This window comes from Nelumbo lutea, chromosome 3 (genome assembly GCF_056320005.1).
Source record: "Nelumbo lutea isolate HS-2025 chromosome 3, American lotus-T2T, whole genome shotgun sequence".
Taxonomy (NCBI): Eukaryota; Viridiplantae; Streptophyta; class Magnoliopsida; order Proteales; family Nelumbonaceae; genus Nelumbo; species Nelumbo lutea.
The window spans coordinates 44,751,113-44,871,847 of NC_142686.1; the positions used below are offsets into that span (position 1 = coordinate 44,751,113).

General features: G+C 38.2%; 6 protein-coding genes across 9 annotated transcripts; 1 reads left to right on the forward strand and 5 right to left on the reverse strand.

Annotated features, from left to right (window-relative positions):
* Positions 1-3,770: 3,770 nt before the first annotated feature.
* Positions 3,771-13,334, reverse strand: LOC148864624 (cyclin-dependent kinase F-4-like). Its single transcript, XM_088976325.1, has 16 exons — positions 12,807-13,334; positions 10,567-10,827; positions 10,435-10,486; positions 9,710-10,341; positions 9,536-9,614; positions 9,366-9,434; positions 9,199-9,288; positions 8,972-9,110; positions 6,827-6,929; positions 6,657-6,709; positions 6,473-6,539; positions 6,070-6,307; positions 5,830-6,037; positions 4,972-5,003; positions 4,807-4,885; positions 3,771-4,295 (listed from the first exon to the last, which is right to left on the reverse strand). Exons 4-16 carry the CDS (start codon positions 9,715-9,717, stop codon positions 4,099-4,101), a joined length of 1,362 nt encoding a protein of 453 aa, XP_088832451.1. The 5' UTR covers positions 9,718-10,341; positions 10,435-10,486; positions 10,567-10,827; positions 12,807-13,334; the 3' UTR covers positions 3,771-4,098.
* An 8,115-nt stretch (positions 13,335-21,449) lies between these two features.
* On the reverse strand, positions 21,450-32,386 carry LOC148864625 (cyclin-dependent kinase F-4-like). 2 transcript variants are annotated; one of them, XM_088979284.1, is made up of 19 exons: positions 32,149-32,386; positions 28,283-28,543; positions 28,151-28,202; positions 27,438-28,065; positions 27,279-27,357; positions 27,097-27,165; positions 26,929-27,018; positions 26,703-26,841; positions 24,638-24,740; positions 24,476-24,528; positions 24,314-24,380; positions 23,927-24,035; positions 23,658-23,723; positions 23,440-23,508; positions 23,249-23,315; positions 23,023-23,139; positions 22,581-22,612; positions 22,403-22,481; positions 21,450-21,866 (listed from the first exon to the last, which is right to left on the reverse strand). In XM_088979284.1, exons 4-19 carry the CDS (start codon positions 27,443-27,445, stop codon positions 21,658-21,660), a joined length of 1,356 nt encoding a protein of 451 aa, XP_088835410.1. In that variant the 5' UTR covers positions 27,446-28,065; positions 28,151-28,202; positions 28,283-28,543; positions 32,149-32,386; the 3' UTR covers positions 21,450-21,657. The 2 variants fall into 2 exon arrangements, with proteins under 2 accessions (XP_088835410.1, XP_088835411.1); XM_088979285.1 differs by lacking the exon at positions 32,149-32,386 and adding an exon at positions 31,275-31,418.
* A 14,249-nt stretch (positions 32,387-46,635) lies between these two features.
* LOC148864626 (mechanosensitive ion channel protein 10-like) lies at positions 46,636-64,346 on the reverse strand. 2 transcript variants are annotated; one of them, XM_088976922.1, is made up of 5 exons: positions 62,427-64,346; positions 59,024-59,147; positions 48,057-48,350; positions 47,654-47,856; positions 46,636-47,146 (listed from the first exon to the last, which is right to left on the reverse strand). In XM_088976922.1, exons 1-5 carry the CDS (start codon positions 63,668-63,670, stop codon positions 46,867-46,869), a joined length of 2,145 nt encoding a protein of 714 aa, XP_088833048.1. In that variant the 5' UTR covers positions 63,671-64,346; the 3' UTR covers positions 46,636-46,866. The 2 variants fall into 2 exon arrangements, with proteins under 2 accessions (XP_088833048.1, XP_088833049.1); XM_088976923.1 differs by lacking the exon at positions 48,057-48,350.
* Positions 64,347-78,106: 13,760 nt separating this feature from the next.
* LOC148864627 (mechanosensitive ion channel protein 10-like) lies at positions 78,107-84,592 on the reverse strand. The gene is made up of 5 exons (XM_088976924.1): positions 82,938-84,592; positions 80,736-80,859; positions 79,872-80,165; positions 79,334-79,536; positions 78,107-78,669 (listed from the first exon to the last, which is right to left on the reverse strand). Exons 1-5 carry the CDS (start codon positions 84,188-84,190, stop codon positions 78,402-78,404), a joined length of 2,142 nt encoding a protein of 713 aa, XP_088833050.1. The 5' UTR covers positions 84,191-84,592; the 3' UTR covers positions 78,107-78,401.
* A 4,430-nt stretch (positions 84,593-89,022) lies between these two features.
* Positions 89,023-89,511, forward strand: LOC148864628 (uncharacterized). The gene has a single exon (XM_088976326.1). It carries the CDS (start codon positions 89,023-89,025, stop codon positions 89,509-89,511), a length of 489 nt encoding a protein of 162 aa, XP_088832452.1.
* An 18,262-nt stretch (positions 89,512-107,773) lies between these two features.
* LOC148864629 (putative methyltransferase PMT21) lies at positions 107,774-114,779 on the reverse strand. Of its 2 annotated transcripts, XM_088976688.1 has the most exons (9): positions 114,072-114,779; positions 113,894-113,967; positions 112,388-112,691; positions 112,137-112,285; positions 111,840-112,035; positions 110,970-111,180; positions 108,964-109,639; positions 108,708-108,785; positions 107,774-108,381 (listed from the first exon to the last, which is right to left on the reverse strand). In XM_088976688.1, exons 3-9 carry the CDS (start codon positions 112,676-112,678, stop codon positions 108,159-108,161), a joined length of 1,824 nt encoding a protein of 607 aa, XP_088832814.1. In that variant the 5' UTR covers positions 112,679-112,691; positions 113,894-113,967; positions 114,072-114,779; the 3' UTR covers positions 107,774-108,158. The 2 variants fall into 2 exon arrangements, with proteins under 2 accessions (XP_088832814.1, XP_088832813.1); XM_088976687.1 differs by lacking the exon at positions 114,072-114,779 and having other exon boundaries at positions 113,894-114,067.
* Positions 114,780-120,735: the final 5,956 nt, after the last annotated feature.

Below are 120,735 nucleotides of genomic sequence, written 5' to 3' on the forward strand. Positions count from 1 at the left end.
TTTTATGTTCAATAAGTTTTTTTTTTTTTTGCAAAATCGAAATAATTTTTCATTTGCAATGTTAACCATTTTATTTTTCTCTTATTCAGTTTTCCAAAAGATAAAAAAATAAATTAATGATATTTACCTATTTTTATCAAATTATGTATTTATCAAGTTGTTGTCATTGATGATGACGATGATTATGAGTCAACTTTTTGAAAGAGAAGGGTACTAAAAATAATTAATGACTTCTAATTAACTAATTTCAACTATTAATTACTAATAATGATAACTTACTGATTATAATTTCTTATAATAATTACTGATATTAACTAATTACTGAAAATATTTCTCATTATTAATTTAGAATGATAATTAATTGATGATAACTAATAACAATTTTCATAATGGTAATTAATAATTTGAAAATAATCATTTTATATTTATATTAACTCATAATAATTATTGTGAAAATAAGTATTTAATGTTAATTATTTATATTATAATTATTATTAGAAATTATAATTCATACATTTAAATGAAACAATTGATTATATTATTATTATCAGTAATTATAATTAATAATTATATTAATTAATATAATTATATATTTATATTATTATTGTTATCAATAATTATAATTAATTATTACTAAGAATAATGATTTCTAATAAAATTTAATTACTGATTATTATTACTTACTGATAACTAATTCCTTAATTATAATAATGATAATTATTACTTCGGAATGTTAATTAATTAATGATAATTAATAAATATTTTAATAATGTTAATTATTAATCAGGATTCATATTAATTATTTTATAAATATATAAGCAGTGTTACTTATTTACATTATTTTTATTATTATAAGTAATTAGAATTAATACTGTTATTATTCTCCAATAAATATTTCATTTGGTTAAAGTTAAACTATAAACTTTCAATTATTCATTATTGTTAAACTAAAATAATTATAAAAGCAATTATTATTTTAGGAATTAACTAAAAATTATAATTATAACAAATTAATTTTTTTATAATAATAATAATAATAATAATAATAGTAATAATAATTTAATAATACTGATTAAGAAATCAATACACACATAATAAGAATATATTTTTAGTAAATAATAGTAATAATAATATACTTATTATTGTTATTATTATTATTATTATTATTGATTTCATAATTATTTATATATTATTAATCTATACTAAATAAAGACATTGAATAAAAAAATATTCAAATTGCTACTAAATGAATGAACTAAAAATCTATGAGTATTCTAATTGACTTGAATTTGACACATCAACATGCCCAAAATTATAATTTCAACCTAAACATGCCCATAATTCAGACATAGCATTATGTTATGTATAGGTTTCCCTACCTTTTTCCTAAAGATAAATTCTATCCAGTCTACATGCACTATGGGGAGCTTAGACTTATAATCTGTAACCATGATCGACCAAAAAAAGCGTTGCCACCTAACTTGGAGGTGACTTCCATAGTCTTGATTATATTATTAGCTGATTGTAGCCATACATGACGATTTGATTGTAGTCATATATTTTTAATCCCTTAGTTCAGATGATGGATGCATCTGCAAATGTTGTTTGGCATGGATTGTTGTTTTTAGCAGCTTTTTGAATGATTTTCTTCCTTCTTTGCCTCTTTGAATGATATCATTTAAATGCTTTTTTATCCATTCATATGTTTTTAAATATTAAGCAGTATTGGTGATATTATTATAAACATCCATTTAATTTTACCATTTTATAAATAGATTAATGATTTCAAAGTTATTGATAATTTTTTGGGAGTGGGTTGCTCAACAAGACATTGATGTTTTATTGTTAAATAGTAAATTTCAAATTAAATGATATTGTAGTTGCTCTTTACTTAGTATGGGGTCATTGTCTAGATAAAACATGGCATGTCTCTTAAATCAAATAAATAGACTACCCTAAATGTCTATTATAAATAATTAAAAAAATGAAATAATTCAAATTAAATCAAATAATTACTTGATGAAAATTACTGAATTAAGTAAACAATAATAGCAATCAATTATTTATAGAAATAATTAATAATAATAACAATCATCAAGTACTAGTTAAGTAAATAATAAGAAATGAAATAACAATCATCAATTATCATTAATGTTTATTCTTAAATGCAAAATATGATTTAATAAATCTATTATAGAATAATTATAGTCAGTTGGAAAAAAAAATATTTTAAGTAAATATTTAAATAATTATAAATTTAGTTAATATTATTACTATATAACAACAAATTTAAATTAAATACTAAAATAAATTATTAATTATAATAAGAATGGTTAAATTAAAGTAATAAATGGTTCAAGTTGAATTTAATGACCCGTATAATTTTACGGGTTTGACATATAAGGGTCAATTTATGTGAACCTGTAGACTATATGAGTGTCTTAAAAAATGACAGTTTATAAACAATAATAAAAAATGGTAATAAAAAATATTAATGTTTATTCATATATATATATATATATATATATATATATATATATATATATAATTAACTTTCATGTACTTAGTATGGGTCATTCACTAGTAAACTATTAAAGTATTTTAATACTTCATTTATAGTCATCTAAATCTTACTATCCTAAATTTAGTGTCAATGATACATCAACTTATTTGAGTTTTGCAAACATATTTGTAGGAGTGTCAATTGGACCGGATTTGTTCCAATCTGATCCAGTCTAATGTGAGTCCATTACAAATGGATCAAGTCCAATGCAATCCAATGAATAATTTGGACCATTTTTTACCAATCCAATTCAATATTCAGACCATCTAATTTGTTCAAATTCATTTTAATTTAGATTGATTTTAACCCAAACCCGATTCATTGACACCTATATTCTTATCTTATATCAATGGACCAAATATTGGTTTAATCCAACCAAATTCAATATAAATTTATAATAGACGGATCAGGTCCAGTCCAATCTAATAAATATTTGGGACTAGATTGGTCCAATCCACTGTCTTTTTGTTCCATCTTGGTCCAGTCCAAAACCAGTCCATGTATGCATATCCTATTTTTTTCCCACTGCATCCATCATACTATGTATAAAATGCAAATTCCGATCTATATCCCCATTTCTCCATCTACATATACATCTAAAATCATGCCGATAACATCTACATGACTTGTTCCATCCTGGTCCAGTCCAAAACCAGTCCATTGACACCCTTACATCCTTGTATGCATATCCTATTTTTTTCCCACTGCATCCATCATACGATGTATAAAATGCAAATTCCGATCTATATCCCCATTTCTCCATCTACATATACATCTAAAATCATGCCGATAACATCTACATGACCATTAAAGGAGATCAAATTCTGGAACTAAGCTCGGTTTGGAAAGAATACCAATGCAAATACATACGATATTGCTCAGTTTGGAAAGAGTACAAATGCAAATATGTACAATACAAATACATACAAAATAAATGATTTTGCACTCCTTCCATACTAAACCTATAATACAAAATATAAAATTTTGCACTCTATATATTTATATTTGTACTTTTTCCAAACTGAGCCTAAGACTGTTTGATTGCAATGCAAATTTATTAGTACTAATGCAAAACCATGATAGTGCAAATGATTTCAGAGCAAATTAATGAACATGACTTATTTTTATTTCAAAATTTATATTATTTTGTTTGATTGCAGTACAAATGAAGTAAAATAAGCAGAATAAAGTAAAACCCAAAACAAAATTAAACCAGAATTTGCATTCTTTTCATTTACACTCCCATACATAATTTTGCATTCTTTTCATTTACACTCCCATACATTTGTACTAATACAAATAAAATTGCACTGTAACCAAACATATTGGGACGGCGCCGGAATAACAGGGAATATTAACCGTACAATCACGAATGTGTCTATCACACATGGGTGTCTTACACTCTTATTAGGGCAAAGTTCAACTCGCAAACAAGAACATAGAAAAAAAGAAAATATAACAGAGAAACGTAAAGCAAAGTTCAGCACATAGTAAAAGCTTCAGCTTCCGAACAGTTCTTTTTCCTATCCAGCAACCTAGGAATAATTTCTGCCAGAAGGAATCTCGTGTGGTCGTCCAAGGAACTCAGAGTGGCTATGCCACCCTCCCGCCTTCATAGGCAGTTGTGGCGGTGGCTCTCTAACAATCTGCCTGCCTGAACCAATTGTCATCTGCGCCAACTTCTCAGCTGAATCAGAAACTCCACCTCCAGTCTTTCCTGTGTAGATGGAAGCTGCCAATCAACAAATTTTTTAGCCTAGAGGATAAGAACTTGGATTTGAACTTGCTTCATCAGCAACCAAAGGACAGACTGACCAGAAAAGCATAACCTACATAGATATGGTCCAGTAACCTCCATTTTATACCCACTCAATCATACACTGTTGGGAAGAGACAAAAGTCAACGAGACCAAACCCGAAAATACAACTCAATGAATTGAAAACACTGAAGCATGGAGCCACTCAAGAATTACTCAATATCTAAAGATAACAGACTTGCCACAATGTAAGGTGCCACCCGGCCCACCCCATCCCCTGACGAAGGAAAATGAATAACATTTTAAAGGGGAGCAATGAGTTTAATAGTCCCACATACAAAACCACTTGTTCAAATTTATATCTAGTAGAGTTCCTTATCTTATATTTGCTAATGGGCCAAAATTCAAAGAACTATAATATTCTTCATTAGAATTTTGTAGTGTGCATGTAAGGAAGTGTCATACAAGAAGCCTTTAGTAACTTACTTGTACTGTTCCTGACTGGTGGTCGGTATCTTGGCTGTTTAGCACCACTTTTTGCAGAATTGTCATTCTTATTGGCATCCTGAATTTAATGAAAGAAAATTCATGAAATTTTGCCATCACAAAGAACGAGAAAATATAGAAGGAACACAAATTCATGTCTCTTACCAAATTACCCATTTCCAGCTTTCTTTGCACACCTGAAACAATTTTCAGAATTAGTTTTAGACTTTGATATAGTAACAAGCTTAAAAACAGTTATTGTTGGAAATCTAGAAATTCTGTGTGGTCAAAGCACCCAGATGTATATATTGTGCCCATTTGGGAGGGATTTTATGCAACAGCTTCTGGCTTTGCAAGGTGGGCCCCACACAGAAAGCCTAGAAGCTATATTTGGTGAGAACATTGAAAAACCAAATATGCTTTCATTCAGCCAAGAAATTGACTTTCAGGTGAAGTTGGTTTTGGTATCTAGTTCAAAGCAGCTCAGTGAAAGCAGCGGCTCAATCAAAGCTTAAGCCCTCCCAAACAGGCCCATAATCCCAGAATTAAAAATTAATTTCTTTCACAGTTACAGGACATAATAGAAAATATGTAGCGAGTTTGTGGTAAATCACTGTTTCAGAAAACTCCATACACTTAGATTGAAGTAAGAAAAATGTCCCTTGAATGAAAATTACACTAATTTTTATTTCCAAAACCTTTGAATGATATATGCCCAAAAAAATAAGAAAGGAAACAAGACGGAGAAAATTCTCATGGAAACATTTCAGAATTTATCTGTCATTCTAGCCTTCTAGGTAAATAGATTAAAACATATTGACAGTCACATGTGCTTAATGAAGTAAGAAAAATGTCACTTGAATGAAATTACACTGTAATTTTATTTCCAAAACCTTTTACGCTATATACCCAAAAAAACAAGGAAGGAAACAAGAGGGAGAAAATTCTCATCAAAACATTTCAGAATTTATCTCTGTCATTCTAGTCTCCTAGGTAAAAAGATTAAAACATATTAACAGTCACCTGTGCTTAATGAAGCATGCATTTTTGCAGAAGAGAAGTTCGTTATAGGCTTGGCATTAGATAAGGTTCCAGAACATCTTCTAGCACTCTTCTGCTCCAGACTACCCCTTAATCCAACTACAAGAATGTACAGGATTAGGCGTCCAAGTATAGAAGAAAAGATGTTTTTGTAAACAAAAAGAAAAATTTGGCAAAAGGAAAATGATAACTATAGAATTCAAAGAACTAAAACCATGTTGAAAAGGGTGCACCCAAAGGGAAATAAAAAATACGAGAGAATTTGTAACAAGTTTCCAGCACAATGAAATAACAACTTATCACTTGGAAGCAGAAGCCAGATGCATATGCACAACAAAAATCAAGTCTGACCTGTGGAAATTGATATTTGATCAGATTTGCAAGTTGAAGCCCTTCAGCCCATGAATTCTGATTAGGACTCCCTATCACACTGCATATTTTATAGATCTCATCTGCTTCACTACACTCCAGAAGAAAATATGTCATACTACAAGTTATAACAAAAAAAATGCCATGCACATAGAAAGAGTTGGATTGATAAATGAATAATGCTCAATTACAAATCAAGACTTGACAAAAGTAATTACCAATGTAAGCCTCATTAAAAGACAAAAAGAACATATACCTTGAGCCAGGAAAAAGAGGACGGAGAGTAAACAATTCAGCCATGATAGCACCCATAGCCCACATATCTAGAATTCGGGGAAAAAATTCAATATGAACTCTATTCAAATTTTTGGTACAAAAATTCTAATCTTTTTATGGATGGTAGTCGTGGTACAAAAAAAAATAATTCCCACTATATTTACCAACTGCAGCACCATATGTAGTTGATTGCAGAAGAATTTCAGGGGCTCGGTACCTGTCACAGAAACAATAGTGGTCAGTGGTGATTGTTCTTTTTCTTTTCATTAGCAAAATATTAACAGTAGTAAACATTAAGAGAAAAATAACATATTGATCAAAAGCCAGCATTTACCATCGAGTTGAGACATATTCCGTATAAGGTGGCTGAGAACAAATTTCCCGAGCAAGACCAAAATCAGCAATTTTGATCATGTCTTTTGTAACAAGCAAGTTCTCTGCAAATAATCATTAGTTTGTAAGTTGTGATTCTACCATAAAGATATCAGAAATACTTGGCAACAAAAAATGCTTGATGACCATCTAACTGCATAATAAGCAGAAAGTAAAAGCAAAAGCCATCAAAAGCAAGTCACTGAAGGCTCAAAGAAAAAGGGGAGCAAAGACAAGAAAGTAAAAATAAAAAAGCATAACTCATGAAAGAACTACATACAATAGACAAGAAAAACAAAAATGCTTAAATTCACCAAACAAACTCACTGCCACAATGGAGCTCAAAAAGGATTGGTTGGAAGGGTTAATTTTGATCAGATAGCATAGAATTACCCAAGGATTGGTTGGAAGGGCTAATTTTATATTGGTCTCTCCTTATAAATTCATTTGTGCATAGGTATATTAGCAAGCACCATTTCCCATGAATACATGAGGCTATGTTTGGTTTGATAGGAAATAAGAGACAAAAAGAAGATTGAGGGAAAGTTCTTAAAGAATTTCACAAAGTTCCTTTCTATCAAACCAGACACAGCCTAAGGGATAAAATAAGAAAGGGTGAAATTGACTACTGATTAAAAAAAAAGGAGAAATTAACCTTCACTGTGAAGAACAGTATTTGACCAAGGTTGTTTTAAGAGTTGTTTGATATGATATGAGCCCTTCACTGTTCAACTATTCTATAATTTGGTCATTATTCTCTTTTTACTATTTTAATTTTGATTTTAAAAGTTGTTTTGAACATTGTTCATCACAACTGTGAAGGGAATAGGCAACCTCACATTAAATATAGCCCGAGGTTCAAAATTTTGATACAATATGCTCCTTGTTGGGCATGTCATATCATATCTTTTCCATACTGATACACCTATTTAAAGGTGTTTTTAAGATATTATTATTCTTAATATTTAAAACGTATAATAATATGCCCAAACTCAATTTTTGAAAAGAAACTAAAAAAATGCAAGGGTCAAAGTATCAAGACACCCTTTCCAGTGTACTGGGGTGTATCGATATTTCAAACCTTGATATAACCAACTATTAAAACAAGGGTGATCAGGAACATATGTGAAGTAGTGAAGGCGTGCAGAATAAGTGTTCAGGCAAGAATACAGTTGTAGCAAGGCACCATAATTATAAATCAGTGTTAGAAGGCATTTGAGGACTATGCCCTAAGGGTCACATGGAGGTTAGTTCAAGGAAGATACCCTGAGGCTTAACCTTGAGGTTCACCACTGAAAGTACAGGACACATGTTTCTTACCTTGTGATGCTTCATATCCAGAACATAAATCCTATTCACATTCCTGGTTGTTTGTAGTGGAGACCTGGAATCCCAATGCCACCAGGGTTGGGGGGTTATGGGTTTGAAACCATCTATGAGTACTTAGTACTCGTCAAAAAAACATAAATTCCATTCACCAATCAAAGTATTCTCCCCTCAAGAGTACACTATAGACAAATCTTAAATTTCAAGTGTTTGTGATTTGTTTAGATGTTAGTGATTTTAAAACCCATCACACTTTTTTCATTGGAATGCCCATGTAAACTTTTCTTCATGAAAAATCAAATGGTTTTGAGAATTTCTGAGAATACAATTATGGTCCTTGTTCTTGTGCATAGCTCTATAACTCATTTCAGTTTATGCTTTTTCCTTGAAAGAGAAATTTCACGACACCTTAAGACTCTCTTCTTAAGGCCAATGCCTCATTAGCACTTTCACCTTTTTGTAACACACTGCACAAATAATAATCAAAATAGTTTTTTTAATCTCTAAAATGACATGACCCTAGAAGCATTCTATTATTTCTTTCAACTTTTAGTGCCCAAGAAGTGATCATGAAGCAAGATCACAAATTGGCATTACCAAAAATACCATACAACAAGAAAATTATTCATTCCTTCTTTCTGATTATTCTCCTCCCATTTCCTCATTGACCCACTAAGCTATTCAAAGAACTCCAACCAAATAGGAAAAAAGGATCGTACTAATGCCAGACTGCATAGGGTCCAAATAAAACAGATAGAAGGCATAAACGTATATTTCATACCAGGCTTTAGGTCACGATGAAAATAACCACAGTGGTGCATATAAGCAAGAGCTTGAAACACTTGAAAGCACCAGTTCCTCACTTCAGATTCTGAGAAAAGATTTCCCCTGTCTTTCATAAGCTGGTACAGGTTGCATTCCTGAAACGAAACATGTAATTCCATGGAGTTGAATACCGTGCAATTCATGTAATAGTGAAACTACAATATTGTAATATGCTTAGCATACCATGTATTCAAACACAAAGTACAAGACATCATTTTCTCTAATGACTTCCTTGAGCTTCACAATATTGGGATGGTTCATCTTGCGCAATGACTGCCAAAATAAGAATAGTTGATACATTTACATGGACAGCAAATCCAACATTTCAAGGTAGAAATGAAATATTTTACCTTCACTTCCCTCAGATTTATGCATTCCTCCCAAGAATAATATTTTCTTTTCATTTTTTTAATTGCAACCTGTCAAGAAAAATTGAAAGTAAATAAGGTTATACATGAAAACCATCTGAAATATGAACACACAGAAATCGGGAGAAAATTTTTAGAAGAATCACACATACAATTTCACCAGTCTGCTTATTTATGGCTCGCCAGACACTCCCAAATGTGCCATCACCAACTTCTTTAATTATCTTGTACCTGAAACAAAACAACAAATAAATATATAAATAAACTGTAAAACAATGTCAAATATTACTAATAATCTGGAGTTTTCCTTCAATATACCAACTTACCGGTCCATTGTACCTTGACAACACCAAACAAGCTTTCAAAAACTCGTGCCCCTTATTCACATAAAAAATAAGGGATATATGGACGAAATATCTGACATTCCAGTTGAAAATTATTTTATAAACAAGAGACTTCAGAGTTACTATAGAATATAGACAGCTCTCAAGCCAGATCCGCTGCTAACTTGACTTGTGATATGCCTCAGATCAAATAAACATCTTCCTCATGGACAGGCTTCAAAGCCTTATTGCCAAAAAACTCTAATACCAGAACTCCAAGAACGTAACCAGGTAAAGATGGAAAGGAGGGATGCATGCTGTAGTACATCTTACTGACAATCCAAAAACTCATTCGAAGATAAAAATACATCTGCCAATGATAGACTGATAGACACTTGATTCAAGAGCACTTTGAAGCGAGTAGTCCAGAAAATTGAACTGCTATCTCATTTTATTCTATGTAGAATTTCTTGACAGCTTTTTCAGGTACTCAGTATCTTGCCTTGCTATTCCAGTGCTAATAAGGAGCAATGAAAAAGATATAGCAATGAACTACCTAGTCCACATGGCTTGGTGGAATTTATCTACTAATCACTGTATATGAAATTCTCATGTGTTTATTGCAGACTTCAGCCCTGTAGAAAACAAAAGGTGGAGTTCAGTATTTAATGGAGAAAAACACATTTTGTCACAAAGAAATTCAACAGACTCCAGAATTGGTACTGTACCCCGGAAGATGTTTCTGCAAATATTTCAAGCCGAAGTTGTGTTGGTTGTTCACTATTGATGGGAAGAAAGTTAGAAATAGAAGACCATAATTTCTTGTTTAAGAAAAATGATAATATCAATAGACATCTTACTTGTATAAGTGCAAAATAGGTCCAAAACCAAACTTAGAAAAAAATTGCGTTAGTCCTCCTATGATGATCATTTAAAGGCATCTGGACACTAAGTGCAGTTGACAAAGGAAGCGAGAAAGAATTCTCCAAATGTAAGAAACCGCAAGTCAAGAACTTCCCGTTCTGACAGGACTCTATGCTGGTAGCAATTTGACAAGAGACATGCTTGCTCCATATCTTAAAAGAGAATGAGAAAGCTTTTGGATCAAAGTGGGGCGCAACCTGGCAAAACAAATAGAAAACATGAATGTTCACATGAAATACAGTCCACTTGCAGTACAACTAATTCATTTAACAGATGACATCAGATAAGACTGATAAAGTTCATGTTTTCTTTTAACAAAAAACAATACTTCCCTCTAAAATCATAAATGCTTTTAATTCCTTTTTTCTAAATATCCTGTAAGATCACATGGTGTAGCATTTAAATTCCTTTTTTTCTAAACACCCTGTAAGATCATTATGGTGTAATTTTTAAAGTTAAATTGCTTTTCATTCTATATGATACCCACTTTATTTTCTGAATGGGGTTATGACACCTATAGAAATTAGACACTCCAGCAACCTGTGCAGGTAAAAGAAAACACACCATATTCATTTTTTTATCAGTAAAGCAAACCATTTTTCATCAATAGACAACATGTGGTGAGGACAATGATTCGAAGAATTCTGATCTCCAACCCCTAACCTGTATGGGATTATGACAATGGATTAAAGGTCACACACTTTTTGCATGCCCCCGTCTCATGTTCATGTACATTCTTGGTTGCGGTGTTCCCATACAGATTAGAGATGCAACTTGGGTGGGATCGGGTTGGGATTTGTCAAATTTTGAATGGGCCCAGCCCAAAGGCCTGAGCCTGAAGCAGTGTAAATGTTAACTCGGGCCAACCCAAGTTGTACCTCTAATTCAGATCAGAAGTCCCCAATTAAAAGTTCATCTGTTAAAAAAATCAAACCTTTCAGAAAAAAGTCAACTATCAGGAATAAGAGTAAATATCCGAAATCAAATTAACGAAAAAAAAACCCTTTAGTAAGAGAAACAAAGGTTCAAAAGCAAAAGGGAAGTTTTGAGTCCAAAAGTACCATACTGAAAATTCTTTTAGTACCAATGTGCAAGGAATAAATATTCCCTGAAAGTTCTATATATGAGGGCATTACCTCAATCTCTTCCATGACATAAATCGACGCAAACAAATAGGCCTTATAAACTATGATTACCCAGAAACCCGTACAAGAGTAGCCTGCCATGTTGGATACTTCAGTTTTTAGTGTAAATTTCATTTCAGAAACCTTGTCCATCCAGGTAACAAAGCACATAAACCTCTAAAAGAATCCCTGAATATCTATCATCACACCATGAAGAAGTCCAACCCAAAAATAAAATAAGGATCTAAAGAGAACATATAACATCACTATGAATCGCATCTCTAGAGATTGTCCTCTCAAGTCTCACCAAGCAAATCTACCAGCAAAAAAAAAATCCAATTAAAATCCTTTTGAAACTCAATAAATTCAAAACATGGATTAAAATCCTAGAATTAACAAATATAAGGGGCCTTAAGAGCATCCTACATTGGAAACACGCACTTCTAGAATAGATACACGAAGAATGTTGGATAACCAAAACATGAATAGTCAATACCGTCAATTAAAAGTGGTCAATTCGTAAAATCCCAAACAAGAAGGAGAAACCACTTAAATATTCAAATCTTAAACACAATATAACTGAGTCCGTACCAAAAACAAATTCCCATTTGCATAAATCCCAATACACGCCAAGAGGGTCTAAAACTCAACCCCTAGTTAAGAATTACACAGAATGTATTTAAATAACGAACCAGCTGGTTCATAGTCCCACAAGGAATCCAGAAACCCCGAACCTCAAATTCCTACGGAACACGCTCACAGTCAACATAAAAAAAAAAAAAACAAAAAAAACAAAAAAAAAAACAAAAAAAAACTTAATGCCCAGGAAACCGAAATCCTAAAACAACAAAGAAACCATAGAGAATATATGGAAATCTCAAATATCTACGGCATCTAGACCCCAATATCAAAATTCTAAACAAAAGAAGCAAGAAAAGAACAAGCAATTCCGAATTAAAACTTCTACACAAATCTATACAACCCTAAACAAAGCACACGGGAGGAATCAAATAACAAATCAAATCGCATGTTAACCCGTTAACTGTGGATACCTCTAAGCCTAACGGCATAACCTCCCTCGCCTCGGACGAGTAAAGGCCGACTCCAGAGCTCCTTCTCTGCAATCGAAGAACCCCCAAAGCAGAAAAAGAAATAGCAATGGCAAAACAAATGGACGCGCGTGAGAGAGAGAGAGAGAGAGAGAGAGTTATGTACCGAGGGCGCGAGCACACGAAATTTATCGTTCGGTCAACCACGAAGTATAATCTCGCTCAATATGGACCTACCAAGTTATGTAGCCCTAGCCCCCATAAAGTCATAACACAACCACCTGCCCTATTTAGACCCCTCATGTCTTAGTTTGGGTGGAGTAAAATGGCGAACGTTGATCAGTTTCTCGAATTGATAATTGGTACATGTTGATACACCGAGTAATTACTTTTTTTCATTCAAGCTTATTCCATTCTGAATAAAATAAAATTCCGTATCATACACCCTTTCCGGCATGGCGGCATCATATAAAATTTCCATTTATTTTGATGTTGTAAGAATTAAGACGGAGCTAACTGCTTACGACAGCTGTCTCTCCCGATTTTCTTTTTTTGTTGGAGAAGAAACAATCCGACACAAGAAAATCAAACTCAGAAAGAAAACAGAAAGAGAAATTAAAGCAGTCTCTCCATGACCTACGAGATTGAAAATATCCAGCAAGGGCCAAACTACCGGAGCACAATCAAAAGAAGTAGCAGATAAAGTCTAAACGACAATTCTTGAATCAGAAAATTCAGCAAGCTCAGCTGACCCAGCTTTACAGGGACCACAACTAGCATTCAAAGAAACATTCAGACCAGAACATAACAGAAAACCAAAACCACCTGATCCCGAACTAGAAAAGCTTCCATCAGCATACGCTTTACAGCACGAGTTCGGCATATTATCCAAAAAACTAGCTAGTAGTTAGAGTCGCCTTAGTCTGAGAACAGTCTGCTAATTCTTGAAGGGAAGCTCTCTTCACTTCCTCCATCATCCTGTTCGCACAAAGAATAGATAGAGAAGGGTTAGGTCTTATATCATTGAAAATCAAATTGCTCCTTGCCTTCCAGATAGCCCACAACACACATACAGAATAAGCTATAGTCTGTAACCCTTGCTTCCCAGCTTAAATTTAGTCTGCTTCCAAACCAAACCGCTCGAGCATGGTCAGACTGAAACAAAGCATGCATAATACTCTCTTCAGCATCTCCACACACCGAGCAAGAAGCCTCTTCACTCATTCCTCTTTTGACCATTATCTGTTTTACGGCTATGCTGTTCAGGCAGCTTTTCCAAACAAAATGTTTTAGCTTTGGTGGGGCATTTAAATTCTAGGTAGCTTTCCATTGGGCTAGGGACATGGAACTTTGACCAGAGTTTTGAGAAAAACAATTTAAAAGATTCTGTTGGAAAATAGTAAAGAATGTAGAATGGAATTTATCAGTAATCACTTCATAAACCGAGCTTGCGAATCTGTAGCATTGCAAAACTGTGAAACTAAGAACTTGCAAAGAGAAGGAGGGCTGAGTCGTGTCACTTGGTCACTCTCCTTAAAACCGCATTTGCCCCCTACGGTGCGGCTAGGTGATTGCAAATCAGTCGCCAAGATAAAACAACCCACTGACCACTGGTAGGTGTGCACTTGCTTACCAAACATCCGCGAGCCACAGAGCATGATGCTCATAAACTCAACACTCGATAGAGAGAGATGTGTTGTGTGCAATGATTTGTGTGTTTCTAGGTCGATTAACACTCCTTTTATAGGTTCTTAGTCACCTGAATGGACACAGAAGTGTCCTTTCAGAGAGAAGTCTCTTTCAAACAGTGCACCTGTTCGAAGAGACAGAAAACAGGAAAAGAAAATGTTTAAAAATAAATTTGAAATTCAAAAGTCAAAACGGTCAAAACCAAAACCATTCAGTGTAACATGTGACACATACACATACACATACACATACATGCGCCCACCCATCCCATCCTGGCATGCACCCCCCCCCACTAACCTTCTCTTGAAGTCTTTCATTTTCTTCTTCGCTTACACGAGACTGCACTAAATCTAGCAGATCCCCTTCCAGACTTGGCTATGAAGTCTCAAACAAATTTTTGAAATAAGAGACTAATATATTTGAGATTTGGTCCTACTCCACTACCCAATGGTCATCCCCATCCTTGATGGTTACTATTCTATTTCTTACTCTCCTTGTCATCATAGCTTGGTGGGAAAACCTTGTATTCTTGTCTCCTAGTTGTAGCCAATTTTGTTTGGATTTTTAGGTCCACAATTTCCTCTCTTAAGCTCCTCCTTCAATTGCTCCACCAAATTTTGCACTCTAGACCCACTGAACGAACTTCCTAGTTGGAATTTCTCCACTCAAAGTAGCTTGGAGCTTTCTGATTCTATCTTGAATTTTACTAAAGACCCCTTTATTCCATTTTGTCAATTCCATCCGAAGTTTTTGGCAGTATTTATAAACTCCATCCTGACCTAGGCCTTCCTCTGCACCTCTCTAGTTTTCTATTATTATTTTAGAACAATCCTCATGTGTGGTCCACATGTTCTCAAACCTGAATGGCCTTTTATGCTTACCTATTTTTGGGCTCACATCAAGTACAATTGGTAAATGATTTGACCCACCAATACTTAGGTGAATTACTCTATCTTCAGGAAATAACTCCATCCACTCCCTATTTGCCAGAGCCCCATCAATCCTTTCCTTTATATTATCAGCTCCTTCTCTCTTATTATTCCACGTGAATTTAGGACAATGACTTACTAATTGTTTCAGGCCCATAGTCTTCAACAATCTTCTAGTTTCCCTTAACTTTGATTTGCTCACTGGCTTCCCTCCCCATTTGTCTTCTTTCCTAAACAACATATTGAAGCCACCAGTGCAAACCCAAGGCCCTAGGACTTGTCCGGCACACTTTTGTCATAATTGATTGAAGTGTTCTCTCTTTTTTTTTTTTTTACCAGGTTCCCCATAGATCAAGGATATTTGCCAAGATTCACCCCTGTTGCCCACCACCGAGGCCAAGATTATTCTGTCATTTGCTGACAAGACTTTCAAATTCAGTTCCGGGTCCCAAAATACTACTAAGCCACTTGAAACCAGCTGCATCAACACCCCAGCAATCTCAATCTTTAATCCATCTTAATTTATCCTTGCAAACTAATAGAGAGCATTTTGTGTCCATCAAAAAGATCACATTCGGTTTGGGCTCAAAAAAGGCTTTTCTTAAATTTTGAACTGTCTAGGGTGAGCCTAGCCCCTGGCAGTTCCAACTTAAGACCATAATTGCTTCTTAAGGGGCTGAGATAGGGCAGCCACCCACACCCTTTTATTCTTAATACATGGAAGCCAATTCCTTCCACACTCTCCTATCAGAGTATCCACTAACGTACTAGTTAGCAAAGCTGAACTATTCACCCCTACCAAATTCCCTTCTTTTATTCTATCCATTCTTACATTCCTTTCTATTCTTTCATATTTTATTTGATATAATTTTTTTATTTTGCTCAGTTTGTTCTTTCTTTTTGGGGGGAGATTCCATAATTTTCTTTGATTTTTCTTGAATATTCTTTTTATTTCTCCTTCCCTATCTCCCTTTGACCATTTTTTATTTATCATTTTCTTTTCCTGCCCCATCTTCATTTTATATAATTGACAAAACTGAGAAACAGAAAATAACTTAGCCAGATAATTTAACAGGCATACCTCCGCTTCCTCGCTCTGCACAACATCTTTGCTATTCGTATGCACCTCTTCTTCATTCTCCACTTCCATCAGCGAACTGGTTTCGATGGGGTCACTTTCGGACATATCTGTGTAGGCCCTCACTCCAAGAATATTGGCGATTTCAATGGCTTTACATGTACGTTTATCCACACGACATACCTGGGAGTCTGGCACAAATTCAATTTCCACTAGCGCAGTCTCCTTTTCTTTAAGTTGCTTTTGGTCCGCCCTACCAGTCAAGTCTTGTGTGTCTTGCACATTCGTGCCCTCTCTGCTTCTCTTTCAAGCCTCCTCATATCCACACTCAGATCCACTGATGTTTCCATTCTTTGGTTTGTAACTTTTTGTTTGCTCCATGTACCCAAACCACTCTCTATATGCATGTTCGCCTGTATTACTCACATTGGATCACCTCCAGCGTTCCTTTCCTAACTAGTAGTTCCCTCGAGACACTCACCTTCATCATTGAATTCTTGGTTAATTTCCTTCCTTTTTCCTCGATCCTCTATCTCCATTTGCTGTGTATGGATCTAGTTAAAAACTTTTTGCCCCTCTATTTCCTTGATTGTACATGTAGACCTGGTTACTTGGCCTTGTTTCCCTTTTTCCTGAACTACAATAAACATTTGTCCTTTCCCAAAGTCACCCTATCCGTCCAGTTGCCACGTTTGACAGTCCGCCTCACCCTCTTCGTCCCTACGGCCTCTAGACTTGATCGGTGAAAAGAAGACTTCGAAACTTGCACCACACAGTATTCTAGTGATCTGATTTGCCTCGTCGGATTACTTGTATCACCGGCGAACAGCTCTCGACGAGCGCTACTAACCCCTTCCTTGGATCCCATAAGCATTGTGCTCCCAATCTTCACAACCATAAGCTGGTATTGCTTTGATGTAGATGATTGGCCCTGTTCAATCTGTTCACAGATAGGCAAATCCAGACTTTTCATCCACGTTTCTTTGAACTCTTATGCAGTATTATCCGCATCCAACGTTTTCTGTTCTTCTTCGGTCATCTCCACTTTTAGCCAACTCCCATAGCCTTTGAAGGCTGCCCCCACCATTGCTTTTTGGCTTTCCAGCATGTTGATCATTTGTCCTAGGCTCCTAGAAAACCATCACCCCGGAATTTCTCACAGCTTGTCTGTTGATGACATATTCGTCCACACTTGAAATAGAAAACCGGACGTCTCTCATACTGTACCTATTACCATTTAACAGCTCCTTCGTTTGTTGTTCTTCGCATTGCACAAACTAAAGGTTTCAAAACATCCACCTCCACTTGTTAGCAGCAAGCCATCCACTCGCATTCATTTCTGGTTCCCATTCTTTGAGTAATAGGGGGAATTCTTTAATTAACCATGGTTCCTTTTTCAAGAACATTTCTTTGTCATCCTGGGTTTTGAACCTGAACCACAGTACCCCATTCCAAATCATCTTCACATTGTACCCCTTCTCTAGTCGAAAGAGGTTTTTTGCCTACTCCAATAGACAAGATCCGTCCAAAGACACTACCCTGATTTTCTCAGGCCTATTATGTTGGAAGACTGTTGCAATTAATTGCTTACTGGAGAATGACCCCCGCACTAAGTACAGGGTAATAATTTAGTTTAAAGTTTAGTATTTAGTTATCAAAAATTAAATTAAAAAAATTAATATGGTATTGCATCTTTGTAATTGACGATCTATACTGACCTATATTTGTTTTTAAAAATTAAATTAGGTTGTTACTTAAAATTTAAATCAAGTTTGTAATTGATAAAGTATTTTCTTTAAAAAAAACATTTAAAAATAAACATGGGTTTATGGTATCTTTTAATGGGTTCCACCATTTGTACTTAATAGAGTATCGATAAACATGTGTTAATCTAATAAATGTCTATTAAGAATATTTAAGAGTGAATTTACCTACTTTTTCAATCATATTTCTTGAATTAAGTGTGTGTGTGAGAGAGAGAAAGAGGATGCCCCAAAGAGAAAACTATTGTAGTTTCTTTCATTGCATCCTCCAACTTTCAAACAGTGATCCATTAGCCAACCATAGAATAAGCAACTAATATAATGCAACAGCCACTTTCATAGTATGGCGTATTTGATTCTCTATGCATGTCGCATCTTGTTTATTAGTTCTTCACCTTTTGCAATGGATTTTCTTTAACAATTTGAGGGAGTATTTGGTATTGTACTTGAAGCTTTGAAAGATAAATGTGTCTTCTTGTGACAAACAAGTTGAATTAAATTATAACAATCTAACATTATAGTAGGCAAAGGATTTATTTTAAACTCTAGGCCTATTCATTTATTATAAAGTCTGACATTTAAAAGTGTAATAATTACATTAAGAGGTATATTGGTCTTGGTGTATTTTTCTTTCCTTTGAACTTTGAACACAAAGAATGTTGTTTTGAATACTGAATTCTGAAAATTATCAAATATCCATTTTGACCATATATATGAGAGTTTTTGTTTGTCTTTTTGAGGGTACCATTATAAAACAAAAAGTTGTATAATTGCGCTTTAAGAGATAAGAGCTAAGAGGAAGTGAACAACATTTTTTTCTTAAAGTTAAAAGATTTCTCATAAGACATAAGAATTAAAAAGAAACGAACATGCCCTTTGTATGGGTTTATTCCATTATGTGATTTGCACCATTTGGTCTCACAAAGCACAATTGAAAAACAAGTATGTGAGTCTCTGATTTCAAAACACATTACAACAAGCAAATTGTATTGATTATCACTTATTTTCTATTTTTTTATTTCACATCGACGCCCCACATCCCATCCCATAATTACCATGTATTGGAAACATCTTGCAAGATATGTGAACACCCCCCCAACACCCGCTATATATGAGATAGAGAAGTTGTCGTGGACAATTAGGGTGAGCATTATCCGGTTAAAACTGAAAAATTGAACTTAAAATTTTGATTTTGATTTTTTTTTGTTCAATTTTTTTTTATTAAATTGAATCAGTAAATTTAGTTTTTGATTAATTCACTTATCAATTCCAATTTTTAAAATTAAAAATTCAATTAGTCGAATTAATCAAACTTTCTATTATTGTATGTAACATATAATATATAATATATTATATATTTATATATTAATATATAATATAATAAATTTTGATTCTATAATATATAATAAAGTATATATTATTAAAATTCTATTTTAACCGAAAACCAAACCACAAATTTTAGTTTTTTTATAATTCAGTTTCGGTTTCAGTTTGCATTTAATTTTTTTAATTCGATTTTTAAAATGTAGGCTTATCTGAATGCTCACCTGATGGACAACTACGTTTTCGATAAATGTCAATGGCTGATGAAACGTCTCCTATCATATAATAATAGTTAAAAAAAAAAAGAAATTGTTTCAACCAAACAAACTATGGATAATTCTTTTGGTAGAAAAATAATTTTTAGGACAAATTTCTCAAACTACCCTTATAGTTTAGCTAATTGACTAAGTATATCTTACTGTTTATATATTGTCTACCTACTACTTCTAAAAATTGTCTAAAACCTCCCCTACGGTTAATTTTCCGACGTCACGTGATTGATATTTTTTTTTAAATCCTAATATACCCTTTTACCAATATTCAAAATTTGAATGATTGTCCATGTATATTAGTCAGTCGAATGACTTCTTGGGTCGTATTTGGTTCGATTTAAGCAAGGTGCTGAAACAGGTTCCACCGAGAGTTCCGAAGAAGAGTGACGGCGACGAGTTAACTTGTCTTCTCGTATAAAAAGAGGCAGCAAAAGGAGGTCTGAATCGATAAATGAGAGTTCCAATTCAGAGAATAAGACTTTCAAATAAGAATCATCCCTCCATCAGCTATTCCCCTAAAGCCTTCAATACGACATATACTTTGTTCAGAGACCCCTTTTAGATGTTCACGGACATGGAGTTCAACCTACCATTGGAGAGGCATAAGAAGCAGAACATGGTGGTCCATGGGAGGACAGATTTGATCTACGACAAGGGAAGTTGGACGAGCCTGAACACGGGTGTGTTCCTCACCGAACAAGCTCTTCCAGGAAAACATCCACTTTGATGGATTTGATGAACTCTCTTCCTCCGGTTGAAAATCAGAATGACTCCCTATTTTGCTTTTAGATCTGTCTTCGACTTTCCCTCCCGTTCCCAGCATCCATCAGAAACAACTTCGAAGTAGTACTTCCCCTCCAAGCAAATCTTGTCCGCCCATTTCTCCTCCTCCTCCAGGAGCAAGTACTCAAGAGAGATCAGAGTTGAACACCATGGTAGCAGTGTGTTCAATTGAACGAGAGGGAGGTGGGGGGAGGCAGTAGAGGAGAGAGACGAACTGGGGCTTTTGGCAGAATTCATTCAAATATGTAACACCTAAACTAATCAATCCCATCACTCAAATTTCATGACGTCTGGGCAGTTGCGGCGGTTCAGGAGAAGAGAACAAGAGGGACGCCATTGTTTCGTGGGAATAAGCTACCGTGAGGTCCAGCGTGTTGTCGAACAGAACAGAGGCGAGGTCTTATTTATTTTAAAACTCAAATGAACCGAGATTTGGACTAAGCATCTGAAGCACGGGGGAAGCCAAAGCTAAACCTAGGGTTCTGAGAGACCGCTCTGATTTTACAACCGTCTTTAGACCATTCTTTTGATTAACTCATAATTTGCATAAGAGAGCGCGCTCTGAATTCGTGAGTGAAATGATGCTTACGGTGAGGAAAGTATTAGTCAATTATTAGCAGCAGTAGGAATAGTATTAATCAATTTCCAAACAATAAGGATACACCTAGTTAATTAGCTAAACATAAGGGTAGTATAAGAAAATTACCCTAATTGTTATTATCAGTAAGTACAGATAAATGCCATACATTTGTTTGAGGATCATCAAGCATGCAAGGTAAACGAGTACAGACCACCGAGGAAAAACCATATTATCACCAAGAACATGTATATATAAGTAAAATCTAAAATAGTGACAACGGAACACCACAATGCCCACCACGTTCAAGTTCCTGTCTGTCACACACAACATAAAGTTCTTTTATTTAGGTAAATTCCAACTCGCAAACGAGTAGTCAACACCAAAGCCTAATTAAACATATATGGTAAAAGCTTCCAAACAGTTCGTCGTCTTGTTCTCTATCCCGCAACCTTCCGGGAATAACTTCTGCCAGATGGAATCTCGTGAGATCGTCCAAGGAACTCAGTGTGGCCATGCCACCCACCAGCCTTCATTGGCAGTGTTTGTGGCTGTTTAACAGGCTGCCTGCCTGAACCAATTGTCATCTGCGCCAACTTCTCAGCTGTATCAGAAACTCCACGTCCAGTCTTGCCTGTGTAGATAGAAGCTGACAACCAATAAAAGCAAAGTCAATATCGATTACTACTAATGCAGCACAATTTTTTATTCAGATTATCACTTCACCAGTTCATCTGTGACATATCTAGGGGTGTCAATTAGACTGGATTTGGTCCAATCCGATCCAGTCCAATGTGAATCTATTATAAATGGACCAGGTCCAATCCAATCCAGTGAATGTTTTGGAGTAATTTAGACCAGTCCAATTCAATGGACCATCCAATCTGTTCAGATTCATTTTGATTTAGATTGGTTTAAACCCAAAACCGGTCCGTTGACGCACTCTTATCTTATATCAATGGACCACATATTTGCTTAATCCAACCTAATCCAATGTAAATTTGTTACGGATGGACCAGGTCCAATCCAATCTAATAAATATTTTGGACCGAATTGGCCCAATCCAATGTCTTGTTGGTCCGCCCAATCTGTCCAATAGTGACATCTGACGCAAATACCAAACACCCACATCCACAAAGTCAGTAAACGAGTGCCCTAAGAAAATCCTAATTTAGAGCAACTTACTCGGGCTGTTCCTGGCTGGTGGTCTGTATCTTGGTTGTTTGGCACAGCTCTTCACCGATTTATCATTCTTGTTAGCCTCCTGGATTTATTTAATATGAATGAGAAGTTGTGTTACGATCATCCCAAAAATGTCACGACATGCAAATGAAGGGGCAGGGGAACAGAAATTTATGCGTACCAGGTTATTCATTTCTAGCTTTCTCTGCACACCTGCAAAAATTGCCATAATTAGCTTTTAGTATTCAATTGAAAAGTAAAATATTAACAAGTTTACTAAATGGCTCATGCAAAGTACCAACTGATTGGTTGGTAAGATGTCCAGCTAGTTGTAGCGGAGGCATGGGATCTGCACCAGGGTTGGGGGGATTATGGGTTTGGGGGATAAGCTACCCCGGTTGTGTGGCCCCATGGAGTCAATGGAGCCTAAAAAAAAAGTTTAGTAAATGGCACATCACCACTTCAGAAGAACATTATACACTTAACCCTCCACGCACACACCCCAAAGAAAAGAAAAGGAGAGTAAGCAAGACAGAAGAAGATAAAAGAAAAAGAACATTTCATACTGACCATTCATACCATTTCAGGTTGTTAAGATCCAAGTCAGAATATTTTCAAATTACCTGTGCTTAAAGAAGCATGTAATTTTGCAGAAGAGAAGTTGGTTGGAGGCTTGGTGTTTGATAAAGTTCCATAATACTTCCTAGCACTCTTCTGCTCCAGAGCTCCCCTTAATCCAACTACACGAATTTTATAGAAAAAGTGTCAAGGTAGAAACAATGAGCTTTAAAACAAAACACACAAAAAAATGTAAGAAACAAAAAAGAAAGAAAGAGGAAGGACATAAACCAGAAGGTGGTGTCCTAGGGGCTGCTGCAACCCTCGCACGAAGTGATGGTGGAATGTAGAAGCAGCTCTGGCATATCAAGGGCACATTAGCATAAACCAATTAGAAAACAGGTAAACTCCTCGAACTGAAGAAGATATGTATCTGAATTCCAAGATACTCAATTTAATCTGGCATCAGGGGATGATGTAACCTGGAAAAAAGGATGTTGAAGGGCCTCTGCAGCTGTTGGCCTTTTGCTGGGATCCCAGGAACAAAGCGACTGCAAATTACAAAAAGCATAGTAAGAGTAGAAGAAAATCCTGATACTTCTACCGCATCTCATTTCTTTGATAAAAAAGAAAATCTAGATTACAAAAAACTGAGTCTATGAAGATAATTCTTAAAAAGAAATCACACAATGGTCCTTACTGTTATGAGGTTAATCGCATCCTCACTAGCTGAGGGAATCAGAGCAGAAAGATGGACGCTTGGAAACTGCAAGCAACAACAAGCACCAATATTAGGGCCCTTGATATGTCTATTTCATAGAAACTTACAAAGTTCAAAAGAACTCAACAGCCAAATCCAGATAGAAAGAGTGCACATAACGGAAGCAAAAAATAAATAAATAATACACAAGATTATAGCACGTTTCCAGCACAAAGGGGTGGGTAAATGTGCAAAATTAAGATTATGACCTGTGGAAATTTATACTTGATCGCATTTGCAAGTTGAAGTCCCTCGGCCCATGAATTCCGATTTGGACTCCCTATCACACTGCATATTTTGTAGATTTCATCTGCTTCACTGCATCCAGAAGCAAATTCCATACATATTACATACTTCAAATAGTGCCACAACATAACGAGGACAGCACATAGAGAAACATATGAGAAAAGATGAATGATCAAGTACAAATTGATAGACGGTGCCTATTAGGGACTTGGGATCAAATCCCCCATTATCACCACGGTTGGGGAGTATGGGGCTCCGTTGTGTAATCCAATGAAGCCAAGGAAAAGTACAAATAGATAAAATGCTCTTGGACAAGCCTTCTTAAAAGATTAAATGAACATAATGACTACCTTGAGCCCGGAAAAAGAGGACGGAGAGTAAACAACTCAGCCATTATAGCACCCATAGCCCACATATCTGGAATTAAGACAAAAAAAAAACAACTTCGATGTTAATTCTGTTCAACATTTTTGCCCATGGATTTCTAACTATCATGCCAATTATATACTCACCAACTGCAGCCCCATACATAGATGACTGTAAAAGAACTTCAGGGGCTCGGTACCTGCCACAGAAACATCAAGTGTGATCTATTTATTTATATGTCACTACATTGGCACAACACTAATGGTCAATATGAAGAGTAGCATATTTTATGAAAAGCCAGCACTAACCAGCGAGTCGAGACATATTCTGTATAAGGTGGCTCAGAGCAGATTTCTCGTGCAAGACCGAAATCAGCAATTTTGATTATGTCCTTTGTGACAAGCAAGTTCTCTGCAAATAATCAACCATTGTAAATTGCCATTACAACCTATATATAATGTCAATGGTTGCCTATAAAAATACTTGGCGCCCATTACAGATATTAAAACTACATTAACAGTAAGTAAGAGAAAGAGGCATTCAGAGGCTCTTCATTGAAGGCTCAAAGAACAGAAAGAAAAGCACAACTCAAAAAGAAACTAAATTCAATAAATCACAAAAAAAGAAAGAAATATACTCCAAACCACCAAACAAGCTCCAGGAAGACAGTTATGTCCAAATACAGTTTGTTACAAGGGTTAGTTGATCACGTAAAAAAGGATAAAATGTACAAGCACAAGAGATGTAAAAGTGTACAGAAGCCCCTCAAAATGCATACAACCTACACTACAACCAAAGAGCAAAAAACCACTTCAGATGAGAAAACATAGCCAACACATCAAGAGCACCTGAAAACTGCCCACTCACCAAAAAAAGAGAGATGCATAAAGACCATCACTGAACTAGAAAAATGGAACCTCCTAACTTCAAAGCTGAAAATTGAGTTTCCTTATTTGACTCTTCCATCCTACCCATTGCTTCCAGGAGATCCCCTGCCGATTTAGCCATAGCTGGGATTAACTTAGGAATCAAAGTATCTTTTTTCTTACCCCACCCTCTCTAACACCATTGAGTCCCCAATAAGTTCACCTCCAACATCCCTTTCCTCACTAGATATGAACTCTGTATTATCATCTAAAGACTTAACCAGATCTCTGATGCCCTCTCCCTCTAGAACCATTTTGTCTTTGTTAGCCTATGCATTTTCCTCTTCCAACTGCCTGAACACAGCTTCAGAATTTTCCTGATTGCCCAAAAAGAGTAGGCCTAAAGGCTTAACCACTTTAACACTTTGAGGAACCACCAATGCAATACTTATTGACTCAATGCACCTCATCAATCTGAAAGTCCTCCCTATGGCCCCCAAACTCACCCTCAGAAGCAACTGCATCTTCCTTTCAGCATTACAACAATCACCATTCCGTTCCTCATCTTATATTTTGTTAATCCTGCATCTCCTTGTAGAAGATGCTGCTGACTTCACCTCCCTAGGAGGAATGTCTGCTACAACAAGCACCAAAGAGGAAGATGAAGATGTGGATTGTGGAGTACCATCTTTCTCATCCCTTCTCCACCCACCACCAAGCACAGGCAAGGCTAGACTCTCTGACCAGCAGTTATGCAGCTGAAGAATCCCCAACCAACAGCAGGTTGAACAATGAAGAACCAGAATCAGATAGCTCTCAAAGTGGAAGAACCTTAGATATAGTATCTATAACCGTACATTGAATAAGCTCACCCTCCACGCTCCAGCCATAATATCAAAAGAAAAAGGACACCACTTAACACTTTCTCTCCCATGAATGTACAGAGGGCAGAATTTGACCAAGGCTGCATTAGGACGTCTTTCACATTCATATGAGCCATTTATATTCATTTACCAAAAAAGAGCCATTTATATTCTACTACCATCAAGTTTTTTATTGCCGCATCCAACCACTCCTTGTCAGTTGCACCAATTATTGAATTCAGCACTAACTGTCAAGATAGTGAAGGACGGAGCAGGCATCCTCATATTAACTCCAGCAAATTATCTTGTGGTGATTTCAAGAAGGTTTTTTCAAGATTAGGCAAAGCCAAGCAGAAATTAGTCATGCAGAATTTGAATAAGAATTGTAATTGGCCACACAAAAAATACAAGGAAGCAAAAGGTGAAAAATCTTTCGCTTTTATACATCTGCTTGTAATCTTTCAACTCCTGAAGATTTACATCTGGTTGTAAATCCTTCGCTCTCTGTTTAATGAAATGAAAGTAATCATTTCTCAAGAAGCCTAGTTTATGCAACATGAAGGAAATAACCCTGAAACAGATAATTGGCATGACCAAAGATGAAAGATAGCTAAAAAATAACACAAGAAATTCATATTTCATACCGGGCTTCAGATCACGATGAAAATAACCACACTGGTGCATATATGCAAGAGCTTGAAATACTTGAAAGCACCAATTCCTCACTTCAGCTTCAGAGAAAAGATTTCCCCTGTCTTTCATAAGCTGGTATAGGTTGCATTCCTGAAATGAAACATGTATAAGTTCAACACTGTGCAAGTCATTTAACAATATAACTATTGCATTTTAAGGGCAGTGCTTTTAGCATACCATGTATTCAAAAACGAAGTACAAGATGTCATTTTCTCTAATGACTTCCTTGAGCTTCACAATATTGGGATGGTTCATCTTCCGCAATGACTGCCAGAGCAACAATAATTTATGCATGAACAGAGAGAGAAAATCCAACATTTCAAGGAGACAGATAAAAATATTTACCTTCACTTCCCTAAGATTTATACACTCCTCCCAAGAATAATACTTTCTTTTCATTTTTTTGATTGCAACCTGTCAAGGAAAATCAAAACATAAATATGGTTATACATAAAAATCTGGAAACAATCTGAAAATATAGGCATGCAGAAAGCGGGAAATTTTTTTATAATAAAAATGACACGTACAACTTCACCAGTCTGCTTATTTATAGCTCTCCAGACACTCCCAAATGTACCATCACCAACTTCTTTAATTATCTTGTACCTGCAACAACCAAAAAAGCTGTTAAACAGAATCCAACTTTACAAATAACCTCCAAATTTTCCCACAAGATTTCAACTTACCGGTCCATTTTGCACTGGCAACACCAAACAGAATTCAAAAGCTTGTGCTCTTATTCACGTAGAGAATGAGGGATAATGGGTGCAATGTCTCGCATACAAGTTGAAGATTATGTTATGAACAATGGACTTCAGAGTAGCTATAGAAATATAGACAGCTCTCAAGACAAATCCACCATTAACTTTGACAATATATTATGCTTCAGCTCGAACAAACATCCCCCTGATGGAAAGGCTTGAAAGCCTTATTACCCAAAAACTCTAATACCACAGCTCCAATAATATAACCAGGTATAAATGGCAAGGAAGGTTGTGTGGTGTACTGCATCTCGCCACCAATTCAAAAACTCAATCTAACATAAAAGATGTCTTTACCCACTATTAAGATCCTCGATTGAAAGACACTTCGATGTAAGTAGTACAGGAAATTAAACCATTGTAATATTTTATTCCATGTAGAATATCTTCACATATTCTTTAGCTAATATGTATTTTGTCATGCTAACCCGGTGCCGATCGGGAGCAATGACAAAGAAATAGCGAAAAACTACCAAGTCCGCGTGGATTGGAGGAAATTATCTACTAGTCAATGTCTAAGAAACTTTCATGTGTTTACTTGCAGACTCCAGCCCTGCATCAAACAAAAGCATGTTTCAGTATGGAGGAAAAAGGCAATTTTCAGAAAAGAAAAATTAGACTGAAGAATTGTGAAATACCTGATAAAATGTTTCTGCAAATGTTGCAAGCCAAAGTTGTGTTGGTAACACACTATTAACAGATAGAAAGTTAGAAACAGAAGAACAATGCTTCATGTTAAAAGAAGATAATAATATTAACAGATGGCTTACTTATAAAAGTTCAATATAGGTCCAACACCAAGCTCAGAAAAAAATTGCATAAGGCCTCTTATAGTGATCATTTAAAGGCAGATGGCCACTAAGTGCAGTTGACAAAGGAAACAAGAAAAAAGTCTCCAAACAAGAGAAACCGCAAATCGAGAACCTCCTGTACTGACAAGACTCCACACCAGTAGCAATTTGTCGAAAGGCACACTTGCTCCATATCTTAAAAGAGAAAGACAAGCCCTTCAGATCAAAGTCGGGCACCACCTGACAGAATGATAGAAATATTAATGTTCAGATGAGATGAGAATCCAAATACAGTATAACTAATTCATTCACCAAACCTCAAATAGGCCAGCAATTTCAAAAGTCTAGCTTAATGATACTACTACCCACTAAAAATCATATGCCTACTTCTATTTCTTTTTTTCTAAATGGAAACTGAGATCATATCATATGAGTTACAGTTCTTCTTCATTCTAAAAGCAACACATTTTGTCTGCTGAATTTGTTTAAGAAGCCCAAAGAAATTAGATACTTCATCAATCTCTGCACTAGATATTAAAAAACAACATGTTCCTCAAAAGACAAAACACGATGAAGGCAATGATCATAGTTGTCATAGGCACCTAGGCAGTTCTGGGCAACAGTGGAATGCCTAATCACCAAAGGCAACAGAGTTTTACTAAGAAAAACCTCAAATTCTAGGTTAATTCCCTAGTTTTGCATACCAATCAGCATCATATAAACTAAAAATAACAAATATCTTTACCAATAACATTATTGTTCCTCTCAAATCATAGCATATCATCATATACCTAAAAGATAATAGCATTTTAAATCGATGAATTTTAATATTTCTAACATAATACTACACTAAGTATTTAAGAAATCAATCGATTGCCAAAAATTATTAGAAACTAAATAAGACTATACTTTTAGAAGTAATAAAAAGAGAAAAAGAACATTGGACAGCTTTTTTCTAAAACATACCTTGACAACTGTGACGGTGACTAAAAAATTCAGGACTCCTTACACCACATTAACTCAAATTACTATTGAAACTAGAACCAAATCAGAAAACATAATAGATAAATTCTGGAACCCTGCCAGACTTGAAAGAAACCTACATAAATCATATGCAAATCTAGAATATACTAAAATACGATGCCATAGAAAGGGTGAGTTCAAACAAGATCCAACATAAAATGTGATTCCAAAATTCACTATGAATACTAACATCTGCCATTAAAATAAGCATTCTTATTTGAGTGATGAGCTACCAATAACCCTAAACAAGCTAATACTCCACTAAAATGCAATCCAGCTGGTAACTTAAAAGTTTGGTAAGGGAGAGGGTTTCAACATGTGATGCTTATAAGGAGAATGATGCCAGGGTTACAAAACTAGTCAACTCTGATCAGAGATAGATGAACAACCAAGGTTTGAAACCTTTATGGTGTACTTTTAAAGAATGGAATTATTGTAATTCAACTTCTTAAACCACCCCTTCTGTAGAATCGCATTCCCATGTGCCACAATAGAAGACATTCTAAAAATAGGTTTTCCAACCAAGTAAGTTGGATTTCTCATATGATCCAGATCATTGAAAAGTTAGATTATTAGGCTCTTTTTTTTGGAAAAATGTAAAGTAATTTATTCAGCACATAAAAAAAGTATTACATCAAAACCCAGACCACAAAGACTTCATGGGCACAAATCATATTACAAACTCATCCAGAAGTATAAGGCTCTTCAATCATGTAAGAAAGGATAATAAGCTACAAATATGAACATTGAAAGTCAGAACATATTACCTATTGGAAAAAAAAAAAAACATGACTTAATTAAATTAATGTACTCGCATACTTGAGGAAGTCTGGAAGCTAGATGAGAAAAGAAAGAAAGAAAAATAATCCCAAGGAATAGTACGATGGAGGAATATGAAACCTTATTCAGGAATGACAAATCCTTACACATGGTAAATGGAGATTAGAGAATAACTCTATAGTCTATACCCCTTATTTAGAAAAATGGCACTTAGGCATGGGTTCCTTGGCATCAAAGAGGTAAGTTCATAAAGAACCATAACCCAAAAACCAGCCATGATCAGCTATCATGATAGAATCTCAGCTGGATTGATTCCAATGTAGCTCAAGGTGCTTAAAATTCCATCATGAAGTCAACTCTGATTCAAAACCGGGATAAAAACTGATGATAAATATTCAAAACCACCACAGAAAGGAGCGATAGCCTTCTAAATCATATACCAAGTGCCTGCTCTTGCCATTGCAAGGTGAGCCCACATGGAAAACTTTATAAGTACTGTTTTTCCAAGAAAACAGAAACCAAACTGAATATTTTTCACCCATTTTCTCTCCATTGAAGCTTCTTTTCGTGACTTCTTAAAAGCCACTTTTCAGTGGCTCAACCAAAACTTAAGCCCTCACAAATGGGACTGAACTTCACAGTTTTGGTCTATTTAGCACCCCATGTCACAATACACATTCTCGATATACATCCACTAGGCCATGCTCCACAAGATGAGCCAACTAAGAAGCCAAAATAGCCAGTTAACATGACTTCTTGCCCTACCTATCCACCAGATGACTCTAGGTGTTATTTGTCAAAATTGGAAAGAAATAATCTGACCTCCCCAAGTGAGCACTTCTTCATTCAAAATTAACCTACAACAAATCAAATAACACCTACAGAATCAAAATGACCATGAGACGGGTATGCCGGTGGGTGAAATCTCTTAATCCGTGTAATCAGAATACCAAACATATCATTGATTAGTAGATTAGTTGGTCTGCATGCACAATAACATGCATATCATAAAATAAAAACTCAATATCAATCCCTCAATAAAAAACCTAGTGTAAGAGGGAAGTTCTACTTCTGAATATAAAATTAATCCTTCAAGTCAAAATTCATACATGAGGACATTAATTCAAACTCTCCCCTGAAACAAGTCAATGCAAACAATATAACTTACAAAATCCCAAGGAGTGGCAAGAGAATAACAAAATTCTAAACCTCCACCGTCATGCAAATCTATAAAAGGCATCCAAAAAGAACATCTAGTATCGACATAAAAAACAAGAACCTCCGCTTATTGACCTTTCACCATGCAAATTTTCTGCCACAAAATTTCCAGTCAGTCCTATTGAAACCTCAGAAATTCAGAGCTTTGATCTATGAAAAATCTCTAGAATTATCAGGTACCAAAGACCTTAGGAGCGTACGCAAAGCAAAGATTTCTAAAGTAAAGCCTGAAATGAATGATCAAATTCTCAAAATAAGAACGTCTAGTACTTGTTCATAAATAAAAGACTCATCAACATCAGCACAAACCGTGAATAAAAAGTGGTCAATTCGCAAAATCCAAACACAACGAGAAAACCGCTACAGTTTGCCAATCTCATATACAAGATAATTAAATCCCCATCAAACAAAAAATCGAAAGCAAATTAAACCCTAATATACCCCAAATCGATATAAAATACGAACTCAACCCCTAGTCAAAACCGCACAATAAGCAAATCAAATAACGAACCAATTATTAATCCTTGATCCAACATCCACGAGGAATCCAGAAGCCCCAAATGCCTAAAATTCCCCTACAATGAAACCCTAGCTAGAAAGATCGCATTCAGCATCCATCAAATCTTTAATTCCCAATAATCCGAAACTCTAATGCAAGAATAAGGTAACCATAAAGAATATACAAAAAATTCAAACATCCGCAACATCCGAACCCCCAATGACCTAATCTGAACAAAATAAGCAACTAAAGAACAATCAAAAACAAACCAAACCGATGGAATCCAAAAGCAAACCGAACCGATTCTTATATGAAGCATAGATACCTCTAAGCCTAACGGCATAACCTCCCTCGCCTCTGACAGGCAAAGGTCGACTCCAGAGCTCCTTCTCTGCAACCGAAGAACCCAAAACAAACACCAAAATAAAAACTAAAAGGTACCTTCTTCTCTTCGAGGACACGGAGGGTCCTATATAAATCAGCCAGAGAAGGAATAATTATTAAATGACTCGGAGAGAGAGAGAAGCGACGAATTTATCGTTCGGGTAACTATCCACTATATCTTGTTCCTACTAATATATATAGCCCGATAACGCTTTTCTGCGTTGGATGGACCGATTGACTCGTTTGAGTTGGAGATGGGAACCATCGAATGGATCGATTGACTAGTTTCCGAGTAGGCATGCATGCGAGAAAATAGGGACCGTTGATCGTTTCCTTGAGTTTGGTAGATACTAGACAGATAAAAGAAAACTGTTTCCAAATCCAAAATATAACGGAAAATAAATTTTATTTGAATAAATTATAGGGAAAAAATGACTGCAAACCACGTCAGAAACTCCTATTCTATTAATAGACCCCTATAAACCACATCCTACACGGATTGATTCCAAATTATCATGCGTCAGTGACAAAGGCCCCCTGAACTTTAGCCGTTAGACAAACACCCCTTCCGTTAATATTCCCTCACTTAACTTGGGAAACGATTCTTATTTAACTATTTAAAAATTTTTAAATTCTTAAATTATCCTTTTTAGGGAAAATTTTACTTTAGTGTCCTTAAGTAGTGCCAAGTCAGTACCTGAACATTTTAACGTACTCAAACTTTGAAAAAGTGTCAAATTGATCCAAAACGGTTGACATATGTTAATTATCATGTAAAAGGGCAAAAATTCCCTTAAATTCATAACAAGTCATTTCAATTTCAAGGTTGCAAGACACACCTCACTCTTGTTTCTTGTTCATTTTCTTCTCCTCTCGTACTCCAGTATTATCGCCGTTACAGCCGATGAAAAAGATAGCAAGACCCAATTCAAAATTACTGGTCATTGCTGAGAAATTTCACACTTTCGGGTCTTCCCTCTGTTTGACTTCCAACCCATACTCTGCTTTTACCTGTAGAAGTTAAAAAGAAACAAAGAATGACTACAGAAGATGATGAAAGCCCCCCAAACACAAAAGTCCCAACAAAATAACCTATTGACTTCAAAAACCAGGGAAACCTAGAAAAGCATCATGAGTCGTAGGCCTGTTCGTTTGCTCTGAAGTTTGACATCTGAAAGTGCAATAATTACATTAAGAGGTATATTGGTATTGGTGAAATTTTCTTTCCTCTGAACTCTGAATGCAGAGAATGTTGTTCTGAACTTTGAATTCTGAAATGATCAAATATCTATTTTGACCCCATATATTAGAGCTTTTTTTGTCTTTTGGGGGGTATTATTGAAAAACAAAAATATGTATGATTGCACCTTAAGAAATAAGAGATAAGAGAAAACGAACAATCATTTTTCTCTTAAAATTAAAAGATTCATCTTAAGAGATAAGAGTTAAGAGGAAACAAACAGGCCTCTAAATTCTGAACTATGGCGGTGATGGCCAGTTGGGACAAAGAAGCACTTTTGCTAGCCACTCTCATTGTTGAAGGCACGCAGACAAAGAATACAAAGATAAGAAACACACCCATTTGCTGTTTAAGTCCCTACAAACCAGTTCGAGAAGGTAAGCCCTTTCCTTTTCCATCATTTTCTCATGTTTCCCCCTTTAGATTAGATCTTTAGTTGATTCTCCCAGTTTCTCAGAAAATGTAGAGCTCAAAGATGAAGTCCTGCTTCAATTCCTATTGCTGTTCTTAACCTCGATGATGAGGAGACTACCAAAGAAGGTAATGTATCGCTTTTACCTTCATTTCAAAATTTTCTCTTCTACTTTTACCTTCATTTTTTCCTTTAATACTCGAGATTTTGTGTTCTATTTTGTATAAACGATGTTTGCTTTGCTTGCTCACGCATTTGGGGTCTTCTTTTATGTGTGATTAATCTGCAGAAGACAATAGTTCAGAATCTCAAACACCTCAATCTGTTCAGTCTCAAGGTAGAATGCAATGAACAGTGTCTTCTATTTTGAAGGGTAGTTTTGTCATTTTTGAAAATTTTAAGTTGCACAGGCCATTATGTGATCAGATAACTAATGGTCGATTAACGACAGGAACCAAGTTGACACTTTTTGAAAGTTCGAGTACTACAATGACTTGTTCGAAAGTTTGGGTACACTTGACACTACCCCCAAAGTTCAGGGTACTATATTAAAGTGGAAATTTCCCTTTTCTTTATTTATTTGAACGGTGAGAAAAAATCACCAACATACCTGTAAAAACCCAGTAACACTGTTAATGGCTAAATCTTGAACAATGGTTAGGGATACATTAGAATGGCGATAAGAAATGAAGGAGAAAGAAAGAGAGGATGAGAAATGTCCCTGGGTTGGACGGAGCCCAATCGATCGAGCACAGGATTCTACTACAATCCCAACCAGAGGGGTCTCCATTGACAGTCCACGGATGAATTCTTCATGCAAAATCATTTTCCAAAGCTTGGAGCACAAGCTGTCCAAGCAGCTTCAATGGGGGACCCAGAATCAAACACAAAGGAATGGAGAGATCCTACTCTACAAACGTCAGGGTACTCCTGTTCTTAATGTTCCAATCTATTCGCTTTGCGGCTCATAAAAGTCAGGCTCTGTTTTCAGATTTGGTCAATTGGGGTGCTTGTTTTTCTACTACTACTAATGATATTTCAAGAATTCCCTTTCCGAAGTAAGGTAGAATACGACTTAAACAGGAGTGTGCATACTGCAGTGGTCGACCAAGACTGGTCTAGCCGTCATGGACACCGAGACATGACAGCAAAAAGAGAGAGCTCCTTTTATCAGTAGTTTTCATTAACTAATGTCACATTTGGTCACACATTGGTATGTTTCGGGTGTTCCAATGAACAGAATGATTCTTTCTTTAACCTGTTTTTAATAACGAAGTGGCTAATTGAACTTTCAGGAGAGGAAATGGACCAACTAGTAGACCCGTGCCCATAAGGCCATAACAGAGGAGTTCAATATAAAAGAACAAAAGTGTAAACTCAGATCGATATGAGTGAATATAGTTATATAGATAACTCGAATAACAGAGAATGATAATAATTTCATTGATATACGAGCAGGTATATATATACATGAGTAAAAAACATGTTACGTAGTTGGATAGAAATACAAGTTTATCTTGATAAAGATTAGGAGGAGATAGAGATAAGAGCCTAGATGTTGATCCATATTGGAGGTTTCGTAGCTTCATTGGTAATACTCCCCCTCAAGTTGGAGAGTAGATGGTATGAACCAATTTGGACTGGAAGTGATGAAAGGCTTATCGTCCCAAGGGTTTGGTAAATATATCATTAATTTGTTGAGAGGAGGAAATGTGCTGAGGACGAAGTAAGCCACATTGTATCCGTTCCTATATGAAATGACAGTCCATTTCGATATGTTTAGTATACTCATGAAATATGGGATTATTAGTAATGTACAAAACTGCCTGATTGTCACAATGAAGAACCACTGACTATGGGAAGGCCATGGCACGATATTCAAATTCAAAAGAAGAGCGTGCAATAATGGATTATTTCTTGGACTTCCAAGAGATGGGGTTATGGCCAAGAAAGATGCAGTAATAAGTAACAGACCGTCTGGTAGATGAACCTCCCCCCAATTTGAATCACAGTTTGCAATAAGAGTAAGAGGGCCACTAGAACTGAGAAAAATGCCATGTCCTACAGTGAACTTGATGAATACAAAATATGTAAGGTAGCTCATCTGGAGCATTGATGAACTGACTGAGGGAATTAACAGAGTAAACGAGAAGAAGACGCATGCATTGCATATGTCAAATACTTGCAGATTTGAAGTTAATCTCCTTTACCTGCCCAGTTACCAGTATTAGAAAAGTACCATCACTCTTCGTCCCAAAGTCCACTAAGGTAGAAAAGTCAAGGGACCCACCATTTAAATGTATTTCTCTATTAAGAATTTTGTTTCATGCTTTAGCAATAAAGTGTCCTAACGGTTACAAACCAAAGGCAGGGGTGAGAAAAATAAAATAAAAAAAAAAAACGATCGAAATCGAACCGAAAATTTGGTTAATTAAATCAGTTCGATTTTGATTCAGTATTTAAAAAAAAACTGAAGGTACAGTTTTGGTTTTAATTAACTAAAATAGAGAATCGATGGTTAATCAAACCAACCGATATATATATATATATATATTTATATATATTTTATGTATATTTATAATATATGTATATTATTGAAAATATATTATAAATTAATAAATATATATTATATATAAATATATATTTATAATATATAATATATTATTTATTATTTAAAATATAATATTATATATATTTATAATATTTTGTTATATATTTATATATTTTTCTATAATAAATATTATAAATAATAAAAAACCGAAAAAATGACAAACTGAACTGATCAACCAGTTAACTGATCGGCTTTGCCAGCAACCCGGTTTGATTTCAAAAATTAGCTTACGGTTCAATTAATCGAAAAGTGATCACCCCTAACCAAAGATAAGAAAAAAATAACAAAGAAGAGAAGAAATAGATGATTGAATGCAACCAGACCACCACCAATGAATAGTTTAAGAATTATTGTATTGGGTTGATAATTTAAGAGAAAAAGGGCAATAAAAAGAAAATACAGAAAATTTTGATGGATATTTTGGTGATTTAACGCATTTTGTTATTTATTTAACGGTTAAGGGGTATTTATCTAATGACCAAAGTTTAAAGGGCTTTTGTCGCAAAACGAAGTGCAGGGGTCTTTGTCACTAACCTATAATACGGGAGGTCTTTATAATTTATCCTTTCTATTTTGAGGAGGTAAGATAGGGTTAAGTCGTTGCGGTGGCACCACGTTAGCAAATGCGAGGTTGCCGAGATGTAAGCTGGACAATTTGAGAAGGTCGGTCGTTAGTTGGACTTAAACCTTTCCACGTTTCCACTTAACGTTGATGACAATTGACAATGCAGCCAGACGCCTTCGTGCACTGGCTTATGCACCTTGGGCGGTTTGGTGGCTTGTGCGGAGCTGCGGATTTATAGCCAACCTAGGCCAAACCTATAACCTGGGCCCAAACTAAAGTGAAACCAAATTCACGACCAGTCTGAGACTCTGAGTTGAACAAAACTACAATTATATACTCTGCTTTAACCAACAGTTAAATCAGTAAAATAATGATTTTGAGGGTGTTTGGTACCGTAACTTTTCGATTTATAAGTGTTTCGTTTAATTTGTTTTTTTTTTTTTTGAAGAACACAAAAAAAAAAGTATTTGGTAGAGATATAAGCTAATCGCGCGTTCAAAGTGCTTATAATAACAAATGTATGACATATTAGAAAAAAGTCAGATTTTTCACATTTCAATGTGGCACAGCGCCTTGGTGAGGCGATTCAAGAATCCTCGATTTAACGGTTTAAGAAATGCCTCCTTTCCCAATTACCCGAGCTAATCGTTTTAATAATGTTTTTTAAACAACAGATTGCGAAATATAATTTTTTTATCCATTCCGTTTAGGCCATCTTTGGTTCAATTCTCATTCTTTTTCATTCTTATCCAATATGAAATTCTATAATGAAAAAGAGTGGGTAAAAATAAGTAGAATGATAAAATATTGCCATAAACCAAACTTTTTTTTTTTTTTCTAAAAATGAATTCTTTTAAGACTGACAAGTGTCCTATGTTGCTCATTTTCAATTTTCAAAAAAAAAAAAAAATATTATGCCAGTATTCACAAACCACCAACCTAGGTCTCCAATAGTCAATGTTTACCAATTAGCATAGATGTTTTGTAAAAGTGATTTTATAAAAGTACTTTCGTAAAAATGCTTTTATAAAAGTACTTTTGTAAAAGAGCTTTTATAAAAGTGTTTTTATACTTTCATATAAGTACTTTTGTAAAAGTGCTTTCATAAAGGTACTTTCATAAAAGTACTTGTGTAAATTGCTTTCGTAAAAGTTCTTTTATAAAAGTACTTTCGTAAAAGTGATTTTATAAAAGTGCTTTGGTAAAAGTACTTCCATAAAACTATTTTTGTAAAGTACTTCCAAAAAAGTTCTTTTATAAAAGTACTTTTATAAAAGTGCTTTTATAAAAGTACTTCCATAAAATTGCTTTTATAAAAGTGCTTTCATAAAAGTATTTCCGTAAAAGTGCTTTTACAAAAGTATCTTCGTAAGAGTAATTCCATAAAAGTGCTTTCATAAAAATATTTCCATAAAAGTGCTTTTACAAAAGTATCTTCGTAAGAGATTCCATAAAAGTGCTTTCATAAAAGTATTTCCATAAAAGTGCTTTTATAAAAGTATCTTAAGAGTAATTTCCATAAAAGTGCTTTCATAAAATTACTTTTATTAAAGTGCTTTTATAAAAGTACTTTTGTAAAAAGCTTTTGTGAAAGTACTTTTAAAAAGGTGCTTTCATAAAAGTATTTCCGTAAAAATGCTTTTATAAAAATATCTTCGTAAGAGTAATTCCATAAAAGTGCTTTTGTAAAAAGTTTTCGTGAAAGTACTTTTGTAAAAGTGCTTTCACAAAAGTAACCATCTATGGCAAATTGACAACAATTGTATAGATAGAGTTTTCTCAAATAATGAAATGAGCAAGATGATTATTTTTCATGCTGCAAGTTAGTCAAATTTTGTGCTATATGACTGATATTTTATTCTACAAAGAATGTGGCCCTGAGCAAGAATTTTGTAACAAAATAATCTAATGTTATTCATTCTTGCATAAAAGAGAAAGAATTAAGAAAATGAAGTCCAAAACAATAAACCAAACATGGCCTTAATTGCTGATATGACATTCAACAAAAAAACATAACACTTGTGAAACGCTGTGGGTCAAACACCTACTTGATACCATTGTTGTTTCTATATTAACATTTTGGGTTTATCAATATAAATTGGTACAAAACAGTTATTTGAAGCTGTTATTAGTTGAAACAGGTATACTTTTTTTCAAAGTCGAAAGAGATATACCTAAAAAATGCATGTATTGGGAACTTGTAACGAGGCTTTCAAGGGCAAAAAATTGTAATACATAAAATTGCATAACTAATTAAAAGTTTCCCCCCATATTTCTAACTATTCCATATACTCTATTTGAATATTAAAAGAAAAGATAAAATTAGCATCTGCATCAATGCCAAACTCCATCATATGTTCTTATCTTCGCTAATGTTGTGATACATCATATGTTCTTTTCATAATCACAATTCATTTGATACCCTCTTTTTTTGCTTCCTTTTTCTTTTAAGTATTCTTATTACATCAATCAAACAACTATATAAGATCTTTTTTTCTAACAAGTATCTATCTAAAACAATGATTAAATAAAAAGAATAAAAACTAAATTAGACAAAGATTGCAAAGTTGATACGAGGTACCTTTTTTTTTTTTTTTTTGTTTTTTGTTGCGAAAGTACTACAATACCTGCTGGGAATTGCCATCCCACTTTGTAAATATTCTTTTATTCCGTGCATCTAGAGGTGGCAATTGGGTGGATTGGGTTGGATTGGGTTTGGGTTGAGTTTCAATCCAAACCATCAAACCATTAAGATTAAATTAAATGAGTGGGATTCAATCCAAACTCATCTTGACTTAACCCAACCCGCCTGACCTGTTAATATATATAATTCATTAAATGATACATATAAATTATAAAAAAAAGTGTAACATAAATTGAAGAAAAAATACATAAATTATAGAAAAGAAAAAAGAAAAAACAACAGGAATTATATGAAAATATTAAAAATTACAGAAAAATAGTAGAATTTGCAAAACAACATTGCAAAAACTATATACAAAAATAACAAAATTGTAAAATAATATAACAAAAATTATAGAAAAATATAAAAATGAAGAAAGCAGAAATTATAGAAAAAATAACAAAAAACTTCACAAAATCAAAGGAAATGAATCTATAGAAACCAGATTTATAGAGGAGGTGAAGGGGCGGCTCTAGTAATTGAATATTTCACTGCAACAGTGAATGACGTTGGAGTGGGAGCTCATGTGATCATCATTTCCAATGCAAACAATGACAACACACAACTCAAACCCTTTCTCTTTGCGATGTCCTTTGTTCTCATCTGGATTTGATCATTTTCATGAACATCAATGGCGATACAGGTTTAAGACTGGTTTTGGTTCGTTGTTTTTTGAGCCTACAAATGGTAGTGTTTGCAAAGAAAACCCTCAAAGATATCTTTGCCTATTGGGGAAGACGAACGAGGAGAGAAGAGAGTGCTATCGAAATATGAAGAATCTAAAAGAATTATCCATTCGATATCCATGACTCAATCCACCCAAACCATTAACTAGGGCTGTTCATAACAAGACCCAAATCGGCTAAACCGACCAATTCGGTCTGATCCAACTCGAATTGGCCGGTTTTTCTTCAGCACTGATCGGTTTTGAGTTACAGAAGAACAAAAACCAATGATTTGGTTCGATTTTTGTTTTCATGTGTGAAATCCGAAACCAAACTAACTTTGATATATTGTATACATCTGTTATATTTCAGTTTTAATATATATATATATATATATATATATATATATATATATATATATATATACATATAGTTTTAATATATATCTGTTATATGTATTTCAGATATATATTTGTGGAAATATGTTTATTTATTTATTTCAACTTTATTTCCTAAATATACATATTATATATGAAGTTTCTGTTATATAAAATTTCAGCTTTAGTCCATCAAATCATTTTTAATTTCCAGGCATCCAGCCTTCGCTTCTTAGACTTGAATCCTTTACCTTTTACACCAGAAGAATCACTCACAAAACCGACCCAAACCGATCAAGTCGGTTTTACTTAGTATTGAGTCAGTTTCGTTTTCATTTCTAAGTAAACCGACCAGGTCGGGTTGGTTGGAAAAACGCCAATAAACTAACCCAACCAGACCCGTGAACAGCCCTACCATTAAGTCTCTCCCTTATTGGGTTACCCAACCCACCAGACCCAAGACTAAATTGATACAACCCAACCCACCAATTAATGGTTGGGTTGGGCGGGTTAACAGGTTGGGTTGAAAAATTGCCACCCGTACGTGCATCCCATAATTTCTAGAGCACAATAGGCTGAGAGATGAAATCATCCATAGCATCATCATTACTTCTATGTTTTATCCTATCTATATTCGGATCCAAGCAAAATTTTATAAGATCTCTTAGGGTATGTGTGTTTCTTTTCTTTTCTTCATTTTTTTTTTTTATTCTTTAGGCTGTGTTTGGTTGCAATGTAAATAAATTTCCACTGATGCAAAACCATGGCAGTGCAAATGATTTGATCATTTGAGTGTAAATTCTGACTTATTTATTTATTTTTTTTTAGCTTACTTGGTTTGATTGCAGTACAAATGAAATAAATTAAGACATTAAGTAGAATACAGTAAAATCCAAAACAAAATTAAACAAGAATTTGCATTTTTTACATTTGCACTCCCACGCATTTGTACTAATGCAAATAAATTTACACTGCAACCAAACACAGCCTTATTTTTTGTTTTGTGTGGTACCTAACATGGATGAAGGCGACACTCAATCCCAAGCCTCGGCTACAACCAGCCAGAGACTTTACTAATAGACTTGCTGGCAGTTTCACCCTCTTGGGGTATTTGATAACATGGATGAAGGCGACACTCAGTTTGTTTGCAATGCGAATAACATTTGCATAGGTGTAAATGCATGGGAGTGCGAGTAGATTTAGTTTTGCTTTAGATTTGATTTTTATTTATTTGTAAGAAGTAAAATGAAGTTATCCCCACTTTATATGAAAGAGAATAGAGGTAGGTTGAGCATTATTTGTTTATGAGTGAGATAGGTCATAGGAGGCAATATGATGTGGTTCCCACTTTATATGAGAGAGAAATGGGAATAAGGTGGTGCAAATTTTTGCATCAGTTTTTGAAATGCAAATATTACAAAAAGTACAAATTTTATTTCAGACAATGATGCAAATCACGATTATAAGCAAACAAATGCAAAATTGAACCAAGTGCAAAATTTGCATCAGTTCAAAATTGCACTATAAACAAACAGAGCCTAAAGTTTAATTAGGAACAGCACACCAATTAGGAATAATCATTCATTGCCCAGCCCAAAACCCCAGACCGGCCCAACTTGCAAATTTCTGTCCTATATTTTGTCCCTAGGTTCAGCTCAATTTTGAGCCCTGATCATCAAATTTTGGTCTAGAGCCCAGAAGCCCGGTCTACTAGTAAACGATCATCCCTAACACCAACGACACATCACCAACGCTTCATGTTTGTTTTAGTAGTGATTCCAGTATTCCACTTGTGTTAACTAGGGCTGTCAAGCCCAAGTTCAAAACCTGATCCAAACAACCAATTTACTGAATGGTCTGTTTACATAATCAGATTGGTTGGATTTAGACTTAACCCTGTCCAAGCTGACTAAGATGGGAGTCTAATCAGATTTGATAAGGATGCTTTTGTCTATATAATATGCAAGAAGATGCCAAAAGGGAAAAATAAACTTTTAACAAGTTAGGGGAGTGGTGAATAACAATTTATGCTGGATTTGGCATTCGTTATTTTAAGAATTTATCTCCTTTTTGTAATTAAAAATTCAATATTCATAGCAACAGTTTAACTACAAAAATGTGATAAGTCATTGAAATAATGAATGTCAAATGCAGCCTTAACCCACAAGAATTTAAAAGATAAATTTGAAGGGGGGTCTTAGTATTTTAATAAACCAATGATAAATGAATAATTAAATTATCCTTAAATAAATGTATTGTCCACCTACATGTTGAGCAGGAAAAGTTGGATTGTCCCTTTCTCCACCACGAAAAAGCATATAAGTTCAATACATCAAATAAGGGCTAACCCATGCTTATATATTGCTTTTGTTTGTAATCAAGCCATCCAAAGCAAATTTCTCCTTCCTTCTGACAGCTAACAAGTAGAATTGCAAAAGGAGCACACCAAATTTTAGCTTTTGCGTGGGTTGGGCTTGTAATGGGCCTGCCCCTACTTGGGTTGAGGCCTCAATTAACTAACTTGACCATTTGAGATCAGGAGCCCAGCCTTTTGCAATATATACTTACCAACTACCTTAGTTATGCATGTATACTGTATGTTTATGTTATGTATATAGACATATTTTATATTTACACAATTATAAAATTGCAAAAGTTAGGTCTATATCCAGTCTATCCCTCTTAAGACCCTAGATAACCAGAACCAACATTGAGCAATAGGCTTTGCAAAGATCGAAAATCTCACTAGGGTTGTTTCGAAAATATTTTGGATTGATCAATACAATTTGGTAGAAGATGTGTATGTCACGTCACATATGAGGGCCATTTCAACTAGAATAGCTTCCAATTTACAACATCATATGAAACTAATGATGATGCCTTGCGATAGATTTCCATGACTTATATGAATTGCCTATAATTTCAAGTTTTTTTTAGGACAAATTTCTTAAACTATACCTATTGTTTAGCTAATTGATAAGCTGTAACCTCACTGCTTAACTATTGTCTTAAACTATCCCTACTGTTTTTGACAATTGACTAACTCTACACCTGTCACTATCAAAATCCGTATACATGTGAAACCATGTGATGTATAATTTTTTTAAAACCCAATACTACCCTTCATTCCACTTCTATAAGTATCTGATATTTCCAATGCCAGAGCTTCAAAGGACTCATAGGAATGGTGACCGACAGTAGGGGTGCAAGTTGGGCAGGTCGGGTTAGGTTTATGGTCAACCTGGGCCTGACCCTAACATTTGGGCTTAAGGCCCAAGCCTAGATTGAGCTTGAGATTAAGCCCGATTTTTCCAAACCAAGCCCAACCCGCATTGTAATTTGATGCACTCGGGTTGGGTTCGAGTTTGGGCCAAGCTAGGGTTGGCCAATGAACCCACTCTAAAATTATAGACACACACATACATACATACATACTATATATATATATATATATATATATAACACACACACACACATAGAGAGAGAGAGAGAGAGAGAGAGAGAGAGAGAGATGATGTGGAGTGGTTTGACCCGTTTGACCTTGGTAGTTAAACTGGTAACCAGTGACCCGAAGGCAAAAGTAGGTTGATTTTTAAAACATTATTTATCATACTTATTATTGTTTAGTATGTCAAATATATGGGGTTAAAAATATTCCCAATTTTTTTAATTTCTATTTTTTTTTGCATTTTATATATTTTTGAATTTTAGCAACATGGATTGACCCATTTGACCCAAAATGGTCAAAATGGTTTAATTTCTTTCCACTACCTAGATGAAAACACTATTTTTTCCAGGTAGATTTTAAAAGTTTTAAGTTTTATGTTATTGGAATTATAATTTATTATGTATGAATTTAATTATAGAATTTAATGATGAAATAAACAAAAATGCCTTAAATATATGATTCAATGAAGGTGTGAATGCAAATTAATACCTTAAATATTGAATTTAATGAGATAGAATTGAATGTATTGAATATCTTAAAATTACATTTTTTCAAGTCATTTAATACCAATATTAGATTACCCTATTCGCCCTCATTTTTATCAATAAATTTAAATGTAAAAGGATTAATTTTGTCTTAAAAAATTTCAGATATATTCTTGAGGTTATTGATACTTTTAATTTGTCATAAAAAAATTCCATAAAGAATTGATACTTTTTAACGTAGAGAAAAAAAAACTAATAAAAATGTTAAAGTGGACAACACCAAAGGATCCACTAAGATAAAATAAACTTTGATGCTTTAATCAAAGAAGTCAAACGAGAGAGGGGGGAGTGGGTGTTAGATAATTGCTCACAAAGATATACTACCACCATCTGTCCATCTCATGGAGAATCAGAACCCTCATGATAGACATGTGAAACGTAGTGTGATACTGTCAAATAGATGACAATCATTTCACACATTCACGTATAAGGGAACCGTTGAGTGGATTTATTAACAGAAGTACACATCAGAGAAACGAATCAACTTGTATAGGATGGACGGAGTGTATTAAAGGGAATAAATTATCGAGGATGAGCTTCTTCCTCAGACCAAGTCTGTAGAACACCTCTTTTTTTGCCAAAAGCAAAAGAAATGTGTGAAGGGATTTAAGCTGGTGGGAGGAATATATGGACGACCACTCATGGATACACCCCTTACATGCAAAATATGGCCCATTTTCTAGCTTTAAAAATTAACACAGCCTGTGTAAGCCTGCGTTTGTGCTGTTGTGCATATCAGACTTGGTACAAAGTAGGGGTGCCACTTGTGTGCGTTCGGGTTGGAATTTTGTCAAAATTTAAAGAGGTCCATTCCAAAGGCCCGAATTAATTTTCTGCCCGCAAATTCTCTATCCACTCTCTACCCACCTTGAATTGCAGCCACACGTACCATCTTGTATTGTGAGATGTGCGGCTGCAGTGTACTGTGGGTAAGAGGTGGGTAGAAAAAGTGAATAGAAAATCTAGGTTCAGCGTAAAATGCTAACTCGGGCCAACCCAAATTGCACCTCTATTACAAAGCAATTTCATTTACATTGGTGCAAAAGTATAAAAATGCAAATGGAGTAAATCAAAGTGAAGCAAAACCTGAAGCAAAGGTGGACCAAAATTAACACTCTTTTTATTGGCACTCCTATACATCTGTACTAGTGTAAATGTGAATTTATACTGCCAACCAATAGAGCCTAGAGGGTAATCATTCCCTTGGTTTATTGCTTTTGCTTTATAAGGGAAGGTTATGGGTTAGATCATAATTGGGAGAGTTTCCTTCATTCCATTCTCAATACATTCCCTCATTTTAAACCAAGATTTTGTGTTATAGTGGTGCTTAAAATATAGCCCGGGCCAGCACGAAAGCTAGAATATGCTGCTGGGTTAGCCCAATTCCCCGATTCAGGTTTCATCCATGAATAGGCAAGCCAGTGAGGCCCAAAACATCACCAGTTCACCACTCATTTAAGGGTGTGGGATAATTTGCACCAAGTCAACACCTTGATTTGGCGGGTGAATCAGATCTGGAGAAGGAAGAGTTTCCACTGTGATAGAAAAGCACTGCTTCGGGCTTGGGGATATGTTTTCTTAGGGACAGGGTTGCAACTTGGGTCGGGTTAGGTTGGGATTTTGGCACCTTTAATAAATGGCCCTTAGATCCCAAACCTAGCCCACCCAAATTGCAACCCTGGCCTTGGTATTTGGGCCAGAATAGTCCGTAAGCCAATTAAAATATACAGTCCATCCTCAACCATCACACATTCTGACATTCATACCAATCTCTCCCTCTCTCTCTCATATCACACACACATACACACACGCACACTATTGGCCCACCAGCTTAACATGGAAAAGCTAGTCAACTCCAGAAACTTGTTTGGTCCCCCTGTTCTTTTCTGGTGCAGAAATACTGAATTTTGCATATATGAAATTCGGAGCCTCGTGACATTCATTGACCATTGAAAAACAAAAGGTATACATCTTAGTAAGATAAAAGTCCAAGTGCCAATTCTTGTGTGATATTCCATTTGGAAGCACATGGAAGATTCGTTTGAAAAGATCAAGATTACTGGCTATGCCTCTTGAATGACAGTTTCAAATAAGTGTACTGCAGCAAGGCCAGCTAGGTCAAAGGTCGCATTGGTGGTATTCTCCCGTTTCCCATGTGGACTTGAGTGAGATGTACCTCCTGAGGGAGTAGATGATACTTGATTCCAAGGTTCTCAAAAATCTTCTTCAATTCAAAAACAAGTTCTGATCTGCGGTTATTCCTTTCACCAAAGTTCTGATAGTTCATGGTGTGCATCACACACACAGACATCTTCATCTTGTTCAGATTCTCAATCTCCTTCACTATCACCGAGTGTTTTGGGCTCCAATACTTTGGCTTGCTCTCTATGTATCTGCATTCATAGGAAAGGTTCTCTCTTAGAAATTCTAGTAAATTAGTCAGAAGCAGTGCATAGTAAAAAACAAACAAAAAGTGCTTTTCTCAGACAATCATGCTTTGATTTCTAAAGGGTTCACATTATGCAATTCTATTAAAAAAAAAAAAAAAACTGGTTAGCTGCAAATGATATTATTTAATGGTGGACCAATAATGTGTGCAACCCACTACAATCCTGTAAGTCTGTATCTAGTAAGAACTGTCATGTCATGCATCCCTCCTCTTGGGCAATCAACTAAAGCCACAAAAAAGAAAACATCAATCAGTTACCTTTCAATTTGAGTGAGAAATCTAGATGGGTTTCTTTTTAATGGTTTGGTGAAGTTTTGGGCCATGACCAATCCAACAGGCTTAAACAGAATGGAATGGCGAAACAGGACTTGTGTAGCTGACCCCATAGCTTTTAGTAGGACATTGAACTTAAAGATCCAAACCAGAGAAATATTTGATAGGTGTTGCTTACACTTGTATGGCCTTCTTAAGAGCAGATACATTCTCAACAGACGTGGAGACATCAATGGTGAAATCGACAGTGTCTGCCATGTCTGGACTCCTGTAGAAATTGCTAATCGGCTTTGTGAGAAGAACAGAGTTGGGGTAGTAAATCTTCTCCATGTCGTATCTGAGGAAGACTGTTGTTAAAATATTCATTTCTTCCACAATCATCTACAAAATGGGGAAAACAAAAACACCCACAATTCTTAAGTATTAGGCCATTGTCTTCAAGAAATCACTAATTATATACCATTTAATTGGTGGGTCATTCTTGGAAGGAATAGATTGAAAATCAGGCATTAGAAATGTATAACACGTATCCTTTTCTCTTCTTTATATTCAAGGAATGCCCAACCAATTGAAACTCTTACCTGAACACCATCAATTACACAACGATCACCCACGTCGAAGGGGTGCATCACAAAAACAAAGATAATTGACTCAAACATAGTCTTGCAGGTATTCTGGAACATGAAACCCACAAGTAGAAGCTGGGATGTGAATACAAATATGACTTTCGTTGTAGCCAGTCCCATCACCAATAGGGATTCCACAATTATGATCACAATTACGACTGCACTTGCTAGCTTGTGAAGCTGCTGCACTGCTGTCTTTGTATCGTTCAGTGAATGTGCCAGAGCCTTCCGCTCAATGTAAGCTCGTACCTGGATATATATAAATAGTGGAACTCAATTGCTTAGTTAAGATTTTTATGTTAAAAATTGATAATTCAAACTAATCTGAGTCCTTAAGTTCTGTTAACAGCTTTTATTTTTCCTATCTATAGTACCGTAGGGGTACTATTGTACTTTTACTTTTTTTGTATTTTAGTTGCTGTTGCCCTAGTATATATATTAAAAAAGCTGGCACCGCCAGCAGTATCTTTTGCTCTCGGTTCTCTTCTTCCATTCTTCTCTCCTACATAACATGGTATCAGAATGGGACTATCAGATCTGAAAGGAGAAGTCGAGTGAACAGTTTTTTTTCCTCTTCTTCACACCAGATTTCCAGATCTGCTGCCCTCATCTGCTGTTTGGCTGATTGAAGATCTCACACATTGAAGTAACTTCTCTCTCTCTCTCTCTTTCTCTCTCTCTTACCTTTTTTTTCTGGTCGTGTGTCAGGGCAGAACCTGTACTAGGTCTGCCGATTGGATGTGAGGTGATCAACCTCTTTCTTTCCTTTCTTGTGGGGTCGACTGATCCCTGTGAAATTGTAGGTCGTGAGGACCTTTTGTGTGTTGCAACAGCAGCTTTTATGGTGAACTGAGGGTCAGAAAGTGACCAGTACCTCTTGTGTGCTGCAACAGCAGCTTTTATGGTGAATTGAAGGTCAGAAAGTGACCAGTACTTGCTATAACAGCAGCCCTGTTGATGCATAGGTCAAGAGATGACCTATATGCACTGTGGCAACACTTGTGTTGAGTTTGTAAGTCAAGGGATGACTTTTTAGCGCTGTAACAACACCTGTGTTACCCCATTTAAGAGTTGTTTTTGAATCTGAAATCATGAGTGGTGAAGATTCTGCTACATCTAGTGTTTCCTCAATGCCAAATGGAATGAGTGGGGGTGTGGACCTATCCTTTCCCATGGCTGTTATTCCTCTTGATGGTTTAAATTATTTAGAGTGGTCAAGAGGGATCAAGCTATACATCACTGCAAGGGGAAAGATAGGCTATATTAATGGGAGAATCAAAGAACCACATTCTGGGAGTGCTGAATATGACAGATGGAACCAGGAAAACAGCATGGTCATGTCTTGGCTTTTAGTTTCTATGCAACCTCAAATAAGAAGGAATTTCATGTGGGCTGAAACGACAAATGAGATATGGGAACAAGCAAAATCAACATATTCGGAATTGCGACACAATGCAAAAACCTACTAGCTACAGGCAGAATCATCTACTTGTAAACGGGGGGAGAGGTGTCTATCTGTGTACTACTCAGACTTGACCTCTGTTTGGAAGGAGTTAGATCATTTTTTTTTATCAATGAATATTCAGATTAATTAAATCAAAGTCAAAGATAGTACAACTTAGGGAGAGGCACGAGATGCTACCTCCCCTTTAAAGGGGGAGATGGAAGAAACCATCAATCTTTAGATAAAGAACATAACAAAGGAAAAAGAAAATTACAATGAAGCCCAATACAATGAAACCCGAGTAGCCCCTTGTTTAGCAAGATAATTAGCCAAGGCATTAGCCGATCTACCCAGCCACTGAACTCTAACTGTCATACCCCTCAATAGCCATTTAACCTTTTTTAAAATATCCTTAAAGTTCCAAGTGACAATACTGGGGTCAGCCAACCATCCTATTACCACCTTGGAGTCTCCTTCAATTATTAAGTTTTGCACTCTGAGTTGATAGGCGATCTGTACCCCTTGTGCCGTAGCTAGGAGTTCAGCCCTCATAGAGTCTCCTATTCCCACCGGTCTCGAAAAAAAGGCAATAATGTTGCTTTTTCTCATCTCTCAATACACCACCAACCCTAGACGGTCTTGAGATACCCTGACTACTTCCGTTAAAGTTCAGCTTAATAAAACCCTCCATCGGCGGAGCCCAAGTTACTTGGACTCTAGGCTTCATAGAGGAAGTGAGGGCAACTGCAAACCAATTCCTCATTAAATCCTCAAAGGAATAATCTTCAAAGAGCTTTAAGGATTTCAGCCACAAAATAGTCTTTGTAACAATACACTCTTTGACCTCAATAGTGCTTCTTTCCTTCTCCTGAAAAATTATGGAATTTCTCTCTTCCCAAATAGTCCAAAGGAGAGCTGCTCTTATACACTTCAACAATGACTCTCCCTCTTCTTGTGGTCCACACAAAGGTAGAAGGGGAAAACAACAGATTTACCTCAACTGGCAAGTTCCACCTACACTCAAACAAATCAAATACCCAATTCCAAATGGCTGTAGCAAAAGGACAAGAAATCAATAAGAGTAGCAATCCTCATTCAGTGCTTTGCACAAAATACACCAGTTAGGAGATAAACACAAAAAAGGTCTTTTATTCTGCAGGTTATCCATCGTATTGATTTTACCCAAGTAAACTTCCCAACAAAATACAACAATTTTTGGGGGAATAGACCTAGACCAAACTTCCTTAACTGGGAAAGCCCGAGGAGAAGAACTAGAGCAGAGGGAATTAAAAGAAGCACAAGTAAACAACCCCTTCGGAGTCAAAGTCCAAATCCTGCTATCAGGATTTAGTGGGTCCAGGCAAGCAAAATCAAGTAACAAAAGGAGCTCGGAAACTGATAAGGATTCCTCATCCCTCAACCCTCTACGGAATCCAAGGTCCCAATTTGTTGACAAAGGGGTATACGGGGGCAAAATAAAGGAAGACAAGTTATTTTTTATAAAGGGAAATAGAGAAGAGAGAAGGGAATAGATACTTAAGGGGCAAATTTCCCATCCAAGTGTCTTCCTAGAAAAGAATATGAGTCCCAGAGCAAGCATCATACCTTACAAAGCGTAGGAACTGTGGGAGGATGCCATGAATTGCCTTCCAAGGTGTTGCAAGAGTTGCCCGTCTGGATACCCCTGCATCCCAACCATTTTTCGGAATAGCCATGGATATTTGCCACCACTTCATGCCATAACCTCTCCCTCTCTAAAGGCCACCTCCACAACCACTTACCTAGAAGGGCTATATTCTTGAAAGTGATATTCCCTATTCCTAATCCTCATTCCTCCTTACTTCGACTAACTATCTCCCATCTAACCAAATGATCCATCTTCTCTTGCCCCGGTTCCCACAAGAAGTCCCTCATCATTTTCTCTAACCTCTTAGCTTCCCTAGCAGGAATCTTAAAGACAGATAAAAAGTAGACCGATAGATTAGCAAGTGTGGATTTGATCAAAGTCACTCTACCCCCACAGAGATATAATTCTTTTTTCAAGTTTGCCAACTTTTTACCAAACTTTTCCACAACAGGGATTCAAAAGCGGCTTCCCTTTAGGTTACCTCCTAAGGAAAGACCTAGATAAGTTAAGGGCCAGGAAGAGGTGGAGCACTCTAAGCAACCTACAATAGCCTCTATTTCTTGAGCATCCATATTGACTCCCACCACAACTTTTTTCAAAGTTGATTTTTAGATTTGAGGCATTAAAAAAAATTAATTAAATTCTTAAGGTTCCCAACCTTCCTCAAATCGCTTCCTTCACAAAAGATTATAGTATCATCTGCAAACTGAAGGTGAGTCACAGGCATACTATTTCTTCCTATTCTCCAACCACTCACAACCTCCTCCCTGTCTGCTTTTGGTATCAATCTACTTAACACATCAGCAACAAGAGTGAATAAAAAGGGGGAGAGTGGATCACCTTGTCTTAGGCCTCTACAAGCTGGGAAGAAATCCTTAACTACTCCATTGACAAGGATAGAATAATGGCAAGAAGTGAGACAACCCTTGATCCACTTACACCATCTTTCCCCAAATCTACACTTACTTAGCACCTCTAAGAGGAAGCTCCAATCCACCATATCGTAGGCTTTTTTAAGATCCAATTTGCAAACAAAGCCCTTCTTACCTGACCTCTTCATCTCCTACACACATTCATTAGCTATCAAAGTCTGATCTACTATTTGTCTATCTTGTACAAACGCACATTGAACTTGACTAATTAGAGAAGGAAGTACCACTTTAATCCTCAAGGATAAGACCTTAACCAAAATTTTGTAAACACTAGTCAAACAAACTGATTGGTCTGAAGTCCTTAGGATGTTTAGTGATAGCCTTCTTGGGAACAAGAGCTACAAAAGTAGCATTGACTCCAGGGCTAACAACATGATTATCCTCAAACTCCCTGAATACCTCAAATAAATCATTTTTAACTATGTCCCAACAATCTTGATAAAAGGCCATCATGAATCCATCTGGCCCAGGAGCCTTAGATCTATCCATTAGGAAAATTGCTTGTCTGATCTCCTCCTCCTCAAAATTTCTTTCTAGCCATCCCCTCTCCCTCTCAGAAAGACATAGCCAATCTAGACCATCCACTTCCACCCTACAATCAAGAGGTCTTCTCAGAATTGACTTAAAATGAACTACAAAGCATCTGCCTATCTCTTCTTGAGAGGAGATTTCCTCTCCATCAATCTCAATTTGTCCTACAAAATTTTTCCTCCTCCTCCCATTGGCCATCACATGAAAAAAACTTGTGTTCCCATCTCCTTCCTTGATCCATTTAAACCTTGATTTTAATCTCTTCTCGCAGCAGGACCTCTTCTAATTCATTCTTTAAATTCCACCTCAACTCCCGTTCTTGTGCATTCATAGTCCTTTGGGATTCCTTTTTGTCAAATTCTTCAATCTGAATCAACAAGGAAGATTTTAAATCCTCTAACCTCCCAAATTGGTCCCTGTTCCAGGCTTTCAATTTTGTCCTCTAGTTCCTTAGTTTTCTATGAAAACTAACTCCTTTCCACTTCACCCCCCTTAGCTCTTCACTCCACCAGCTCTCAATATTTTTTACAAAGTCTGTGTGAGTCAACCACATTCTCAAAACTAAAGGGTCTAAGTCCAGATTCTAAAGGTTCCTCTCCTAATTAAGGAAGGATTTAGATCATTATCAGAGTGTGGATTAGAAGTGTGATGAAGATGCAAAACTATACAAAAAACTTGTCTCCCAATAGAGAGCATTTGCTTTCTTACATGTTTGAACCCTACATATGAATCTATCAGAGTCCAGATCCTAGGTAGCAAGGATCTTCCATAAGTTCAAGAAGTTTATGCTCTTGTACAATCAGAAGAAAGCAGAAAGAATTTGATGAAAGTTCTAAGAAGGGGGATCTTCAGAAAAAGATGGATGACAAGGACAAATTGTGGTGTACTCATCGCCAGAAACCCCGACACACCCGAGACACATGCTGGAATTTTCATAGGAAGCCGAAATGGGCTCAAGATCTGAATAAGAAGCAAGGTTCAGATGTGAATAAAAAGTCAAGACAACAAGGTACAAGAAAACACTATGAAAAACATGGCTACTAGGGGAATCAGCCCCCCATTCATACTGTGACTCAGACACATTCATTTGGATCTGACCCAAGGGAGGATATTACAAATTCTTTTCGTGACCATTTATAGCTCTATGGTGGAGTAATTCATCAGATGGATGATCCTCCCTCAACTTCATTTGCATTTACATCAGGTAACTTTGCCACAACTTTCCATGTTGCTTCTTATAACCCTGACACTCCCTGGATCATTGATTCTGGAGCGTCAAAACACATGACTGGTACATCCTCTTACTTTCAAACCTATCAACTTCTTTCTAGAAGAGACAAGGTGAGACTAGCTGATGGATCATACACTACCATAACTGGTCAATGAACCATTTCTCTCCCTCTCGACCTTACCTTCTCTGATGTTTTACATGTTTCGAAATTTCCCATTAATTTGTTCTCTGTTAGTAGTATTATTAATTCATTAAACTGCTCAGTGACCTTTTTCCCTTCTTATTGTGTGATGCAGGATCTAGCCTCAGAGAGGACGATTGGTAGAGGATGTATGGTTGATGGACTTTACATGCTGGAGAATAAGGCTGGTCTTCAAGTCATAGAGTCTAAGAGTCAGTCCTGTAAGAGTCAAGTTTATTTATGGCATTGTTGTCTTGGTCATTTATCTTTTGAGTATTTGAAAGTGGTGTTTCCAGAAATGTTTAAGTCAGTGTCCGTTTCAGATTTCTCTTGTCAGACTTGTCAATTAAGTAAGCAATGTAGAACTCATTTTCTTTCAAAAAATAATAAATATGAATTTCCTTATCACATTGTTCATTTTGATGTGTGGGGCCCTGTTACTAACGTTCTGAGAGTGACTACAAGTATTTTATTACCATTATCGATGATTATTCTAGATATACATGGGTATATCCCATGTGGACTAGGGATGAAGTACCAAAAATTATACAAGATTTTCAACGGATGGTCTTCACCCAATTTCAAACTGAAATCCAAAATTTTCAATCAGATAATGCCAAAGAGTATTTTCATAGTGATCTCACGGAATTTTTTGCTTCATGTGGTTCACTTCATCGTAACTCTTGTGCCCTAACACCACAACAGAATGGTGTTGCTGAAAGAAAGAACCGACATCTCCTTGAAATGGCCCGGGGTTTACTACTCCATATGAATGTCCCAAAACGCTTTTTGGCTTTAGGTTGTCCTTTGTGCTACCTACCTCATCAACCATATGCCCTCTCGTTGGTTAGAGTGCAAAGCCCCACATCAACTTCTCTTCCCTAAGGCCCGACCCCTCTTATTTCCATTCTCCTCGTGTGTTTTGTTGTCGTTGCTTTTTCCAAAATCTGTCATCCACTCGTGGAAAATTGGATCATTGTGCTATTCCTTGCATATTCCTGGGGTACTCCTTCACTCAGAAGGGATACCGTTGTTTCGATCCTGTTTCTCGAAAACTCTATGTTTCCATGATGTCTCTTTCTTTGAGAGAGCCTTTTTTCCCTGTTTATCCTCGGGGGGAGAGTAGGAATGAGGAGACACTGGTTCAACTCCCTCCTCATCCTAATCCTCCTCCTTTTTGTGTCTTTGTCCACCACCACAAAGGCTAACCAAATTCAAGAACTGTGGAGAATCCAGAAGCTATACCTCCAATGCCATTAAACTCTTCAGGGGCGGATCATACTCACTCAGGTATCTTGGTTTCCATTGATGTCCCTGACCCCATTGCAATTGATACCTTTGTTGCTAATGACCTTGACCTTCCTATTGCTCACAGGAAAGGTGTTAGATCGTGCACCACTAAACACCCCATTTCCCACTTTGTTTCCTATGAAAACATTTCAGCCTCTTTTCGAGCCTTTCTCACATCCATTGACAGTGTCCCTATCCCTAAGAATGTGGTAGAAGCTCTTCAATACTTGAATGGGCAGATGCTATGAAGAAAGAAATTAATGCCCTTCATAAAAATGGCACATGGGAACTTGTAGATCTTCCTAAGGGAAAGGATCCAGTTGGATGTAAATGGGTGTTCATAGTCAAACATAGGAGTGATGGCACGATGGAGAGGTATAAAGCTCGTTTAGTGGCAAAGGGGTTTACACAAGTGTATGGAGTTGATTATGTAGAGACTTTTGCACTCGTTGCCAAGATGAACTCCATTAGAGTTCTATTCTTTCTTGATTGGGATCTACATCAGCTTGATATCAAGAATGCATTCTTGAATGGTGACCTTGAAGAGGAAGTTTACATGATACAACCCCTTGGTTTTCAGGCTCAAGGCAATGAACAAAAGGTGTGCAGGTTGAAGAAGTATTTGTACGGGCTAAAACAATCACCAAGAGCCTGGTTTAACAGATTCCATGCAACGGTTCAGCAGAAAGGATACAAGCAATGTCAATTTGATCACACATTGTTTGTGAAAAGAGGAGAAGGTAAAATTGATGCTTTGATAGTATATGTTGATGATATAATTATCACTGGCAACTGGAAGGATGAAATCCAAAAGTTGAAGAGTTTTTTTGCCACACAGTTTGAAGTAAAGGATCTAGGTTCTCTAAGATACTTCCTAGGAATTGAAGTTGCCCACTCAAAAAAGGGTATCTTAATTTCCCAAAGGAAATATGTCCTAGATTTACTCCAGGATACAGGAAAAATGGGAGTGAAGCCAGTTGATTCCCCTTTTGATCCTAACCATAAATTAGGTGATAGCCAAGGTGAACCTATCAAGGATGTGAAACAGTTTCAGAGACTTATAGGGAGATCGTTATATCTTTCTATGACCTGCCTAGACATTGCTTATGTAGTTGGTGTCCTTAGCCAGTTCATGCATGCCCCTATGACCACTCATCTTGAAGCAGCAGAAAGAATTCGATACCTTAAAAGGTTTCCAGGTGCTAGCTTGTTGTTTCAAAGGCATAGACATTTAAAAGTTGAAGTGTATATTGATGCAGATTGGTCAGGATCCCTAAATGACTGAAAGTCAACTAGTGGCTGTTGTACCTTCATAGGAGGAAATCTAGTTACCTAGAGAAGCAAAAAGCAAAGTGTGATAGCTAGATCCAGTGCTGAAACTGAATATCGAACAATGGCTCATGGAGTGGCTAAAATTATGTGGATAAAGAATCTATTGAGTGAGTTGGGTTTTCCAGTGGACAGACCTATGACCCTATTATGTGATAACAAAGCAGCCATAAATATTGCTACTAACCCTATGCTACATCATAGAAGTAAACACATCCAAGACGACAAGCATTTTATCAGAGAGAAGGTTATCACAGGGGAAGTGTGTACTCCCTATGTCAGCTCTGAGGATCAACTTGTAGACATCTTTACAAAATGACTACACCACTCACGACATAATGATTTATGTGACAAGTTGGGCATGATTAACATCTATGTCCCAACTTGAGGGGGAGTGTTAACAACTGTTATTTTTCCTATGTATAGTACCATAGGGGTACTATTGTACTTTTACTCTTTTTTTATTTTAGTTGTTGTCGCCCTAGTATATATATTAAAAAAGCTGGCGCCGCCAACAATATCTTTTGCTCTCAGTTCTCTCTCTCTCACTTTTCTCTCTTCTTCCATTCTTCTCTCCTGCATAACAAGTTCTAATTCTTATAGCTTCCTGCTATGACCAATCCATCATTATGGAACCCAGCCAGCAACCCACACCACTTGAATGGGCCAAAAATAGTAATATTGATACAAATAAAACGAAACTGACAATTAGAAGGCCTACTTTTCTTGGCCATAAATCACAAGTTTCTCATTGACCCCAAGTATGGAAGTTCCATCAATCTTATGGTTGAGAAGGCTTAATCAATATGAATTTGGTGGCAAAAATGATCCTCATTGATCAATTGTTCAAAGTGATGCCTAGTATGGTTCAGAAATAGCGGCAATGAATCAAATTTTCATCATTTTCACTGCTAACATGAAAATTAGGCATAACTCTAATTAGTAACTTTTATTATTATAGATAAGGACATCTTTTATACTGACAAAAAAGTATATCTTTTTTCATTTGCACTGGTAATTTGCCTTTTTTTTTGGCAAAAAATGGATCTACCTGAAATCAATTTCTTGAACCTAATTGAGCATAAAAGACACTAATTTCTGGTTATGGGTAAAATGAGCATAGTAAAGAAGAGGATGTTGTGATGGACGATTAAGAAGAATAAAAAGGATAGAATGATATTAATGCATTTATGAGAATTTAGGAGTAGCTTTAAGAGCTGATAAAATGAAGTATATTAAGATGGTTTGTGCAGCATAGAAGAACACTTTTTGTACTAGTTAGGAGTTATCTGAAGGTCAAAAGGACAAGCCTAACAGATTAGAAGATCACTCTCCACATCAAAGAAACCAAAAATAAGCCTGACACCCTAAACACATCTACATGGGGAGAAAAAGGTTTAACACATGAACCCATGTCAAAGCACAGGAGTTGTAAAACATACCATGAAAGCAAAAATCAAGACCCTTGATCCATGTCAGGTTATGTTCCTTAGGATTTACATATTCAAATAACGTGATGTTTTCTTATTAAACTGAAGCTTATGAAACATGTAGTGATCCAATGGAGTACAAAGAAAAATTAGTGTATGCCCATGAACCAAATTGTGACCTGGGTGACCAGGGTTCAAATCTTCAAAACAGCCTCTCTGTTAATTTGCAGGGGTAAGGCTGCGAACATCAGTCCCTCCCCAAACCCCGCATTGGCAGGAGCCTCATACAAGGTTTTGCACTCTACGCATTTGTATTTATGATCTTTCCAAACTGAGCCTAATTTTCAAATGATTCTGAGAGTTGCCAAATCTGGGAGCTTCGTACACATACACGCGGGTAAGACTTGTACACAAGAGATGGACACCACTTACAACCCAAAAGCCTAAGCTATTGAATTATGGGCCACTCTTGTATACAAGTCTTTTGCACTTCTTGTGTCTTTCCAATGTGGGACACTCTTTCATTCCTCATTCCATACACCTACTCAATTCTATGAATATAGGAAATATGCAAGTACTAGGTGGCAGCCTTATGCCTTAAGGCTGTGTTTGACAGAAAATATGAGAGAAATAGAAGTTCTTAATGGATTTTACTCTCAGTAAAAGTGGACCTTGAGTTGTAACAACGGTTTTCAAACTGTTGGAACAATTTTTAAAACACTGGTACCATGGTTGTTTCTTTTCTTTTCTTTTTGGAGGTAGTTGCTAAACCTGATGGCCTCAGATTACTACTGTTATTATTGTTGTTACTTGGAAACAGCCTCTCTATATGTGCAGGGGTAAGGCTGTGTACATTGGTGGGAGCCTCATGCACTGAGTATTTGATAGTTGATATGATATGGCAGAAAAGAGAATTGTATAGCTTACCACCCAGTTTCTGAAGGCAGACTTTCTAATCTGTCCAGTCTCGAGGGCTCCTTCAAAAAGAGGGAATATGGTATGAATTTCTTCCCTCGTTAGAAATCTCATAAGATCCCCCTCTTCAATATACCTGCAATAACAATATATAAAATTGCATTTTTGGTAAATATACGAAAGAAAAATGCAAATTTAGTCCAGTAAGGATATGGATACTGTGTACACCAAGTCCATTTTCTATGTCTGCATCTACAATTAGGTGTGGAATTTCTGGCCAATGGGCTGATCTTGGCCAAGGTATTGTGTGTGTGTGTCTAGTCCGACCATGATTTAAGAGAGAAAAAAAAGGAGTAAATACTAAACACTAATGCTGAAAATTAATCTTTAACACATCTGAATTACTATGAATTAAAGAAATTGGTTTTCAACACTTGAACATAATTAGTGAAGAACAAAAACTTATAAAGGTTCTAATTGGTCTAAGCTGGAAGCTAAGCTAAACGGTCCAACTAGCTGACCCAGTCACAATCTGATGAAATGACCAAATTCACCGCCAACATCTTAGAATATTCTAATGAACAAGAGTTCAAAACAATGACAATATAATATAATAATAAAAATAAACAAACCACAGAGCACAGATTTTGAGTGTGACCCTCCAACCTTCTGGCCCCAAGACCCGATACTTAAATAAGAAAATAACATAGAACGCTTAGATGAGGATGAGAGAGACCCTTTTGAGTTGAAAGCTTTAGCTGTTCAACGTGCTGTGTAACCAATCATAAGATTCAACCTCAGTATTAAATATATGGGGCTGCATTTTTTATAATGGAGCCCATGAATTTATTTCTGACATAGAATCTCATCATTGATTTTACGAGTTCGGATGTAAGTAGGCATGTTAGGTAAGCACAATGAGTGAGCATGTAATAACTGTGTGATATATGTTCCGGTTAATATGCCTTTCATCCAAACGCTTTTGTTTTGTTAGACAGAAATTATCCATTATTTTATTATCTTTGTTAAAATAATTAAAAATAAAAAACAATGAAAAAGAAAAACGTAAATGAGCCCCAATTTGCAACACGTTTAGGTTTTCCTTTTTCATTGTTTTTATTTTTAATTATTTTGACAAAGATAACAAAATAATGGATAAATTGTCTAACAGAACAAAAACGTTTGGATGAGAGGCACATTAACTGGGACATGTGTCACATAGCTATTACGTGCTCGCTCATTGTGCTTACCTAACGTGCCTATTACATGTGGACCCTAATTCTACAACCCGCTGAACCTAATCCCAATTCCTTTTGGGCTTAATATGTTTGCCCACACCAATACTTGACTCAATACCATGCCAATGCTGAACACCCTCGTCTCTCATGTTGCTATATTATTTGTTTGGCATTGATGCCGTTGTTCTAGAAAACGGTGATACATCAGCGCCACATTGGAAAAATCAGTGCTCCAGAAAATGGTAACATGTTTGAAACCGTTTTTCTTTAAAAAATGGTGTTCCAAACCACGCATTGGAAATCAAGAAGGTGTGATATGGGGAAATGCCGAATTGATGTTTTATCAATTTGGAACTCGTTGCTACCAATGGGGATATGATGTGGCAGTGATGTGGACTTCCTATAATGGGTATCAGTGCTGAAAACAGATATGGAGCACTGATATAAAAAAGAAGGTGTTGTTGTTGCCCCAACAAGTGTCCTACCTGGCAGCAACGTTTCCAAACAAAATAAAACACCGTTTTCTTAGAGAGTGGTGCTTCCAACCCACACAACATCGATGCCAAACGCATACTTAATGACAACAAATCACCAATTCCTTATTGGCATTCATATGTGAGCACATGCTTCCTTGCCGATCACGCCATAAGTGATTACTTTTGTATATCTCTAACTCTCAAAGTATATGTTTGGCATCGATGTTGCAGCATGTGTGGATTGGAAGCACCGTATTCTGAGAATGGTGTTTTTTTTTTTTTGTTTGAAAACATTGCTGTCAGGTAAGACGCTTCCTAGAGCAACAATAACACATTCTATTTGATACCAGTGCTCCATATCTGTTTTCAGCACTGATACCCATTATAGGAAGTCCACATCACTGCCACATCATGTCCTCGTTGGCAGCAACAAACTCCAATATGAGAAAACGTTGAATTCGGCATGACTCCAAACTATACCTTCTCAATTTCTAAGGCATGTCTTAAAGCACCGTTTTTTATGGAAAAAACGGTTCCAAACATATTAACGTTTCTTGGAGCACCAATTTTTCCAACGTGACACCACATCAGTGTCACCATTTTCTGGAGCAACGGCATCATGTCAAACAGACGCTTTCATGTACCCCTAAAATCCTCAGGAGGGTATTTCTGTCATTTCAACTGGCACTTGATTCACGTGTTAAGAAGGTTCTTTCTTCCGACTACACGAGGGCCTTTCAGGCTCAGAGCCTCAGTGGCCTCACTGTTGAAACTTCTAGAGACAGAGAGAAGATATACTCAGACACGTATCAGGTATGGGTCGATGCATATACTCTCGGCTATCAGGTGTAACTTTTGTTCAGCCACCTGCTTTAAACAAACATTGCTTAATAGGCTTGAATGATGGGTCCCACCTGATAAAACCAAAAGCCACTGCTAAAAGCCCTTTCAAACGCCGAAAGCCACTGGAAAGCCCACTCCAACACCAATACAGCGACGGAGACGGAGATGGAGATGATCCAATGTTCTGGTTCGACCATCGGTAATAGGCACACTTAGAAGATTCCACATAGCATAGCCAAGTGGGCACCCTGATCATCTGGTCAGGTTACCGTCTCGCCAAGCCTAATGCCTCTCGAGGCACCCTATCGAATCCCCCACTGACCCAGAACTAAAATACATGACTGAACAAAAAATCGAGTTCATGATCCAAATTAAATAACATCTGGACCGTTCAACCCAAATAATAATCACCAACCACTCACTGGCCCGGCCCACCCAAACAGAACCATCGGTCAACCATCGGCAAGATGGCAACACCGGAACTCCGGAGAGAAAACCAAGAACTCGGAACTGGTAACACGAAACTTCATGGTGCGCATTAGCATCGAGCCAAACAATGCGCACCTCCATTTGACTTTTGCATCCAACAAATCACCTGGTGATACTAGGACCACGAGAGGAGAGACCAGATTCGGAAGTCAGTCAACACCATGGAGGCATGGACCACTACTCATTCGTTCAGAACTGAGGCCAATTCGTATATTTGTCTGGTAAACTAAAACCACCGCCACCGGCAACCTGCGGCAGGCACTCGATTCCAAAGACGCGCTGCGCACAGTTTCAAAGTGGCGCAAAGTAACAAAAAATGATTAAAAGAGCACAGGAGGATGATAATTGAAACTTGAGAGTACTACTTACTTAGCTCCTGGTTTAGCGACGTTCTTGAAGACGCGCTGCGCACAGTTCCGAGCCTCCCACTCGCTGGTGATCTCCGACTCGGCGTTGGCGAAGTCGTCGACGGTCCTCGAAATCGTTGACAGACCCGTCGACCGAATGAAGTTCACCAGCCTCTTTATGCTCCAAGGCGAGGTTGTGCTCTCCATGCTTAGCTTCCTCAGCCTCTCCATATCAATCTTCCCCGATCCTAACTTCTTCGACTTGGACATCCTCTTCGCATCCCTTAACCTCGCCGGCAACGACTTGGACGGTTTCAGATTCCGGGCATGCGGCGACTCGCTCTCCACCTCGTCCAGTGGCGGTCCCGAAAGTGCCTCCAGTACGTAGTGGTGGAAGACGCTCTCTTTCATGCGATCAAAGAAGGTAGCCACATGAAATGACGACGCCAACATCTTGACAAGAATGATCTTGACGAGCCACATGATCGCGCCTATGAGTACCGCGAGGAGAGCTCGGGAAACCTTCTTGAGGGTCTTTTTGTCCGTGTGGACTTTTGGGTTTAAGTTGAACATGAGATTCCAAGACAACAGCACCAGGCCTAACCAGACGCAGTTCTGGACACTCTTACGGAGGCCGTAGACGAAGTAGAGGACCTTCTCTCTAAGCATGAAGTTGCGCTCGATGATAAAAACGATAGCACTCACTAACCAACCGGAGACGAGACGGCCGCAGAAGATGACCATGACCGTCAAGCACCATTCCCAAATCTGGAGACCCCAGATCGATTGATTCTTGAGGCGTTTCGAAGTGAGGGAGGTGACCACACAGGCAATGATGATAAAAAACGAACCCCATTCGATTATAGCTCTGCAACTGATTTTCTTCTTTTTCTTCTTCTTGTACTCATCGGGCGCCTCTTCTTCGTTCTTGTCCTTCCCGAAATCGTCTTCGTCGTCGCTGTCGTCAGTGGTTGATGGGGAGTTCTCGTGGAGGTTCAGGGGTTCGAGCAGTTCTGTTTCGGGGGTGGATTTGGGCGCAAATGGATAGTTGTTTTCGACGAAACGAGATTTGGGTTTGGAGAAGTTGAGGCGACGGAGCGGCCGGGTTGTTGTTGGGTTGTTATTATTACAGAGGGGCTTTTCTTTTCCGGGGATAGCTTCGTCGTTAAGTGCTGTTTGGAGAGACTGTTTGGGTTTTGCAGTTTGCTGGTCCATGAGGAGAATCACCTGGTCTCTGGCGGGGTCTTCTTTCTCTGGATTCTGCATCTCTCTGGAACCTAGATTCCTGCTCAGTGAGAGAGAGAAACAGAGAACAGCTGGTTTTCGATCTCCCGATTCGGATCAGTTTATTTATGCATCAGATATTCAAAAAAATAAAAAAAATAAAATGATGAAAGAGAAATATGAAAGCTGGAAAGGAATGGGTCTCGAAAGAAACACAAAAGCTTTATGCATCGATATTCTGCATCTCTCTGTTGATGCCATGTTTTTTCCTTCTTACATTTCAAACGATGGTGTTACTATTCATTGGGTCACATGCGATCGCAGAAGATGCAAACTGTCTCTAGGGTAGGAACGAACCGGTTAAACACTAACCCGTCCCCCCCTGTTCGGGCCGATCACAGATTGTACGAAATGAACCAAGGTCCGTTTGGTTCGTACTTAGAATTGGACCCCAAAGGGGCCCCTATTCCCGCGAAACCAAACGGACACCATTTGCAATCATGCTGTGACTGCTGTCCCAAAATGGTTCAGCCGTTCAGGTGAATAGCTTGGTCCCATCTCCTCAAAAAAAGCTGGTCCCACACACAGTCGTTCACTTGTGACTTGTTTCTGTCAAATATATAGAAGAAAAACTCAAAAAAGAAAAAACAAAAGTGAGTGATTTGGCCTATTTGGGCACACCCATAGACCATAGTACATGTATTAAGACAGATGTATGCTTTATTAAATAGTGTATTTTTTGTTTATAAAAATGGGTACTATGAGCAAAAAATGTTTAGAAGGAGAATATTTTCCTTTTCCATGTGACTAACTCTCCTTTTAAAAAAGATTCAATTTTTTTTTAATTTCTAATAAAAATTAAGTGTACTGATGTAGATTTCAATGCTAAAAAACGAAGGTTGTAAAGTGAATGGACCCCATGTTGAATCAATTCGAGAACTAATTTTTATTCTATTTTCTTTCTTTATTTTTATTTTTATTTTCAAGTGAAACATGCATTAATTAAAATAATAATAACAGTACAAAAGAAATAGAGAAAACTAATAAAACCATAAAATAACAGAGCCACCTGGGTTCATCTTTGGCCCAAACCAGCCAAATCCGACCCAGTAGCCATCTCCAACCAGAAATAGGAGGAGACCCACCCACCACTCTCCACAAGACAAAAAAGCCTTTCCGTGCAATCAAATGAGCAGCCCTATTAGCAATGTTTGTTAACCAAAGAGAAAGCCCAGTGTCTTTTGGAGATCAGCTTCAAAATATATTGGAGATTCCAGTGACAGTCGTTCTCAAAATCACAAAGGTCCCCTCTTTTCCATATTTCTTTTATATTATTTAAAACACCTCTCCACTTTTCTACTTTCTCTTAAATTTACCCTGACTTTTTGATACCTCCACAGACCTTCCTATTAAACATTTTTCAATTAGATTAGATTATAATGATGCCCCATCTTAATTTTCAACTTGATCCTTTGAACAAAAAAAACTGTTTGTAGGCAAATCAAAATATTGGTGGGTTGTAAGGGGTTTTACTATGATATCGGAAAGACATGATATCAGAAAAATTTGTGATCAATCAACCAGTATCATAGTCAACCAATCAGATGGAACTTATCAAAATTTATGGGTGAATTTTGATTGGTTGAAATTCTTCTAGTATCATATCTTTACCGCATAAAAAATTTGTCTAAATCACATTGGAGGTGTAGTAGCTTGATTTTGATTATGACATCAGAAAGAAATGATATCCAAAAAATTTATAACCAATCAACTAATATCATAAATGCATCAACCAATCAGGTGGAATTTATCAAAATTCATGGATAGGTTTTGATTGGTCAAAATTCTTTCCATACCATGTCTTTACTGCATCATAAATTTGTCTAATTAAGTCACACTGGATAGGTGCAGTAGCTAGATTGGGTTGAGGTCTACTCTCATCCAACCCATGTTATTGAACCCCCAACCCTAATGATCGGCTTGGGTTTAGGTTGGTCTGGTTATTTACTTAATTTTGTTAAATGTTTTTATTTCCTTAGACTTGGAATTAATAGACAAAGGTCCATTGACTTCAACAATTTTATATTTGCAAAAACAAAGTTATGATGCTCAGTTTAATATTCATATCACATTAGAATTTTTTTTTTTGCTTCAAACTTAATGCATACATACATGCGTCCATATTTTATATAACATTTACAAATACAAATATAAAACCATATAAGATTTGGTTTGGGTCAAGTTGGACAAGACTTCAACCCAACTGTTTTGGGTTGGTTTGGGCTAATCCAGCCTAAGTTGCACTCTAAAATTTAAATTTTATAGCAAAGTAAATAGTAAAATGAGAGAAGAATACTGTCTTTTACCTAACAAATTAAAACATTAAATCCACAAACAGAGAAGAGAGGAATCCTTTCATAAACAACTCTAATTCAATCCACAAAATATTTAATCTAGCTAATACCATATGGCTTCTATAGCAACATTTAATTATATAATCATATGGATTATTGACCTAAATCAGAAGTTAAAAAAAGAATAATCCCATACCATTATTTTGTATGTTATGATACATAGGAGATATACAGTTCCCAATAAACAGCACAAGGCTGTCAGCATGTTACATATATGCTTTTGTTGGCATCAGATCGGGCCTGATAATGAAAATTTATGTCAGATTTGAAGTTGAGGACCTATTTAAGTTCTTTCGGTTCATGATTATCTTCTGATCGTCCTCTCCATGATTTATGACATTATTGTCTTCTATTTCTTTTTTTTCTTCCACCTTTTATCTTTTTCTTCTTTTATCGTTTTCTGATCTTACTTTAAGTTAGGCTTTTAATTTACATCCACCATGATCATGATTGTACATCTTATGGAAGTGCAGTAATACATAAAGAATGAAAATGACAATTTTGTCGTTAGAAAAGAGTGCCTTCATCCAAAATAGAGAAGAGGACGATTATAAACCACCATATTTTTTATTTGTCACAATATATCTAACTATACTATTGTAAAGGGGATATTTACCTTGGTTTTGGTGTGTGTAGTAATAAAAGTTTAATTTTGATTTTACAATGTCAATTTTAACTTTACCCCTTATTTGCACGCAACGAGCGTGAGCATAACTCGGAGGGAAAGTCCCACCAAATTCAGCTTGATAATTCGGCGAGTAAACTACTTGTCGGGAGTCGCCTTACCCCGCACCTCCTCCCCGGGGTTAAGGCACTTCGGGGGGTCCCGAGTTCGGGGTGCCCTGACCCCTTTTAAGACCCAAGCTCCTCCAAATGGACCTCGGGCCACTCCCAGGCAAGAACGCACCAATCCTTCCCCGGACACCCCGAGGCCCAAGCACCTCGAGTCAGCTAGCTCGGCACAACCGGTTACAGGCGACCTGTCACTCAAAGGATAGCCCGACTCAGGGTAGTTCGGTATACTACAGGAGGGCTTCTTGCTCGACCGCCGTACCCGACAAATCTGTGGACAGCAGGCATGTCCCTCTCGCCACGCCTGCCACCTTTAGAAAGGTGTCCCGCACCTGACAGATGCGTACCCTGCAATGACGGCCCTGCGCGTGCCACCTCAGCCTTGCCTGTAACGGCTGTGGCAAACTGACAGTGGCGGTTATACCTGCCCTGTCAGAAGTCAGAGGGCCTGAAGCAACGAAATTCGGTTATAAGCAGCTTATTCTCAAGGAGCAAGGTATCTTCGAATCACCTGTGTAACCTTTCACTCTTAGCCTTCGTTCTCCTTTTGCTTCTTGCACACAATACTAACTTAAGCATTAGAGTGTTCTCACCGGAAAACCCCCTGGGAGTTCTTCCTCTTTCCTCTCGTCTTAGGTACCTCTCAAGAGCCACGCGAGCGCCAGCTAGGAGTGACCGAATTGCGCTACATCATTTGGCGTCGCCTGTGGGAAATGCTTCAAAAGACCTTTCTCTCTAAACTTTCTCAGTTCTTTTCTTCATCAAAACAATTCAACGCTCATGGCTTCCTCTAGCAACGTCGGGCGAAGCACGGAAATGGATAACTCCAGTGAACAACCCCAGCTTCCTACTGTCTGTATTGGACAGTTCACCGTCCCCCTCTCAGCGGATGGAATCCCCAGCTTGAATGTGCCTCTCACAGTGGCACCTATCGTCACCCCACTCCCTGCTATAGTCGGAGCGACGTTCACCGAATCTTCGGCCATGCCCCTAGCGGCCAGCTCAAACCAACTAGAGGACTTGATGCAGTGCATGCGGGACATGCAGGCCCAAATGCAACAGTTCCAGCAACTTCAACTCTATCAACAACACGTTTTGCACCAGGTTTCCTAGTATCAGTATCAGCAACAGTTCCCCCAGCTGCCTAAACCTCAACTTCAACAGTCGCAGTTCCCACCTCGGCACTCAGCCTCGCAGCAAGCTAAGTCTTGCCGCCAGGACAAGCACCCCTCTGGCCAAGGAGAGGTCCCCCAAAACCTTCAAAAAAACCAGGCCTCCTCCCGCAACAGACGAGAGAGACCGACTACCCCAATCTCACCGCGGGTGGACAGGTTGGGAGGACCCCAGCTCGCCAGGTCTACGTCACCTCGACAGTCGAAGTTTGAAACCCCGCTCGTTGAGAACCGGTTTGAGGTCCTGGCAACAGACTCCAAGCAGGACCCCTCTGTCGGCAGCCATCACCAGCAGACCGGGCTAGTTCATGCACAAACCATTCCGGACAGCGCAGAGGTGAGCAGCACGAACGCCGAGCCCACCAAGAAGTATCGTCGATCTATCACTCGCGATTTGCCCGAGCTCATGGGCAAAGAAGAGGTAAGCTTGGCCGAAGTCAAAGCTCCCCTCCTCTCGGTTCCATCCCCCTTGTCTTCCGAACTCCTGGCAGTCCCAATGCCCAAAGACTTCAAGCTCCCCCCTCTTGACAAGTATGACAGGTCATTTGACCCAAATGATCATGTAGATACCTTTCAGTCACAGATGCACCTGGCGCGAGCTAGTGATTTGTGCATGTGCGTGGCCTTCTCCACTACTTTTAGGGGAGCAGCCCGCACGTGGTACCGGACTTGGCACCTGGGTCGATAAGAAGTTGGGCGCAGTTTGCACAAGCCTTCACATCCCACTTCGTCACCAGCAAACGGTGCCCGCGAACTGAAGAAAGCCTCCTCAGCATAGTGCAAAGAGAGGGAGAGTCCATTCGGGGCTATATCAAGCAGTTCAACGATGCTTGTATGCAGATACCACGCCTGGACCCCGCCGTATGCCTTGTAGCAGCCAAGAAAGGCGTGACACACGAAGAGTTCAAATGACACATGGTCGTCAACCAACCAACGACCATAACCGATTTTTTGAAGCTTGCGGACATGTTCATAGCCACCGAAGATGAGATCAACCAAAAGGGTGAGGGTGCACCCAAAAAAAGAAAGAGGAAATGAGAGTTTTCCAGTCAAGGGGATAGCCAAAAGAAAAAAGACACTGCTCGGGGGACAAGGCCGGGTCAGCTTTCCCAACCTCTTGTAGCAGACCGAGCTGATTACACCCCACTGAACGCGAAGCGGGCTGAAATCCTGATGGCAATCAAGGATGCCCCGTACGTGAAGTGGCCACCCCGTCTGAGGGGGAATCACAATGAAAGAAATAAGAACCTGTATTGCAGTTTCCACAAAGATCACGGTCACAGTACCGAGACTTGCAAAAACCTCCACGATGAGATAGAGGAGCTCATCCGTCGCGGGTATCTAAGAAACTTTGTACAGAATAATAATAATAGTAATAAAATAGGTCAGCAAGGGGAGCGCGATAAGGATGCTCCCGAGTCCAGCAGCAGGCCGGATGAACAACCGCAAAGGCAGCCTCCGAAGGAGAGGCCAGTTCGGAGGACCATCCACATGATAGTGGGAGGTTTGATTGTCGCAGGTTGCACTTCAGCAACAGCTCGAACTTCGGTTCGTGAGGCCACCCGGGAGGAGCAGAACCCCCCAAAGCAGCCGAGGACAGAAGTACCAATTTTCTTCATAGAAGATGATGCATGAGGAGTCCACTACCCCCACAACGACGCACTCGTAATAAAGATAAGAGTCAACGATTTCAAGGGCAGGCGTGTACTCGTCAACTCAGGCAGCTCAGCCGACATCCTCTTCAAAGCTACGTTTGACAGCTCCAGTTGCAGAGAAGCGGCCTGAAGACTGCAGACACTCCTCTGGTAGGCTTCAGCGGAGAAGAAGTCCGGCCCCTTGGGAAAATAATAGTACCTATGGAAGTCGGCATGTGGCCTTGTGTGGTCAGATTTAAGCATGACTTCCTGGTGGTCACGATCCCCTCCTCCTATAATGCCATAATAGGTCGACTGATCACCCATGTCCTACGGGCGATGGTCTCCACTTACCATTTGGCTAAGAATTTTCCAACAGACTTCAGTGTGGGGGTAGGGCGGGGCGACCAGCTTGAATCCCGTAAGTGCTACGTCGCCACCCTGAAGGGAAAAACCAAGGTAACCGATGACCTCGTGCTGGAGAGGCCTATGGAGCAAGGCGAAGAACGAGCCGCGCCCATAGAAGAAACGGTCGCAGTTCTGACCTCAGCAACAGACCCAGCTCGGACGCTTCAAATTGGCGTTTCCGTCCAGAAACCTTTACGATCCAAACTAGTAAGTTTCTTGCTTCAAAATTTAGATATTTTTGCATGGTCCGCGACAGAGATGCCCGGTATAGACTCCAAACTCATAACTCACAAGCTGAATTCTAATCCTGCAGTTAGGCTCGTTAGACAGAAGAAATGCAACCTAGCCCCAGAGCGGTGGAAAGCAGTCGGCGAGGAGGTCGAAAAGCTCCTCGTAGCTAACTTCATAGGAGAAGTCCACTACCCGAGTTGGGTAGCCAACCCCGTCTTGGTAAAGAAGGCCAACAGCAAGTGGCGCATGTGCGTCAACTACACCGACCTGAATCGGGCTTGCCCAAAAGACTGCTTCCCACTCCCCAGGATCGACCACTTGGTGGACGCGACCTCAGGGCATGAGTTGCTAAGTTTCTTGGATGCCTATTCGGGCTATAACCAAATTAAGATGGACCCGACGGACGAAGAAAAGACTGCCTTCATCCTGGAATTCAGCCTATATTGTTACAAGGTTATGCCCTTCGGGTTGAAAAACGTAGGGGCAACCTTTCAAAGGCTTTTAAATAAGTTGTTTGTGCTGTTAATCGGTAGAAAAGTAGAATGCTATGTAGACGACATGGTCGTCAAAACTCAATTCTCACATGAATTAATACAATATTTGCATTTTGTTTCTGAAATTCTGCATAAGTTTAATATGAGACTGTACCCAAACAAGTGTGTGTTTGGTGTGGCCTCAGGCAAGTTCGTAGGATACATCGTTAACCGGTGCAGCATCGAAGGAGGTTCAGAGGTTGAATGGCCACATGGCCGCCCTGAGCCGCTTCATGTCTAAATCGGCAGACCGCTATCTACCGTTCTTTAAGGCAATTAAGAGCAAAGGGTTTGAATGAACCCAAGACTGCCAGCTCTCGTTCGACGAGCTCAAGGAATACCTCACTAGTGTGCTGACCTTAACCTGGCCCAATGAAGGCGATGTTTTAGAACTGTACCTCTCGGCGAGCGACGAAGTGGTCAGTTCGGTACTAATAAAGGAAGTAGATCGGGTCCAATGACCCATCTATTATGTTAGTAAATTATTGCAGAGAGCAGAAATGAGATACCCGGAGATGGAAAAGCTAGCATACGCATTGATAATCGCAGCTCGGAAGCTCCGCCCATACTTCTTAGCTCATACTATTATCCTCCTCACCGACAAACCTCTAAGGCAAGTATTGCTTAAGCTCGAGGTCTCTGGTCGGTTGACGAAGTGGGCCATTGAGCTCAGCGAGTACGACCTCCAGTACAAGCCGCGAATTGCCATTAAGGCCCAAGCCTTGGCAGATTTCATAGCCGAATGCACATTCAGCTCCGAAGTTCCCAAGCCGGTTGAGCACAAGGCTCCCAGCTCGGGTGAGCCTGAAGCTCCCGGGTCGGTCAAGTCCGAACCCCATGAGGTAGCAGCCAGTGTGGCACCTCTCCTAGCTCAGCCAACTGCGAGCTGGGATGAGGAGCCTTGGATCCTTCACGTAGATGGCTCCTTGAACCAACAGGGCAGCGGTGCCGGAATAGTTATGCACGGCCCAAGCAGTACTAAATTGGAATACGCGCTACGCTTTAAGTTCGCGACGTCTAACAATGAAGCAGAGTATGAGGCGTTGATAGCTGGACTAGCCATAGCCAGAGAAGTAAAAGTAAAGCACATTGTTATCTGCAGCGACTCTCAGCTCGTGGTTAACCAGGTCATCGGCGAGTATGAAGCTAGCGAGCCAACCATGATTGCCTACTTGACCAAAGTTAGAGAGGCCCTACTCGACTTCTAGTCACACTTCATCAGATAGATCCCTAGGTTGGAGAACGCGGAGGCCGACGCCCTGTCCAAGTTAGCTAGCACTAGTGACATCATCATGAGAACCGTGTACATAGAGGACTGGTCTCGGCCTAGCATTCTCAGGGGGGCAGAGGAGGTCGCTCCTGTCGTTCAAGCTTAGCCAAGCTGGATTGACCCGCTCGCGAGCTTCTTGCTACACGGGACCCTCCCTGCAGATCGCAATGCGGCCAGAAGGGTGTAGCGCCAGGCAGCCAAATATGTCATGATAGACGAGCGGATATACAGGAGATCCTACACGCTCCCCTATCTACGTTGGTTGCAGCCTACCAAAGCCGAACTCGTACTTTGCAACAGTCATGAGGGGTTGTGCGGCGGGCACTTGGGGGGCAGGGCCCTTGCCTAGAAAGCGCTTCAACAAGGGTATTATTGGCCAACAATGAAGGTAGATGCCATTGAACTCATTAGAAAATGTGACAAATGTCAGAGACATGCCAATATTCACCACCAACCCGCTGCCAACCTCAAGTATCTCACCAGTCCATGGCCCTTTGCACAATGGGGCATCGATCTACTCGGGCTATTCCCGCCGGCAACGGGTGGAAGGAAGTTCTTAGTGGTAGCAGTGGACTATTTTACCAAGTGGGTAGAAGCCGAACCCCTTATAACGATAACAAAACGAAATGTCCAAAATTTCTTTTGGAAAAACATCGTATGCCGCTTCGGATTACCTCGGGTGTTGATTTCCGACAATGACAAACAGTTCGAAGACATCAAATTCCCAGACTGGTGCCAAGATATGAAAATCCAACATAACTTCACTTCAGTCACACACCCTTAAGAAAACGGTCAAGCAGAAGTCACAAACAGAGGCATCCTCCGCGGATTAAAGACACGGTTGGACCGAGATAAAGGATTGTGGGCAGATGAACTACCCAGTGTTCTATGGGCATTACCGAACCACGAAGAAGACCACCACGGAAGAAACCCCCTTCAATCTCACCTACGACACCGAAGCAGTGATTCCCGCAGAGATCAAAGTGCCTATGCTACGATTAGAGGCATACAGCGATCAGTCAAACGAAGATGAGCTACATACCAACCTCGATCTACTCGACGAAGTAAGGGACCTCGCGTACATTAGGAAAGTAGCCTATCAGCAGAGAGTAGCTCAGTACTATAACGCCAGGATCAAGAAGTGGAATCTTCGCATTGGCGACCTGGTCCTTTGTAAAGTTATGGTGCCTGAGCTCGGCGCTGGTAAGCTCGGGTCCAACTGGGAAGGCCCTTACCGAGTGAAACGAGTTTTCTGGGAAGGAACATATGGGCTCGAGACCCTCGAAGGGAAACAAGTACCTTAGGCATGGAATATTGTCAACCTAAGACAATACTATCTGTAAGATTCGAGTAGGCCACGAGCCACTCCCAAAGCCTAAGGGCTAGAAAACCGAGCTAACATGACCTCGACACAACAGGACCCAATCACCTCTACGGCATGGGCAGACTCCGAGAGTGAGCCACGAGCCACCCCTCCAGCCTAAGAGCTGAAACACCGAACTAATGATGAAACCTCAACAGCACACAAAATTGAGTCACCCCATCAGCATGAACCAAGTACTTGCAACCCTTGAGGTGCAGGCGGCTCAGACACGAACCTTACAACAAATAGCCCGCCCTAGAGTGCAAAGAGTTGGACCCACTGAGGATAATAAACGGTAACCTACCTCGGGTACGGACAGGTCGGGCATGCGCCCTACTATGTCCCTCACTCCGTCGACACGAGGCTACCCCTACTAAACAATTTGGGGCCACGATGGCTGTTAAGGAACACCCACTTCGGAAGTCCAACTTGACATGTTGACAGCTTGGGGTGAGATAACCGTTTCGACAAAAATGAATTGCACAAACTTTTGACAAAAGGAAAAAATTTCTTCATTTCAGAAAATTCGTTACATAAATTTCATTAAGGATGCCTTGATTACAAGAAAGAAAAAGGGAAAAGATTAAGTTACAAGTATAAAGAGCAAACTACTTTGGGAGCTCGTCGCCTCTATCAGGGACCCCCTCGGGGACAGCATTTGGACCAGCATCCTCTGCTTCATCTTCGATGCCCTCATCTTCGGAATCGGGGTCATCTTTTGACTGACGCACGATGTCGTCAGTAATTCGTGAAGTAGTGATGGCGCTCGTGTCCAACTCGGGGTAGAGGTGCCTAATCAGCCACCGACTGAGCTTGAAGCCCTTACGATAGGCTTCTATCATCACGTCATCGAATCTGGAAGAGTTGACGTAGTCAATGACGGCCTGAGTCTTGGCCTCCTCAAGAGCACCCTCGAGGATTGCAGTCTTCTCCCTTATGTCCTCCTGGAGGTACCCCACTTCATGCTCCAACTTCCCCTTCGCCTCCTTGAGGCCTTGCACCTCGAGCTTCAAGGCATCCTGCTCAGCCTTGAGGTTGCTCACCTCGAACCCTAAGGCCTCTTGACTGACCTTGAGATCGTTCACCTCGACCCTCAACTTGTCTTTGTCTCGGGCCAGCTCCCCCTTCTCTGCCATTAACACTTCGATGAAGCTCTTTTGAGCCGAGGCGTCACTCTCCAGATGGTGGACCTGATAGGTAGCTGCCCTCAACTCAGTATGGGCTGCGCGAGATGACTTCTCAGCCTCTAGAGCCCGCCTCAGGTGACGATCTGATTGGAGGGTCAATGCACGAATGGCGGTGTTCACCTGCAAAAGGGAAACTAGTCAAGAAAAAAAAAGGGGGGGGGGAGAGAGAGAAGAGGAAAGACTCACCACCATAGTATGAGTGGCAGCTCGGGCGCCGAGCTAACTAGGAGTGAGTTCAGCCCACTCGCTGTCCTCCCTCGGGTATGCAACCAGCTTACTCTTCTTCATACTATACTTAGGGTTTAGGACGGTTTGGCTCCCTTGACCTCCGAGCTGGAAGCCGTCATCTCCACATCACGAGTGGAACTCCTAGAGGTCTCGGCGGTAGCCTCGGCAGGATGAGCCCCGACAGCAGCAGCGTTGGCCTAGGCAACGCTTTCACCAGTAAGCCCGGTGGGCTTGACAGCAAGCTCGGCGGGCCTAACAGCAGGTCCCGTTGACACCACGGGCCCCTTAAGCAGGGCCCCTTCTTCTAAGCTAACAAAAGGCGTGACTACCACCTCGGGCCCCGAGGCTGAAGTCTGCAGAGGTTGGGGCTCGGCTGAAGCTCGCGGGGACTCAATGCGCGCCTTCTTGGCTATGCGTTTCTTCCTCTTCATTTGGTGGAAAAGCTTCTGATTGTCTATTTTCTTGGCCTCCATGGGGCCTGCAGCAAAACACGACATCAGCAACCCGAAGTAAATATATGAACAGAAAGCCGAAGTGAAGGAAAACCTACCTGGGCTCAAGCTCGCCTAGACGAGCTTCTCCTTAGAAGTGAAGTCTTTTTAATTCAACCCGAGCTAGTCAGTGTATTTACTTAATATGTGGACATTAGCTCATATTTGGACCCAAATTCATTTAAATGTGGGTAGGTATGAAAATATGAGTGACAAAATATTGGAACCGACACTTGTAAAAGGGTGTATAGGGGATTTTGGTGTGTGTACCTTATACTAAATATAGTAGCTTATGTTAGTCTTATGCAAGTGAAAATATGTTTTTTTTTTCTTTAAAGCATTTTCCCTGGTTTCACAAACAAAATTATTTTTTAAATAAGACTAAAAATGTTTTCAATTCTTAGAATCTGTTCTTATCTTTGTTTAGTTATGTGGCGTATTCCAGAAACAAGAGAAACAAAAAAACATTCATGTTGGATAAAACACCCTTAGTTTTGTACATTGGAAATGACTAGGAAATTCTAGCCTAGCCCAATCTGGATTGGTCCAGATGCAAATCATAAAGGCAATGTTGGGCATTGGAATTGTACTATTTACAAGATGGGTAGGACCTAGATTCTAGCTTTAGCTTGGCCCCACGTAAGCCTAAAGTAAATATCCCCTTGGGTGATTGCTTTAGTGCTTTTGCTTTGTAGGGGGAAGGCCATTGATGGGAGAACTATGTCCTTCCCATGAATTAAATTTCATCTTTCAAGGCCAAGTTATGTCTTCTGGCCCCATCAAATATCTAGCCTTTGCCTGCTCAAAGCTCTAACATGCTTGGGTTTGGCCTAATGAAATCAAATGACCTAACCTCACCTCTCATCACTTGCAAAAGGACCCTTTGCCACATCGAAAAGTTCTAATAGCTCTATCTAGTTTCCAAGTCAACTCCTAAAGCTTGATTGATCCTCCTGTTCATGATAAAGAAACAATGCTCTGGTGCAAACATACTGATTTCTCCATATTGAAAGGAATGGTAGGATCCATCGTATGGATGCCAAAACTGTTGCGGAATGGGTGGGCGAATTTAAAAAATTTCTTACTTTCCTTCCAATTGGGAATTGTATTCCTTGATTTTAGAATCAAGGTTCAAGGATCCTACTTGAACCAAACTAGACCAAATTTGAACCAAAAGAGAAGGGAGTGATTATACCTGATCCAAAGAAGTAATCTCCCAAAGTTGGTGTTCACGCCCAAAGAAGACACCAAGATCAGCTCCCACTAAAGATGACACAGTGATGATGGAGCCGAACCAGCAGTGTTCATTCCACGAACCAGGTTCTTCTGAAGAACTCGATGGAAGACTGTGAGCACCACATGTACAATCAAGAACCTTACTTGATTTTCTCAAATTGAGAAGTTGAACTAGCAGAAAGGTGGCGGTTGCTGCTGGAGGAGAGTGCTAGAGAAGAAGATGGCGAACTACTATTTTCTTCTCTAGGGTTTCTGAGATCTAATCTTCAGAATGCAGGTGGGTTATCTGCGAAATCCCTTGGGTTCGAATTCTTGTAATTCGAAATTAGGGTTTTTTCTCATCTTTCTTAATGATCAAGAAAGCCTCCTAATCATATTAGAAGTTGCCCTTATCCAAATATGTATTTGGATTAGGACTCTTCTTAATCTTATCTGCTGATTAGATCAACTTTTGGGCTTAACTTAATCTCAGATCCGCCCCATTAAGTGACTGATCAAATCAGCCCAGATCGAAATGGGCTTTAGGCCCATTAAGTAATAAGTGCTCAATAGTCTTTCAAACTGCTACCTAGTTAGGCTTCTTTGTATGGCATGGGACCCAAGCATTGATTTACACAATAGCCACATGGGTTCGGCCTAGCCTCTGTTATAAGGCCTAGCCGAATTCACTAGTAAGCCCAGTGAACCCTTTGAGCCCATCACATGGACCCTATGGGCCCAATACTTATACAAAGTGGTCATTGGGCCAAGCCATCTTATAAAAGACTAGGGACTGTGGGCAGATGCAAGATTAGCCCATCAAGTATTATCCTAAATGGCCTTACATTTAACCTCTCAGCCCATAACGATCAAGCACTGCCCAACAAGAGATGACCTCTCCCTCGGCTGCAAGGAACAATGCTTCTCTCTACTCACATGGATCCCGGGAATTAAAACCATTTGCAAACGTTTCGAAACCATATGTAAGTATATATCATATATATAGATTTTGCAAAACAAAATTCCAACGATTGCAATCAACTGCCGGCAGTTTGGTTTCCATCAGAGAGAGTGCATCCCTGGTCATTACCTTTGTCCAACAAAGGGGCTGATCCCATCACTATGATCATCCACTCAGATGAATTCTCAGACTGTCCCAACATACCCAGGTTTTGACCCCTGCTAAGGATCTCACTGATTGACATATCAAAGACAACCCGATTCGACACCTAGTGCAGTACCATAATTGGGTATAGGGGTCAGGTATAATCTTCCAGTTTTGCCCATCAATCTCCAAGGTACAGGGCAATACTGGAAATCTGGTCCGGTTCAAGGGTTCAAGTAATCCTACACTGCGTGTGCCTTGGGTCTCACCCTGGCGGGTGAGGCGAGCCACCCCAACAGTTGGCTGTACACCAGTGTCAGCCTTTGCAGGACAAATCTCCCCAAACTTATCCAACGGCTATGGACATTTAAAATTAACACAAGTCTCATTAAGTGTCCAGTTTTAGGGTCTTACATAGAAGCATACCATACAACATGAATCAAACATGTACTTTATTTATTTACATTAAATATAAAAAATACATCAAAGTCGATTGAAACTAGGGGCATACAAAAACTGTCCAACACATATACCACAATAGAAAGCCTCGTGGTATTAACAATTGAAAATGGAACACATACATGTTTATAAGATAGAAGTCTAATTGCCAATTTGTATGATCTCTTCATTTGGAAAATCATGGCAGACTGGTTCAAAAAGATCAAGATTAATGCTATGTTTCTTGCATGGCATAACTGTACTCCACCATACTCCAGCAGGACCAGCTTTGTCAAGATTGCATCGGTGTTGTATTTCTCACCTGGACTTGGGTTAGATGGATCTCCTGAGGGAGTGGATGGTACTTAATTCCAAGGTTCTCAAAAATCTTCTTCAGTTCAAAAATAAGCTCCGATCTGCGATTATTTCTTTCGCCATAGTTCTGATGGTTCATGGTGTGTAACACACACAAAGACATCACCATCTTGTCCACATTCTCAATCTCCTTTACTATCAATGAGTGTTTTGGGCTCCAATATATTGGCTTGCTCTCTATATATCTGCACTCATAAGAATGGTTCTCTTAGAAATTTCAGAAAATTAGTTAACAAGGAGTGCATAGGGAAAAAAACAAGTAAACAGTGCATAGCTCTTACAATTACTTTTTTGGTGTTGAAGGGTTCACATACTATATCTACAAATGTGTCCAATTCACTACAATCCTGTTAAGTTCCATACTGTATTTACTAATAACTAGCATGCCAATCTCTTGGGTAATCCAATTAAAGAAATAAAAATAAAACATTAATCAGTTTGCCTTTCTATTTGAGTGAGAACACCATGTGTTGCTTTTTAATGGTTTGGTGAAGTTTTTAGTCTGTGACCAATCCAATATTTATGATTTTTTTTAAACCCTTGTGAGCAAATTTCTGGTTAACAAATCTCATGAAGTGGCCAAATATATAGTCTGCTACACCATATATAGTTCACCGAGCATCAGTTGGGATTGTCTAATGGTGTTTCATGTTTTTGATAAGTCGCCATCCAAAAACTTACCAATCAAATGTTCCTTATGCATTTTCCCCCAAAATTAGGCCAATAACTATACAAGCATCTTACAGTCCTACAGTTTTTAGCATTGAGACATGCACATTGGGCTAATTAATAGTATTTCGAAGCTGTAGATCCAAATGATTAGAGTAAATTTTGAGAGGCATTGCTTACGCTTGTATGGCCTTCTTAAGAGCATGTACATCCTCGACAGAAGTCGAGACATCAATGATTAAATCAATAGTGTCTGCCATGTCTGGACTCCTGTAGAAATTGCCAATTGGCTTTGTGAGCAGAACAGAGTTGGGGTAGTAAATTTTCTCCATGTCATACCGGAGAAAGACTGTGTTCAAAATATTCATTTCTTCCACAATCATCTGCAAAAAGGAGAAAACAATAACTTCCACAACTATTAAGGGAAAACAGAGAAAATATGTAAGAAATTATCCTACATGGGTAAAGCATAAGTATCAGGCATTAAAGGAAATGCTAATTATATATATCATGTACTTGGTAGGCCATTCTTGGTATGAATGAATACCTTAAAACTCAGGCATTAGAAATGTTCTAACACATACATATTATATCCCTTTTCCAATGCCTGACCATTTTCTCTTCTATATTCAAGGAATGCCTAACAAGATGGAAGTTTAGGTTTCAACAGTAGAATTAAGAATAAGAAATAAAAGCATTCCCTACATGAAGCTCTTACCTGAACACCGTCAATGACACAGCGGTCGCCCACATCGAAGGGGTGCATCACAAAGACAAAGATGATTGACTCAAACATAGTCTTGCAAGTGTTCTTAAATATGAAACCCACAAGAAGAAGCTGGGATGTGACTACAAAGATAACTTTTGTCGTAGCTAGTCCCATCACCAGTAGGGACTCCACAATTATGATAACAATTACTACTGCACTTGCTAGCTTGTGAAGCTGCTGCACTGCTGTCTTTGTATCATTCAGAGAATGTGCCAGAGCTTTCCGCTCAACGTAAGCTCGTACCTGGATGGTAAAACTTGGTAGCTACATCATTCTGTTAAGATTTCCATGTTTAACTTTAAAGTTTCAAACCTATCCAAGTCCTTAAGATTAACTCTTAAAATTCTCCATGTTTGTTAGATAATTTATTGCCGCATGTAGTGACCAACCCATCTTTGTGGAGAGCAGTCAGTGAGGCAGGCAGCCAACTTCCTGAATGGGCCAACCATAAGAAGATGATATAGATTAGATGACACTAACCTTTGGATGCAAGGTCTGCTTTTCTTTGCCATAGATCAGAAATCCCAGCCATCCAAGAATAAAAATTTCATCTATCTTATGGTTGATATGGCTTAATCAATATGAATTTGGTGGCCAAAATGATCCCCACTGATTAGTTATTCAAAGTGATGCCTATAGAAGGGCTTAGAAAGCAGAAACAGTATGTATGAATGTATGTGTATACGAATTCAAATACAAACACAAACACACACACATTCACACATGATGATTTGGGCTGTCTTGATAAATGAGGCATACCCCTTATAATCAAGGAATAGCTTGACATGATATGGAAGAAGATAAATAGCTTACCACCCAGTTTCTGAAAGCAGCCTTAGTAATTTGTCCAGTCTCAAGGGATCCTTCAAATAGAGGGAATATAGTATGAATCTCATTCCTCCTTAGAAACCTCATAAGATCCTCCTCTTCAATATACCTGCAATACCAATATATTAAATTGCAATTTTTCAGTAGAGTTATATCTACAACTTAGGTGTGGAATGTATACACACATGTGCACACTGTTCCAACCATGATTAAGAGGGATAAAATGGGGGAAAACTGAACTCAAAATTAATCCAAATTGAATGGCTTAACTAAGATTCTAAGAAATCGAATTGTTTTTGAATGGTGAAAGAACAATTGCAACCATTTTCGTTGGAAAGAAGTGTTTATTTATGACTAGAAGCATCCAATCAAGCAAGCTGATTTACCCCTACCAATGCTTATAATAGAAAACAATATTAAATTGCAGGGTTATTTTGGTCATAAAAAGTCACAACAAAAAATCATCAAATCTTAGAATAGAACAAAACTGTGTATGAACCACTCTGCCACTACTCATTATGGTATCTACCCAAATCTAATTAGTGAAAAGGAAAAAAAGGTTCTAATGCCAAAAGGTTTCATCGAGTGGGTCAGCTAATTGAATCATTTAGCAAAAAAGGCTTAAATGACCAAGCACTTTCCTCTTTGTAAATTAGTTTGGGGCACAAAATGGTCCTATATGTTGGGCTTTTATTCATCCATCAAAAAGAAAAAAATGTTGGGCTTTTATTCATTATTAATGTGCCAAATTTTGAGCTGATGTGGGTTAGTGGTCAATCCATAGCCCATAGGATCTTAGGGGTGCAATGTGTTTGCGTCCGGGCTCGTCCATTAAACAAATTTATCAAACAACGAACCCCGCCCGACCCCACGGCCCACGTAGCCCATGCTTCAGACAGAACCTTTAAACTTTTGTTGATAGCATGGGTGACGTGGTCATGGTATCCACCGTGGCCACTCAGAATATTCAAACCATTGGATCGGAATCCCAGACAATGCAAAGTTGAAGATGGTGTTTATCTTTCAATTTAGGCTTCATTCATTATTTTTTTTGATAAACCATTTATCTGAATAAATACATTTATTAAGCAAATGTTTTTGAAAAAAAATTATTTTACATTTATCAAAATTCTTTTATTTCCTTCATAAAATGATTATTAAAGCGACAATGTTGTTTATAATGTTTTAGTAATTTTCTCTACTGACATGAAGTTTTTTCATTCAACTCAGTAAAATATTACTTGGGTAAATGAACAATTTAGGAATCACAGGATCCAATCAAAACTCCAAAGCTAAGCAGGGTTGGGATGAGAGTAGTAATAAGGATGAGTGATGTATTGGCAATTCCTCGTGTTACACCCCTAAAAAGACTTTGGAAAAAGTGAAAAACCCACGTAACTAAACACCATTAGGCAAGTTTCATGCGATATTGGTTTGAAGGAAAAAGTAGGAAAAAAAAAGAAAAGGTAGGAATACATAACACTTGGATATTTTTTTAACACCTGTCTTTTAAAATACTTTCAACCCACTCTTAAAAAAAAATTAAAAATACTTATCAACCCACTCTTAAAAATCTCCTGTACTGTTATTGTTATTGAGAGATATTCCCAATACAAAGTCGGGATGTGGTGGGGCATCCCAAGTGATTGAAATATCAAAATAATCTAACCCACAATCCAAATACATACATCTAGACGGTTCAACCCAAATAACAAACCGCAAGCACGGCCGGTGGTCCGGTCTACCCAAGCTGAACCATCGCTCTAGCATCGAGTCTCCGACAACACCGGCACTGGCGCACCTTTAGCACCGGAGAAAAAGGACAGGGAACTCGGATTTCGGTCGGAAAGGAACTGGTAACATGACACTCAATGGGGGAACGCGATCTGCTCCTCACACAACTCAATGGGCGCGCATTCGCATCGAAATAAACAAAGCGCACCTCCTTTGACTTTCTCATCCCAGGAGGAAACAGATGACGGACACTGCACACTCAACTAGGCGGAGACAATGCACACGATCGTCGGATAAACTAGCGCCACCGGCAATCTGCGGCAGGCACCTGATTCCGACGGATCAAAACTCGAAAGTCACTGAGGTAGCGCATACTAGCCAAAAAATAAAAATCATTAAAAAGTAGAAGAGGACAAATGCGCAACAGTAAGACGATAGTTCAGTTCAACTTACTTTGCTCCTGGTCTAGCGACGTTCTTGAAGACGCGCTTAGCACAGTTCCGAGCCTCCTGCTCGCTGGTGATCTCCGACTCGGCGTTGGCGAAATCGTCGACGGTCCTCGAAATCGTTGACAGACGCGTCGATCGAATGAAGTTCACCAGCCTCTTTATGCTCCAAGGCGAGGTTGTGCTCTCCATGCTTAGCTTCCTCAGCCTCTCCATATCAATCTTCCCCGATCCTAACTTCTTCGACTTGGACATCCTCTTCGCATCCCTTAACCTCGCCGGCAACGACTTGGACGGTTTCAGATTCTGGGCATGCGGCGACTCCCTCTCCACCTCGTCCAGTGGCGGTCCCGAAAGTGCCTCCAGTACGTAGTGGTGGAAGACGCTCTCTTTCATGCGATCGAAGAAGGTAGCCACATGAAATGACGACGCCAACATCTTGACAAGAATGATCTTGACGAGCCACATGATCGCGCCTATGAGTACCGCGAGGAGAGTTCGGGAAACCTTCTTGAGGGTCTTTTTGTCCGTGTGGACTTTTGGGTTTAAGTTGAACATGAGATTCCAAGACAACAGCACCAGGCCTAACCATACGCAGTTCTGGACACTTTTACGGAGGCCGTAGACGAAATAGAGGACCTTTTCTCTGAGCATGAAGTTGCGCTCGATGATGAAGACGATAATCCTCACTAACCAACCCGAGACAAGGCGGCCACAGAAGATGACCATGACGGTTAAGCACCATTCCCAAATCTGAAGACCCCATACGGATTTATTCTTGAGGCGTTTCAAAGTGAGGGAGGTGATCACACAGGTAATTATGATAAAAAACGAACCCCACTCGATTATAGCTCTGCAACTGATTTTCTTCTTTTTCTTCTTCTTCTTGTATTCATCGGGCGCCTCTTCTTCGTTCTTGTCCTTCCCGAAATCGTCTTCGTCGTCGCTGTCGTCAGTGGTTGATGAGGAATTCTCATGGGGGTTCAGGGGTTCGAGCAGTTCTGTTTCCGGGGTGGATTTGGGAGCAAATGCATAGTTGTTTTCGACGAAACGAGATTTGGGTTTGGAGAAGTTGAGGCGACGGAGTGGCCGTGTTGTTGTTACTGTTGGGTTGTTATTATTACAGAGGGGCTTTTCTTTTCCGGGGATAGCTTCGTCGTTAAGTTCTGTTTGGTGAGACTGTTTGGGTTTTGGAGTTTTCTGGTCTACGAGAAGAACTACTTGGTCTGTCGTGCACTTTTCTTTCTCTGAGTTCTGCATCTCTCTGCAACCTGGTTTCCTGCACAGCGACACAGAGAGAAGGGGGATCCGGGAATGGAGTGAACTAGACAACGAGAGAGCAACACAGCCAACTGGTTTTCCATACCGTACATCGGATCGGTTATTTATCAATAATCAATGAAATGAAAAGTAAAAAAACACAAGGTAAAAGCTGTGAAGGGAAGCTTATAGAAACGAATTGGCATGTGCGACTGTAATTATAATGGCTTTGTTGGGATAACGTTTGGGAGCGTTTGTTGGAACTTGGAAGTAGATCTGAATTCGAATTGGCATCTAAAATTTGTTTTTTATTCCGGTTCGAATAAGAAATTGTCCGGCGGATTTATGTCAAATTCGGATTGCAATTAGATATTGAACATAATGAATATTATATATTATTAATCAAAATATTATGTAAAACAATAAATTGTATGTACCTGAAGCTCTTTAATAAACATAAGCACGTATCAAACCATGGTTTTCAAAATCAGACCGGATCGGACCAGAAAAACCAGGAACTGGTCAGATGATCGGTTCTATTTTCCCCAAAAACCGGATTTCCCCTAAAACCATTGATTTTGGTTAGCGAATCGTTGGACTGGGTGGTTAATCGTTGGATTTGTTTAAACTGTTTTGGCAATTATTTATTTATTTATTTATTTATTTTTGTCACAATGGACTGTTCAACCCAATAATCGGACTCTTGACTGGTTCGGTCACCAGGTCGGTTTTAAAAACCATGTATCCAACAATCAAACTAGATACAATATAAAATTTATGTATGATATATATTTAAATAGAAGGGCAAATTTTTTAGACTATCCTTATTGTTTAATTAATTGATTAATTCTACTTTTACTATTTAATTATTGTCTTAAACCATTCTTATTGTTTTTGATAATTGACTAGCTCTACCCTTGTCATTAGCATCCATTAATGTTCTGTCAAAATTGGTATGCATGTGACACTATGCAACGTATAATTTTTTTTAAAATCCGATATTACCCTTTCTCTCTCTCTCTCTCTCTCTCTCTCTCTCTCTCTCTCTCCCTCTCTCTCCCTCTTCCCTTCGACTTTCTTGTGAAGAAATGGAGCTATTGGCTTTAGATCATTGTCCGTGCTAGGAAGATTGTCGTGAATCAGAGAGAATCATGAAAATCCCTCGGGAACAATTTTTGGATTCATTCTTTGATGAGGGCGGATTTCGCCCTCTAATAACCTTAAGACACATGGCATCCCGAAACACCTGGACAACACCCAGACGCCACCTAAGCGATGATTTGGATTCCTAGATCGTGGTTTGTCTTCGCCTCGACTTAGCGACCTGCCTTTATAGACGACCTGGCGACTTGCCTTTACCACCGATTTGAAAACTTGCCTTTACCACTGATTTGAAAACTTGCCTTTACCACCAACTTGAAAACTTGCCTTTACCGGCGACCTGGCGACCTTGACCACAACTTAGGTTGGCTTGCGACACCTCGTCCAGGACCGACCTGTAGCACATCATCACGGGCCGAAGTGACCTCGACGTGAGGAGCGACCTCCCTCGAGGGCTTACCGACCTGACTGAGGACCAGGCAGTGACATGCGAGATGTGCTTGCCATCAAAATCGGCATGCATATCCCGACACTCTTAGGTTTCTTAGAAGTTGACCCACATACCGGATATTCCGGAGGATGGTCAATGTGCATGGCGGTTACCTCCAAGGATCTCGGACTGGTTAGGCATGACCTCTCGGGTGCGGTGCGTGAGGCCCACACCAAACAATGCCTATATAAAGGCACCAACCCCAATGACCTAAGGTAGGTACAAGCGATTAACTGCATTCTAGCTCTCATATTTCTCAATCTCTCAGCTCATGTATTACTATTACTGACTTAAGCATCGGAGCAACCCCGTCGGGTTCTCTGATCCTCCTTTTCCTTGCAATTTGAGAGACCTACTTGGCAATAGACGTCCGAGCTGCCCTATGGCTAGGAGAATCCAGATCGCGCTCCATCATTCTTGATCAAGAAGAAGAAGAAGAAGACGAGAGAGAGAGAGAGAGAGAGAGAGAGAGAGAGAGACCCAATGGATGACCCTGTTTCCAGAATTCAGGCGGCTAGTGAAATTCAACACCTCACCAAGACATCTCGGGTGCAATTAAACCATTCATTTCCATGCTAGGATCTGACTTGCGTCCATAACCCATGTTATCAACACTAGCATATGATCTAGTCATCCAACACTCTACTTCTTCTCTTGGAAAGACAAGCTAAAGAATCCCTTTACAACATCCTCTACATGCTGTAAAATGGATGAAGGGATGTCGTGGTTCATGACTTGGAACAAACCCCATCACAGGCTCCTCTACCAAGCTTGGCTAGCTCTTGGGCCCAAATCTCCTCTTTGGAACCTATCATTAGTAAGTTGGTCATGCTGATCAACGGTGGCTTCACCGAGCTAGCAATAGTTGTAGGGAGTTCACAATATTAGTAAGCTCTCCGGCGCTGTTGAGCCCCTTATGAACTAGTTCTTGGACCACAAGCACCTTGGATGTTCGCACTTCGCAGTATCGAAGATGTCTATTACAATCTCTAAATTCACTGAGTCGAGTCAAACTCCGAGGGCATCCAGTCATTTCTTGAGGAGTTGAAGATCCACTCAGGCCTACAAAATGAGTGTTTTCTATCCCATGCCATCATCCTTTACTCTGTGTTTGGTTGCAATGCAAACACAAATATGTACTACACTACATATTTACCCATTTTTTGGTTCATGAATGCAAACACCGTTCACATTTTAAATTATTTTTGCATTCATCTTGTTTGGTTGAAATCGATGCAAAAATGTGGGCTCATCATTAAATGCTCCAACTATCTTATTCTCCAATGCCTTAGCTTTGGTAAAAAAAGTTAATTATCAAAAGAACACAAAATTGTATTCAAAAAATAGGTACAATAATGCTCTCTTTTTAGAGTACAAAAGTGCTAGAAAATACATTTTTACTCTGATAATCATTACTTTTTACATATCAAACAAACGCTTGCAAATGTGAACTGGGGTACATAAATACCTCGATTTGGCGTTTGTATCGCAAACAAACGAAGCCTTATGGTCAAGTTGGAATGCTCGATCACGCCATCCACACCATCAAGAAAATGGATGAAATGGCGACCAACCAAAAGCCTTCGTATTAAAGTTGAAACCCATTGGATAAAGAGTTGCTAAACTTGGATCTGTTTTGTGAATAACATCCATAAAAATAAAAAATGGCAACACTTGCTAAAAACCTCTATTTTCCATGACCGCTGCTGCAACTCACAACAACGACAGTCTTTCTCTTTTCCTCAACCTCTCTCTCTCTCTCTCTCTCTCTCTCTCTCTCTCTCTCTTCCTCTTCTTTTCTCTTTTTCTTCTCTGCTACCTCACGTTCCTGTCACCTATGTTTTCTACAACAACAGCTGCAACTAACAACAACGGTCTTCTCTTCCTCTCTCTCTCTCTTCCTCTTCTTTTCTCTTTTTTCTTCTCTGCTACCTCTCGTTCCCATCACCTATGTTTTCTACAACAGCTGCTACAACTAACAACAACGATCTTCTCTTCCTCTCTCTCTCTCTCTCTCTCTCTCTCTCTCTCTCTCTCAGCAGTGGTGGCTTTAGATCTGTTTTCTAGAAATGGCTTCAGACCTCCCTACTATTTGGATTATGTCTTGTTTTACAATTGTTATATTAATTTTGATCTAACGGTTGATGTGGTCCCTCTTTAGGTTAAAGAGGTTTTACATATAAAAGCTTTCTTTTGTATGTAGGGTTAAGGCTTTTTGGAGAGGTGTGAGAGAAAATGGAGAATGAGTTGTATTATTTCTCAGTTTTCTTTCATAGTGAAGAATACATTTTGTCTCTCTCGTGGACGTAGGTAGTAAGGCCGAACCATGTAAATCTTTGTGGTGCTTTTTTTATTTATCTTTGCTTGGATTTAATCATTTTTGTTGCTATTAGATTTCTCATGGTTTCTATTTCAAATACCTTGTGATTCTATATTGTGGGTGGTTGATGTGAGGCCCCAACAAAATGGTATCAGAGCTCACAGGTTAGTGTTTACAAGGTGCTTGTAAAATTGCTTGAGAGATAATGACAACAAAAGGTACAGGTTCTTAGTTCTAGATTGAGAGGTTTGATGGCAAAGGTAGTTTTACCCTATGACAAAGAAGGGTAAAGGGTGTCTTAGTTCAATAAGGCTTGGCTAGAGTGTTTAAGAGAAATGATGGGAAGCCAGAAGACATGAAGGATGCTGATTGGGAGGACATCAAGTCAAAGTGTGTTAGTACAATTCAATTGCTCCTCGCTAATAACGTTATGGATGAAGATTTTGCACCAGAATTGTGGGATAAGCTAGAGAAGCTTTATTTAGGAAAAAACTTAACTAAAAATTTATATCTGAAGTGGCAATTATACGTGATGAAGATGGAAGAAGGTGGGAATCTCTTGGAACACCTAAATGTGTTCAACAATGTCTTGGATCAACTAGGGAAAGTTGATGTCAAGGTGGAGGAAGAAGACAAGGCCCTTTTGCTTCTTACCTTACTTCCTAATTCGTATGAAAACTTGGTGATAACATTGTTGTACGAGAAAGATACAGTGAAGCTGGAAGAAGTTACCGCATCTCTTCTATCCAATGAGGTTATGAGGAAGTCCAAGTATGAGAGCGACAAGACTCTGCATTGGTTATGCTGGGAACGGATTGAAAATGAAGGTCATCTGGTAGGGGGTTTAAGAGTAGCAGGTCTAGATCCAAGGCTAGGGAAAAGGGCAAGATACAATGTTATAAAAGCAAGGAATTTGGTCACATGAAGAGATATTGTCCTACACAGAAAAGGTGTAGGGATGAATCTAGAAGTGTGGCAATTGCATCTGAGGATGATGGAGACGCTCTCACAGTATTCGAAGGTATGTGCAATTTTTCTCAAAATGAGTGTGTTTTAGATTCTGGACGTTCTATGCATATTTTCTCTAGGAAGGAATATTTTGACACGTTTCAAGAGAGGAAGATATGTGTTGTTTCCTTGGGTGATGGATCTATATGTAACATTACGGGTGTTGGGACAGCGAAAATCAAAATGTCTGGTGGAGAGGTTCACACTTTGGGTGGTGTGGTGTATGTCCCAAAAATGTGTAGGAATCTAATATCACTTAATTGGTTAGACTCCAAGGGATGCAAGGTTTTTGCTGTAGGTGGAGCAATGAAAATCACATGTGGCGGTATGGCCCTGATGAAGAGAGAAAAATGCAAGGGCTTGTATCACCTAGTTGGGAGTATAGTGGTTCCCAAGATCTAAATGGGATGTTGGAAATGAAATACGCAAGGTAGTGTGGTCACACGGAGGGTCTCTTTTGCAGATAGAGAGGAGACAAGTGTTGCAAGTTTCCAAGGTATAGATGATGGTGATAAAAAGATTCCTATTGGATGAGATGAATGATCGAGATCCCTTTTTGAAGTTAACTAGGATTGTTAGCTTGGGTATAGTTACACAGGTACATTGGCTATTTTGTTTGAATCATGTGGAGTTAAGACCGAGTGATTCATGTTATGTATAGCTGGTGGTTTTTTACAAGACCAATGGAGGTTTGTTGTATTTGTAAACAAGTAGAGGCACAAATAGTATATCTCTACGGTGGTTGCAAAATAAGCCAAGATGGAGATTGTTGGGATTGTGTCTTATTTTACAACCGTTGGATTAATTTTAATCTATCGGTTGGTGTGGTCCCTCTTTAAGTTAAAGATGTTTTACATATAAAAGCTTTCTTTTGTATATAGGGTTAATGTTTTTTTTGGAGAAAAGGTGTGAGAAAAAAGGGAGAATGGGTGTACAAGGGTTAAGGGTTGGTTTGGGATACAAGCCACAAGGTACTTGTATTGTTTCTAAGTTTTTTTTCATAGTGAAGAACATGTTTCATTTCTCCCATGGACGTAGGCAGTAAGGCCAAACCACGTAAATCTTTATGTTATTTGTGGTGCTTGTTTTTATTTGTCTTTATCGGATTTCATCATTTTTGTTGCTATTAGATTTCTCATGGTTGTTATTTCAAATACCTTGTGATTCTATACTGTGGGTGGTTGCTGTGAGGCCCCAACACCTTATGTGCAACATATTCGAGAATGCAAATGATTGGTGGCTTCAGATCGAGAATGAAAATGACTGGACTGGATTCATCCCAAAGGTTGTCTCTCCCATAGTTTTTCTTTTAACTTAAGGGTAAAATGGATGTTTCATTTTTTCCATTACGATTTAATGATGATTGCAATTGTTAGGAACAGTAGAGGTAACAATAGTTAAACAACAAGGGTAGAGTTAGTCAATTAGCTAAACAGTAAAGATAGTTTAAGAATTTTTCCCTAAATAGAATGGGACTAGATCAATTTGATATAAACAAATAAAACTCAAATTTAGGCATTGTTTATTTGCAATGTAAATTTGAATTCAAATACATACTCTGCATAATTTTGCATCCATTTATTTGTAATTATGATTTACACTTTTATCTGATAAAAAATTTATTTCTTGAGTATCTACTGAGGAGAATTTTGGATCAACCATGAAGGTTGTGCCATGTGTACTAGCTCTTCCTCCCAGTAAGAAACAATTTTTAGGTAGTTAGGGTAAAGTGCAAGGTGGTATACTCATGCCAGATCAGCTTCAGGTCAAAAGCAAGGATCACACGACGTGCCATGCATGCTATCATCAGTTTTCATTAAAAAACGTCTAATTGACCAGATGACGTAACTGATAATTGTAGTTGACAAAAAATTGACAAAGGATGACTTACATGACTTGTGCCATGAATGAGAATCTACGTGATGGGGTAAGGTCTAGAGAATGGGGAGGTGGCATTGGCATGATATGTGGCATGCCAAGTCACTTTAAATGCTTTAATTGAGAGCATGTTTTATAGGGAGGAGCCTAAGGGGACCCGAGAGAGCCATGACCCCCTATGATTTAAAAATCCTCACTTGTTATACACTGTTCAATGTAAATTCCTCCCCTCCCCCAGCTCATTAAATGTGGACTCATTAGATGGTTTGATGCATTCATCATGCCAAATTGAAAGACGTCCAATAAGAATCTCATGAAGACAATAACCACTTTTGTGAGATACCACTTGAACCAAGGATAATCAAGGAAGCGAGCCTATAAATACTCCTTAACCACTGGTATTAAAGATAAACTCCCCCCCCCCCCCCCAACCTCACCCCTATTTGCTCGTTGCCTCCTTCACCTTGAGATTGAAGATCCCCTATAAAAACTAACTAACAATGATCTTTAACAGCTGAGTTGGTTTGCTTTGGCCTCCATGATCATGCCACATTGTCATGGGGGTAATCGTTGGGGCCCCGTGCGGCACTCGAAATGGGCGAGTAAGCCTATGAAACAAAGCAAACACAAACACAAAGGCAACAAGATGGCACACGAATTAGCAAAAGGCTATTTGTATTGCATTAATCAGTGGTAAGCACAAGCACACAGTACAGTGTTGAGGGGATCTCGTGCTTAACCTTTACACGCTTATGAGCTCACTCGACTACCTACCTCCCCTCAAAGAGTACGTTAAGCTTTTGGGGGAGTGACAATAGGAGACATCAAAATGATGGAAAAGCATACTAAGTAATTACAATAACGCCATTGGCGGTCCCCCTTACAAAATACAAGCAAAGCCCACCCATGACACACATGTTGACACCATGAAGGCACGCGGTTGGCACTCGGATGGCTCACTGTATGTGCTTGATGGCGCGACGAAGGAGTCACCTGTGACATTCTCCCCCACTCAATTCGATCTACGTCATTGGAGATCGGCTTCGGCTTGACCCTTAGAGTCACTGTTGCGGAAGGAGGGTTCTTCTGCTGCTCCCTGAACCGACAGTCGTCCAAGGCCGAGGTGTATATTTTGGTGGCATGGTCGGGTTGGCTCATTCTGTTGGGGTTTCCTATGGCTAAGTCCTTTCCTGGCAGCCTCAAGGTATGTTAGTGGCTGGTTCTATTTGGTTAAGGGGTAGGTTTGTGCCAGGTAAGGATCAAAATGGTGTTTTGGATTATTATTAAGGTGTGGATTCCCATGCATTTTTCCCCAAGGGTAACTCATAGGGCTACTATGGGAACTAGCCTTAGGGATGATGTGAATGTGGTCCCTAGATGGCTTGGGTGGCACTCGCTCTCCCCGGTGGTTGGGGTAGTAGATGTGGGCAAGGTTTGACCCGGCCTTGGGTCTTCTTCTGTTGGGCCCACCAGTTGCGGGCACTTGTGGCTTCTGTTGCAAAGTCGATTTCTGCTGATGTGGTTGGCGTTGAAGCTGATGCTACTGCTGGTGTTGACTTGGGCGCTGGCATTGGTGTTGGCGCTGAAAATGGAACTGTCGGGGGGGCGACTTCCTCCTGGTGACGACTTCCCAACCAGTTCTTGTGTCGATGTGAGATACTTGACAGGGGTTCTTCCTTGTTGCCACAGAGCTGTCTTCATGGTTGATAGTTTCTTGGTACAACTGCAAGGCTGAAAGCTGCTTCCCAAGTATCTGCAAGGCTGATGAGACAGGAACCATACAAGGGCAGTGTTCGTCCAGAATAAGCAAACTGTTGATGTGGGGCATAAGTGCTGCTTCCGCCTGCTTGAGGAACTCCACTCCAAGAACCACCTGAAAATCGTCCAGGGGAACCACATATAGATTGATGGGCCCTTTCCATGGTCCAACTCGGAGTTCTACTCCACGGGCCGTGCCCTCTACTGCTTTGGCCCTAGAGTTGACAGCCTTGACCCACCCAGTTTGTTTGGTGGTGGTCAAGCCGAGTCGCTTTGCCTCCATAAGCGAAATGAAGTTGTGGGTGGCCCTAGTGTCCACCAAGGCTTGGGTCGGCCTCCCGCCGAGGGTGATGTCTACATAACTCAGCCCCTTGCGGGCTTTGGTGGGCCGCTTTGATGTGGCCTCTTTCTTGACCATGGCATTGATGAGTTGGAGGGCGCCTACTCTTGGCGCCGCTGTGGGTTTCTCCTCATCGCTCTCTTCACTATCGCTGAGTTTGGCGATGAGGGCAGTTATTTTCTTTTGGGTTGGACAGTCACTCGTCCAATGCTTCCCGTTGCAAAGGTAACACGGCGCAGGAGGAGGTCTCCTGGTGGATTGGTGGCCCTGGTAGCTTGGGCCTCCTTGTGGTTTCTTCCCTTGTTGGTAATTGTAGGGCTTGTTCGTGGGCACTGGCTTCTCCTCTGTAGGGGTTGATTGTGGGTCTCCCCCACTCAAACTCATGGTACCTGGGCTGGATGGTCTTTGCACATCTTCCTTAGGTGTTCTCAGATCAACAAGTTGTTCAGCTATGGCCATGGCGGTGGCGAGGTCCTCAACCCCACGTCGCTGGAGTTCAAGCTCAGCCCATGGCCTGAGACCGTCCATAAAATTGAACAGAAGATCCTTGTCTGACATGTTAGTGATCTCCAGCGTCAAGGCCGAAAACTCCTTGACATAGTCATGTAGTGATTCTTGATGTCTGAGGTTCTTCATTCTTCGGCGCGCCAAGTACTCCACATTTTCTGGGTAGAACTGCCGCTTGATCTCACGCTTAAATCCAACCCAAGTGTCGATGGTACGGGTTCCACGTTCAATGTCTTGGCAACACCTACGCCACCATAACATTGCGATATCAGTCAAATACATAGCAGTTGTACATACCTGAGTTTGGTTGTCAATGATGCCAGTGGCTGAGAAATATTGCTCCAGTTGCCACAAGAAGTTGTCAAGCTCCCTAGCATCCCGAGCACCCGAGTAAGGTGTTGGCTCTCGGATCTTGATGTTCATGGAAGCTAGGGTGGAGGGAGTGCTTGGTGTGTTGGCCACTGCCCTCTTTAGGAGAGTCATCTCATCTCTCATCTCATCCAATTGCGTTTGGAATCTGTCTAGCAAGCCCTGCAAGCTGCTTTGGGACGGCCCAACTCCCGAATTCTGTATGGTGGTGTGCATGTCTCTGAAGGCACCATTGAAACGTCCTTCTAGTTCCACCACTGCATTCTCAACCGTCTCTAGGCTGAGGTGGAGTTCATTAACCCGATCTCGGGTTTCTCCCACTACGTAGGAGGCGCATGTCCACGGTAGCTAGTTGGTCGACTGATTTGTCGTGCTTGCTAGCTTTGGTTGTACGCCCCTTTGGGGCTTGTGTCTTGGTAGGTTCATCAAGTGGAGCTTCATCAATGTCGTGGGCTTGAATCCGCCCATGTGGTGTGTCATCGGAAATGCCCCGATTGCTCTTCATTGGGTTGATGTAGGGACGAAGACAAGGTCCAAAGTGTTTGTAGGAGCACCTGCTCTGATACCAACTGTCACGGGGGTAATCGTTGGGGCCCCGTGCGGCACTCGAAATGGGCGAGTAAGCCTACGAAACAAAGCAAACACAAACACAAAGGCAACAAGATGGCACACGAATTAGCAAAAGGCTATTTGTATTGCATTAATCAGTGGTAAGCACAAGCACACAGTACAGTGTCGAGGGGATCTCGTGCTTAACCTTTACACGCTTATGAGCTCACTCGACTACCTACCTCCCCTCAAAGAGTACGTTAAGCTTTTGGGGGAGTGACAATAGGAGACATCAAAATAATGGAAAAGCATACTAAGTAATTACAATAACGCCATTGGCGGTCCCCCTTACAAAATACAAGCAAAGCCCACCCATGACACACATGTTGACACCATGAAGGCACGCGGTTGGCACTCGGATGGCTCACTGTATGTGCTTGATGGCGCGACGAAGGAGTCACCTGTGACAACATGGCACAACCTAATTAGAACCTCGATAGTCTCTCTTATATAAAGTAAGGACTAGACCTGGCAATTGGGTTGGGTGGGTCGGGTTTGGGTTGGATCAAGCCATTTTGGGTTGAATTTTGGGTCAGGTTGAATTTTGGATTGTGTTGTCAAATGCTAGACCCTAACCCTAAATCTTTGGGTTAGGGTTGACCCATGGGTCAATTTGGGTCATCCCAAAAAATAACTGAAATTAAAAAAAAAATAAAGAAAAATTACATGAAAAATGCCAAAATTAAAGGAGTTAACCTTAAAATTCCAAATATAAAATAAAAAAACTTGAACATTCAACAATTTAAAGAGTAAAGACTAAATAGAGAAATTAAAGAGTGGAAACTTCTAGCAATGCATAAATAGTCCCAATTAGACTTGGCAATCGGGTCAACGGGTTGACCCATGACTCAACCCAATCCAATCAGTTTTTTTTTTTTCTGAGTTGGGTAGGGTCAGGTCATTCTCACATTCAGGTAGCTAAATATGAGACTCTAACCTTGTTTTTCGGGTTGGGTTGGGTCAACTTTTTGCCAGGTCTAGTAAGAACCATGCTATCTAGCTTTTATCTCTCTCCTAAACAAATAGCCCACCCCTGCATCAAAAAAAAAAAAAAAAGAAAAAAAGAAAAAAAAAATCCCCTACAAAGTCAAGTATGAAGCGAAATAAATCAGAATTTACATTCAGCCTATTTGCACTCCCATGCATTTAGACAAATGTAAATGAAGTTGCATTGCAGTAAAATTGAGTGAAGTAAACTCAAATTCAAATTTATATAAATTGGATGGAATTTGAATAGGGATATATGTAAATCAAATCCAAAAAGAACCCCATGGATCGAAATTCTATTTGATTTCTAACAAATATATAAATATAGACAAGATTACATTGATTCTTGTATTTGGATGTCCAATTTTATGAATCCAAATGGTTTCAAAGATCAATAATTATCTACAAAGCATCATTAATTTAAAAAATTAAATATAGAACAAGAGAATATCTATTAATCTATACTTCTTTAAAAAGTGTGAATAGCCTCAAGAATATTTCTGAGAACAAAATTTATCCCTTTATATTTAAGTTTATTGGTAAAAATGAAGGTAAATAGAGATTTACTACTTGCCATATTGTGTGTAACAAGGTTTATAACAAATTACAAATTTAATAAACACATCAGAAGGCTCAAAACAAATGCAAAAAATTTAGTGGTGCAACTTGGGTTGGGTTTAGAATTTATTAAATTTTCAAAGGGCCTAAGGGCTGAGGCTAACCAGAGCCTGACTTGCAGCCCACCCCTACCAAAACTAAGAAAGAGGGTCATAAGGGAACAAGTGGACGATCACTCAAAGGGAAAGGCTTTGAGGTAGTTATTTTTCTCTTTTTTTTTTTTTTTTTTTTTTTATGTAGGGAGCCTAATTTAATTTATTTATAGGCCCTTGCACTTTAAATACAATCTAAAAAAATTCCAAATTAAAAATTGCTCTTCGCATATCTTGATGAACCCTCAAGTTGTGAATAAATAAATAAATGAATATTTTAAAAATACCCAAACAAAATAATACCCATGTTGTCATCTTTCTTAGCAACAAATACGTAGCATTAGGTTTAGGTTAGAATATGTTTTGAATCATTATGAGAATTCGTTGTCTATTTTGGGGATAATATGATAAATCCCTTATTTTATTTTATCTTAGATTAGGGGTGGATTCAAACCGAGCTGAGTCGAATAGTACGAGGTCTGAGCTCGATTCGTCAAAGTAGGACAAGGTGAGCTCGGTTCGAGCTCGGCTCGAGCTCGATTTGATAAAAAATGTTTTATAAAAATAAAATATATATATATATATATATATATATATATATATATATATATATATATATATATATATACGAGCTCAACTCGCGAGCCTCACAAGCCGAGCTCTATTAGGCTCGAGCTTGACTTATTTATTAATCGAGCTTGTAAATTAGACTTGAATTCGACTGAAACCAAACCAAGCCAAGCTTTTCACGATCCGAACTCGAATAGCCTTTGAAGAGCTCGGCTCATGACAACCCCTACCTTATATTAATCAAAAGTGACTATACTGATAGAGCTTCCAATTTGTGGGTTTTTTTTTTCTTTAGTAATTTGTTGCTCTCATGTAGTCTTCCAATGTCTCATTAGATTAGTCAAGTGCTAACACAAATTGGAGTAAGAAGGAAGCTTTTATCAACTTTCTTTGTTGGACTCTTGTGTTCTGTCCTTATCTATTTTGTTTGATACTATCAAAGACACAAATTGCCCCATCTCAGTCATTGCACCCCCCAGCTTTCACAATCAAATTAGAAAGCAAGTATTGCCAACACTACTTTATATTTGCCCATTTATGTGAGGACTAAAATATTCCTCTTTCTGCGTTGAGAACGTACCACGTAGATGAAAGCCATCTTTTAATTCAGAGTTCATGAAACCATCGACAAAAACACCCACATCAATATTGATGGGTTATGGACTCATGGGTTGCTGCTGCTTTATTTTACATCGATGACAAATTCAGAGTGACTAGGCTTAGTCATACACACTGTGGAAGCTGATATATGTAACAACTTAATCAGGTGGTCTCAAAAATGATTTAATAAACTACATAAAAGAATAAGGGTAAACTCCACATACCCCCCTCCCCCATATTTAGGAAGATTCCACTTCAAACTTTCACCAAATCATTTAAAAACACTCCACTAGCATCCCATCAAATAAGTGGATAGAATATGCATGTCAATATTATGCCTTATTAGATATTTTTTAAATTGTTCTTTTTGGGGTATTACATAATACCATGGTTTTTGAACTGCTGTTGATCCAGATGGTTGGATCGTTTTGCCTGGGAACCGTCCAGGCAATCAGTTCTGTTTGACCCCAAACCCAGTCCCTGCCAAAAAACTGCTGAATCAGTCAACGATTCATTAGCTTAGGCAGTCGAACAATTGACTCGTTGACCTGTTATACAGTTTTTTGCCATTTTTTTTGTCAGAACAGACCATCTATTCAAACTGGATGATTGAACCATTGACCCAAAAACCACTGGCCAGAACAGTTCTGATCCTACGCAATCTGGCTGCTCCTAGCTGGCAATGAAGTGGCTTCCAGTTGACGGATGAGGCAGCTGATCTACAGAGAAAATCAGAGAACTCGGGGGTATTTACCCGTCGAGGTCGCTCCGATGCTTAAGTCAGTACTTAGCGAGCTGATAGAAATTCAGAATGGGAAGGCTAAAGGACAGAGATTACGCGTACCTTGGGCCCCGGGAGGGGGGCCTTTATATAATGGAGTCCTTGTAGGCTTTACAGAGTAGTTCCGTGATCTTTGCCATGATAGAGTTTGTTTTCGTGTTATCCGGAGATAACGTTATCAGTTGATAAGGCTAATCACTTTCGTCCGGATCGGACGGAGAGATAATGCTTAGTTGTCATGAGACATGATCCCATGGAATTCGGGGACCGATAGAGTGATTATCGGGATTATGTTGAGGGTAGATCGGCATACACGAGTTGGTATCTACCTCGGACTGATGTTCTCGAGCTAAGAGTCGTACACACCGAACTGAATTATAAACTTATGCCACAACCTGGTGCCGAGGTGCTCTTAGCTCAGGATGAGTATCGAGGTGCTCTTAGCTTGGGATGATTTCAGCTCAAAGGATCCCTAGCTCGGGGTAGTGGAGTACTACATTGAAGCGAGCTGGCTATGCTGAGTTGTCGCCCATGTGGAGTCACGTACACGTATCCCCTTTTTACGAGGTCGGGCCAAATCACCCTCCATCAAGTTTCATTTTTATATCGTTTTTTAAAACCATGCATAATATCACATTAGAGGGGAACTTAAGAGTGGAGATAGAATAGGGTGCATGTGAGGTTCATTGCGGTTTTGCGGATTTGATCCCATGTATCCATTTTTTAAGGGATGTCAAATGACTATCATCTAAAAAATATTTCTAAAACCTTGAAAATTCCCTCATCTTAATATGTAGGAATTTTGCCCTTTCCTTTTTATATCATCTAAAAAAAATTTAATAATGATCTTCCATAGACCATTAAAATAGTCTCAGATCGTAAAAATCTAAGTGATGCGCAAAGGATTCAACTAATCTATGCCATGGAACTAAACTAAGGGTCTGTTTGGTTATCTAAAATAGGCGCTCGAAATCAAAATCAGATGTGCCATTCCGATTCCAAGCATTTGGTTTACTGGAATGGGATTCTAATTCCCATTATAGGTAGAATGGGATTCCCGCATACGCAGGAATGGCCATTGCATCCCCTGGAATGCGATTCCCATTCCATCCTCTATTATTATTTTTAAACTTTTTTGACCAAAAAAAAATACCTTCATTGATTCCACTCAACCCCAAGTTCTCAATCCATCCTGCATACTGTTGGCCAGTAGTTCTTCCCCCTTCTCTCCTCTCTCTTCTCCCTATTCACCATTGTGATGTCCTACTATTTATTAATCAAATGATCTTTGTCCTTGTAGAGTGTTATACCAAATTCAAGTTATGTAACTGATGTATCAGATCAACCAAAAGATATAAACAATCAAAACCATCTCTTAAGATCAATGAACTAATCTCAGCCATCCAAGTGATGTATCAAGATTCCAATCAATCTGGGCCATCCAAATAAATCAACCCAAGAACCTATACTATCAAAAAAATCTGGTAAAAGTATTAAATTAATTATGGCCCCAAGTATGTACCAATATTTCAACCGATCTCAGCTGTTCAATTAATGCATGAAATTTTCTAAAAACAAAAACACTGGCTATGTAAATGACATATGAAAAGACTAAAATCTAGATCATAAAAAGTAATCCAAATAATGTATAAATCTATTGTAATATATATTAGATGCAACTAAAATCTCAATACATCATTTTGATGTTTGAAATTAATTCATTGATCATAGGATAGGGATACAATTTTGGTGGATTAAAGTTTTGGATGACTTGGATGAGAATTAGTTACAATAATTGAGTTTAAAATAAAAAATCAGGAATCAAAGAGTATGTGATCTCTTAGACCATAGTAAGCAACTTTTGAGCAGCTTTATCTGACCGAGCAAGATGTAAGGTGAGACATTGAGCTTCTACAATCAGCTATCACTGTGTATAGCTGCCGGGTCAGAATCAGCCACCAACACAAGATTCACAATGAATTGAGCATCACCTTCAAAGAACAGATACAATATTTAATTTTTCTTAAGCTAAACACATTTCTTCGTTCTCCATTTCCTCTCTACCAATTATAGCCTTTTTGTTTATAGACAAATCAAATTACTTTCTTGGAAGAAGTGGAAAAATGAGATAAAACTAAATCTAACATGGCCCATGGGTAGCAATGATGGAGCCCAATCAAATAGATCAACGATCGGGCCTACCTTTCATGGTGTTTCCTATTGCATTGGGCCATATCTTTCAGTTGGGTGGGCTTAACTCGAGTCTGGCCTGATCCAACAACCTAAGCAGTACGTTGGGCTGGGAAAATTGGTTTGTCGCTCGGCCAGTTTTAACATATGAATAGGGCTGCAAGTCCAAGTTGAAGAATTTCAACTACATCAGACTCATCAGGCTACAGGCTACGGGTTCGAGCCCACTTAAAATTTGACAAATTCCCAACTAATCTTGATCCATTTTTGTTATATGGGCCATTTGTTCAAGGATTTTGCCTCACCAAAGTTGTATTTAGTACCATTGCTATATTTGTACCTGAAATGTTTTGGGTTAATACAAATTGCTGTTTGTACATAGAAGTCAAGTTGCCAAATTTAACATTTCAACAATTAACCTCAATGCTCAATCCCACAGATGCATTTTTCTAATTGAAGTGATACGATGTGACCGGATTTTTCACCGGTTTATATTGATAAACCCAAAATATTTTAAGTAGAAACAAAAATTGGTACCAAACACCACCTAAGAGAGAGGGTAGTGAGGGGAACTTGTTAATGCCTCAACAAACTAAATTTCGGTAATCAACTGCACTCTAAAGACTTGTTAAACAAGGAGGATCAGCACAGGTAGCGCTGATAGGATGCTGGCAAACAATGAATACATATTTGCTGCCAACACGGCACTTTCTTGCTATGTTTTAAAATCCAACCCAAAAGTTGAACTGTTTTTCTTTTAAGTGGATGGTTCAACCATTTGGGCCAAGGGATAAAATTTTCTAACATTATCTATCCATAGCTATATTACTATAAAAAGTAGGAATATCTCCCCATGGCTTATGTGTATTTTTTTAACTAAAATACTTCTCTTTTTGATATTTATTACTTTTTATTGTGAGTGCAAAAATTGTAACTTTCATAATAGTATAGTATTCAGTTCACGACTTCATTCTATTCCCTCTCATTAAATTTCATATTTAATGTATTTCTCTCTCATTAAATCTTATATTTAAGGTATCTTTGTTTTTCAACATTAGATTCCTCTAATTAAATCCATGAAAACAACTTTAAAAATATAAAATCCTATATTTTAAAAATTATTTGAAAATAAAACCTGATTTTTTAGGTGGTGGGTAAGCAGTTCAACTTTTTGGGTCAAATAAGTTAAACCACAATGTTATAATTAAATACTAAAACTTTAAAATAGGTAAAACACAAAAATAAAGAAAATTTGGGACACATCTCTAATATTATATATTCATCATATTAAACAAAAATAAGTATGATAAATAAATAAAAAAACTATTAATGATGGAGATGAAATAAAAAAATTTAAAATTGACCCAGAAATTAAACAATTTTCCTATTTGAGTGGCAGGTCAATGGTCCAACCATTCGAATAAAATGGTTCCACCCATGATGCTATTGTTAGATGATAAAATTTTCAAAAATAGAAAAATAAAAAGAATTATTTTGAAATACAAGAAAAAAGAAAAAAGCTTAAGAACATCTCTAATATTATATATTCATCTTGTTAAACAAAAAAAAATTGTGACAAACTAGAATTACTTTTGTTAATGATGTAAATGACATACAAAATTTAAAATTGATTTGAAAATGAAATTATTTTCATGTCTAGGTGGTAGGTCAATAGTCCAATCCACTATTTTGAAAACTAGACCAGACCGAATGGTTGGACTGTTTGAATTGGGAAACGGTCATGGATCTAGGTCCGATTATGTCTTGAACCATTATTTGCTAAAAAAGGTTGAATGATTCATAAAACCACTGACTTGGATGGTTGGACCATTGAATTGTACAACCCAATTAGTGGTTTCCCAAAAAGCTTGTAGAAGCCTGAAATGACTGAAAATCAAGAAGCTTCAAATGAAGTTTCTCATCTTTTTGTGCCTAAAATCTTTCACTTAACAGCCCGATAAACAATGGTAGAATGGGATATTAACAGTCTTGATCTTTGAAGACATGACCCTCAAAAGCTCAATACATCTTTTAGCAATTTGCATTGTCAAAAGATCTTCCTAATAGAGCAATTCATAAGATTGATCAAATTAACCAAACTGACCAACCCAACCCAGCTCGACCCAAGTTGATTGGCTTTTAACCATTTTTGTGAGTTGGCTTCTATTCAGGCATTATGCTAACCCGAGATGTCAGGTTGGTTTTGGTTTGGCTATGTGTAAACTGACCAAAACCGATCCGACTAGACCATATATGTTTTACATTTAAATTTTTTAATATGGGAAAGTGGGAAAACTTCCATATTTTCTAGTTTAAAATATTTTACATTGGAAAGTTAATTTTTTTTAATAATACCTTTGCAGTTTCTTAAATTTAAACCTTTTAAACTAGGTTTTTGGAATTGGATCCTACCCTGTGAAGGTCGATTCTAGCCTTGGTGGTTTTGGGGTCGATTCCAGGGTCTATCCATGGATCCTGTACTTTCTTTACTCTCCCCATTCACAAAAAAAAATGTTCTTTAAAAACTTGATTTTTAATAAATATAATATAGTTTGAAACTTATATTATCTTTTATTGATTAAATTGGATAACTTTATATGTAGATTACCATTATATGGTTAAAACTTATAAATTAAATTTACATTTTGTAAATATTATCTTTTACACTATTTATTGTATACACTCAAATATTAAAATGAAAATAAAATATCAAATTACTTAAGCAACTCAATGGTCAAGTGAGACCATGGCCTTTGTAACCATGAATGCTTGGTTTCAAATCTTTACATTCCCAAAAGTATTTTGGGGTTTATTTCAAGGCAAGTTCAGTTCTAAGGCAGGTTCATATAAGATCGTTTCCACCAAAGCTAACCAAGGCCGATTAATCGGGTTGGTTCAGGTAAGATAAACCCCTAGACCCTAGAACTAGCATGGGTGGGGGTTGGTTCCAAGAATTTGAAACCAAACCCTACCTTGTAACAGATTGGGTAGGGTTGGTTCAAGGCCAGTTCAAGGTTGATTCCATTCTATTGTAAGTAGAACCTACCCACTTGCTCAACCCTAATGAATGTTGTTTTTCCATTCTTTTCTATCCAACATTATATTGATCATTAAATTACGGGCATTTAAATCATTTCTTATCATTTTCACCCAATTTCTTTTCAACCTGTCCCTAGAGTTTAAATCATTCTTATTCTACATTGTTTTTGAGGTGAGGCCAAAGAATTGTAGGCCTGTTGGTGCACAACAATGTAAAGTGAATACTCAGTTTTTTACATGTTATGCCCTTTTATAATTAAACTACCATTTTTAAAATCTTTCCTGAGCACTGATCACTTTCCAGATTTTGTACTTCAACTTAAAAGCATTAGCATCCCTACTTAGCCTACTTAATTAAATTCTCTCTTTTTTTCACGTAGGAAAACCTCATTCCGGCAAACAAGTAAAAAGGATACAGCAAAGGATGCTACTTCTTAGAAAATTGATATAATAGATAAACCAAAACATCCAAGGTTAAGAACATGAAAATCAAAAGAACCGTGTAAAAAGGGCTCAATCAAGCACATTTTAGGGATGGGCCGCTCGAATTGCTGTGTATGGTGGGCTACATAACCAATCACGAGTAAACACGCCGGCGTTCTGTACACATGGAGCTCAAATGACAGAGTATGGAACAGTGGCATGTTTACTTGTCATTGGTTATATATATCCTGCAACACAGTGGTGCAAGAAGCAGATCCAGGTTCAATCGAGCAGATTACCCAGTGAATATGAGCTATTCTTCCTGTCAATATCCATATGAGAGCCTAAAGCCATGTTTTAGTTCAACTCTCATTCTTATTCTTCTTCATAATGAAATTCTAGAATGGACAAGAAAAGAGGATAAATGGGCAAACGAGAAAATGTTGCTATGAAGCAAACACTTTTATTTTCCAAAAAAAAAAAAAAATTCTTTTTGTGACAATAATGACAATAAATTTTGAACCCATTGGATTGCAAATGTCTTTATTAACCACAATAATAACAAAGGTATAAATACAATACTCGATGGAAGTCTGGAAGATATATAGTAGAAAAATGCAAAATCTACACCAACAAAGCACGTGGGCCGCACACCAATAATACAAACTATGAAAAAGAAAAAAAAAATACAAGAAACAAGAAAGGTTTTATGCATTTGGTTGTGATGATGACTTCATGTTTATTGATTGTCCTCGCTTGGCAAATATAATCGTACACATTGATGCTATCATTCTCATACTGGCCTGGGCACCACACTTCTTGAATGGAGTATGTACTGAAACCACCCTATTATGGACCTGTGTTTCTGATGGAATAGATGGGACTGTTCCAGATTGAGAAGTTTATTTGCTCAAATGAATAGGTGAACTTTCTTTGCCACAAATTGTCTTTAATATAACACGGATGAGTTGTGCTTGCTCAACCCATGTTCCTTTTAAAATCATGGTTATCTTTTTCAAGTCCTGATTCTTTTGAACTAGTAGTTAATGATCAAGTTTTTCTCTTGCCTAGATTCTGATCTAAGAGATTGGTTAATATGTATGGGTCATCGGAAAAATAATTCTTTCTCCTGGCACATCGAGAACATGCTAAGTACCTTCTGTACAACATTAACGCTCTAAGGTAGCTTTTATGGTTGATCAGGGAATAGTATATCACACACAAAAGTTGGGGACTTTAACAATCTCTATAAGTTCAAAATTCGGAACCTCAAGCTTCAGATTTTGAACAAAATTTTTAGATCAATTCTCACTTCTTCCTCATGGAAATTGCCTTTGATTTTGATTTCACCTCTGTTCTTCTATCTTTGATTAGATCTTCCAATGGTTATTTGAATCATATGCTTCCAGACCAAGCTTGTTTCTATCTTTTAGTTTTCATGTCAGCATCCCATTGGTTGTTAACACAGAGATACACTAGGCTAGACTTTTAGGTAGGTAATTCTTTTTTCTCTTTCTAGGAAATGAGAGGATGCTTTCTCCTTTGCAGTTGGGGGTTGACTGGTTTCACTTTCTGTTATAGGTTACACAGCTATAGATGTAAGGAACTAAAGGAAGGTTGTAAAGAAAGAAATGGTAACTGTAGAGCCTGTTCCAAAACCTTCTCCATTCTCACAAGTTGAAGTGTTGGAATGGACAAGGATTTTTGTTTCATCATTTGTTACAGCATTCTTATATCCACCGGCACTTGGAACTAGTGGTCAAACTACCAACAGTTGCAGGTTTGAGTCCCACTGGATTATTTCTCTAAACATATAAAAACAATACCATATTTAAATTAAGTAGCATGAACAGAGCTATTAGAAGTTTATAAAATAAAAGAAATAACCACAAAATTTCTGGAAAACACTAAAAATATGAAGTTGTAATAAAAAATATTAGAAATGTAAACCCAAGAACTAAGGAAAACACCAAAACTTTTCTAATTCAACCTGTGAGATCATGGTTATGAGATCATGTTTGTGGCTGTTTGTCTTATCTGTACAGAAAGGTATTTTTAAGAAAACCTGCAATTCCTTCTAAAATATACTATGAAGAGGGAAACAATGTAAAATGAAAGAAAAGATGTTCCAGATACTTCTATTGTACAAGGATTGCTTAGCGACACCACGGTTAAAACAATTGGTAGAAATCATAAGCTATAACAGTACAAGACTGCTTTAAAAGTAGGCCAAGAAACAAGACTGGAAGTGGAAACACAATCACCTTGTGAAGATGTAATCTCTATGTTAATGCCAAAACTTGGCAAGTGATGGGTAGGTGAGCACTACTAATAAATCTTTGGCTCAAATACTATCATACATCCTCAAGGTACCTTGGAAAGCCCATTATGGCATCACTCTATGACCTTGTTGTTTCCTATCAGCTATTGGTTAGTTTAGTCATAAAGTAGGTTCATTTCTGCATTTCCATAAGGACCAAATGATGATAGAACCAACACCCTAGTTAAATCATTTACCAAATGTTGTTATCTCTTCCCTATGGTATCAATAAACCATGCAAGAATGTCCTCACATGCCATTCCCAAGTAAATTAAAGAGGTAAGAATGTGATTGACTAATCTTCTGTAATGCAGAGGATAAGAAAGGTTAGACTTCAGCTATCGAAAAAAGTTTAATTTTGGGTAACAGTGTAACTGATACTAACCAAACTGTTTTTCTCAGTAAGCTACTCTAAAAGAGCTCTGATTTGTGAATGGTTTATATGCAGGTTCTATTGAAAGGTTTGTGATCCAACATAAATTGTAAACCAGCCCTGAGAGATTTGGAAAATGAGATTGACTTGGCTGTTATCAACAGGTCTCTATTGAAACAAATGGATATTTACTGTAATGCATGCAAAGTTTCTAATATAGAAAACCTAGAAGACTCAGATTGATAATCCAACATAGGATCCGTAGAAAAACAAAAACTAATTTAAACATGTAAATTCAATTCTGTTGAACTGAAATGATTAATTTTGCGCATACTAGAGATGCTCAAAACCAAGACAAACAAGATCAAGAGATCAATGCAAAATACCTTTGCATGTCCTCCCCTTTGCTCAAAACCAAGACAAACATAGTACACACCATGTGAATGAGAAAGTATCACCTCTCTCAAACCAGAGCCAAAAAAAGCAAACCTAGATTGCAGATAAAGAGCTAATAGATTAGGGTTTTGTGTGCAAAAAAACAGGACAAATAGATGACTTAAATGATTGGACAACTAGAGAACCACAGCTTTGCAGAGAGGAAAAATAAGTGCTGAAAGGCCAGTTAGGCTGATGAGGAGAGAGAGTGCTTACCAAAACTACAAATAACCCTAAGGCTCTACCATGAGAGAGAGAGAGAGAGACCACTGTGAATAGCCAGAGAGAGGGAGAGAGGGTATGATAAGTCAAAGGAGGAATGAGAATGGACAACTTGGGGCAAGCTACACCAATTTTTGTGCCATGGGGCCATTTTTTATTCTAAAAAGAATGAGACCCATCGCAAGAATTTTGTAACCAAACACTCTCATGTTATTCATTCTAGTCCATTCTTGTACAGAATGAGTAAGAATTTAAATAATGAGGCCTGTGACAGTGAACCAAACATGCCAAAAACCCTTGCAGCTTTACCCAGACTCCCATTCATGCTTTAATTTGCTTCTTACTTGTCATTATTCCATGTTAAAATTATTGTTGTTTCTCTTTATTTATTTGAAAGGATCTAACATAGCCAGGCTGCCAAATGTTGCTACTGAGGCAGGCTTTCAGATCTTACCACAGATAAGAATGAAAAATCCAGCATTTACAGACACTAATCTTATGCTAGAATCAAACAAAACGGGAAACAGGTGCCTCTTAGCAGATGCCCAACAGATGAATAGAATGCTGTGATCATCAGGCACTTAAAATTTGATACAGTTTCTACTTCCCAAATTATATAATATTAACAGAAAAAGGCCCAAAAAAGAAGAAAAGAAAAAAACGTTCGTCTAATGTTTGTTCACTGCCTATAAAAGAATATATCTGTACGAGGAACTAGAAATTAATGAATCAGATTATCGGGGAACTTAACCACATCTTGATATGATACATATGATATTTTGACCTCTTAACTGAAAGATTTTCTTTCTGGCTGGAAAGATTTTGGAACTTCTATCTTCACTTCAAGAAATTATGCCTCTCGTTCGTTTCCTCTCTCTACAAATCTTCTTGGTGAATTTTCCACCACGTTTTGTCTTCTTTGGTCTTTTCTCTATGTTTTATCTAAGACTTTTGTTAGAGGAGTACCAGAGTTTCTTCTGACAGATCAATACTTTTTCTTCCTCCACTTCATATTCAGTATTTTCCTTCCTGCAATTCCACCTCATCCCCTTGGCAATGGTTGCCACAACATCAACAAAGTAGCTAGATTCTCGAATTATTGCATAACCATTTGGCCGGAGAATGCGATCCATCTCCAAGAGCACATACTTCATGTCACACCTGCCAAAGTTTGTCACTTGCATCAAAACTGGAAAATATGGACTCCTTTCAAAATGAGTAAAGAGAATCTGATTCATTTCTACAATTTACTTATTGTGACAATGCGCAACTGTAGCGTTTTGTGATGCAATATGCAGGCTGCTTATCAAGATTACCAAACCAATATTGCCAAAAAGTAAATGGGACAATGTTAACATGGACTCACACTTGTCACCAGTAGCTCACACACTATGTTAGACTAGAAAGAAACTAAGGCATTTACCGAAAACATGAAATGATTTGCTTCACATAACGAAATGATGTAAACCAAGTTGAAAGTCCTTTACCTGTGGCTTTCAGCAGTGAAGAGCCCATCAAGGTGCAAGAGATCATATGTTCGAGGGTATGTTGAGAATGCTTCACACCTGCCAAGAGACAACTAATCTCAATCATAGCAAACCAAGAAAATATAGTAAGGTGTTAATTTGATAATAAGCAAAATGTAGCATGACAATCTGCCTTTTTGTGAATATCAAGCATCATTGTATAGTGCTTAATAATGTGAATATTGTATAAATCGATTATCATATGCATTTAAATTACCAGTCATGGTAAGTTCCAATCAACCCTCTGTCATAGATCACCGGGAGTGTATTAAGAGCATAGGAAGAAACAACATTCATAACCCACAGGGGACCATTGATCACAGCTGCAGCAAAGCCACCATACACTGTATTCATATCCATAACATTCCTTATCTTGTCAGTCCCAATTGCAGGAAGTAACTTCTTGTAGAGCTTGGCCCGCACCTTCCATTTATTGTCATCCTGATTGAATGCCCCAGAACTTCCACCATGAATGGTTCCAGTGCGTTCAGGGGCTACATGCAGTCGAAGAGGCCATTTTGGGAGATATTTCAACCCCAATTTCTTTAGGTTTGAATTTGGAACAGAAACACAAGAACGGAGTGGAGTGTACCATGCAGAATCAGGTTCAGTACTATCATCACACTTGGGTGGATAGACATCTGGAGTAGCAAGATTATCATAACAGCTATTATCCAGAGATTTTTGCCACACAGCAATATCATCTTTTTTATTGTATAATTCAAAGCACATGGAGGTTAGTAACTCATGTAGTTTCTCATAATCTGATCTTTGCTCTTCAATAGTTGTGTTCCATCCTCGCCATCGGTTCTCATAGTTCACCGGTGGCCCAGAGAGAACCCAAAAGCCACCAGGTCGAAGGATACGATGTATTTCTAGGAGATATATTCCACCTTAAAGAAAGCCAATTACTCACTGTCAGTGGTGATTGTCACTAAAACTAGGAATAAATATAGATGCTTTTTATGTTTTTCTCAATGAAACTTACAAATTAGTTAAAGTGATCAAATTAATCAAATGTAATTTATCAATCAAAATATATACAAATGAATGTCATTAGGAAAAGATAAATCAACTAGATCATGAACATCTGGCATAAAACATTTTACCCCTTTTGACTTTTTCTAAACCATTCACCATGTATTTCATAATGCCAAAAGAAATTGTTAATACCATCCAATTGTCTCACCCGAGCAGAGGAGGCTCTTAGGTTTGTGCTACCTTCCTATTATTATATCACATAGGCATCTTAAGTTTCCTTTAAAAATAAATATACTACAGATAAAATGAAAAGCCAAACACCAATAATTTTAATTTTTTGGCCAAAAAATCAAGAAAATAGAAGGCAGAAAATGTAATAAATATTTGTACTAAAGTATGTAATTTTGTCTAACTGATAAAAAACAATCATGCAACTAATTTGAGTTTTCACATGAATCAAATCAACTACGATTGTCCCCAATATATAACAATGATACACAAACCTGTGCATGCCTAGCATACCAGTGTTGGATGTAATGCATACTGAATATGACAACAGATATTAACACACTTAAGAATATGTAAAAATAAATTTGAACAAGTTATAATATTAGAAAGTCTATGCATGTTAAAATTTCAATTAAACTTGGGGGGACATAAGTCTTGAGAAATGACATTTAAGCCCCACTCATTTAGAATTTCTCACTTATTACCTAGGTAAATTGTAGATGTTTCCTGTGTAACACTTATCCAGGTAAGTTCATTTATCCATGTTCTTTTGATTCCCAGGTAAGTAATATAATGACGTCTTTACATATAAAAAGCTAATGTTAAAAAGAGTAAACTTGTCCCATCATGTTTTATAAATTTTTCCTCAAGTGGGAAAGTTACTTGCCCGCCTCAGAGATGCATAAGTTTTATCCGAATAAATGAATCTCTCTTTACCATAGGGCCCAATACTTGATGTAAAATGAACACTATAAAGTTGGTCAATGAGAAAGAGATACTCATTGACTGACTTTCCCCTTCTTATTTACCAGTAAATGAACAGGGCCTCAAAGGCTAGATGAAGAAGCACGAGATGAGCATATTATAAGGGATTATTCATAGCGATATCCCTTGCCGGGAATTTAGGAAATGAGGAACCATATTTCTGTTTCATGTATTTGTATACATTTTGGTCTCCAAATCAAGCCATACTTGTTAATAAGCAGCATCAAGAGTTTAGAGAGAAGAAATTACCAAATTCTGTCCATGGGATAAGACACCTTGAACAATGTGCCATATCAAATGAATTGGAGGGGAATGGAAGCCGTTGTGTGGAAATTATACCCAAGATTGCTGGTATTCCACGTTCTAGTGCAAATTGAACTTGAGCCTCATGGTTATCTCTTGGTGCTAGAGAGACGGTCAAAATCCCACGATCTAATAAGTCACCTCCCCAGCTAGCAACCTGGGAAAAGGGATAAAAGTATCTAGTTAGTTGTAAATGAGTAAAAAGGTATTTGTATAAGATAATCTATATATCACCACAGGCAAAATAGATAATGTGAAATGCTCTCTAGCGATAGAAAGCAACCTTTCTTGAGAGTATTGACATAGATTAATTTATTTTTTCTTTTTCCAGGGAGAGGGAGAGGGAGAGAGAGAGAGAGAGAGAAGGTGCCTCTGAGAAGAAACTGGGCCAACATTGCAGAATATGACTACTTGTTACCTTGGTCGTCAATAAGATGATCTAGTAAAACATGTCCAACTAACAGAAGGGGATGGGAATTGGGAAACAACCAAAAGCAAGGACTATCAAATCAATATTCATGAACATAATATGACTGAAATAGAATAACTTAGAGAAAGAATTAGCATGCACTTCTTGTAACAGTTGCATTATTTTCACTTATTTTCCAAGTAATCAACTAGCATATAGGTACTAGTAAAAAACAGGGGCAAATGAAATATCCACACACTGTTAACAAAAATCTCTTCAATTGAGAAGCTTAAATTATAAATGAGTTAACATCAGCATACATTTGTTACATGTCAATAAATTACATTTGTTCAGGAGTCGAAATTCTACACCAGTATTGTAAAAGAACAAGAAAGAAAAGCACTCACCCCACACCCTGTATCAAGAGCAGTTCTGATGGATCCATCTTGCATTTCAGGAATCAAATCCTGCATCAAATCAACATATGCACTAACTCCTTTGGGGAACATTGTACCTCCACCAGGAAAGAGGAACTTATCACCTTCTTTTCTCAGCCAGTTCTGATTAGATTTCTGCTTGTTAATCCAATCATAAGGAACATTTCTGAAATGACATATATGGTACACTCAGCAGTATTTACTAAAGAGAAAACGAGAAGACAAACTACTGAAGCAGCGGAATTTAGATACAGACAGCTGCATTACCTATACCAACATTGATCCCTGCTCTTTGGCCATCTAATTGGAACCCGGTAGCCGTTTGGTGGAGGAACTAAGCATTCTTTTCTTTCAAAGATTGGAGGGCAGTGCCGTTCCAAAAAAGTAAGTCTATGTAGGTCATACTTCCTCCACCTCTGCAAAACAAGATATATTCCAATTAAGCAACTTGATACTATATACCTTGAGCCTGATCAATAAAAGTCCATTACAGAACGAATACAGTGGTCAAGGAATACCTTTGGGTCTGTGCATGGAGTGTAGTCTTGGTAGTCGATACCACACTCGGGGAACATGACTGGTTGAACTTTAAGAGGAGCAGATATGGCTTCTTTTGAAGAGTGTACTGGTCTAGAAATATCCTTCTTTAAGTCCTTTGCAAGGAATCTGTTCTTCTCAGAGCACAAAATACCACCAAGATAGAAGGAAAAACCACAAAGTATAAGAAGCATCAAAGTCATGGGCATCACCCTAGAACTTCTATGAGGGTATGGTTTTCCATCTTTATCTTTGTACTTCATGTTTCCCATGATAACCAAGTATCTGCAGAAGAATGATACATCTTAAGACAGAGTAGGAAACTAATGTATGGAGAACTATCTTTGACAAGACCAGTGTTCCAAAATCCAGCCCAAAAAAATGCCGAACTTCTAATTTATTAGTGCACTATTATGCATGAACATTGAACTACCAAAGGTTGGTCAACATGTAAATAAAGCATTTCAGTTTCTTCTTAACTATGCCAGCTTCCATGAGAAAGTAGCCTTAAAACAGATAACTCAATCATTGATCAATTCTCAAAAAAAAAAAATCATGAAGCGTTTTCACCTCTATAACCAAATTATCCCAAAATATTTGGGCAGAACAGAGAAAGAAAAAAAAGGACAAGACGAGATAAGGAAAGACTGATAAAAGAAAAAAAAATACTAGTTGGTACCGGGATCAAAGGTAATTAAATAGCAACTACGGCAATGAAGAGTTCCCTCCTCTTCTAGTCAAATTAATGACTCTTAGGTGCCCTCATAAGGACTCTGCCTATTAATTCAAAAGGAAAGAAAGAAAAGAACAGTGAATCTCACCTAACAATGAAAAGCCAAAAGAAAAGAACAATCGATTCTGCATATGCAGATAATTTAGTCATGGCTTGAAATAGAAGAGAAATATCCATGATCCGTCTCCACTGATACCTCAAACCCAGTAGCTCTATTACTTCTCTCTCAAACTAAAAGCGGAACTTAACGTAAGCAGAAAAAAGCACATTACTTCGATCCAATTCCCACAATCATTTCATGCATATCATATGAGATAATAACAATTGAAATTCTTCACACTTTTTTTCCTGAAATTCACCAAAAACAGCATATATTTTGAACAATACACGAAGAGTAAGTAAATCAAATTTAAACATCAAGGCATAATAAAATATAACAAAGCCCAAACAAGATCAAGCCAAAGAACGAGTAGATAACACATTCGTTATTACAGAGAAGCATCTAAAACATACAATCTTGTTGAGTTTCCAATCTACTGCAACAAAAAACACTACTAGAAACGGAAAACGTTCAAAACAGAGTACACAACGCACGTCGATATACATACACAGCGAAATTTAACAGAAGCAAAGAACGCAACTCGAGGAATCCATTGCCACGAGTATTCCATTTGAAGTGAGATACAGTTACCAAATGCATAAAACAATTCATACTTAATACAATTAAACTATGAAACAGAGAGATGGAACGGACTTAATGGAGAACGGAGAGCTTCTCTCGTTGGTTCAGGTCTCTCTTTATCTTCTTGCTGGGCTGGTGCTAGTTATCTGCAATGAATCAAGCTAGTGATCCACCGTAATCCCGGAAAAACAGCTCGGGGAACATATATGAGAAACAAAAGAAGGAAAATAAAGAAAGAAAGAGAAGCGACCTCGGATTAAGAGAAGCATTTCCTCAAATTTCTGAGGAGCCTACTTGAATCCTTATATAAAAACGCTACTTTCTCGCTTCGTCCTTGTTTTTCTTTCTGTTTCTTTCTTTACCTCCTGTTTTTTAAAAGTAATATTTTTATTAGCTCTGCCTCCTCTACAGCTCTACTATCCTAATCAAGCTTCCGTTTTCCGTTCATCTCTCCTATTGCTATTTTCATCTTTGCGTACTTCTCTCCCTAGTCCCTCCCTCTCAGACGAAAACTTGGACAAAACTGGAAATTCCTCAAAAAAATGACCCTAATTGTAGAAATAGAAATGATCTACGATACAAGAAGTATATTTGAGTTCCCTCCAACCCATGCGGACCAGGCCCACATTGATTTGTGGTCATTCCCAACTCGGGTTTAAACCGAATCACGCTTCTTTGAGTCTTTCTCCAACTTCCTTCGCTCTCCTCTCCTGTTTTTCATGGTAACTTGGTAAGTAGGTTGCCATCCCATTTTTGAGATAATTACATAAAAACCACCAACGACGACGAATACGGAATACTCGATGGATTCGAGTGATTAGGATTTAGGAGTTAGGAAAGGCAAGAGACGACGTCAAATAGTGTGACGCAAGCTACTGTAATAAGTAGTCCCATGATTTTTGACACCGTAAATCACGGAGAGAACTGTGATGGAACGTTTATAATTTTGAATTGTTCTAGGTCTGCTGCATATTTAACTAATAAGTGGTAAGTTGGTAACAATGTAACATAGCTCGTATGAGCGTCGGCTGCGTCGTTTTATATTTATTCAGGATTTTTTAACACGTGGCATAGGGTATAGGATTAATTGAAAGTAACCACGTGAGCGCCCTCCCCAGTCCCCATATATAGTGATTGTCGGTCCGTCCCCGAGATACCGATCTTTGCTCATTCTCCACCCCTTACCGTTGAGCCAAAAATATAAGAATCACATTTTTCACGATTAAAATCCAACGGAAGGAAACGAAGGATCAAAATGAATTCCCTCGGCCGAGCTACCCAAGGGCCAAGGAAGCACCTCTGACACAAGATCATGTGGCACATATATAGACTTTTCAACTTTTCATGACAGACAGACCTTTGTGACAAGGATTGTGAAGCCATTCTCGTCACTTGATCGGAATCTTTTATTCTCATAATACGTTATGATGTGAGGTCCGCATATAACAAACAACTCAACAAGCACCGCGGACCATCTCTCTCTCTCGCCCTCCCACACATGATCGTCGCCATCACCGACACATCCTTCCCCTTCATCGTGTCGTGAACTATATGCAATCGATAGCAAAAGCAAAAGGTGGGTCCCTCCTCCATGATCTTTTTAATTTCCATTGATTTCAGAAATAAAAAAGCTCAACAACCTTTTATTTCAATTTCAAGTCCATACTCACCAGATTCTATCGGCACGAGCGTCAATACACGTAGGCACTATGGGGAAGTGTTAGAGTTAGAGATAGATCCAGATCCGGATCTCTAACGCGTGAATTTTATTCATCTTAGATTAGAATTTAGAAAGACAAAGAAGAGTGTCGGCCATAGCCAAATTGAATCACATCACATATTCATTCACATGGTGGAGGACTGAGGAGCGAGGACAAACGGTTTCGACTTTCGAGTAATGTTCCAGATTTGAAGGGCGACAGGCGAGTAGGCGACAACCGTAATTCTATATTCAGCAATTGAAGCGGAGCATGCTACAATCCTAATTACATCGCAAACTGCAAATCAGAAGTGCAAAACTCTGTACTTTTACATGCCAGACTTCTGACACGTGGCCCACATGTAAGGCTTGAGATGCACAGCTTGATAGGTTTTGCTTGGGGGTCCACCATCGACACCCTTGTTACTTCATCCCGACCGTCAGTCCGTAGAAGAATAAAACACAGACAAGAGTTCAGCATTTCAGGTACGATGACTAAGGCTAAGGAGACGAGTGGGGAATCTGGCAATCTGCTCATCACAAACGCTGGCCACAGCCTCTGCACAAGTAATTATAACTCTCCATCAATGACAATAAAAAGCATGTGTAGGGTCTTGTTCTCAGCCCATTCGGACTCTATTAAGACCGTTTAAGATCAAGTGGTCGGGGCATTATTTATGGACAATGTTCTATCATGGTGGGGCAGCCACGAGCTGTACACATGATTTTCCCTCCCCAACCGCCACCTTTCTTTCTTTTTGCATCTGTGATTAATAACTGTCGACGATGAAGTCCAAAATCCGAAGTCCGATCCAATTGTTTTGAACTACAAATAATTTCTTGATTTTATAGACAATAAAGCGGACTCAGATTATATATGCATCCGATATAAGATCCGAATCTATTGTAAAGCTGCTTCGGTGGGATTTGGACTTTCCGTTTTTTGTTGGGGGTGTTACGATTTCTATTATTGAATTCGGATGTGGTTGAGCCTGAATCCAATGTGAATCCGGCCCAATTACAGCCCCCACGGCCCCACCACCCAGCTGGTGGATTATTTATGGGAAGACTAATCTTAGGGTGGTCCAATGGTTGTTGAGTTGATGGATGGACAATTGGACAAGCCATGTGAGTGAGGGTCATTGCTAGATGGATACTCATTGAACAAAGTCCAAAATCTTGACTGAGAGACTCTCATTAGTCATTACAAGGCCGCTGCTGCCCAACGGCACATGCATGTCTCCCACCCAAATCCCATTAATTTCATTCATTCATTCTACTTTATATATAAAGAGAGAGAGAGAGATCCCATTTGCTATGATTCAACAAAAAATAAAGTGGGTTTGGCATTTGGCATGGGCCTCATCCTGCCAGCCTATGGGCCTGATCAGTAGCTAGCCCATATGGACCGGGTTATCCCTTGGACATTTAAATCTTTAATATTTTTATCAATAATTTATTTATTTATTTTTGTGTATTACATGATGTATTTGATGTATTTCTTATTGACGTCACGATCCATATCTGAAACATTGAACACTCGATGTAATACTGGCCACCGAATGATCAAGGAATTGTTTGATTTGGCATCTTTACGTTAGCATTATGATTATAAAAATGATGGAAAATCCCCTTATTATATGCATATGATTTTGATGGAATTTTTATATTCATTTATCATTGTTTTGGGAGAAAAATATCTCTTTGGGAAGATATTTAATTTTCATCAACAGTCTTAAGGATCGAATTCCCATCCATGTAATATAAGTGGTGTGCTAAGAGCAAACCAAGATCTAATTTTTTGTTTGTCTTGGCATACCATTGAGAGATTTACATAACTTCAATTCAGATCATCTAAGCAAAGTGCCAACTGGTTGGTTGGCAAGGTTTCTGGTTGGTTGTAGTGGAAACTTGTGTTGGAATTTTATCTATCAGGCTTAGGGTTGAGGGATAAACTACTCCCTAACCTAGATCTTCTAAAAAAGTGGTTGTGGCATTATGGTGTATTTTTGGCATCGCATTTAAGTAATTATCTACATTTTTTTCTCTGCAAGGTTGTATTTGATTTGATAGAAAATAAGAGAGAAACAGAATAATTTTATGCCAAACCCATATTTGTTTCTATATGTTTAGAAAACAATGGCATTCTAAAATTTTGTATAGGGGTTGATTTTTCTCTAACCGGATCGGATCAGATGGTCAGATCAAAAAATCCGGGAATCGGTTAGGTGACTAGTTTCGGTTTTCTCCAAAATTGGAAATTTGCCCAAAACTATTGATTTTAGTCAGCAAATCGCTGACCCAGGTGGTTGACCATTCAAACGGTTTTGGTCAGTTTTTTTTATTTTTTTGTCAAAACGGGCCGACCATCCAGTTTGAACGGTCAGACCATTTGACCTGATAACCGGACTCTAGCTGGTTCAGTCTCCGAATTGGTTTTAAAAACCGTGGTTTCAATGGTGAATGAATAGCCTAAGGTCTTTGCAAAAAAAAAAAAAATCGATTTCCACCAATGTGAATGGCTTTGCTTTCTAAAACAATGTTTTGTTTTGTTTTAGAAAACAAAGCCATTTTTTGTTTTAGAAAGCAAAGCCGTTCACATTAATGAATAGTGAATAGCCTTCTACAATATAATTGGAAGGGGCATTACTACAATTCCCTATATGATTTTGCACATTGAAAAATGATGAAAAAGCAAACAACTTTTCTGAGTTGTCCTATTTTCGTTCTTACAAATATGGCAGTTATTTTGGAGAGAGAGAGATATACCACACAGTAGGGGTGTTCATGGGTTGGTATATTGGAGTTTTCCCAACCGATCCGACCTGGTTGGGTTACCTGAGGTGGAAACCGAAACCTAGCCACTAATAGGCCAAATCGACCAGGTCGGTTTGAGTCGGGTTGGGTCGGTTTGGGTCGGTTTCGGTTTTGCTCCTGTACAAAAAGACACCTAATTGAATTCTAATTGTAATTTGCCTAATGGGTTGCCTATTTGGTGTAAAAGATTATAGAAAGTTAGAAACTATGGTAGATTGCTTATTCTAATTGTAATTGCCTAATGAGCCTTCTAGTTCTAGTAGAAGACTAGTTATAGTTAAGTAGGAAACTACTCAAACTAGGAACTACCGAACTAGTAGAAGACTAGTTTGATTCGGGTCGGATTGGTTTCGGTTTTTACACAAGAAAACCGAAACCGACTCGATATATCGGTTTATATATTTTCCCAACCCGAAACCGACCGGTACAATAAAAACCCGACCGACTCAGATTGGATCAGTCTGGATTAGTCGGTTTGATCCGATTGGGCATTCTTATGAACAGCCTTACCACACAGCTTTCTTTTGATGTGGTTTGACATATTTGCGGTACATAAAATCATCGTACCAAATTCCTTTATGCAGCCCAACATGTAAGTTAACGAACAGCCTTTGGGGTATCTTTTCTTTTCTTTTTCTTTGCTTATTCTTTGGGGTTATCTTAACAGCTACTCACATGTGAGATTAGTATTGCACCTCTACCTTTATCACAAGAATCCCCATTGGAACACACAATGCAATTTCATTTGCAGTAGTGCAAAAATATGAGAATACAAATTCTGATTTATTTTAGTTTTAAGTTTTAATTTTCACCTTACTTTCTAGTTTCTTTTCAAGAAGAAGAAGAAGAAGAAGAAGAAGAAGAAGAAAGAAAACTTTGTTTTTAGTGTAGATTAAGTGATACATGACTTGCTAGAATTCGCATTCTTTTCATTTGCACTATCATGCATTTGTACAAGTGCAAATGGCATTGCATTATAGACAAACAGAATGGCAAAAATAAATTGCTTCTATGCAATCTAAGTTTCAAAAATACCTTTGAGTAACAAAAATTAATACACCTTACTATATTTATTGTGGCCAATTATCTAAAAGAGATCATATTCATTATTCACCCAATATTATCATAGTCAGGCCCTGCTTGATTTCAGTTAAGTGTTGGGACCACCATTTAGTGGTAAAGAAGTACTTATAGAAAAAGTGACTTGAGAGTTGCTATTTTTTTCAACACTTTTTGGAGAAGTGCTTTTTCAAATTGAAATGGACAATTCAATCCCTACATATTTTTAATACCAGTTTTACCCCTGCGTGAGGGTTTTCTTCCCTCTCCTCCTATTCGAACACAAAATATGTAGGGATGGCGAACTAAATTGCAGGTCCATTGGCGACGATCGATGGTGCGAAAAAAATGGTCGGCAAACTTGTTGTTTTGCCATTTTGACTCTTTTTGTGCATATATATATTTTTTTTCAATTTAAAGCACTTTGAAGGGTTTTTTTTTTTCTTTAATGCTTGAAACCCTCTCTCTTCTCCCTATTCGCAGATTTGTGATTGGGCGAGTTTAACGGCGACACCCCACCATCTAGTTGTTGACGAATTAGTTTGTCCAAACTCCTCCCTTCCATGTTTGGTGTTATTTTTTGGTTTTTTGGGTGAATATTTGTCTAATTCGACTTTTCAAAAATTTCAAGTGAGAAATCCAAAATATTTATGCTTGGGTTTTTTTTTTTTTGCATTTTTTTGTTGAAAATCATGCAAAAAATATGCTGAAATATGTAGGTCACAGATTTTTTCTTGATTTTTTGTATGGATAATTAGTTAAATGTTTATATTTTTCTTGATTTGTGATTGCATTTTTCTTTACTTTTTATATGAATAGTTGTGATATTTTTTATATTTTGTTGTGATTAATATTTAGTTAAATGTTTACATGTATTCTTGATTTGTGATTGAAATTTTCTTTATTTTTATATGAATATTTGTTAAGTTTTATTTATGTTTTTGTGATTAATAATTTGTTAAATGTTTAAATTTTTTGAAAACTTGTGACCGCATTTTTTATTTGTTAAATGTAATGGTGAAGCTTTGTTACTAAATATTTTTTGGTGATGTTAAATTCACATTGCATTTTTTCATGAATTTTTTATTGGTGATGTTTTTAATATTTTTGAATAACCCAAATTTTCATTTTTTTTGAATAACCAAATTTAGTTATCCTCTTTTACTTTATTAAATTCTCATTGGTATTGGTAATCTTTTTTTGTGGTTTTTTTATAATCCAAATTTTCATTTATTGATTTATTATTAATATGTATAGTTAATATTATCCTATTTTATTTTTTTAAGTAGGATATTAGTGGGTTTTTTTATTTTCCTGAATAATCAGAATTTTCACTTAT

What these genes read in the sequence shown, in the direction of transcription:
- LOC148864626 (XM_088976922.1), bottom strand. Translation starts at nt 63,670, where the DNA reads ATGCAGAATCCAGAGAAAGAAGACCCCGCCAGAGACCAGGTGATTCTC. An exon ending in CTGCCTTCAGAAACTGGGTG is followed by an intron (nt 48,351 to 59,023) that starts GTAAGCTATACA and finishes ATATATATCCAG; the next exon opens with GTACGAGCTTACATTGAGCG. An exon ending in GTGTAATTGATGGTGTTCAG is followed by an intron (nt 47,857 to 48,056) that starts GTAAGAGTTTCA and finishes CCCATTTTGTAG; the next exon opens with ATGATTGTGGAAGAAATGAA.
- LOC148864628 (XM_088976326.1), top strand. Translation starts at nt 89,023, where the DNA reads ATGAAGAGATATTGTCCTACACAGAAAAGGTGTAGGGATGAATCTAGA.
- LOC148864624 (XM_088976325.1), bottom strand. An exon ending in ATAAGCAGACTGGTGAAATT is followed by an intron (nt 9,435 to 9,535) that starts GTATGTGTGATT and finishes TTTTCTTGACAG; the next exon opens with GTTGCAATTAAAAAAATGAA. An exon ending in CCTCTTTTTCCTGGCTCAAG is followed by an intron (nt 6,308 to 6,472) that starts GTATATGTTCTT and finishes TCTGGAGTGTAG; the next exon opens with TGAAGCAGATGAGATCTATA.
- LOC148864625 (XM_088979284.1), bottom strand. An exon ending in ATAAGCAGACTGGTGAAGTT is followed by an intron (nt 27,166 to 27,278) that starts GTACGTGTCATT and finishes TTTCCTTGACAG; the next exon opens with GTTGCAATCAAAAAAATGAA. An exon ending in ACATGCTTCTTTAAGCACAG is followed by an intron (nt 22,613 to 23,022) that starts GTAATTTGAAAA and finishes CAATTTTTGCAG; the next exon opens with GTGTGCAGAGAAAGCTAGAA.
- LOC148864629 (XM_088976688.1), bottom strand. Translation starts at nt 112,678, where the DNA reads ATGGGAAACATGAAGTACAAAGATAAAGATGGAAAACCATACCCTCAT. An exon ending in ATTGGAACTTACCATGACTG is followed by an intron (nt 108,786 to 108,963) that starts GTAATTTAAATG and finishes GTCTCTTGGCAG; the next exon opens with GTGTGAAGCATTCTCAACAT. An exon ending in TTCACTGCTGAAAGCCACAG is followed by an intron (nt 108,382 to 108,707) that starts GTAAAGGACTTT and finishes AAACTTTGGCAG; the next exon opens with GTGTGACATGAAGTATGTGC.
- LOC148864627 (XM_088976924.1), bottom strand. Translation starts at nt 84,190, where the DNA reads ATGCAGAACTCAGAGAAAGAAAAGTGCACGACAGACCAAGTAGTTCTT. An exon ending in GTCGCTAGACCAGGAGCAAA is followed by an intron (nt 80,860 to 82,937) that starts GTAAGTTGAACT and finishes TTGGTATTGCAG; the next exon opens with GTATATTGAAGAGGAGGATC. An exon ending in CTTAAGAAGGCCATACAAGC is followed by an intron (nt 78,670 to 79,333) that starts GTAAGCAATGCC and finishes TTATGAGTGCAG; the next exon opens with ATATATAGAGAGCAAGCCAA.